The sequence below is a fragment of the Mytilus galloprovincialis genome, chromosome 5 (assembly GCF_965363235.1).
Source record: "Mytilus galloprovincialis chromosome 5, xbMytGall1.hap1.1, whole genome shotgun sequence".
In the NCBI taxonomy this organism is placed as follows: domain Eukaryota; kingdom Metazoa; phylum Mollusca; class Bivalvia; order Mytilida; family Mytilidae; genus Mytilus; species Mytilus galloprovincialis.
In genome coordinates, this window is record NC_134842.1 from 31,723,091 (window position 1) to 31,862,365 (window position 139,275).

The 139,275-nt window shown below is 32.8% G+C and overlaps 3 protein-coding genes across 3 annotated transcripts; all 3 read left to right on the plus strand.

Moving 5' to 3' along the window:
- Positions 1–4,829: 4,829 nt before the first annotated feature.
- LOC143075615 (complement C1q-like protein 2) lies at positions 4,830–12,577 on the plus strand. Its single transcript, XM_076251097.1, has 4 exons — positions 4,830–5,126; positions 10,195–10,295; positions 11,509–11,733; positions 12,412–12,577. The coding sequence occupies exons 1-4, from the start codon at positions 4,892–4,894 to the stop codon at positions 12,523–12,525; spliced, it is 675 nt and encodes a 224-aa protein (XP_076107212.1). The 5' UTR covers positions 4,830–4,891; the 3' UTR covers positions 12,526–12,577.
- Positions 12,578–22,982: 10,405 nt separating this feature from the next.
- Positions 22,983–25,972, plus strand: LOC143075616 (complement C1q-like protein 2). The gene is made up of 4 exons (XM_076251098.1): positions 22,983–23,275; positions 24,048–24,148; positions 24,823–25,047; positions 25,805–25,972. The coding sequence occupies exons 1-4, from the start codon at positions 23,041–23,043 to the stop codon at positions 25,913–25,915; spliced, it is 672 nt and encodes a 223-aa protein (XP_076107213.1). The 5' UTR covers positions 22,983–23,040; the 3' UTR covers positions 25,916–25,972.
- An 18,985-nt stretch (positions 25,973–44,957) lies between these two features.
- On the plus strand, positions 44,958–106,888 carry LOC143075617 (complement C1q-like protein 4). Its single transcript, XM_076251100.1, has 4 exons — positions 44,958–45,259; positions 46,016–46,116; positions 47,761–47,988; positions 106,673–106,888. Exons 1-4 carry the CDS (start codon positions 45,025–45,027, stop codon positions 106,802–106,804), a joined length of 696 nt encoding a protein of 231 aa, XP_076107215.1. The 5' UTR covers positions 44,958–45,024; the 3' UTR covers positions 106,805–106,888.
- The last annotated feature ends 32,387 nt before the right edge of the window (positions 106,889–139,275 follow it).

Genomic DNA, 139,275 nt, shown 5'->3' on the forward strand with positions numbered 1-139,275 from the left:
GGAATATTCAATTGTTCCGAGTAGAATTTTATATTTCGCGTGCTTATATTTTTATATCAGGATGGATTGTTCAATATAAACATGATAAAGGAAAGCAACATTGGAAAACAAAATTATGCTCGCATCAGTTTAAAGTGCCAGCATGTCCTCTTTTTAATCAAAATTTTGAATCGTAAACTAATTTCAGTAGTTTTGATATCTCAGACTGACTCATGGATATAACAAAATTATTTGTCTGCATCAACCAAAACCATGAAAACTGACCATATTTGACCGCATCAACCAAAACTGACCATATGTGACAGCATCAACCAAAACTGACCATATTTACACTTTATAATGTAAATCTTAATATATATATATATATATATATATATAGCGGTATAGTAAATCACTTATACATGTAGTTACATATCACGATGGATTGTATAATTCAAATGACAGCAATATTGTAACACATTGGCTAAAAAAAAAATTTCACATCAATTTAGAGTACCAGCAATTTTCTGCAAGTCCTCTTTTTATTCAAAATATTGAATTGTAAACAAATTTCAGCGGTTTCGATATACATGTATCAGACTGAGTCGTTTTAACAAAATTATTTGACCATATCAACCAAAACTGAACTTATTTACACTTATCATGTAAATATATACTGTATGGCCTCATTGTAAACCAATAATATTTCTATGTCAGGACGGATTGTATGATAAAAATGACACCAACTTTGGAACACAATACACCTATATTGCTAATCCTGGCTGACCCGGCCTCTTGAACTTTTGAAGCATACAACAATCACTTTTCCATTGTGGCGTCAGATATTTTGTTTTATGATGTCAAATTTTTACGGGAACCTGTGCGATATCCAGTAATGGCAGACAAATAGCGGTAAGGTGTATTTATACCATATCTAAAAATTTAGCGCACCCTTATTTTCTCTCTGTATCCATAATAATGAACCGTCTAAAGTGACTTTTTAAGTCAGTTAGTTTGTGATGTTTTTTTTTTTAAACAAAACTATTTTACGATATCATCCAACACTCACACGACTGATTCATATACTTTATTTTAAAATAAAAAGTACATGTATGGGAAGTTCTCTTCTTGGAATAGTATACTGTTAATATAATTTGAAGACAAATGCAAAAAGGCAAAGAAAAATGCATGATTTTGTTTGTAGACGAACGTCCAGTGGCAAATGCTTCATTCATGTTCAGATGAGTATATTTTTCTGAGTTTCAGACTCCCAGATATCATTTATAATCGTTATGGATAAGTCTGGCTAAATTGACGAGATGGTGCAAATGTATATAGTTTTTTTACGTTATAATACAACACTTTTATCATTAATATCCCATAATTCATCCACTGTACAATTTTCGTATGAACATTTGTCAAAACAGAATCTTAAATGAATGTAAATCCAAGGCAAACAAGGTAAATTACGATTAAAATTCCATGAATTAAATGCAGAGGTATATTTATGACATGTATGAAGAGACTGTTAAAAACGGGGAACGAAGAAACGTAAACAATGATGTTTCCTATGCAATCTTATAAAAATATTTCTCCGATGAGTTGGATAACCTCCTATTCACTTCGATATTTGTACATGTAACGTATGATCAGAAAGAAATATAGAAAATCTGCTATTATATAGCAAAGTAATTGGAAGTGATTTATTTCTTCTAAATTCTAAAGTGCCCTTACTGCAGTGACGTCAGTTTAGAACTGTTCTACAGTCCTGACTGATTTAGTCAGTTCTGCTGACAGTTCTACGGTTAGAACTGATTTGGACAGTTCTACCTAGAACTGATTTAGACAGTTCTACCCTAGAACTGATCCTGACAGTTCTACCTAGAACTGATTAGTCAGTTCTACCTAGAACTGATTCTGACAGTTCTACTTCTAGGGTAGAACTGTTCTAGGTAGAACTGTTCTAGGACAGGTTAGAACAGTTCTATGACAGTTTTCCTGACAGTTCTAATGAGAGGTTAGAAGTGATCTCCACTGTACATATTGGAAGATTTTTTTTTATCAATTTATTTCATCACATCACTTATACATGAACATTCTTGTAAAATGTCGGGAATATAAAATCGTCCATTTTTTTTTATCCATATTGGACAGTAAGAAAGTATTGTAACGAATTCCCACGCGCATGATGTCTTCCCATAGGTGGAATAAAGGATTACACATCATGGCGTATACGCCAGTTACATGTAGACAGCAACCCAGCGATGAAAATAACCAAACACCATCCAGGTAACTCGACAGCAGCCCTGCGATGCAATTATTCACACACCATCTACTTTGCATGGAACCTTTCAAAGAGGTGCCGACTTTGTACACAAGTCATATTTTCTTCCTTTTAGACAGGGTTCAATTTATCGAAACCTTTAGGCAGATTTCAAGTTATCGAATCTTTATGCAGGTTTAAAGTTTGGATTTGCCAAATTCCTCAACAGGGGTTTTCGAACAGTTACAGGCAAAGTAGTATTCATCATAGAGCGACCATTTACCTAAAGGAGGGAGGTATGTTGTTGTTTTTTGGGGGATGATTCCGACATTTTTTTCCCCGCACAACTGATAGGACAATTTAACAAAACTTAGTAATCTTAAAAATATATATTGTAGGAGTCAGAATTAAACAACTCATACAATGTTTAGTATCATGTTTGGTAATGAGATTAAAAGATAATAATTTTTTTCTTTCTTTATTGAAAAACGTAAAACTAGTAAATAAATGAAATACATCACCTGGTTTGTATTTATTGCAAATGAGGAGAGTGCATGACTGTCATTTCTACACCTTAAATTACAAAGAGCTTTCTTTAAGAGGGTTCATATTACTGAAGGGAGTTAACTCTTTAAAAATAAGCAAAACGTGTTGATAACATACAATCAGTAGAGCGAAATCAATGGTTTCAATGACCAATATTAGTGTTAGTCAAACTGCTACAATAATTCCACTGAAATTATTCCTGTTATCTTGTGTGATTGACAATATACTTGAAATTTATATATTCTAGTCAACACATCAAAGTAAAGATTTAGAGTTGGGTATCCCTTCAATAGTCTGTTAAGATTCGTATATATATTTTTTTGGAAAAGTATCAATGTGCATGTCACATTATTTCGTTTGGATTATCTCCCATTTACCGGAAGAAAAAAACTGAATTGCGAAAAAACGCAAAAGCTTCGTAATAAGTTTATAGGCAGTTACAAATGCATTATATGTATAAAAATAAGATGCGCATGCTGTATGATTAACAATGAGAAAACTCTCCAACAGATACCGAATTATTTATAGAAGAGAGCCAAACGATACTAAAGAAAAATTCAAACTCATAAATCGAAAACATAATAATAATGCTATGGCAAAAAATCGAGAGAGTAAAAAAAATCGACGAAAAGTCAAACAACAGTAAACAAAGTATATACAACCATAACAGGCAACAAGAACCCTACCAAAAGGCGGGGGTGATCTCAAATGATCAGGACCGAATCGAACAAATAAAGTCAAGTCACCGTAAAACCTTCAAAAATGAGCAAAACATATGCCTCATAGTACATGTACTAGTAAGCTATATCGGGTTGGTCCAGTTCATAAGTTTGTAGGAAAAATACTGTCGTATGGACGTCTGCAACTAGTTTTACTATAAGCTCCTGATATTTGAACTTGAATTTAAATACAAAATGTATAAAGTATATCTTGGTAGTATCTAAGCACTTAAAACAGTGCGCATGGTTCCATCAGAAATTAATTATTATGTATCCATTAGCAATTCTATAGTATTAATGTGTATATATAATTTTTTTCGGTAAATCGATTCCCTCACTTTGACACGTCTTTCTGAATAGTATTGAAATCCTTTGATCTATTCTGAATATCCAGTAAATCTTTGTAAATGTCTGGCAGCTAATAAGGATGTTTATTATTTTCATTTATATTATCAATTTAATTGTGAAATTCTATCATGAAGATTATATGACCAAAAGATTCCGAAATTAAGAATTTATTGCCATTAAATAAAACACGGAAGACTTTTAGCTGCACCTCAAGTAGATATAAAAAATATTGTTAAAAGTTATCAAGTACATTTTGAAGTTTGAGATGATGAAATTTTCGTTAAGTGACTTCCACTATTACCAGTGTTCGACATTGACAGAAGGTGACTGTGTTAATCTACAATTTTTAAAAGGAGAATTAAGAAATAAGGAAAAATTTAAACTTATATAATATATATATACATGTAAATATATATACGCAAATAAGAAAAAAAAACATGTACCAAAAAAGAAGTTGACTACAGAGGCTATTAAATCACGCGAAAGTAGATAGCTGCTTTGTGTTTGAATGCATTTGCAGAAACTACATAGCAGATTCGTTTTTTACTTCAAGTTCACATATTGCAACATGCTTTCTTCATAAGATAAATGCATATATAATGATATTAGGAATATCCAACACATTTAAGTCAGTACAGCAAACCACACTAACCCACAACCAGAGGCGGATTTAAAGGATGGTGTTGATTCCAAAGGAGCCCTCCCTTTTGTGGGGAAAATGTAGTAAATTATTAAGCGAATTACTGAAGCATGACTGGAGTGGGTCCCCTCCTAGACCCCCTTCTGAAAAGGTCTGGACTGTAAAAATCTGCTTATGAATCATATACAAGGGAAATCGGTCATTCATTTTTTTTTTTATCTTGTTTATCATTTCTTTTTTTGCTTTATGACCTATTAAGAAACTTAGAGGTGAAGAAATGTCCCGTTAAGTACAATCCCTCTGCTTTGTTATAGTACCGATGTACATGTATTCTTATCTTTGATTGTGAGATAATAACGTTGTTCACTTTATATCAACCATTTCACTTGTTTGACAATGCACTTTTTATTTTCTTTGTCAGTATTTATTCCATTGATAAGTGGTCTTGTGCCAGTGCAGAACACAGAAGATGCTCTTATTCCTTTCCTTGTGCACGAGTTTGAGGATTTGAAAGGTCTTGTCGGAGATTTAAAGTCGAAACTTGAATCCGTAGGGAAGAAGGACAATGACCTTGCTAACGGATTGACATCAGCTGAAAACATCATCAAGGAACTAACCCAAAGTCATGACGGTAAATTAGTTTGTTTATACGCATACATGTCTGTACATATGTATACATGTACAATGAGGAAATTATAATTACAGTAATAACTGCATGACATTTTTATTAACAAATAAATGTAACTAACTATACAATTAAAAATCACTCATAGAAAAATCTAAAACCAAATCATTATTTGACAGCTTTGATTAATGCGTAAAGGGCACTGGTGGTAAGCGGATGGTCGTAACTAAAAGTTACGACCATCTGGAGATGGGAGACAACTCTAGGGATAAGTTTTTCTTTTCATATTTTTGTGCAGTAATAGGTTCATTTGAGCCAAACCGCTTGTCTTATATACACTTATTGTGAGTGAGTTGATATTGAAACCAAATTTGATAGACAAAATCATTCCAATTTTCGTAAAATAGTCATTCAAAAGTTGGAGCATGATGGTCGTAACTTTAAATGTGTGATGGTCGTAAATTCAACTATAATATTTTGGATGATGGTCGTAACTTTGAAAGATGACCGTAACTCGAGTATTTAGACAAACTTTTATTAATGTATTTTAAAAGTAAAAGTAATAAACTCAGATGTCATATATGATTTGTTACAAACAATATTATTTGTTACTATGATAATGGTATACAGAAATTGAGCTAAGAATTATTAAACACACACAGTTCTGATGTATTCAAAACGCTCATCATTTAGGAGCAACAGTGAAAATTTATCAACTCGCATTGAGCCCAAAAAGTATGTTAGGGTTGAGTATTAATATATTTTTTACTGTACGTTAAGGCATAAAATTATCAAATGAACGTGTGTTCCCTCATATTTTTTTTTTTTCGACTTTTTTTCTGCAATCATGTCGGCAGATGAAATTATTAAACGTACAATTCTGAACAATCATCGTTAACTTTTAATCAGCTATTGCAGTTCTTATAAACTATATGCCTTCAAATATTCGGCTTTTGGTGGTTCATGCGGAAATTAAATCCACAAATACACTTCGGAGTCCTGGGTTGAGTTCCATATCGTAGCAGCTACGTATAGTGCTACGTAGATTTTGACTATTGAACGTGTAGCTATAGACAGTTGCTACATAGATATTGATAGCAGCTACGTAGCCGCTACGATATTGAACTCAACCCAGGATTTTTGAACGTGCTGTCTATTGTTTATCGATTACATAACGATTATATATAGCGGTCACTGCATGAAATGATGCATTTAATATCAAATTAAATGCATATGTTATGCATATTAAATTTCAAATTACAAAAAGTATTATGCATTTACTTTGCTGGAAAATTTCTAATTTAATATAGATTTAAACTAAATTTAATATTGCAAATAAATTCCCAAATTTCAACCTAGTTTAAAGGTATTTTTAAATCTAAATAAATTTCAAATTTATATCATTGATATTAGTTCTAAGTATTGGTACGGAATGAAAACTGAATCCATTGTGTCGCAATGAAAATTGTATTTATCTCGAAAGTAGGAATATTGTTGATATATATATATTTTACACTTCCACACGCGCTGACTTTAAGAGTAAAATAAAATACTAACTTGAAGCCAGGCTTAAGCTTGTAACCAGGATAATATGTCAGAGACTTAGGTAGAACTAAATGTACTGCGGCAACTATCACATACAAACCCCACGGTATGAAGATTGAACATTATGTGTATGTTATATGTTTATATTGTATGAATGGCTACACGCTACTCATGGACTTCGTAATGGACATAACTGTCCACCTTATTATCAGCTTGATTTCACCAAATAACAATATGACTTCTAAAAATCCAGGCTAAAAATAAAGCGTATGTTCTTTAACTCAGGTGCGGACCTGCGAATTCGCGGGAATGTTCTAGTCTAGATAACGACCTTCATAACCTATCAATATTAACTTTTAGATTATTTTGACTCCTTACTAATGCTCTTTCGACTTAATGTATCAATCTTAAATTGTAGATTTTAAAAAAAATCAGCTAGTAGGTACATCCTCAAAAAGTTTTTACAATGTTAATCATGTTTATCTTTAACAAAGATGCAAAATCTAAACAAGAAAAAAACAACCAGGATACTGTTATTTCATGTGATGTCCATTTACTAAATTGCCTTTCCTTAAAATCATTTATTTTGTAATTAAAAATGATTTGATACATTTTGTGCTTTTTATTTCTAACTAAGAATTATCATAACCAAGGCTGTGTTTCTTGTTTTAAAATGAATTCTCCACTTTTGAGAAATTTACATTGTTAATGAATTTAATCGCCTATACATTAATTCAACTATTTGCCTCTGGTTAGTTTTATACATTATATTTTCAGTATATATGACTGTCATTTCATTTTGTATTGTTTCGTTCGATTCGTTCCAATTTTCTTCCGTTTTGCACTTTACAGGTACCCCTCTATTCACCCCACTTTAGATTTTATCATTGGTGAAAACAACTTCACAATATATAATAATATATTCATATAATAAAAGACACGTTTAAAACTCTTGACTTGCCTTGTTCGGTCCAAAACATTTTAAAAATTTGGAATTTTAAACCAATTTGAAACTTTAATCAAAATTCCCCCAAACTAATATTTAAAAACTTTTTTTAGAATTTCAATTGATAAGTGTTACACGGATTGAAATTGCTTTTTTTTTTTGCGTTGTATGTAAAAATTTAAAAAAATCTTCAGAAATACAACATATAATATATGCATATATTATACCAAAAAACATCAGAACAGGGATACCAAGTCTCCATTTACGAACTGTGACCTTGACATTCTATATCAAAATTTCTTGAAATTGGTACGGTAAAAGTTTCTAAAAATTTTTTTTTAGGATGGAACAATATGTAAAGTTAATTTAAATGTCATTTTTTAATGCTCTGCTAAAATATTCAGTTTTGAACTAGTGAAGATATAAAATTGACAAATTTTGGACTTTTCTCCTTTTTCTATTATTAGTAACAATAACACAGTTCTAAAAGTAGAATAGCAAAAAAACAATTTATTTTTTATGTTTAATTTTACAAGGTTACATGTAAGGTTCCTTTTAAAAGATAGATTAGTAAACTATACTATATAGATTTCTTAAAATTACATCCTATTAAAACCCCTTATCTGGCATTTGAGGACAAAAAAGGGGGGGCACTGTAACCCAGCTCTGCTGTTAACCTCAAATATTTTGCGGATTTTTATTTCATAGTAAGAACTCTTAGACCCCCCTACTTACAATCCTTGATAAAAATGTAAATTATTTTGCTTGTTGTATATTGGCTAATTATGGGCCGAATACTTTAAAACTCTTGACTTGCCTTAGTCGGTCTTATTTAAAACAGAGTTACGACCATCACACATTTTCGTTACGACCATCCTCAACATTTTTGTTTTTTTAGTTACGACCATCATGCTCGAATTTTTGAATGAATATTTTACGAAAATTGGAATGTTTTAATGCATCAAATTTGGTTTCAATATCTCCGAACCACCGAATAGTATGTATAAGACAAGCGGTTTGACACAAATGAACCTTTTACTGCACGAAAATCGGAAAGGAAAAACTTATCCCTAGAGTTGTCTCCCATCTCCGGATGGTCGTAACTTTTAGTTACGACCATCCGCTTACCACCAGTGAAAGGGGTGGTGAGCAGATGTACAATCATTAAGCGCAAGATAGCCTATCATGACAAAAAGATTAGAACGAATCATACCCATAACATTAATCAAAGCACTGACATTGACAACAAAACATTCAGCAACACAAATATTTCAAAATATAGGGGGCTGGATGTAGTGAGGAGGTGTCGATCTAAGATGCCCTGGATAAGTAGGCATTTTTTTCTCCACCATGGGCGCACGTAGAAGACTTCATTTTGAAGTAAAATCTGAAAGTCACCTTCCTGGTAATTACAAATGAAATGAAAACAACAGGATTATAACAGCGACAATTGGAACATTATCTGAAGCCATCTTAAACAATGTGTATTCGATAAAGATCAAACAAACCCTTCAATCTAACTAAAACATTGATCTCTGATTACGTTATACTGCATATGTATAATTACTATAGTATTAATGAATGGGTATTTTTATAATGGCCCTGTTATATGTCCAAGCTAAGGTCTGTAATAATGGTGGAGGAAGTCTGTGAGGGCCATTACAGACATCCAAGGCCATTATTACTGACCAAGGACATACAACAGGGCCATTATAAAAACACCCATTTCTTAATACATTTATTAACCAACTGAAAAAAGTGTATGTGTTGCTGCCAAATTGATGTACTCTCTTACTCTTTTAATGACAGTTTAGTTTCAAAAAAAAATAATTTGTACTTCACCATGATCAAGCTTAAAATATACCAAATATCCAAGATATTAAGTTGAAAGAAGTTATGTGTTGAAAAACAGGATGAACAGTGATCCCTTTATATGGTTCTTTAATGTTTGTTGCTGGTTACTAAATTAAATAAAAAACAAAAAGGTATTATACTCTTTACAGCTTAATTTTATAACTTTATTAAAAACCCTAACTGGGCTTAATACAGACAAGCTGGGCATTAATACAGGGCCATTACAGAAAAACAGGGCCATTACAGAAATAACTGGGCCATTACAGAAAGACAGGACCATTACAGTAAAACAGGGCCATTACAGAAAAAAACAGGGCCATTACAGAAAAACAGGGCCATTACAGAAAATATGTGATTTTTAATAACCAGTCTTTTTTGGCCATAATGTACTTAGCTGGTTAATAATATGTAGTATAACGTATTCAGAGATCAATATTTTTTTTAGATTGACAAACCCTTGTGGTGTAAATATTTACTGCTATCTAAATAGTGACCACCCTATCATCCTATACCTGAATTTGCACGTTATTTTTTAAAGACACGGCTTTCAAATAATATGGCAGTAATTCATGATCATGTACAAAATCTGTATTACACCAGTTTGTAAGCACTCGTGGTTTTTGCTTACATTTTTATTATAGTTTTGTTGCTTTAAAATAATACAACTGTATGCTTACAATTTATAACTTACATATTTACATATAATATATACATTAATTCTTTCTTTAGCTCACAGAAGGGCATTCACTGAGGCCCAGGTTGCTTTCTATGCCAAATTGTCTGCCAGTGTTCATGGACTTAGTCCTCACCAAACCATAATATTCGATGCTGTAAGTAGTTGTGTTTTTGTGCCGTATTATGTCATTTGATTTCTCGACTGTATCGATTCCGGTGCCACTGAAAAGTCCTATAAAGACGTGATATTGTTTAAAATACTACAATTTAAGCCACTCAATTCACAAAAAATCTTACGATAAATTTAATTATAACTTATACTATATATGTATGAGTAACGAGTATTGTTACTCTTATGTTTTTTTGTGATTACATCCCAGCTCCTTTGTTCTAAAAGAGGTGATCTGAACCGGATCACCCCTACTAGATCACCCCAGTTTGAGTTTCTTTGTTATGCATGCTTTCCTTTGTTCTGTAACATTTTGGCGGGAATGTCAAATCCACTATAAAACTTATAATTAATTATACACGGTAAAGACTATCTATCAAAATTCACGTCGAAAAAAATACAGTGAATATGCTGGGATTCGAACTCAAGACCTTTAGCATATCAAGCCACGACACATACCACTACACCAGGATGACTGGATACGAACTAGTAGTAATTTGACATACTTAAAGAAAGCAAGATCTTTTTATGAGTGGGACGAGTTGTCAGACCTTTATTCAGTGTGGTTTAAACCTTCTTCGTTAATAAGTCAGTTTTCAGACTGATTGTTCAATTTGAGTTTACACTTTTTCAAAAGTGGGGCCTGTCGATAAACAAGAGTGGGGCGGTTTTTTTTTTATAAAGTGGCGATATAGTGTGGGCCGACTATTGGCAAGTGGGGCGAGTTGACATTGTTTGATATCTGCTCATTGTGTTTGGGGGTCATAAAGTATATTGTAATGGTTGAGTGGCGTTCTAAACCAGATTTTATGAATTGTAAATGATTTTTCGTCTAATCTAAAACAACTCGGATGTAAAATAGTTATCCCACCCGGACTTGGTGTGTCAGTGTAAGATCACCATCGGGGTGATCTTACACTGACACACCGCGTCCTTGAGGGATAACTATTTAAAAGAGTCGTGTGTTCTTACCTTTTTGCTTAGTAAAATATTAGTGTAAAAACGGGAAGCGCTAGGATTTAAAAACAACATGACTGTACAAATGATCAAGGTTAATCTTGAAAATCATTTCGGACGCATGGATTTTATAAATTTTTGTTTTCATTTATTGTAACCGTCTGCAGCAGATTATTGATGTTATGTTGCTGTTGTTTGTTGTTTCACATCTGCTAATGTTTAAATAACTAATACTGTTTCAGCTTGTAACAACAACACAGACATCACTTTATGATACGACAACTGGTATTTTTACCGCTCCAGTTTCCGGTATGTACGTCATTTCCTGGACAGCTAACGTCGACCATCATGAGTCACAGACAACAGAGCTAATGATTAATGGTAGATCTAAAGCTTGGAACTTTGCTGACACTGCCGGAAGTGAAGACAGAGACTATGGAAGTGCCTCTCAGACCGTTGTCTTGCAGGTAATTATAATATGTCATCTGCAGAATTGCAGTTAGAACAAAAAAGCTGACACACCAGCATGGCGCTGCTCGCACATTTGTGTGGGATGCATGGAAACAAAGATCAACTGTGTCTGAAGGAAATTCAATGCCAACGTTGGTTTAAGCACAATGACAACTTATGAAGAACAAAATCTCATTTAAATAATTTAAGTGGGTACAAGGATGAGGGTACATTGTACTGCTAGACTCGGAGACTTCGTGTTCATCAGCTACGGTACTGACACCGTGGGAGTAAACACAAATGATTTTATTTACGTCTTATTTAAAATAACCTCCATCAGGTATGATCATAGTCAAGTCGTTGGGGAGAAAAATATTTTAAACCGCTCAAGTATAAACACCAAAAGAATCTGAATACATGTAGTTAAAAATATCTGTTCTACATAAAGTGAAATGTGCCTGGGGGACTCATTGTACAAAGTGCATCATGTGAATAATACTAGATCCGATGGACAGGCTACTGGTCGGATAATGCGCGTCTGTACAAATAGTCCAACAGTAGTACATGTACCAGTATATTTGCTTAAAAGATACAAAACCGTAAAAGACGAATGTAAGACAAGGGCAGTTTATTCATTTTAATGTACATTGTCTATCACTGGGTATGTTAGTTAATGCCTTGTTGTTGTATTTCAGGTAAACAAAGGTGAGAATGTCTGGGTTCGAACTGGTACCAATGGTAAAGGCGATGTCAGCGGCCATGATTACAGCACATTCTCAGCATTTTTACTCTTCCCTCATTCTTTGTAGATATTTGCTTATAAAGTCGGGTATCTTTTGTGTATAATAAATTTGAAAAATATAGCGCTCTTTTGTTGAAATAAATTACCATTGGTATGATTATATTCATACAGTATCTGCTTTTGAATTGTTCGACAAACTATTTTACTTGAGTTTCGCTGATGGTTCTTTTGGGGAGAAACGCGCGTCTTGCCTACACATCACATATATAAAAAAAGAAGATGTGGTATGATTGCTAATGAGACAACTGTCCACAAGAGACCAAAATGACACAGACATTAACAACTATAGGTCACCGTACGGCCTTCAACAATGAGCAAAGCCCATACCGCATAGTCAGCTACATGCCTCTTTGGTGACTTTTTTCAATATTGTATGGTGTTGATATCATTTATAATTATGTTCTGTTTCACGTTAACTAAATGTTTCCATGTTACTTTCTGGCCTTTAAGTTGAGTACACATTTTTGTTCAATGTGTTAACATTGTCAATACTGAAAATGTACAGCGTCAGCTGTAAACCCCGGTGGTTACTCCCTATATTTCTAGTGGCTTTGTGTGCCGCAAAACTGGGTCACTTTTTCATGCCCTGATGGTTAGAACAGGTGGTCGCTTTTTCATGTCCTGCTGGTTAATACAGGGTCGCTTTTTCATGCCCTGCTGGTGAGAACAGGGTATATATTTTTTTAACAAAGTATTTGTCTAAAACAGTGTCTCTTACTCAACTGTTTAAGATACAGTCTAGAACCGGTTTTTGAACTGCATATATTTTATACGGTCTAGAACAGGGTATACATATTTTGAGCATGTATAGAACAGGGTATGTTTTTCAATATTTTTTGTTTAGAACAGGGTATGTTTTTCAATACTTTTTGTTTAGAACATGGTATGTTTTTCAATGTTTTCTTGTTAGAACAGGGTATGATTTCGGCTTAGTTATACCCAAAAGGATAATCAGTAACCCCCGGGCTGTAAACATACATGTACATTTGTTATCATGTATATGATTGTAATGTAATAGGTTAATCTTCACTATGTTTCCAACCACTGGGTCGATGTCAATGTAGATGGAGTTTTTAATCCCCGAGGGTATCACCAGCCAAGTAGTCAGCACTTCTTTGTTGTCACGAATTACCATTGATATGGTCATAATTATAAATTAACTATTTACAGAACTTTGATCTTTTTTAAATACTAATGCTTTTCAACCTCAGGAATATAACACTTTAGATAAATTTGGCAAAATTTTTTTGATTTTTTTGTCCTCAGTGCTCTCCAACTTTGTACTTTTAGTCCAGCGGATATCAGAATAATTGATCACTTTATGGTAAAAGCATGAAACTTGGCATAGTGAAAGTTGAAGGGGTATAGACGAAATTCAGATATGAAGCCACGAAAACAAATCCAATATGGCGCCAAATTCAAGATGGCCGACATAAGTATAACATCATTCACTTGATGGAATTTTAATGACTCCACAAGATGTCACAAACTTAAGGAAATACAACTAAGATATGTCAACTATTTTTTTTTAAACTTTATAATACAGAAATCATCAAAATGACGTCCAAATTTAAAATGGCTCGTCAAAATGTCTGAATTTGATAGTATTAGTATGTATACACAATAATTTTGTGCTAGAAAGTTATCAAATCCGTAAAACTGATCATTTGATATACACATAGGCCTATAATGTATCATTTATACCTGGGTGCATGGATTATATTTTCAAAATAGCGGCTATATTCAAAATGGTGCCGATTAACATGTCAAAATTTGATGTTTGTTAAAGTATGGTATGAAATTATTTAAAAAGTTATGGATCATACATTTCTATACAAGTACGTATTATATATATGCAAACATATTATTATTTAATGTAACATGTGACATTAACTATGAAATTAAAATGGCCGATACAACTCAAAATGGCGCCTTTGGCGAGTTCTTATTTTTAACAGATACAGGTAATAACCATAGAAAATGCACAATTTGCCTGTTGACAACACTGTTGCCGGAAGGAATGCTCTGTGGGTTTTTGGATTAGTTTTTGGTAAAAGGAAGCATATCACGCAGTTAAATTAGCAGCCATCATGAATAGTTGGTGTGATCTAAAGCAAAGAATCAAGAGATGCTCTTGGAGAGAGCTTCAATATATAATAAAAAGTTAGCCTCACGTATAGACCTTATAAATATTAATATTGTCAATTCAAATTGGAGGGTTATATACTATAATTTAAAATGAGGAGATTCTTTAGATCGGTCGATCCAAACACAACTCTCCAAATCCTAAGATAACCTCAATACATCTTTGTACTGGCATAACGCCTTTTGCAATAGACGGTAAAGTGTGCACACCGTAACTTGGTGAGCTCTATGTGTTTTTTGTAACACGAGAAGCCTTTACGAATGAATCAGCTGTACCTGGTGATGTAACATGTACATTTACTAAAACACTAGCACTCCACTCCACTACCTTCAAGACAACTATCAAGAGCTTTGAAAGCAGCCATTTCAATGTTTAGGCCAATGAACATCATGATAGAGTTTTCCTCATCATACATTTGAAGCTAGTTTATTGTATTAGTTTTGCTACCGTGAAATGGGGTTGATCAAAGCAACAACTGGAGTTTGGCCTGGATTAAGCTTTCTTACAGCGCTATAAATAATGTTCAATGAATGTTGTATTTTCCCAACTGATTTTGTTTGCTCATGAATTAGAGGTAGAAGGGCAGACACTGCTGGTATTTTTCCCATCTGGCAGTACTGCAACAGAATAGGCGGATTATGAAATATTTGTACCCACTCTAGCCTTAACACTTGAATTTCCCGAATCATGTTTCAGCCATTTGAATTCCCCTTTTGATGCACGTGGGAATTAGAACATAATGATTAAAATTTCTCCTTCAACTAATGAGGTATCTGATTCGCTCAATCTTAGAACAGCTGGTGGAGGATTTGAATAACTCTCTGGTAAAAAGAAACTCTTTTTGACTGGCATTTCAACATAGAATCAGATTGGTCAAATGTTTGAACACACCTTGAACATCATCTGAAATATCTTTCAATAAAGAGATGCATGTACCATGGAATTAATCTTTTGACGATATACTGCTTGGATTGTGGTCAATGTTGTCTAATTTAGATGAAGTAAATACATTTTGTAGTAGGTTAGCAGGGCAAACAATATTGCATTGGCCATAGAAATAGAAATGTCTAACACTCGGTCGTAGGAGACAGGTAGTCCAAGTTTAAAGATAGTATCTACTAATCACGTTTTCTAGTCTTACAGTGTATGGATCATGATTCCCAAATGAGCACAATCTGGAGGTACATGATATGGACGGTTGGATAGTTTCTTTGTACAACTATACATCAGAAGCTGTGCTATTGTTAATGTAGACTAAGAATATGAACGATCCTAAATGTTGGGTCCAAACTGAATCATACTGACCAAAAAAAGCATTGACTGGGGTACAGAAGCTTCCTGATATTCCTTTGGAAAGGTTCCTTTAAATTCCGAATTTAATTCGAAAATATCATTACGAACAAACGTACAGTAGCTGCTTTTAATATGTTGACCAACTCATTATCAAAGTCTTCTAAAAAGTAAACTAAAAAAAATACTGAACTCCGAGGAAAATTCAAATCGGAAAGTCCCTAACCAAACGGCAAAATCAAATTATAAAACACATCAAACAAACAGACACCAACTGTCATATTCTTGACTTGGTAAGGCATTCTCAAATGTAGTAAATAGTGGATTGAACCGACTCTTCAATGAAGGACCAATGTCATCTTTCAAATCAAGAATGTTTTCACGGTCTTGATTGTAAGCATCTAAGTCAGGGAAAATAGATACACATCTGTCTTTTAGTCGAGAACTATAAACTCAAAATTAAACATCTGCACCTAGACATGTTATTTTTTTCCATATACAGTTTACATAGATCTGACAACTTGTAAACACTGATGGTCTCATCGCATGACCTTGTTTCATTTATATAAGAGACTAGTTCTGAAAATGCAATACCATGGATTTGTCTTTCCTTCTTAGATTCGACAATATCATTTTTCATTTCAATTCGAGATGCTCGTTTATATAAGGAAACTAAACATTTAGAGTGGTGTGGTACTTTGCTTCCTGTGCAATTAAATCACTAGCGCTTTACTTTGCAAGTAACAACGTGTCATTTAATTTAGTGGTCATTCTCTTAGACGTGTATCTTGACCAAATGTTGAGGACTAATGAAAGACTTCTTGTTCATTTTCATTACAGAAGAACCAAACAGACTGGTTATTGGGAACTAAACGGAAAAGCTATATCTAGTTTTCTTTTTAGATGAGGTTGCTTTATCATCTATTCTCTCATGTGAGGTTTGTTTTTCAGCTCTATTCAACTTTGTTTTGTTGAGTTTTAAGTTGCAATATTTGTGCCACCATACTTTGTGGTCAATGAAAGACTGTGCTATTCCAGATCTCTCATTTTAGTTTTCAATGCACACATAAATGCCTTTAGGCATCAATCGTAATTCATGAAACTTCTTAATATTGTCAGCTGGACTATATAAAGTGATCAATTATATCAATTTTTTGGACTCTTCTTTTCGAATTTTGGCGGCCATTTTGAATTTGTTGGCCATTATGGAATTATTTTTGATTGTTCCGTATTGAGAAAAGAATAATAAGCATCATAACTAGCAATCTGTTAAGTTTTGTGCTTTTATATTCAATTGATCAATTAAACCATTTTTGTGGACTCTGCCTCATCACTGTTGGCGGCCATTGTAAAGTTGGTGGCCATTTTGGATTTTCTATTTATAACTCCATACCCCAAAATCTTAACTTCATGTAACACTGTGCAACGTTTCATGCTTTTACCATGAAATGATCAATTCTAATAATTTTTTGGACTATATAGTATGATTTTTGTCGGCCATTTTGAATTTGTCGGCCATTATGGAATTATTTTTGATTGTTCCATATTCGGAAAAGATTAATTAGCATTATAAGTACATGTAGCTATATGTAAAGTTTTGTGCCTTTATATCGAAATGACCAATTAAACCATTTTTTGGACTCTGCCTCATGACTGTTGGCGGCCATTCTGAAATTGGCGGCTGTTGTGGATTTTTTTTCTGATGGCTCTTTATCCAAGATTGTTAATAAGCATCATAGCTAACACTGTGCAAAGTTTCATGCTTTTACCATAAAAAGACCAATTGTCCCAAAATATAAGACCTAGTTGCTGGACTATTTATTTGGCCCTTGTAACCTTTTTGATTCGAGAGTCACAGATTGTACTGGCCGGACCAGTGAGTGTAACCAAGATGACTGGGTTTAAGTAAGGATAAAACAATCAGGAGCTGACTTTTATTTTACTACCAATCCAAATGGGGGAAAACTGAAAATACAAATATAAATACAATTTTACAATGTGTTCAATGATAATTAAAGTCCATTAAAAATACGGATAAACAGTTCGTAGATATATAAAGCTATTAATGTTCTTTATAATAACAAATGGATGAATATTCTTGTAATACAGTTAATATTTCAGTATATGCGTCGAGTATAAATATAACTTATCGGCTTACGTTTATAGCAAACATTTTCAATTCTGTTTTGTTATGACCATATGAAGTTTAAAATGACAATTACACCAATCCCCAACGAAAATTCAAAACGAAAAAACAAACACCTCACTTGTAATACAACCGCAAAGAATTCCGTTATATTGACAATAACAAAATGAATAATGTCTTAGCAAAATAGACAGGCTTTATTTCCGTTCTCCGTTACTCTATCAAAAAAAAATTCTTTTAACTGTGCAAATTATTTTATTTGGCGTCATTTTGTCCTAGGTTTATATTGTCATATCATGTACATGGCGGCATTTTGTTCAAAGATATGGTTGACTTTCTGAAATTTTTTATTGATTTTGTATTTACATTGTTTCATAGATCAAATTTATTCGCTCAGTGTATATTCACTTGTTTGTTTTCATATGTCTTTTGATTGAGTTAAGCTATTTCAATTGATATCTTATAGTGTGTCTTTCTTTGTTGTGATGTTATTCTATTGTTTCAGTTAAGGGTGAAGATTGATACCTCTTAATATTTGTGAACCCGCTGTATTTGTTTGCACTTTTCCGAAGTCAGGAACTAGATATTCTGTGGTTGACGTTTGTTAATGTGGTCCAATGATTCTCGTTTCTCGTTTTTTTTTTAAATAGATTAAACCGTTGGTTTTCTCGTTTGAATGGTTTACACTAATCATTTTTTAGTTCCCTAATTAGCTTGCTGTTCGGTGTGAGCCAAGGCTCCTTGTTAAATACCGTATTTTTACCTATAATGGTTTACTTTTACAACGATGACTTGAATTGAAAGTTGTCTCATTGGCACTCATACCACATCTTCTTATATCTATCATATTGTACTGTTATCTAAGTAATATTCTATAATTTGATGTTATATACCGTCTTCCTTGTTAAGCGTGATAAACTTAGTTACTTTGTTTTCTGCCTGAGAAATTGCATTTTTTTTCAAAATCTATATCAGATATGCTCTGTTTAAATCCTCTTTCTGAAATAAGATATAAATATTATCAAGATACTAAGGTTGTAACTCCCTAAGGCAAAGTTAATGTCAGATCAATCTGGATATTCTTTTTATTTCTTTTTTCTTTGTTATCTCCTAACTCTTCTGCATATGTATACTTACCGGTCTTTCGAATATTAATGTTTGAGCGTTACTGCTGTAGGTTACTTCAAAACATTATGTCGAAAGCAAAACAATGAAATGTTATTTTCAAATATTCAATTAACAAATGAAATAGCCTCCAGCCTAGTATTGAAACAGTTTCTGTGAGCACGACACGTGTTTTTGAATAGTATGTCATGCATGCAGGTGGACTTTGGTCTAGTTTGAATATCCATTGAAGCTTTGTTCTTTTTTTATTTTATTTTCCTGGTACAGGTAGGACATTGGCTCGAATTATGCAGAAAAACCCTCTCATATCATTATAATGAGAAGAGAAATATAAGTTACATAGTGTGCTAGTGACCTAATACGGTAACATTTTGATAGGTCACTAGTCTAAATTTCACACGTTGAGATAGTCGGTAAGATTAATTCGTTACATAGTGTGCTAGTGACGTAATACGGTATATATGGGGTCAGTAAATTCCATATGGGACAATATCCCTAATGCGCCTCCGATTGAGGAACACAAAAGTTGTTTGTAAACAAAAAATCTCTGTGTAGTGATATTGAACATGTTTCAATTTTAACAAGTGACTGAGCTTAACTATTTGTGTTGATCTGGAAAGTATAGGACCTTAGAATAAATGTGTAAAAACTATGGAGTTATTATATGTATTCAAAGTATTAAATTTTCAAAGAAATTATTGTGTGAAAAAACAGAGCCGCATCACGAAAGGATTTTCGGGGTATGCTAATTTACGGAAAAATGAATCACACTTCGTACCCCGAAAATTTAACCACATATGTGAAAATGTCTCAGCTTCGAAACAAGCCATCATACATATACAAGTTTACGATATGGGCTGAGCTAGAGAAGAAAACGTTACCATTACGGCCTATGGAGAAACAATTGCGCATATTGCCCCATATGGGGCTTCGCTCTCACCCAATATGGAATTAACTGACCCCATATATACCGTATTACGTCACTAGCACACAATGTAACGAATTTATCTAACCGACTATCTCAACGTGTGAAATTTAGACTAGTGACCTATCAAAATGACCAAGTCTTCAATACCGGTAGCGTTAAGAAACTACTTCCATTGATCCCACAAAAACAGATGCCAACAATAACAACTTGATAGGTTTAAATGTGTTTTATGAATTTATTTCCATCTTAATCATCAATTTCTTCGTCTGTTGAAACTTTTCAGATTTGTTCTCAGTACCGTTTTGTTTTTACAAAGGGACGTAACACTACTACTAACCGTGTATGAAATAAGTCCCGCCTCCTTACTAACCTAATATGAAATATACACAGTCTCCACGCGGACACTTTTAACCAATCATATACCTAGAAATGTATCGGAGGTAAGATAAAGTACTATGAAAAGTGTTTAACCAATCCACATGTTTATTTTCTTTGTCTAGGTGGGTTATTTTTTTATATCTTTGTGTATTTTTAGCAGTATGCTGAGTCTCGCTTGATTTTTTTAAACAATTTTTACATTTATATGCCTTTTATATAGCTTACTTTACTGTATGGGTACTGTTCATTGTTTAAAGTCAAATTGTAACATGTATTCGTTTAATTCTACGTCTTTGGTTGCTGATGGCTCATTTGTAATCATACAACATCTTCCTATATTTATACCATTGTACCTTATTGGTTCTTTCTCACGTCTGGGTCATCTCTGTACATTTTTTTGTGTGTGTGTTGGGGGAGGGGGTTGGGTGCTTTAAAAGTAAAAATAACAACAAAAATACAAACTCCGAGGAAAATGCTTAACGGAAATGTATGTTAATGGCAAAATCAAAAGCTTAAAAACATTAAACAAATGTATAAAAAATATCATATTCCTGACGTATACATCATTAAGAGATGATTTTAGCTTCCCAATTATGAACTTTCCCTTTCTATAAGCAACATTACAGTAGCGCCTGCATACGGAGTATATATCTCCCAATTGATACGATATTCCCGGGCTTGTATTTCATTTCATGGCTTCATTGATTGAAGATTGATGTTCACAAGGAAGCTATTAAACCAAGAGTTCCAAATTGTGAAGTTGAAAGCATCCATTCCTATATTTTACGGACGCTATCACGAGTTGGTTGACCGTTATTGAATAACCGTTTCACAGATGATATCGGATATGTTCCTTATGTCGTAACTACAATCCCCTCCCCTTTTCACGAATGTGACCTACCGAATTTGACTATTTATCGGATTTGTAATAACATAAGCAACACGATAGGTGCCAAATGTTGAGCAGGATTTGCTTACCCTTCCAGTGCACCTGAGATCACCCCCAGTTTTTGGTGGGTTTCGTGTTGCTAAGTCTTAAGTTTTCTATGTTGTGTCTTCTGTACTATTATTTGTCTGTTTGTCTTTTTATTTTTAGCCATGGCGTTGTCAATTTATTTTCAATCTATGAGTTTTACTGTCCCTCTGGTATCTTTCGTACTTCTTTCATTAAAAGTTCCCAACATGATTCTTAATCTATTTAAGTCGGAACTAGATACACGTCATTGGATTTTCAAGTTTAAAAACCAAGTGTATTCAAAAGAACCCAGACCTTATGTTGTCCGTATCTATTATTGCACCGACGATGATAAGCGTATTATCTGAGTTGAAATAATAGATATGTACTAACAATAAAAGTAAACTAGCACATATATTCACCCTACAAAACCGAATGAGCTTTTTTATGATAGAAGTGAATCATGTGAATGCAACTTATTCGATAGATGTGTGCTTTATAACTTGACATTTGATACAAACATTCGCCAATTATTGAAGCGTTTCTGTATAGTGAATTCGTTGTGTGTTTACCATTTTCACTTGCTAAAACATTTCTCCGGTTATAGATGGAGTCGACATTTGACCTAGTCTGAATAATTTAAATAACACATTCAAAGAATGCTTATATCTATGCATTACTAGTAATGCATATCTATTTTTATGTATATTATTTTTAACTTCTCTATAACCTTTGTACTTGCATGGTTTTATGAGAATAAACTATATATCTATCTATATACAAATGACATCCTTCCTTTTCCCCGACTTCACGGACTCAAAAACGATACATGTACATGTTTATAGGCATTATGGTCCAGGCGGCGGTGGCGTCATCAATGTATCAGTTTAAATCGGGTTAGATTATGAGGAACCGCTAGTGGTAGGTCAAGAATGTTTCTTATTTTTGTATGAACATTGGCACATTATATTTCCATTTAGATTAGTCCTGGTCTAATGACCTTCGAACGTTTGCTTGGTTCACATGTATTAGTTTCTTATTAGGTCAGATTATATGGAACCAATAATGAAAAGTCGATGTTCGTATTATCATTACCACATCTAATTTCCCTGGAGATTATTTGATCCCGTCCCCTTAGTCATTGTTCATTGACTTTGAATATTTTGCATAACGTACATGCTATATTGCTATTTTGATTTCAACATTTATTTTTTACTATCAAAATAACAATAAAGGCGAGACATTTCTCTGTATCAATAGTTTGTTTCTAACACATGACTACTTAATTGGATTCACTGAGACTAAAAAAGGGACATATGAGATTGAGACTATAGTTTAGAGTCAGCATCGTAGTCGACATCATTTTTGGAGTAATTGTTCACAAATGACATCTAGTTTTATCACTTTCTTTGTGACCTATTTAGAAAAACCGAGGTTAAGAAACGTCCCAGAACGTACTATCCCTCTGATCTGTATAGTATATATGTCTGATATCTTCTTATCTTGATTTTGAGACAATTACTTTGTGACTTTATATCAATCATCTGTGTAACCATGTATTTTGGATTTTGTTTGCTAGTTTTAATTCCGTTGATAAGTGCTCTTTTGCCAGTGAAGAACAACGAAGATGCTGTAATCAATTTCTTTGAGCACAAGTATGAGGAATTGAAAGCTCTAGTAGGCGATTTAGAGTCTAAATTGGAATCCACAGAGGGAATGAACATTGAATATGCCGACAGGTTAACTTCTGCTGAAAAACTTATCAAGGAGCTAAGCGATAGCCATGATGGTAAGTTAACACTGTTAGTAGTTCAGCGAAATGGAAAATAACAAACACAAAAAAAAAAACGAACTCCGAGGGAAATCCAAAACGGAACGTCCGTAATCAAAGGGCAAAATCAAACGCTCAAACCCATTAAAATCATGGATAACAACTGTTATATTCCTAACTTGGTACAAACATTCTCTAGTGCAATGGTGGATTAAACCTGGTTTGATAGGTAGCTAAACCTCTCATTTGTAATTACCCAGCATCCACTGCATAACAGAAACTACTAAGATTCCTCGTTTGAATATAGCTTACTATATATTTACAAATTTAAAAATTAACTCGTAATAGAAGACAGTAATCGCTCAACAATGCTTCTTCAAAAAAATCGCAACAGTATCACCAGCATAAACAAAGGTGACAGTAGTTTACTAAATTCGTATAATCAATTAGGAAAACACATCTTGTTTCATGTAAAAAAAGAAAATTAGGGAATCGCATAAAATTTCAAAGGAGCGAGACCATGTATGCCCGTTTGGATAATTGTCTTTTGATATCTATCATCTTTCATTCCAATTAACACTCAGTCGCAATCGGGAATACGACACAATCGAGAAAACCACATACTATGAAGGTATCTAAATATCCAAGACTTCGCGAACATGTAAGTTTGGTCTTAAATGAAGACCATAGTCAGGGTCAACAAAAATATGGGAGGTTTGAACCTAGAAATCGAGAAATTATTATTCAATAAATATAAACCAATTTGCAATAATAGATTAACTTTTTTCAGATCACAAACGAGCGTTCACTGATTCGCAGGTTGCTTTCTATGCCAAATTGTCTGGAAGTCTACATGGACTGAGTGCTCATCAAACCATCAAATTTGATGAAGTAAGTACTTTATATTTGTTTTTGTCACTTTATAAGTAAATGATATATAAAGGTAGGAAATTTACATAAAACAAGCTGCGTCGGACAGAATTCGTATCACGTGATTCGTATATATGTTCATCCATGAGACTTGGATTGATTTTGGAATCAATAATGAGGCCCCTCATGGGGGGGGGGGGGGGGTCCTAGTAATCACATAACCACCATTTTTTTGCCAATATAATCACATAATCATTAAATATTTGCTTATCTTTAGTAATCAAATAATCATAAACTAAAAATACAGTCCTAGGTAATCAAATAATCATGAAATATTTGGCTTAATAATCAAATAATCATTAAAAAAACGGCCAAGTAATCACATAATCAAAAACCCCATGAGGGCCCTCAATAATTACGAAAGAAAAGTCTGAGGTGAGTTGTTTTCGTTTTGTAGGGTTCATCTTTAGTTTCTACCATGCAACATTTGCCGTTTTTTAAACTGATTCTTCAAAAGCTTTTATTTTATTTTTATATATTTCATTTGTATTCTTACAAAGTCATTTAAACATATAAATTTATAAAGTTTGCAACCAGTAAGTATATATACTTGAAGTATGTAGTATTATTATAAGAAAATATATTTTTTGTTTTATCTCCGATTACCAGTAAGTGATACGACTTCAATTTTTCAGATTGTAACAAATACATCAGCGTCTCTTTATGACACAGCAACCGGAATTTTCACTGCTCCGGTTTCCGGCATGTACGTCATTTCCTGGACAGCTAATGTCAACTATAAGCAGGCTCAGGCAACGGAACTGACGGTCAATGATGTAGTTAAAGCTTCGGCTTACGCCGACACTGCGCAGGGTGGAGATGGTGATTATGGAAGTGCATCTCAGACCGTTGTCTTGCAGGTAATTGTAAATACACTCATTATAGATACAAGGATTAAATGTGTGTGCCCTGACGCGCGTAACATTGTTAATTATTTTCTAAATGGTTCGAAACGATGAAATGAAGCTGTTCTTAAAGCTATAAAAATTATGACTAAATGTGAAATCTCGACCAACGGAAACAAATTTCGACCCGTAATAACAATAAAAAATATTCATTGTGTTGATACAGTTACTGGTTGGTTGTAAACATCTTTCCAATTGAAAGTCTTTAGAAAGCGTTTTTTAAAGGTTTTTTATGTTAAGTACTTTGATTTATTATAAAAGAACATTCAAAGTAATAATAGATGTGTAAATCCAAAATACAAGTTTAATAGAAAGGGGCATTTTTAGGTTAAAAGTCAGCCTTTTTGGAATAAACAAGTACCCAAAACATTTGACAAGCTCAATGTTGTCGGAAGATTCCGCAAAATGTAAACAAATTGTATCAATGATAGTATATAGGTGCTTTTCCATATATGATGGGAGTTATTAGAATATCGTTATAAAACACTTGACAAGATTCTTACCAGGATACACCAAACTTAATAACAAAAAAGAAATTATAGAACATATACATAACCTCCATTTTATAATATGAATATACCTGCGTGATCCAAATGCATCAAAGACAGGGCTTTTTTTACTAGAACTTAATTTTTGCATTTTAAAATGACGATAAGGTATTATATACATGAATACAAAATGGTATCACAGTGTGTGTTGTTTTCTTCTTCAGGTAAACAAAGGTGAAAAAGTTTTGGTTCGAACAGGTACAGACGGAAATGGCGATGTCCATGGCGCTGATTATAGTACATTCTCAGCGTTTTTACTTTTCCCTCATGCTTAAAGACTTGATTTGCAATTCTACCTTTTTGATATAATAAATTCGAAACAGGAAATACAATTATCTATTATATGATCAGCCTTTACATCATTTTTGTGTACATAGGCTTCATTTCACGTTAAAGCAATTTGCATACCTCTCGTGACATTTCATGTTAAATGTGACTATCATGCAGTTCGCTCACATCTTGTTTTCAGTCTGTGATCCATCTGAAATTGATAAACCACGTCCACTTATATGTTTGTCCATCTGATGAGTTAAGCCTTTTTCAACTGATTTTTATAGTTCGTTCTTATGTTGTACTGTTATACCACTGTCCCAGGTTAGGGGGAGGGTTGGAATCCCGCTAACATGTTTAACTCCGCCACATTATTTATGCATGTGCCTGTCCCCAGTCAGGAGCCTGTAATTCAGTGGTTGTCGTTTGTTTATGTGTTACATATTTGTTTTTCGTTCATTTTTTTTACATAAATAAGGCCGTTAGTTTTCTCGTTTGAATTGTTTTAAATTGTCTTATCGGGGCTTTTTATAGCTGACTATGCGGTATGGGCTTTGCTCATTGTTGAAGGCGACCTACAGTTGTTAATGTCTGTGTCATTTTGGTCTTTTATGGATAGTTGTCTCATTGGCATTCATACCACATCTTCTTTTTTATAAAGCATAAGAAAAAAACTTTTATTTTCATTTGTTATTCTGTTGATACGATTTTTGTGTTAAAGCTTGTGTTTTGTTGGGTTCTTTATCATACAATTATAAACCATGTAATCTGTGAAAAAAGACTTGGCTTTGAATTACTTCGAAAACAGCATTCAAATATATGTCCAATACAACAACAATCGACAGCTCCTGATTTGGGACAGCACATACATACATAATGTGGCGGGGTTAAAAATGGTAGCGGAATCCAAACACTACCCCTGACCTAGGACAGTGGTGTAACAGTACAACAAAAAAGCGACATATAAAAATCTATTGAAAAAGGCTTTAAACTCTTCAGATACAATAGAAATACATATAACAAAAACATAGAATTGACGTATACTGTTGTTTGTATTGCGCGGTTGTTTGTGACCAAGGAAAAAAGCAGCTTCGTTTATTATTTTGGACTTTAATTTAAAATTCTCAATTTTGATATTTTAGACTTTAATTCTCTGTGTTTTATAATTCATATTTTATTTTATAATTTTGTTTCTATTTACATTTCGTATGTTGATTTCAAGTCCTGGATACGAAATGTAATTTAAAATAGAAACAAAATTATAAAATAAAATATGAATTATAAAACACAGAGAATTAAAGTCTAAAATATCAAAATTGAGAATTTTAAATTAAAGTCCAAAATAATAAACGAAGCTGCTTTTTTCCTTGGTCACATGTTTTCGTAATTGTGCAATGGCAATCATGCCTCACGAAGCAACTGAGATCTAACCCGGATTTTGTTGTGGTTCGTTTTGCTCGATCGTTGGTTTTTTATGTTTAGTTTCGTATACTATTGTTTGTTGTTTGGTTGCTGTTCGTATTTTTTACATGGCAATCTTAATTTTTCATCGACTTATGAGTTTGAATACTTCTTTGGTATCTTTCACCCGTCTTTTAACCCAACCGTCGAGAGCTGTTAAGCCATTAAGGTGGTACCTAACACTACAGGGAGATAACTCTATAAAATCAGCTAAACGTTTTAATTACGTTATGTTGTTAAGGGAATTTTAGGCTTCTCAATGATCAAAATTAGTGTTTGCCAAACTGCTATGTAACCAGTGTAATTTTTCTGATAAATTGGTTGGTTCAAATTTTTTGAAATTTTTACATTTTTGGCAAAGAGTCAAAGTAAATACTTCGTCAAAATTTTATGAAAATTAAACGAGCCAAATTAATTTTAGTCAAGGTGTTGGGTACCACCTTAAATGTCGTTAAAAACTTCTATCATCATCCTTTCTTTTAATATTCTTAATATATAGAAATGAGATATAAGAAGATATGGTATGAGTGCCAATAAGACAACTCGCCATCCAAGTCACAATTTGTAAGATTAAACAATCAAAGGTCAAAGTACGGTTTTCAAAACGGAGCCTTGGCTCACACCAAACAGCAAGCTATAAAAGGCCCCCAAAATGACTAGTGTAAAATCATTCAAACAGAAAATACCAACGGTCGATTATCTATATAAAAAAAGAAAAGAAATGAGAAACACTTATGAACCACGTCAACCACTGAACATCAGTATCCTGACTTAGAACAGGTGCAAACAAATGTAGCAGGTTTAAGAAAGACACGCTACACGGCCGACACTGGGCTAACCGAGAGATTGGTCGGTTAATCGATATTGAGTATGCGGCTATATCGGCGGTTGGTCTGTTAATCGGGTTTGCTAAAGTCTGTTAATCATGTGTTATCGAGATAATCATTGTAAGTTCAGTATGTTTCATTGTATAACTTTTTTAAAAATATTTTTATAATAAAAAATATTCATGTCTGACAAAACAATTCAATGTACTGAATCCAGTGATGTAATTTTTTTTTCTAGCTTCGATAAACGTTCTATAAAATGAAAAGGGTTACTCATCAATAAATTTATACACATTTTACACACACACAAAATGTACACAAAATGGCACATTGGTCGAATTTACTTGCATGCAATATTTTGAACATCGAAAAAAGACAGGCATTATGTTTGTTAACCATAATAATATCATTGTGTGAAAAATCTTCACGAAAATCTGTATTTTGGTGACATTAATCAATTTTTATTTAAAATCTGTCTGTTAATGGGTCGGATGTATAAAACTCAGTCTGTTAATTGGTCTGTTAAGAGTTATGAATGGCAATAAAAGTATAATTTTATTGCTACTATATGGGGTGTTGTCGGATCATTGGTAGGCTCAAGACGAGCGGCTAAAATATACGGAAACAACAAATGAACAATGAAACATAAAATATACGGAAACAAAACATGAACAATGAACAATTTAGACAATAGAAATTGAAAATTGATAAAAATGGTTTCAAAAAGTGTAATATTAAAGTAATATCAATTTCATCCAAGAATGGTCGCATTTATCTTGTGGATTCTGTTCAAAGGTTATCTACATTGGTAACAAGTATATAAATCAGAGATAAACGTCGTAATGTAACTAAACATCAGTAAGTAAAATATATTGGGATGCTAGAATATAAAGAATAGAGAAAGAATAATGAGTAAGATAAATAAAATGTAGAGAAAAGTGGCATAACAATTTAAAGAATACAGAAATAAACAACACTTCCAATGCGGACCCTCATGGTATACGGAGACGCAGAATATAGAATAATAGATAAGGACAGTAGAGAGTGGTGCATTGCTAAAAAAGAGAGAAAACATAATAATTGTTTAAAAATACAGACATGAAACACCCTGGGTGTTGAAACAGTAACGGATTGCGATGTACTCGAATTGATGACAAATGCTAGAAGTTTACATGCGGACAACTGCAGTTCTCCTCTGCACTTATGTAGAAAGGAACTAAACGGAATAAAATGAATTAAAACTTAAGATAACCAAATGTAGCTACATTCGCTCCTTTCCATTTACTTCTTTAGAATGATTTGTAAACAACATATGATCAAGTAATAGAAGAAAAGAAACAATTGGATGATACTGACGAATTAGAGTTTAACGTCCAGTGACAAATATCATGTGCATATGAGAACAAAACACGTTATATGTATAAATTGAACAATTGCTCCAACTTATTGTGTACTATACACATATTCTTATGTTGTATTGTTATACCACTGTCCCAGGTAGGGGAGGGTTGGGATCCCGCTAACATGTTTAACCCCATCCACATTATTTATGCATGTGCCTGGCCCAAGTCAGGAGCCTGTAATACAGTGGTTGTCGTTTGTTTATGTGTTGCATATTTGTTTTTCGTTCATTTTTTTTTTATATAAATAAGGCCGTTAGTTTTCTCGTTTATATTGTTTTACATTGTCAAATCGGCGCCTTTTATAGCTGACTATGCAGTACGGGCTTTGCTCATTGTTGAAGGCCGTACGGTGACCTATAGTTGTTAATGTCTGTGTCATTTTGGTCTCTTGTGGACAATTGTCTCATTGGCAATCATACCACATCTTCTTTTTTTTTTATATGTTTATCTATTTTTCGTTTTTCTCTTTGGGTTGCTTGTTTGTTACCTATTTCAACCTCACTTACATTAAAATGCATTAGTATTTAAAAACTAAAATAGTTCTCACTAATCTTTTTTTATATCATTGTTTGTATTGTATTATGAAAATTATTGATGTTGTAATGTTTATGCCCTTTGGGGCCCATAACAGGAAATAAAAAAAAATAATATCTTCTGTACCCAGTGCTGTATCAGAAAGGCACCTATAGTCGGATTTTAGAACGTGCTACTTTAATTTAAACAGACACAAATATAAAGGCTGATTGAAAACGTTAAAAATAAATGCATGAATATTCCAGCGGCCAATCCATATTACGCTATATTGATGTGACAAACCCTTCAATAAAATGCAAAGAAAGTCAAAATAAAAATGCTCTTACTAGAAGGATACTGTTGCACCGTATTGTCATTTCATTTACTCAAGAACGTCTCATTCTTAACTTTTTCAGTGGGAAAATATAAAGGTAGCAAAACTATTGTCGAGGCTAAATAACTCTTAACTGACACAATCTTAATTTTCCAACCCATTAACAGACTTTATTCCCATAATTTTCACTAAAACGTGTTATTATTTACGTTATATTACATTTATGAAATGTTTACTAATTTCAATCTATTTTTTAGAACCAAAGTACTTTTTTGTGTCCTTTAAATGATATCTAAAATTAATTGTTTGTTTCGCCTTTTCTTGCTGTGCGTATAAGCATAGATACTACATACCTGCGCGACGCCTTTTAGTTTTGCTGAAAATTGCGCTGACTATAAATTGTTTTTACAGGTGGAAAATGTTCTATGAAAGATATCATTTTGTCAGACACTTTTGTTTTTTTCATTTGGTTCTAATAACATGCCAAACATCTGTATATTTAACAAAGTTTGACATTAAATTGTGCGTTTTACTCTTAACAGACGTATAACCAACCCGATTAACAGACAAACCGCCCATATAGCCGCATACTCAATATAGATTAACCGACCAATTTGTCGGTTAGCCGTGTGCTATAAAATATTAATATGTACACGGGTGTCATTCGGTTTAACGAGAGAAATGATCGTGAAAGTTCTGGTAACGGATCGTGAAAGACATTTAATCGAGAAGACATATGAAAGGTCAATACATATTCTAATTTAATTAATTACACAGACAAATTTACGACAAAATAAAACTGTCTGTCAAAATGGTTCAATATTATGATCAGTATTTGAGAATAAAAATTATCCAGTTTTAAAAGTACATAGTTATTACAAAACAACAAAAGGCAGATTGCTTCTCGACTTTTCATTGACATAAAAAATGTAAACAAACATGATTTTTTCACAAATTAAACTAGAAAAACTACTTTCATACGAATAAGGGCATTCTTTTTGAATTAATCAAATGGTTCTCATAGTTATTTTGTATAAACATAATCTGAAACTTGGTAAATAAAGAACTATATATACATAAACATTGATTTTTCGGATCGTGAAAGATCACGTACCGCATTTTTGAAGATTGTGAAAAGGATCGTGAAAGATCTGATGCTACGAAGACGTTCAAATTATTCTTCAATTATATCATAATTAATATTTGTTATTGGTATTGAGAAAAGCTATTTAGGTCAACATTCTCAATAGCTTTAAGCTTTTCAAAGTATTAATATTTTCAGAAAATGAAATGTAAAATAGTTGGATGATTGTAGGATGAAGCTTTTTATTGTCATGTGAAGTATTCACTTATCACGAGTTATAGGATACCCACATTTTGTATATTGGATCATATAAACTACATGTCCGTCAGACAGGATTCACCTGACCCCGAATTTGCCTAATTTCAAGGGTGAAGATTCATTTTTGTGGTCAAGTCCGTATCGCGGATTCGTTAAGCTTTAGGATAACTGTCTGTTGTTATGATTTTGAGGTGTACATTTTCGACATCTGCAAGGTTTCAAATAACATCGAACTCATTATCATACATCATTCGGCAATGCTCGTTTTATGTTGTCTAGCCTTTTGGATATATAACTGTATGCTATAGCGCCATGGTATTTCGTGTATGGTGTACATGTCTGTCTGCATGTTTCATATATGACCATGATGACGTAAATTGTATTTGATATATTGAATGATATTAAGATGTCTATGTCTGGCTGTCGGTCAGGGTTCATATACTATACTAATAATTGACCTTATGTTTCGAATTAATTGGCCAAGCATAACTTTTACATTTGTCAGTTTCTAAGGCACTGTAAGGATCAGAACACATTTATTTGGTCTACGGGATATTTGTAGAGATCTGTATGTCATGGTTCATCTGACCTTGCACTCTTTTTATTAACCATTGACAATCATCATTTTAAAAAAAGAAGATGTGGTATGATTGCCAAAGAAACAACTATCCACAAGAGACCAAAATGACACAAACATTAACAACTATAGGTCACCGTACGGCCTTCAACAATGAGCAAGGCATTGGACAGGCACATACATAAATAATGTGGCGGGGTTAGACATGTAAGCGGTATCCAAACCCTCCCCCTAACCTTGGACAGTGGTATATAACAGTACAACATAAGAACGAACTATAAAAATCAATTGAAAAGGCTTAACTTATCAGATGGACAAAAATATATTACGCGCATTAAGCGCATTTGACACTTCTAGTAAAACCCTTGATATTATAGACGTTCCAAAAATTAACTATCACAAGTAAAGCAGACGATACATTACAGCATTTGCGCTCTGGTATTCTATAGTCTGTAGTATATAGTTAAATCAATCCACATCTGCGTTGTATATACTGAACTTAAGAAAGTACTGTTGCACAAATGTTGGTTATCGTTCAATCTCAAATTACTCATGAAAGATGCTGTTTTGCTGTAATTTTTTTTTATGGATATCATTGTGGTTTAAACGTTGCATATCCATATTATTGGCTAAATAGTGTCGGTCTGACTAAATTGCACTTGACCGATTTTCAGAGCTGAATCTTTCAGAATTATTTAGAGACGTTTTCAGTTGTTGTATTTTTAACTTTCGAGGTAAAGTGTTGAATAACAAAAAGCTTTAATGTTCATCCTTATCAAAATAGTTACAGGCTTCAACCAGTTGCAGAATTATCAAATGGTAAAAGAAATACTGATTTTTGATTACTAGTAATAAGTCTGGTCACGCATTATCTTTCACGATCAAAATAATGCGTTGTCTGATCTTTCACGATCAAGTTTGATGGATTTTCAACAAATTCAAGGTTTTCATATACAAATTAATGCTTCTAAGACAAGAACATACCTTCATTTTACTTTACTGTCAGATACACCAAAGATTAAATTTCAAATATATCACGATAAACTGAAATATGACCATTATAGGTACAAAAAAGCGTGGTTATTTGTAATTAATTTCATAGACATGCATTGCGCCTTTTGTGTTTTTTCATAAAGTACTGTATATTTTCTCTATGTTATTTCACAGTTATGTTGAGGAAGTTAAATCATTTTGACAGACATATTTTTTTGTTCCGATTTGTTCCGCGTTTTGAAAATTAAGCGATTTTTTCAAAGATTCTGACCTAGAATTTGCATTAAATGTCTTTCACGATCCGTTACCAGAGCTTTCACGATCGTCTCTCAATACTTGACCGCCGTTAGATATACTTTCACGACCATTTCTCTCGTTAAACCAAATGACTCCCGTGATGTATATCATTCTGACGAAATAATGTTCTTAGATTAAACAACTTTGAATTATCATTTACATGCTACATGTATCACACATGTGGAATGAATGAATGAATAAATGTTTTCTTGGATAAATGTCAATTTGGTAGATTTAGTCAGAGACTTATAATGTCTCTTATTCAGTGAACGGTTTATTTGTAGAGATTTTTTATCCTTTTGTTAGAAATTAATTTATAAAGCTGCATAGTGCTAAACAGCCATCTTTCGTAACAATGAACACAATACGTGTTTTAAAAATAAAATCTATCCTGTCGTAAATTAAACTTTTATAATCCGATTGTGCTAAAGAAACATATTTTTTTATAGATAAAAACAATACGAAATATTATAAATAGAATTCATTCTGCCTTGTATAGATTTTTTTTACGCTTGATAAATAGAATACGATGACTAATCCTTTACTATTCAATGTACAATTGAGAAAGAACTGGAAGATATAGGATGTTTCAGGAAAATCTATTGTCATTATTTTCTATATGCATGTTTCATAACTGCTAACACTGTTCACATCCTGAGTTTAATGAACTACATCCGCATACAAACATAGTAAAGTCAGATTTGTGTTATGAATTTACAACTTTCACTATAATAGTCATGTGAAATTTTTTTTTGAAACATCATTAATCATTCTTCAACGTTTGTGATTTCAAAGACTTTTCTGTTACTTGTTGTAATGACAGCTTGAAACTGCAATAAAATAGATGATCATATACTTAGACTGAATAACATGTGATTTTTGCTGTATGACAATAGCATAAAATTAACGTAAATTATATATTTTTTCGAATTGGTGCTTAGCGGGCTGATATGAAAAGTTTATCACATGCTTCGATTGTTATCACATGCCTTTCCGTAACGTTATTGCATGGCATTCCGGTGATACTCGGAATATTCCGGGAAATACACCTAAATGCTACGTGTTCAGTGAAAAACATTACAAAGCAGTGTGCAAAACAATTATTTGGATACTGAAAAGTATATTGTGTAAAATAATAATAATAATAAAAATAAAAACCAAACAAATTACTAAACAAATGCGTTTTTTTTTTTAAAGATTCATCATAATTTAGAAAGTTACTTTGAAAAAGTTGACTTTTCCAAACAGTGTTCATTATGTATATTGTTTTTTTTTTTTTTTTTTTTATTTTTGTTGTCGAGTCGATTCGTCCATATTGAAATATTTTTCTTCTCTGTTGAGGCATATCAGGTAAAAATATTTCATATCTAATGTACTAAATTTTGGGTCCGACGTCCGTGAACTTTTCACTCTTTGAACTTCTATTTGGGAACACGCAACAGGATCAATAAATGAATCTGGTATTTTTCTCCATTGTTGAAGCATATGATAAAAAGATCAAAACATGTCATTTTTCATATCGCATGTATTATCAGCCCTCGAGCCATGCGGTTCTTTGGCTGACAATACATGCGATATGAAAAATGACATGTAATAATCTCATAGTATCAACTTTTATTATCCTTTTTTTTAACTTGCCATTTACTTTGTACATTTTACAATTCTTTTTATAATCGACTATGCAGAATGAGTCATGGTCATTGTTGAAGGCCGTATGTACGATGACCTATAATTATAGTTGTTAACTTCTATGTTATTTGGTATCTGGTGAATTGTTGTCCGATCATTGGCAATTCGTTCTATTTTTATATTTGAATAGATCTCCTTATTTTAATATATATATAAGTACGTCTGAGTCAGTGACAACTCTACAACAGATTTATCCATCGGATCACCAGCAATAATGGTGATACATGGCTGTGTACATTATGTATAGACAACTCGTCTAAACATCAACCCAACAATGTTAGATCTGTTACTTTGCTTCGCAAATTTTTTGTTCTTCCCTCGCCGGGATTCGAACCCATGCTACTGAGATATCGTGACACCAAATCGCCTGCACTGTAGCCGTCCCGCTAGACCACACGACCACCTGGGCTTCAAATAATAAAGTTTTCGGTGGCCGTGTGTTACCTTTCCTCGTCAGTTTTAATCTAGCGGCGTACTACAGTACATGATATATAAGGGATGGAGATGTTATTATTACAGATCACCTCAATTATCTGTAGTAAAGGATCCTACAAATTAATGCAAGATACAGTCACAGAAAATAATTGTATTAATACGTACGTCTGAGTCAGTGACAACTCTACAACAGATTTATCCATCGGATCACCAGCAATGATGGTGATACATGGCTGTGTACATTATGTATATACAACTCGTCTAAACATCAACCGAACAATGTTAGATCTTTAAATTTGCTTTCGCAAATTTTTTGTTCTTCCTTCGCCGGGATTCGAACCCATGCTACTGAGATATCGTGACACCAAATCGCCTGCACTGTAGCCGTCCCGCTAAACCCCACGACCACCTGGGCTTCATAAAAATGAAGCTTTCGGTGACCGGGTGTTACATTTCCACGTCATTTAGGAGATAACTGTATTGTATTTTAAGCTCCGACGGCATCAATTGGGGATTTGATGGTCGCAAATTAAGTTTACTGGCGACGCGTTAGCGGAGACAGTAAACGAGTATTTGCGACCATCAAATCTAAAATTGATGCCGTCGGAGCTTAAAATACAATATTGTTATCTCCATTCTAATGAAACTGACAGAAAACAACGTTAAAACATATATTTAAAATCTGTTATATGCCGTCTACGCTTGCGCGTACGTCCCATAGCATCAATTGTCAATTGATGCCATGCAAGAAAGTGACGTTATCCAATCAAAATGAACGTTACAAACGTTGTTGCATTATAATTATATATTCAGAAAGTTTATGCTCATGTCTTCATCCAAATAAATATCCTTCATGTCTCAATTTGCACATGACAAAACAAGTCCTCATTAAGAAAAGAAAATCGGTTCAGATAGTAATATTTGTCATTTGTCATGTTTTTCATGCATCAAAGAAATAAATCTGTATAATATTCTTCAACTTTGATTGTACGGTTTCCTCATCTTCCTGTTCTTAATTTCGTATTCGATTACATTTACTTTATTATTTGATCTTTGGTTTAATGAGAAGGGTATATGTACCTGACTGTATGATGTTTAATTCGTGATAAGAGACCATTTTCCACCTTTAATGATTAGCTCTTGGCCTGTTTGATAGATAAATAATATTGTATCTTAATGTATAAATTGAAAGATCTAAACAAAAATTCTATTACAGCTCTTTCAACATCTGACAAGATTTCCCGACAATGATAATTTTCAACTTAAATGAAAAGATAATAATATCACAATTAAAAACCATCATGTCTATGTTTCTTTAATCGAAGTATCTTCCGATTCCAATCGGTAAATCATTGTTACAACAGATGCCATCTTGTGCTTGTTTTTTCCTAAAGTTTTATGAAGACAAAAATAGTTGGTTTAATTGCTCTTTTCATACATTTGTCTGAGTTTCTATATAATAAACGTACGTTTTACGAGCTATAACAATACAACTGCAACTGTGCAGTTAACCTACAAAATTCATAAAATAAATGATTTGGTTTCCAGTGTCTCCATATAGAGGCGAAAAATACCAAAAGATCAATTCGGACTCAAAAGGCCAAAAATAAACTGATAACGCCCTGGCAAAAAAACCAACAAAATATATGTTTCACAAACACAAACATAGTGATAACGCTGAGCAAGCCAACACGTACCCTATCATAATCAAGGGAGGTCACCTATGGAACGCCACGACTGCCTTATGTTAATAATCGGCATTATACGCAGTGTTCACAGCATTATATGAAGTGATCACAGCATTATATGTAGTGCTCACAACATTATATGAAGTGATCACAGCATTATATGCAGTGCTCACAGCATTATATGCAGTGTTCACAACATTATATGAAGTGCTCACAACATTATATTAAGTGCTCACAACATTATATTAAGTGCTCACAACATTATATTAAGTGCTCACAACATTATATTAAGTGTTCACAACATTATACGTTTTTTGTTGTATGATGAGATTGATGTATGATGAGATTTAATGAATGATGAGATCATTCGGTAAACTTCGTTTTTTAGCGGAAATTACCGAATCCATAATTGGTAAATTACGGTAATGCCCAGCAAACAAATTTAAAAAGTTATTAAAATCATGTTATCATAAGGTAGCATACAATATTTAAAACTGATTGAAATAAGTAAGGAAAAGATGAAACTGAGAGGTGAATGATTGAAGTAGTTCTGTTCGTCGTAAGAAATACGAATGGCAAAATGTAAGTTAAATAATAAAAAGTTTATTTAATGAAATATCGTAGGAAAATTTGTATGATATATTCTCGAGTTCATTTCCTACTGAAGAAATTTAGCAAGGTGCCACTTTATAGTCCGTACTCAGTTTTAAAAAGCTTAATTACCTTTTAAATAAAACAGTCAGCTTTCTATAACACATAGGTGCCATATTACGCTAGCTTATATATGTCATGATAGAGTCATTTTTGGCATCGATTTTCAGAATTTGGCATTTTTACATGAACTAGAGCACACCCGTGATATCGTGGGTCCGTGACTGAATTAAAGTATATAACTATGCGCAAGCCTTATTTTAGTATTAGTATTGTCATCTGATAAAGTCATGCCGATTTTAGGATACACTGTTTTCTCTGCTTTCAAATCTTTCTGTTTGAACCCGTCGAACTGGAACTTATCAATTATTGGTAATACTAATTATTTGGAAACGTGACAAAAGGTCCTGGAATGGGGTATTTTTTAATCAACAGATTTGTCCTATATTAGTTATAATTAAATAAAGTTGAATTCCTTGATACGCTGTTTAACGTCATACCCGCTGAACAATTGAAAACTGTACCTATACGCCTTATTTTTAGTCCAGATTTTTAGCATTTGTATTGTTTACCTCTTAGAAAATAGTTACTGATTAAAATACTACAATAGGTAACAATTTGACAATTTAGTAGTGTGATTATGACCCGTGTATATAGCATATTAATCCTGAATACACCGTTTGGTGGTGCGCCTGTCAGATGCGGAACGTACAGTTAAGGTAATAGGTAACAGGTGAATATACTATTGGTATCGGTATCGGACTCGACCCGGAACTTTTAATTATTGGCAATATTAATTACGTGGAAAACAAAAGGGCCTGGTGTGATGTAATTTTTAATCTACACCTTTGTACTATATTAGTTGTATATAAAGTTGAATTCTTTGATTCGTCGATTTTACGTGATGACGGCTGACAAATTGGACCTCGTCTTTTTAGTATTATAGATAAGTATCTAACAGATATGGAAAATGCAGTTAAAAGCATTTCACTGTAGGTGTTAAACATAACTTTACATCAATTATTCCATTTTTTTACAAGCTTTTTAGCACGGCAAGTACTAAGATTGTCTTCTAAATATGATCAGCAGTCTTATATAGAAATTTAAACTTTCATAGAAAAATTTACCCTTTCAAGACCCTGTTTAACATTTTCATTTAAAGTTATCAGCTCTTATGAAAATTGAGTTTGTGGGGATGAATAAAACATTTACTACGTTTGTTCGTCAGTTTGCACGGTACATACATGTATATATATAAAAGTGGTATGCTTGCCAATGAAACAACTTTCCACAAGAGACAAAATGACATCACAGAAATTTTAAACAGCTAAACGGCCACAGTACGACCTTCAACAATGAGGAAAGCCCATACCGGATAGTCAGCTATAGAAGGCCCCGAAATGATAAACGAAAAATATTCCTAATTTATGTACAAACAAACGATCGAAAAACTAACATGTATATAACACATTAATTAACAAACGACAACCACTGAAATAAAGGCTCCTCCTGACTTGGGACGGCCACATATATGCAAAATGTGGCGGGTTTTAACATGTTAGCGGAATGTTGGTATCCTCCCTCTAACCTGGGACAGTGGCGTAACAGAGCAACATAAGAACGAACTATGTAAATCAGTTGTAAAAGGCTTGTTAGTTTTCTCGTTTGAATTGTTTTACATGGTCGTATCGGGGCCTTTTATAGCTGACTATGCGGTATGGGCTTTGCTCATTGTTGAAGGCCGTACAGTGACCTATAGTTGTTAATGTTTGTGTCATTTTTGGTATTTTGTGGATAGTTGTCTCATCGGCAATCATACCACATCTTCTTTTTTATATTAACTCATTAGATGGGTACAAATATAAATACATATGATCTAACAAGAAAATAGAGTGAACGTGCATGTGGGCGGGTACTTGTATATCCCAACAATAAAAAGACACTATAAGTACTGATCTGAGAGTATATATAACTAATATAGTACCATGCTGTTGATTAAAAATAACATCACTCCAGACCCTTTTGTTTTCCACATAATTAATATTGCCAATAATTAAGAAGTTCCGGGTCGAATCGATACCAATAATATATTCACCTGTTTAACTATTACATTATCTGTACGTTCCGCATCTGACAGGAGTACCACGAAACGCTGTATTTAAGATTTTGCTATATACACGGGTCGTAATCACAGGGTTGAAACTACTTAATCCAATCATTGTCACATTGTTCCCGATTGTAGTACTTTAATCAGTATGACTTTCTAAGGTGACAATACGAATAATAAAAATCTGGACTTAAAATAAGGCGTATAGGTACAGCATGTACAGTTTTCAATTTGTTAGACGTAAAACAGCGAATCAAAGATTCAATTTTATTCATAACTCATAAAGGACAAAACTGTTGATTAAAAAATACTCCTTTCCAGAGACTTTTGTTTTCCAAACAAAATCAATAATACCAATATTAAATTGACAAGTTCCAGGTCGACGGGTTCAAACAGAAAGATGTTAAAAGCAGAGAAAACTTCATCTTATAATCGGCATGACTTTATCAGATGACAATACCAATACTAAAATAAGGCTTACGCATAGTTATATTCTTTAATTCGGTCACAGACCCGCGATATCACGGATGTGCTCTAGTAAATAAATATACATATTAAGTTGTGAATATGGTGAAACTAATCCTCAAAATAAGTTTAAAATGCCCTGGTGTGGAATAAACTTGGGTTAAATTGATCATACTTCTTAATTTACTTATTTCAATCCGTTTTAAATATTGTATACTGCCTTAATCATCACATATATAATAATAACTGTTTAAATTTGTTTGCTGGGCATTAATTTACCGTAATTTACCAATTATGGATTCGGTAATTTCCGCTAAAAAACGAAGTTTACCGAATGATCTCATCATTCATAAATCTCATCATACATCAATCTCATCATACAACAAAAAACGTATAATGTTGTGAACACTTAATATAATGTTGTGAGCACTTAATATAATGTTGTGAGCACTTAATATAATGTTGTGAGCACTTCATATAATGTTGTGAACACTGCATATAATGCTGTGAGCACTGCATATAATGCTGTGATCACTTCATATAATGTTGTGAGCACTACATATAATGCTGTGATCACTTCATATAATGCTGTGAACACTGCGTATAATGCTGATTATTAACATAAGGCAGTCGTGGCGTTCCATAGTCACCGGTGCTCCAGAAGTATAAGCGATACTGTTCCACATGTAGTAATCGTCGTATTGCTCATACAAGGGCAAACTCGGTGATTGATCACATTTGAGGAAAAGAGGACAGAATTGTGGTTAAAACAATTGGAACTGATCTTTTAAGTGCTATTTAGTGGATTTAGCTTTCCGATTTTAATCAGATGTGAAGGCGATTTTTACACCAAATAGCAAATGATTAAAGAGTCTTACTGGTGAACAGATAAACAAAATACACTGCTAGTCTCAACCCTAATGTGTCGCTTTTTGTGAAGTATACATGTACTTTTATTCAGTTGGATATCTTTTAAAAAGAAGAAAGGTCATCGCCCTATATTTGTTGGGGATATTTGAAATGTCTAAGCAATGAAAAAAAAAAAAAAAAAAAAATAACAGCATCGTGCTTTTCTCATCGACAACGGATATTTGTTTTTAAGTACAACATTTATAACCAATTTTAAATTCTTCCTCGGGGCATTCAAAATAATTATTTTTATAAAAAGAAATAATATTGTCAGAGGTTATATCAGCATGAACAAACAATATATTATTTATCACACAGGGTATACTCGATGACTTCGTAATATTTGTATCGCGAAGGGGGAAAAGAGTAATATATCTTTATTGTTCAAGGTTTGTTTTTTTGTCATTTTTTAGCAAATTTAATTTAAAACGTCTATGATTGAATAAGAAAAGACAGGGTATGACAAATTAATCGATAAAGTATGGTCGGGAATTTTTCGATTAAACTGTTGTTGAAAGGCTTTTTTAATAATAAAAAAAAAAAAAAAAGATGTTGTTATCGACATTTATTTTGAAATCTTTAAAACTACGGTTTAAGTTTTCATGAGTATTATTGTCTAGAAAAAGAAATTGCAAAAGGAACATTTTAAGTTAAAAGGAGTAGGTTCAGTAAGACCCCTTTTTGGCCCCAAAATATAGCAGTTTTACAAAATTGTTAAAATGTAAACCTTTAGTTATTTATTGGACAGTAGAATGCTTCTGCTAAATAAATATGGGCTGTTTTTGACAATACAATGCACACATATCCGGTACTAGCACCATTAAGTCATGCTAAATTACTGAAATCCTCATAATTCTAGCATTTTAGTTAAATTTTAGACGGTTTTCGTGTAAAACGAAAGTGGTCGCATTCGTGTTCATCCTTAATATTGAAATGTAAGTTGTATTTTATGATAATACATAACATATATAAAGGTTGAGGATGAACACGGATGCGGCCACTTTCATTTTTACCAAAAACCATCTGAAAAGTGACATTTTTCGGCATATTAGGGAGATTTTTCATATTTGAGCTTGAATCGGATCGTTTTTAATGACTAAATCTGTTAAAATCTTTCACATAAACTAATAAATTCAAATAAAATAGACACTTAAGTGTTTAAAACGTGGTCAAAATCTTTCGTCAGATGAACCTGAAATTTGAGGCCAAAATCGATCCTTACCGGACCTACTCCTTTGGTGAATTGGGCTTTCCGAATCCAAATAATAACTTAGGTTTAACCATTTACAAACACGTTATTGACATAAAGATTGGCTCTGCTTAATAATGTATTGATATTTCTATAACTGGGACAGAACAAATACTTATAAACGATAAGTATGCTGTTACCGCATCACTTAGTCCGAAAACCCTTTATCTACAAGTCGATCCTTTTTGTTTTTGTTTTGTGATAAAACATCGATTGTATAGTCCCTTTCCGCACATTAAATGCAGCTTAAGAAATTCTGAATCATCGAAACACCAACCTTGAAGGTCGTTCTACCCATACATAGATTGACTCAGCCGTATGCTTGCAAACAATCAAATACTGGACGACTCGTACTGGTACCTAGTGTAGTAGTGCTAAAACTCAGCATTTCGCGAACCTCCGATGATCACGTTATGACTGTACAGTTGTTTCAGTATTGCCAATTTTACAAAAATATTTGTTGGCTCTATCTGCTCCATTGCATTTGGAACTTTTGCATAGTTAGTTGTAATTTGATGTTATTCGTACTTTTGTCATATAACCACAGATACTGTATGTATAAATGTGTACTTCTTCAATTACTTTGGACCAACACACCAATGTCAGATACGGTACTTACTTCACTATGTTTTAATCGTCATCTATGGGAAGTTGCCTTTAACACTTTAATAAAAAAAAAAGAGACATTTTCAACAACAATAAAGTCAGCAATAGAGTTGATAAAAGCCACGCATTCAATATAAATCGTTGTTTTTATTAACATTACATCTATTAATTAATAACCGGAACGGTACTTTTACATATACGTTCTTCTAAGCAGATCGGCGGGATGAAAGATTAACAGGGATCTCCATAAAACAAAATTAAGTTTGAGGGGAACAGGAAATTTTCCTTGAGGTGAGACGCTTTCAGAACCACTGGAATATTGTTGCAAGTGAGATTACGTACAGCAAGCATAACAGTAAGCATTGGATTTAAAGTTCCCTTTCATCTGGACGTGCATGTGTATCTATATATCCTTAAGAATTAATTGGACGCTCTTTCTTACATGGGTTTTACTGGCGGGAGAAGTAAAGTTATAAAAGTATTTCAGCACTCTAGCAAAAACAAAAACCTTCTAAAGAGCTATACAGTAATCTGTTATCTGTAACCAGTTATTTCCTCATTATAAAGTCTCTCTTTATTTTGACCTTTTTCTTGTCCTAAATATGTCTGCGATATAAGACAGTAGAGATTAAACAACCACAAGTAGCAAGAACTAATAGATAAATTCATGTATTGGTATATACAATGGTTTCTTTATAGACAAATCAATGATCCTACAAGTAGTATTTACCGAGATTGGTCTGAGAATGTTTCTAAATGTAGATGTACAAAATGATTTTATATATCTTCATCTTAATAAAACGTCTGGACTGTAGTGTTTGTGATGAACGATAAACAGAATTGATAATCCGAAAGTTCATCATACCCCATTATATATCAAGACATATATCTAGTCTACACGTTTAAAGTCACATCTAGTTTGCTGTTCGTTTTTAGCTTTGAGATTTTTCTTCGTTCTTGTTACCGACATTACTACGCGTTCAATGTAAAATAAAAAGATGTCATGTGATTGCCAAAAGAGACAACTCTCCAACAAAAACAAAAAATGACGTAGTAATTATCAAATGTAAGTCTCCGTACGGCAATCAATATATAAATGACAGAAAAAATCCATACTGCATAGTAGGCCATAAGTTTAAGTGTTGCATATTTGTTTTTCGTTCATTTTTATGACATAAAGAAGGCCGTTTGTTTTCTCGTTTGAATAGTTTACATTGTCATTTTTGGACCTTTTATAGATGATTATGCGGTATCGGCTTTGCTCATTGTTGAAGGCCGTACGGTGGCCTATAGTTGTTAATTTCTGAGTCATTTTGGTCTCCTCTGGAAAGTTGTCTCATTGGCATTCATAACACATCTTCCTTTTTATATATGAAATGACCAATTAAACTTGAAAACTAATGGCCTGATTATTGTATAGGATTGGTAGCGTTTAAATTGTGATTTTACTTCTTGACACACACACCTCCCTGATTACCACAGACATTCCTCTTATCTACATTTTAATGATAAGATCCAGTGAAATATAACCAAATCTTCAAACCAGGCTGTGCACTTACCAAATCTAAATGAAGACTTGTTTGTATTTAGCAGTTTTATTCTCTTTGGCTGGTTTTCTTATACCAGTTAAAGGAGAGTTGAAGAAGTCCCTTGTAACACTGAAGCAGGATGTGCAGACACTCAGAGAGCGTGTTACAGATCTTGCGTCAAGATTGAAAAATGCCGAAACCACAAAACTCGATCTTGCAGAAAGATTGTCCAAGGCGATGAAAATAATCGAAAATTTAAAATCCGAGCGTACGGGTGAGTACTCACATTGTTGTTCAAATTGTTTCAGTATTTTAATAACTATTGTTTATTAACATCTTTCTTTATTGGTAATGTCTTAATTGTGATAGATTGCTGGTTTCTTAACGTCTAGTGTCGTATATGGCAGGTCTTATATTGAAACAAAACACCGACTATCGACTTGAAAGGGAACTGATTGAGTGAGTGAGTAATCGAACATTTAACTGATTGCTGCTTAACAACCAGTGCGACATAGCGCATACATATTCAGGTGTATATGACTTTAGCAATATACCGGCTTTTTTACTTCACCCGGCCTAATGCTGACATACACAATTATATTAAGTTCGATATCTATCATTTTTTTAACAGAAAATTAGTGGGCTTCGTATTTATGTCTCTATACATCCCGCATATGGACTGCACACCTAGGCGGAACTAGGCCCCAGACACCCCACCCCTTTTCGTTGAATATATAGGGAAGCATTAAAGCATGACTGTTGAATTCCCCCTCTTATGGCAGTCAATGCTCCCCCTTTATAAAAAGTTGCGGATACGTCACGGGCACATTTATATTTGATCTCGATCATTTTTTTTTAAACCAACACATCATAAAAAATCATTGTTTTAAAAGAACTAGTTTATTTACATACATATCTAAACATACATGTAGTAAAGAAGCACTTTTTTGAATATTTGAATATACATGTACATATAATAATGAGTAATTACAATGTGACAATATTAATTACAATGTGACAAGATTTTCAGTGAAGAAACGAGCATTCACTTCCTCCCAGGTGGCGTTTTATGCTGCGTTGAGGCACAGTGTACACGCAATGGATCCTCATCATGCAGTTGTCTTCGATGACGTAAGTGAACCTTTGTTCCGAAGTGGAAGCAATAATCTGTATTTATAGGAAACCATGCCTGCTTTCACAATATTTCAATGATTATTGAACCTTAAAATTGGGTTCAAGTCCATAGTTTGGTATATAATTTTAAAAGGTAACACCAAAAGCAACGGGTTGTTAGTTCAAACTTGCAATTGATGTGACCGTTGCTTTGGTAAACCACCATGAATAAAAAAAAATAAACTGATATTGGACGGACGTCAAACCAGAAGCAATAATGTCCTCCCAACTTATATAGTCGAGGCAGAAAATCGATGGTACATATTAACATGACGAAAACACTTTTTTTGGGGGAGATACTAGTACATAATTTCAAGGGTGTGGAAAGTACTTAGACTATTTGGTATCAGCAATGTAAAGTTTTTTAAACATAATTTGTCTTCAGCATGTTTCAGATCTTAGTATTTTCAATTTTCAATATCTTATTGAGAGCGCATTTTAATCTTCAACGTAGTATTTACAATATTTACAAATCTTGGCGTTTGGCAATGTGCGAGCGATTTCCTAAGATCTGCCAATGAACAAGAAATGGAAAGATAATACTCGACTTAAAGTACTAAAAACGTCAACTCACGACTTATTTTGGACAGGCACATTTTATTTTAGGGTTTTAATTATATATTCTTTATGTTTTTATTTGATAATGTTGATATTGCTATAGTAATTAATGAATGGGTGTTTTTATAATGGCCCTGTTATATGTCCAAGGTCTGTAATAATGGTCGAGGAAGTCTGTATTGGCCCGAGGCAACACCGAGGGCCATTACAGACATCCGAGGCCATTATTACTGACCGAGGACATATAACAGGGCCATTATAAAAACACGCATTTCTTAATACACTTATTAACCAACTGAACAAAAGTGTATGTGTTGCTGCCAACTTGATGTACTCTCTACTCTTTTAATGACAGTTTAGTTTGAAAAAAAAAATAATTTGTAATTCACCCTAATAAAGCTTTTAATATACCAAATATCCAAGATATTAAGTTGACAGAAGTTATGTGTTGAAAAACAGGATGAACAGTGATCCCTATATCTGGTTCTTCTAATGTTGGTTGCTAGTCACTAAATTAAATAAAATACAAAAAAGTCTTATTTTTATATTATTTTCAGAACATAATTAAATTTAATTATATAATTTATAATATTTGATATTAACACTTATTTTCTGTAATGGCCCTGTTTTCCTGTAATGGCCCTGTTTTTTCTGTAATGGCCCTGTTTTCCTGTAATGGCCCTGTTTTTTCTGTAATGGCCCTGTTTTTCTGTAATGGCCCTGTTTTTCTGTAATGGCCCTGTTTTTCTGTAATGGCCCTGTATTAATGCCCAGTTTGCCTGTATTAAGCCCAGTTAGGGTTTGTAATAAACAGTAATTTTTGGCAATAATGTACTTAGTTGGTTAATAAAGATAAGTACGGGCGTTGTGAATTCCATCTCTAGCTGGGTGAAACAACACTTGAAAATTGATAGCGTGAAATGCACGGACATTTCTTCCTGACTGTTGTTTCCTTGTGAACTAGCTTATTAACAATCCGGGTTATTATCTGTAAAAATGAAATAATTATAAACAGTGTGAAATAAGATATTTTACGAATTGTAGGTCTTCACTTCGACCAGCCCTGACGTCTACAACGATGTAAATGGCATGTTTACTGCTCCAGTGTCTGGACTATATTGTTTTTCTTGGACCAACAACGTTGACGCTACTGACTACCAGTCCACTGAACTGGTACTGGAAGGTAAACCGATGGCGTGGGCGTATGCAGACACCAAAGGCGACCAGAATGAAGACGATTATGGTAGCTCCTCTCAAACAATTCTTTTGAAGGTTTGTGATAAGCTAGAAAATATGAAATCTTTATATTGCACTCAAGAATAGTTTACCGTAGCCGTATTTGGCAAAACTTTGAGGAATTTTTGCTCTTCAACTTCGTACTTTATTTGGCATTTTTATTTTTTTTTCATTCCAGAGTCACTGATGATACTTAAGTAGACGAAACGCGCGTCTGGCGTAAATATAAAATTTCAATCCTGGTATCGATGATAGAGTTCATTAGTAAGGATAACTTTAATTATACATAATAATTTATATACAGTTCAAATTAAAGCTGCAGTATTGCGGTTTTTTTTAGTATTCATATAATTGATTGATAGTTTGATTACGGATTTTCACCACACATTTACTCACACATTTTGGTGACCTAAAGTTCGAATCATACATATAAGATGTAATATGATTGCCAAGGGGACTACTTAAAAATATAGAAACCAAATGACGAAGAAGTTAACATCTTTAGGTCACCGTACGGTATAAAAATTGTCTCATCAAATTTAGTGAATAAATGTTCTTTGTTGTAGACTCAGAGATACTATATGAGCCAGTCCATGCGAAAAGGTACAAAAAGTCCTTTTGGTAAACTTTACAGGACACCTTATCAAAGTTTGTTATAGTATTTTTGAAAAACGATTTTATCCGAAAAAAAATTACATTAATGTAAACATTCATAAGATTGTCAATTCTATTCCGAATTTGTCAACTAAAACCGAAAAAGACGTAGAAATATCTGAATTTTTGGTATTTGAGCAAGTGTAAAATCATTTGTTCCCCCCCGGACTAATGCTATACCGACAAGAAACTATAAAAATTTATGATACTACAGAGACAAAAGTCAATAATTTCCGTCAGTTTTACAGGTTTAAAGAAAGAAAGACAACATTAAAACATGAGGGAAAATGCAAAAACTATGATATCTTGTGTTTTAGAAATTGAAATTTAAGTTAAGTTAAGTTATTTAATATTTAAGTTATTTAATATTATATAAATCAACCTTAGTTGCACGGGATTCGAACCGTTGCCCGGTTTGATTGCATTGATATCCGCATCGTAAGCGAGAGCCTTATCCCCACTGCTACCAGGTTTAACATTACCAATTGGCAAATCAAGCCATTTAAACTGTACTTTGAAAATGATTGAAATATATGAAATAATTCACTAAAAATCTTGATAAAACTAAGGGGGGGGGGGGGTCTCAACACTCGCAGGTGCGTGTAGCTCACAGCTTGATGATATGAGGGAAAGTAAATGTGTTTTATAAATCACAAGTCTACTACCAATAATTATGCACACTTTTTAGAATTTCGTAATTTTTTCGTTTTTGTACCTTTTCGCATGGACTGGCTCATATAGGTGATATCGGCGAAAGTACCAAGCAAAGCCTATGTATAGTAAAAGAGTGATTTCGCCCTAACTTTTAAAAAAATCAACATATTTTAGATGTGTTTTTTGCAAACTAGATGTTTTGATAGATGCCAAATCCATTTGAAACATCAAATCGTTGCTAAAATATTTGGAATATGGACTTTTTGCTGATTGGTGTACGGTTGCTAAGGGGAGAATTTTAGTTGCTAGGGATAATTATATGTCAATATTTGCATTAAATTATAACGTTAGATATGAAGTATTATAAGTATTTCGATATTTCATTGCTTTTTGGCAATTTCGATTTTTTTGTTTTTTTGTGATTTTGAAAATGATAATTGAGCCAGTCCATGCGAAAAGGTACAAAAAGTCCTTTTGGTAAACTTTACAGGACACCTTATCAAAGTTTGTTATAGTATTTTTGAAAAACGATTTTATCCGAAAAAAAATTACATTAATGTAAACATTCATAAGATTGTCAATTCTATTCCGAATTTGTCAACTAAAACCGAAAAAGACGTAGAAATATCTGAATTTTTGGTATTTGAGCAAGTGTAAAATCATTTGTTCCCCGGACTAATGCTATACCGACAAGAAACTATAAAAATTTATGATACTACAGAGACAAAAGTCAATAATTTCCGTCAGTTTTACAGGTTTAAAGAAAGAAAGACAACATTAAAACATGAGGGAAAATGCAAAAACTATGATATCTTGTGTTTTAGAAATTGAAATTTAAGTTAAGTTAAGTTATTTAATATTATATAAATCAACCTTAGTTGCACGGGATTCGAACCGTTGCCCGGTTTGATTGCATTGATATCCGCATCGTAAGCGAGAGCCTTATCCCCACTGCTACCAGGTTTAACATTACCAATTGGCAAATCAAGCCATTTAAACTGTACTTTGAAAATGATTGAAATATATGAAATAATTCACTAAAAATCTTGATAAAACTAAGGGGGGGGGGGGGTCTCAACACTCGCAGGTGCGTGTAGCTCACAGCTTGATGATATGAGGGAAAGTAAATGTGTTTTATAAATCACAAGTCTACTACCAATAATTATGCACACTTTTTAGAATTTCGTAATTTTTTCGTTTTTGTACCTTTTCGCATGGACTGGCTCATATAGGTGATATCGGCGAAAGTACCAAGCAAAGCCTATGTATAGTAAAAGAGTGATTTCGCCCTAACTTTTAAAAAAATCAACATATTTTAGATGTGTTTTTTGCAAACTAGATGTTTTGATAGATGCCAAATCCATTTGAAACATCAAATCGTTGCTAAAATATTTGGAATATGGACTTTTTGCTGATTGGTGTACGGTTGCTAAGGGGAGAATTTTAGTTGCTAGGGATAATTATATGTCAATATTTGCATTAAATTATAACGTTAGATATGAAGTATTATAAGTATTTCGATATTTCATTGCTTTTTGGCAATTTCGATTTTTTTGTTTTTTTGTGATTTTGAAAATGATAATTGAGCCAGTCCATGCGAAAAGGTACAAAAAGTCCTTTTGGTAAACTTTACAGGACACCTTATCAAAGTTTGTTATAGTATTTTTGAAAAACGATTTTATCCGAAAAAAAATTACATTAATGTAAACATTCATAAGATTGTCAATTCTATTCCGAATTTGTCAACTAAAACCGAAAAAGACGTAGAAATATCTGAATTTTTGGTATTTGAGCAAGTGTAAAATCATTTGTTCCCCGGACTAATGCTATACCGACAAGAAACTATAAAAATTTATGATACTACAGAGACAAAAGTCAATAATTTCCGTCAGTTTTACAGGTTTAAAGAAAGAAAGACAACATTAAAACATGAGGGAAAATGCAAAAACTATGATATCTTGTGTTTTAGAAATTGAAATTTAAGTTAAGTTAAGTTATTTAATATTATATAAATCAACCTTAGTTGCACGGGATTCGAACCGTTGCCCGGTTTGATTGCATTGATATCCGCATCGTAAGCGAGAGCCTTATCCCCACTGCTACCAGGTTTAACATTACCAATTGGCAAATCAAGCCATTTAAACTGTACTTTGAAAATGATTGAAATATATGAAATAATTCACTAAAAATCTTGATAAAACTAAGGGGGGGGGGGGGTCTCAACACTCGCAGGTGCGTGTAGCTCACAGCTTGATGATATGAGGGAAAGTAAATGTGTTTTATAAATCACAAGTCTACTACCAATAATTATGCACACTTTTTAGAATTTCGTAATTTTTTCGTTTTTGTACCTTTTCGCATGGACTGGCTCATATAGGTGATATCGGCGAAAGTACCAAGCAAAGCCTATGTATAGTAAAAGAGTGATTTCGCCCTAACTTTTAAAAAAATCAACATATTTTAGATGTGTTTTTTGCAAACTAGATGTTTTGATAGATGCCAAATCCATTTGAAACATCAAATCGTTGCTAAAATATTTGGAATATGGACTTTTTGCTGATTGGTGTACGGTTGCTAAGGGGAGAATTTTAGTTGCTAGGGATAATTATATGTCAATATTTGCATTAAATTATAACGTTAGATATGAAGTATTATAAGTATTTCGATATTTCATTGCTTTTTGGCAATTTCGATTTTTTTGTTTTTTTGTGATTTTGAAAATGATAATTGAGCCAGTCCATGCGAAAAGGTACAAAAAGTCCTTTTGGTAAACTTTACAGGACACCTTATCAAAGTTTGTTATAGTATTTTTGAAAAACGATTTTATCCGAAAAAAAATTACATTAATGTAAACATTCATAAGATTGTCAATTCTATTCCGAATTTGTCAACTAAAACCGAAAAAGACGTAGAAATATCTGAATTTTTGGTATTTGAGCAAGTGTAAAATCATTTGTTCCCCGGACTAATGCTATACCGACAAGAAACTATAAAAATTTATGATACTACAGAGACAAAAGTCAATAATTTCCGTCAGTTTTACAGGTTTAAAGAAAGAAAGACAACATTAAAACATGAGGGAAAATGCAAAAACTATGATATCTTGTGTTTTAGAAATTGAAATTTAAGTTAAGTTAAGTTATTTAATATTATATAAATCAACCTTAGTTGCACGGGATTCGAACCGTTGCCCGGTTTGATTGCATTGATATCCGCATCGTAAGCGAGAGCCTTATCCCCACTGCTACCAGGTTTAACATTACCAATTGGCAAATCAAGCCATTTAAACTGTACTTTGAAAATGATTGAAATATATGAAATAATTCACTAAAAATCTTGATAAAACTAAGGGGGGGGGGGGGTCTCAACACTCGCAGGTGCGTGTAGCTCACAGCTTGATGATATGAGGGAAAGTAAATGTGTTTTATAAATCACAAGTCTACTACCAATAATTATGCACACTTTTTAGAATTTCGTAATTTTTTCGTTTTTGTACCTTTTCGCATGGACTGGCTCATATAGGTGATATCGGCGAAAGTACCAAGCAAAGCCTATGTATAGTAAAAGAGTGATTTCGCCCTAACTTTTAAAAAAATCAACATATTTTAGATGTGTTTTTTGCAAACTAGATGTTTTGATAGATGCCAAATCCATTTGAAACATCAAATCGTTGCTAAAATATTTGGAATATGGACTTTTTGCTGATTGGTGTACGGTTGCTAAGGGGAGAATTTTAGTTGCTAGGGATAATTATATGTCAATATTTGCATTAAATTATAACGTTAGATATGAAGTATTATAAGTATTTCGATATTTCATTGCTTTTTGGCAATTTCGATTTTTTTGTTTTTTTGTGATTTTGAAAATGATAATTGAGCCAGTCCATGCGAAAAGGTACAAAAAGTCCTTTTGGTAAACTTTACAGGACACCTTATCAAAGTTTGTTATAGTATTTTTGAAAAACGATTTTATCCGAAAAAAAATTACATTAATGTAAACATTCATAAGATTGTCAATTCTATTCCGAATTTGTCAACTAAAACCGAAAAAGACGTAGAAATATCTGAATTTTTGGTATTTGAGCAAGTGTAAAATCATTTGTTCCCCGGACTAATGCTATACCGACAAGAAACTATAAAAATTTATGATACTACAGAGACAAAAGTCAATAATTTCCGTCAGTTTTACAGGTTTAAAGAAAGAAAGACAACATTAAAACATGAGGGAAAATGCAAAAACTATGATATCTTGTGTTTTAGAAATTGAAATTTAAGTTAAGTTAAGTTATTTAATATTATATAAATCAACCTTAGTTGCACGGGATTCGAACCGTTGCCCGGTTTGATTGCATTGATATCCGCATCGTAAGCGAGAGCCTTATCCCCACTGCTACCAGGTTTAACATTACCAATTGGCAAATCAAGCCATTTAAACTGTACTTTGAAAATGATTGAAATATATGAAATAATTCACTAAAAATCTTGATAAAACTAAGGGGGGGGGGGGGTCTCAACACTCGCAGGTGCGTGTAGCTCACAGCTTGATGATATGAGGGAAAGTAAATGTGTTTTATAAATCACAAGTCTACTACCAATAATTATGCACACTTTTTAGAATTTCGTAATTTTTTCGTTTTTGTACCTTTTCGCATGGACTGGCTCATATAGGTGATATCGGCGAAAGTACCAAGCAAAGCCTATGTATAGTAAAAGAGTGATTTCGCCCTAACTTTTAAAAAAATCAACATATTTTAGATGTGTTTTTTGCAAACTAGATGTTTTGATAGATGCCAAATCCATTTGAAACATCAAATCGTTGCTAAAATATTTGGAATATGGACTTTTTGCTGATTGGTGTACGGTTGCTAAGGGGAGAATTTTAGTTGCTAGGGATAATTATATGTCAATATTTGCATTAAATTATAACGTTAGATATGAAGTATTATAAGTATTTCGATATTTCATTGCTTTTTGGCAATTTCGATTTTTTTGTTTTTTTGTGATTTTGAAAATGATAATTGAGCCAGTCCATGCGAAAAGGTACAAAAAGTCCTTTTGGTAAACTTTACAGGACACCTTATCAAAGTTTGTTATAGTATTTTTGAAAAACGATTTTATCCGAAAAAAAATTACATTAATGTAAACATTCATAAGATTGTCAATTCTATTCCGAATTTGTCAACTAAAACCGAAAAAGACGTAGAAATATCTGAATTTTTGGTATTTGAGCAAGTGTAAAATCATTTGTTCCCCGGACTAATGCTATACCGACAAGAAACTATAAAAATTTATGATACTACAGAGACAAAAGTCAATAATTTCCGTCAGTTTTACAGGTTTAAAGAAAGAAAGACAACATTAAAACATGAGGGAAAATGCAAAAACTATGATATCTTGTGTTTTAGAAATTGAAATTTAAGTTAAGTTAAGTTATTTAATATTATATAAATCAACCTTAGTTGCACGGGATTCGAACCGTTGCCCGGTTTGATTGCATTGATATCCGCATCGTAAGCGAGAGCCTTATCCCCACTGCTACCAGGTTTAACATTACCAATTGGCAAATCAAGCCATTTAAACTGTACTTTGAAAATGATTGAAATATATGAAATAATTCACTAAAAATCTTGATAAAACTAAGGGGGGGGGGGGGTCTCAACACTCGCAGGTGCGTGTAGCTCACAGCTTGATGATATGAGGGAAAGTAAATGTGTTTTATAAATCACAAGTCTACTACCAATAATTATGCACACTTTTTAGAATTTCGTAATTTTTTCGTTTTTGTACCTTTTCGCATGGACTGGCTCATATAGGTGATATCGGCGAAAGTACCAAGCAAAGCCTATGTATAGTAAAAGAGTGATTTCGCCCTAACTTTTAAAAAAATCAACATATTTTAGATGTGTTTTTTGCAAACTAGATGTTTTGATAGATGCCAAATCCATTTGAAACATCAAATCGTTGCTAAAATATTTGGAATATGGACTTTTTGCTGATTGGTGTACGGTTGCTAAGGGGAGAATTTTAGTTGCTAGGGATAATTATATGTCAATATTTGCATTAAATTATAACGTTAGATATGAAGTATTATAAGTATTTCGATATTTCATTGCTTTTTGGCAATTTCGATTTTTTTGTTTTTTTGTGATTTTGAAAATGATAATTGAGCCAGTCCATGCGAAAAGGTACAAAAAGTCCTTTTGGTAAACTTTACAGGACACCTTATCAAAGTTTGTTATAGTATTTTTGAAAAACGATTTTATCCGAAAAAAAATTACATTAATGTAAACATTCATAAGATTGTCAATTCTATTCCGAATTTGTCAACTAAAACCGAAAAAGACGTAGAAATATCTGAATTTTTGGTATTTGAGCAAGTGTAAAATCATTTGTTCCCCGGACTAATGCTATACCGACAAGAAACTATAAAAATTTATGATACTACAGAGACAAAAGTCAATAATTTCCGTCAGTTTTACAGGTTTAAAGAAAGAAAGACAACATTAAAACATGAGGGAAAATGCAAAAACTATGATATCTTGTGTTTTAGAAATTGAAATTTAAGTTAAGTTAAGTTATTTAATATTATATAAATCAACCTTAGTTGCACGGGATTCGAACCGTTGCCCGGTTTGATTGCATTGATATCCGCATCGTAAGCGAGAGCCTTATCCCCACTGCTACCAGGTTTAACATTACCAATTGGCAAATCAAGCCATTTAAACTGTACTTTGAAAATGATTGAAATATATGAAATAATTCACTAAAAATCTTGATAAAACTAAGGGGGGGGGGGGGTCTCAACACTCGCAGGTGCGTGTAGCTCACAGCTTGATGATATGAGGGAAAGTAAATGTGTTTTATAAATCACAAGTCTACTACCAATAATTATGCACACTTTTTAGAATTTCGTAATTTTTTCGTTTTTGTACCTTTTCGCATGGACTGGCTCATATAGGTGATATCGGCGAAAGTACCAAGCAAAGCCTATGTATAGTAAAAGAGTGATTTCGCCCTAACTTTTAAAAAAATCAACATATTTTAGATGTGTTTTTTGCAAACTAGATGTTTTGATAGATGCCAAATCCATTTGAAACATCAAATCGTTGCTAAAATATTTGGAATATGGACTTTTTGCTGATTGGTGTACGGTTGCTAAGGGGAGAATTTTAGTTGCTAGGGATAATTATATGTCAATATTTGCATTAAATTATAACGTTAGATATGAAGTATTATAAGTATTTCGATATTTCATTGCTTTTTGGCAATTTCGATTTTTTTGTTTTTTTGTGATTTTGAAAATGATAATTGAGCCAGTCCATGCGAAAAGGTACAAAAAGTCCTTTTGGTAAACTTTACAGGACACCTTATCAAAGTTTGTTATAGTATTTTTGAAAAACGATTTTATCCGAAAAAAAATTACATTAATGTAAACATTCATAAGATTGTCAATTCTATTCCGAATTTGTCAACTAAAACCGAAAAAGACGTAGAAATATCTGAATTTTTGGTATTTGAGCAAGTGTAAAATCATTTGTTCCCCGGACTAATGCTATACCGACAAGAAACTATAAAAATTTATGATACTACAGAGACAAAAGTCAATAATTTCCGTCAGTTTTACAGGTTTAAAGAAAGAAAGACAACATTAAAACATGAGGGAAAATGCAAAAACTATGATATCTTGTGTTTTAGAAATTGAAATTTAAGTTAAGTTAAGTTAAGTTATTTAATATTATATAAATCAACCTTAGTTGCACGGGATTCGAACCGTTGCCCGGTTTGATTGCATTGATATCCGCATCGTAAGCGAGAGCCTTATCCCCACTGCTACCAGGTTTAACATTACCAATTGGCAAATCAAGCCATTTAAACTGTACTTTGAAAATGATTGAAATATATGAAATAATTCACTAAAAATCTTGATAAAACTAAGGGGGGGGGGGGGGTCTCAACACTCGCAGGTGCGTGTAGCTCACAGCTTGATGATATGAGGGAAAGTAAATGTGTTTTATAAATCACAAGTCTACTACCAATAATTATGCACACTTTTTAGAATTTCGTAATTTTTTCGTTTTTGTACCTTTTCGCATGGACTGGCTCATATAGGTGATATCGGCGAAAGTACCAAGCAAAGCCTATGTATAGTAAAAGAGTGATTTCGCCCTAACTTTTAAAAAAATCAACATATTTTAGATGTGTTTTTTGCAAACTAGATGTTTTGATAGATGCCAAATCCATTTGAAACATCAAATCGTTGCTAAAATATTTGGAATATGGACTTTTTGCTGATTGGTGTACGGTTGCTAAGGGGAGAATTTTAGTTGCTAGGGATAATTATATGTCAATATTTGCATTAAATTATAACGTTAGATATGAAGTATTATAAGTATTTCGATATTTCATTGCTTTTTGGCAATTTCGATTTTTTTGTTTTTTTGTGATTTTGAAAATGATAATTGAGCCAGTCCATGCGAAAAGGTACAAAAAGTCCTTTTGGTAAACTTTACAGGACACCTTATCAAAGTTTGTTATAGTATTTTTGAAAAACGATTTTATCCGAAAAAAAATTACATTAATGTAAACATTCATAAGATTGTCAATTCTATTCCGAATTTGTCAACTAAAACCGAAAAAGACGTAGAAATATCTGAATTTTTGGTATTTGAGCAAGTGTAAAATCATTTGTTCCCCGGACTAATGCTATACCGACAAGAAACTATAAAAATTTATGATACTACAGAGACAAAAGTCAATAATTTCCGTCAGTTTTACAGGTTTAAAGAAAGAAAGACAACATTAAAACATGAGGGAAAATGCAAAAACTATGATATCTTGTGTTTTAGAAATTGAAATTTAAGTTAAGTTAAGTTAAGTTATTTAATATTATATAAATCAACCTTAGTTGCACGGGATTCGAACCGTTGCCCGGTTTGATTGCATTGATATCCGCATCGTAAGCGAGAGCCTTATCCCCACTGCTACCAGGTTTAACATTACCAATTGGCAAATCAAGCCATTTAAACTGTACTTTGAAAATGATTGAAATATATGAAATAATTCACTAAAAATCTTGATAAAACTAAGGGGGGGGGGGGGGTCTCAACACTCGCAGGTGCGTGTAGCTCACAGCTTGATGATATGAGGGAAAGTAAATGTGTTTTATAAATCACAAGTCTACTACCAATAATTATGCACACTTTTTAGAATTTCGTAATTTTTTCGTTTTTGTACCTTTTCGCATGGACTGGCTCATATAGGTGATATCGGCGAAAGTACCAAGCAAAGCCTATGTATAGTAAAAGAGTGATTTCGCCCTAACTTTTAAAAAAATCAACATATTTTAGATGTGTTTTTTGCAAACTAGATGTTTTGATAGATGCCAAATCCATTTGAAACATCAAATCGTTGCTAAAATATTTGGAATATGGACTTTTTGCTGATTGGTGTACGGTTGCTAAGGGGAGAATTTTAGTTGCTAGGGATAATTATATGTCAATATTTGCATTAAATTATAACGTTAGATATGAAGTATTATAAGTATTTCGATATTTCATTGCTTTTTGGCAATTTCGATTTTTTTGTTTTTTTGTGATTTTGAAAATGATAATTGAGCCAGTCCATGCGAAAAGGTACAAAAAGTCCTTTTGGTAAACTTTACAGGACACCTTATCAAAGTTTGTTATAGTATTTTTGAAAAACGATTTTATCCGAAAAAAAATTACATTAATGTAAACATTCATAAGATTGTCAATTCTATTCCGAATTTGTCAACTAAAACCGAAAAAGACGTAGAAATATCTGAATTTTTGGTATTTGAGCAAGTGTAAAATCATTTGTTCCCCGGACTAATGCTATACCGACAAGAAACTATAAAAATTTATGATACTACAGAGACAAAAGTCAATAATTTCCGTCAGTTTTACAGGTTTAAAGAAAGAAAGACAACATTAAAACATGAGGGAAAATGCAAAAACTATGATATCTTGTGTTTTAGAAATTGAAATTTAAGTTAAGTTAAGTTATTTAATATTATATAAATCAACCTTAGTTGCACGGGATTCGAACCGTTGCCCGGTTTGATTGCATTGATATCCGCATCGTAAGCGAGAGCCTTATCCCCACTGCTACCAGGTTTAACATTACCAATTGGCAAATCAAGCCATTTAAACTGTACTTTGAAAATGATTGAAATATATGAAATAATTCACTAAAAATCTTGATAAAACTAAGGGGGGGGGGGGGTCTCAACACTCGCAGGTGCGTGTAGCTCACAGCTTGATGATATGAGGGAAAGTAAATGTGTTTTATAAATCACAAGTCTACTACCAATAATTATGCACACTTTTTAGAATTTCGTAATTTTTTCGTTTTTGTACCTTTTCGCATGGACTGGCTCATATAGGTGATATCGGCGAAAGTACCAAGCAAAGCCTATGTATAGTAAAAGAGTGATTTCGCCCTAACTTTTAAAAAAATCAACATATTTTAGATGTGTTTTTTGCAAACTAGATGTTTTGATAGATGCCAAATCCATTTGAAACATCAAATCGTTGCTAAAATATTTGGAATATGGACTTTTTGCTGATTGGTGTACGGTTGCTAAGGGGAGAATTTTAGTTGCTAGGGATAATTATATGTCAATATTTGCATTAAATTATAACGTTAGATATGAAGTATTATAAGTATTTCGATATTTCATTGCTTTTTGGCAATTTCGATTTTTTTGTTTTTTTGTGATTTTGAAAATGATAATTGAGCCAGTCCATGCGAAAAGGTACAAAAAGTCCTTTTGGTAAACTTTACAGGACACCTTATCAAAGTTTGTTATAGTATTTTTGAAAAACGATTTTATCCGAAAAAAAATTACATTAATGTAAACATTCATAAGATTGTCAATTCTATTCCGAATTTGTCAACTAAAACCGAAAAAGACGTAGAAATATCTGAATTTTTGGTATTTGAGCAAGTGTAAAATCATTTGTTCCCCGGACTAATGCTATACCGACAAGAAACTATAAAAATTTATGATACTACAGAGACAAAAGTCAATAATTTCCGTCAGTTTTACAGGTTTAAAGAAAGAAAGACAACATTAAAACATGAGGGAAAATGCAAAAACTATGATATCTTGTGTTTTAGAAATTGAAATTTAAGTTAAGTTAAGTTATTTAATATTATATAAATCAACCTTAGTTGCACGGGATTCGAACCGTTGCCCGGTTTGATTGCATTGATATCCGCATCGTAAGCGAGAGCCTTATCCCCACTGCTACCAGGTTTAACATTACCAATTGGCAAATCAAGCCATTTAAACTGTACTTTGAAAATGATTGAAATATATGAAATAATTCACTAAAAATCTTGATAAAACTAAGGGGGGGGGGGGGTCTCAACACTCGCAGGTGCGTGTAGCTCACAGCTTGATGATATGAGGGAAAGTAAATGTGTTTTATAAATCACAAGTCTACTACCAATAATTATGCACACTTTTTAGAATTTCGTAATTTTTTCGTTTTTGTACCTTTTCGCATGGACTGGCTCATATAGGTGATATCGGCGAAAGTACCAAGCAAAGCCTATGTATAGTAAAAGAGTGATTTCGCCCTAACTTTTAAAAAAATCAACATATTTTAGATGTGTTTTTTGCAAACTAGATGTTTTGATAGATGCCAAATCCATTTGAAACATCAAATCGTTGCTAAAATATTTGGAATATGGACTTTTTGCTGATTGGTGTACGGTTGCTAAGGGGAGAATTTTAGTTGCTAGGGATAATTATATGTCAATATTTGCATTAAATTATAACGTTAGATATGAAGTATTATAAGTATTTCGATATTTCATTGCTTTTTGGCAATTTCGATTTTTTTGTTTTTTTGTGATTTTGAAAATGATAATTGAGCCAGTCCATGCGAAAAGGTACAAAAAGTCCTTTTGGTAAACTTTACAGGACACCTTATCAAAGTTTGTTATAGTATTTTTGAAAAACGATTTTATCCGAAAAAAAATTACATTAATGTAAACATTCATAAGATTGTCAATTCTATTCCGAATTTGTCAACTAAAACCGAAAAAGACGTAGAAATATCTGAATTTTTGGTATTTGAGCAAGTGTAAAATCATTTGTTCCCCGGACTAATGCTATACCGACAAGAAACTATAAAAATTTATGATACTACAGAGACAAAAGTCAATAATTTCCGTCAGTTTTACAGGTTTAAAGAAAGAAAGACAACATTAAAACATGAGGGAAAATGCAAAAACTATGATATCTTGTGTTTTAGAAATTGAAATTTAAGTTAAGTTAAGTTATTTAATATTATATAAATCAACCTTAGTTGCACGGGATTCGAACCGTTGCCCGGTTTGATTGCATTGATATCCGCATCGTAAGCGAGAGCCTTATCCCCACTGCTACCAGGTTTAACATTACCAATTGGCAAATCAAGCCATTTAAACTGTACTTTGAAAATGATTGAAATATATGAAATAATTCACTAAAAATCTTGATAAAACTAAGGGGGGGGGGGGGTCTCAACACTCGCAGGTGCGTGTAGCTCACAGCTTGATGATATGAGGGAAAGTAAATGTGTTTTATAAATCACAAGTCTACTACCAATAATTATGCACACTTTTTAGAATTTCGTAATTTTTTCGTTTTTGTACCTTTTCGCATGGACTGGCTCATATAGGTGATATCGGCGAAAGTACCAAGCAAAGCCTATGTATAGTAAAAGAGTGATTTCGCCCTAACTTTTAAAAAAATCAACATATTTTAGATGTGTTTTTTGCAAACTAGATGTTTTGATAGATGCCAAATCCATTTGAAACATCAAATCGTTGCTAAAATATTTGGAATATGGACTTTTTGCTGATTGGTGTACGGTTGCTAAGGGGAGAATTTTAGTTGCTAGGGATAATTATATGTCAATATTTGCATTAAATTATAACGTTAGATATGAAGTATTATAAGTATTTCGATATTTCATTGCTTTTTGGCAATTTCGATTTTTTTGTTTTTTTGTGATTTTGAAAATGATAATTGAGCCAGTCCATGCGAAAAGGTACAAAAAGTCCTTTTGGTAAACTTTACAGGACACCTTATCAAAGTTTGTTATAGTATTTTTGAAAAACGATTTTATCCGAAAAAAAATTACATTAATGTAAACATTCATAAGATTGTCAATTCTATTCCGAATTTGTCAACTAAAACCGAAAAAGACGTAGAAATATCTGAATTTTTGGTATTTGAGCAAGTGTAAAATCATTTGTTCCCCGGACTAATGCTATACCGACAAGAAACTATAAAAATTTATGATACTACAGAGACAAAAGTCAATAATTTCCGTCAGTTTTACAGGTTTAAAGAAAGAAAGACAACATTAAAACATGAGGGAAAATGCAAAAACTATGATATCTTGTGTTTTAGAAATTGAAATTTAAGTTAAGTTAAGTTATTTAATATTATATAAATCAACCTTAGTTGCACGGGATTCGAACCGTTGCCCGGTTTGATTGCATTGATATCCGCATCGTAAGCGAGAGCCTTATCCCCACTGCTACCAGGTTTAACATTACCAATTGGCAAATCAAGCCATTTAAACTGTACTTTGAAAATGATTGAAATATATGAAATAATTCACTAAAAATCTTGATAAAACTAAGGGGGGGGGGGGGTCTCAACACTCGCAGGTGCGTGTAGCTCACAGCTTGATGATATGAGGGAAAGTAAATGTGTTTTATAAATCACAAGTCTACTACCAATAATTATGCACACTTTTTAGAATTTCGTAATTTTTTCGTTTTTGTACCTTTTCGCATGGACTGGCTCATATAGGTGATATCGGCGAAAGTACCAAGCAAAGCCTATGTATAGTAAAAGAGTGATTTCGCCCTAACTTTTAAAAAAATCAACATATTTTAGATGTGTTTTTTGCAAACTAGATGTTTTGATAGATGCCAAATCCATTTGAAACATCAAATCGTTGCTAAAATATTTGGAATATGGACTTTTTGCTGATTGGTGTACGGTTGCTAAGGGGAGAATTTTAGTTGCTAGGGATAATTATATGTCAATATTTGCATTAAATTATAACGTTAGATATGAAGTATTATAAGTATTTCGATATTTCATTGCTTTTTGGCAATTTCGATTTTTTTGTTTTTTTGTGATTTTGAAAATGATAATTGAGCCAGTCCATGCGAAAAGGTACAAAAAGTCCTTTTGGTAAACTTTACAGGACACCTTATCAAAGTTTGTTATAGTATTTTTGAAAAACGATTTTATCCGAAAAAAAATTACATTAATGTAAACATTCATAAGATTGTCAATTCTATTCCGAATTTGTCAACTAAAACCGAAAAAGACGTAGAAATATCTGAATTTTTGGTATTTGAGCAAGTGTAAAATCATTTGTTCCCCGGACTAATGCTATACCGACAAGAAACTATAAAAATTTATGATACTACAGAGACAAAAGTCAATAATTTCCGTCAGTTTTACAGGTTTAAAGAAAGAAAGACAACATTAAAACATGAGGGAAAATGCAAAAACTATGATATCTTGTGTTTTAGAAATTGAAATTTAAGTTAAGTTAAGTTATTTAATATTATATAAATCAACCTTAGTTGCACGGGATTCGAACCGTTGCCCGGTTTGATTGCATTGATATCCGCATCGTAAGCGAGAGCCTTATCCCCACTGCTACCAGGTTTAACATTACCAATTGGCAAATCAAGCCATTTAAACTGTACTTTGAAAATGATTGAAATATATGAAATAATTCACTAAAAATCTTGATAAAACTAAGGGGGGGGGGGGTCTCAACACTCGCAGGTGCGTGTAGCTCACAGCTTGATGATATGAGGGAAAGTAAATGTGTTTTATAAATCACAAGTCTACTACCAATAATTATGCACACTTTTTAGAATTTCGTAATTTTTTCGTTTTTGTACCTTTTCGCATGGACTGGCTCATATAGGTGATATCGGCGAAAGTACCAAGCAAAGCCTATGTATAGTAAAAGAGTGATTTCGCCCTAACTTTTAAAAAAATCAACATATTTTAGATGTGTTTTTTGCAAACTAGATGTTTTGATAGATGCCAAATCCATTTGAAACATCAAATCGTTGCTAAAATATTTGGAATATGGACTTTTTGCTGATTGGTGTACGGTTGCTAAGGGGAGAATTTTAGTTGCTAGGGATAATTATATGTCAATATTTGCATTAAATTATAACGTTAGATATGAAGTATTATAAGTATTTCGATATTTCATTGCTTTTTGGCAATTTCGATTTTTTTGTTTTTTTGTGATTTTGAAAATGATAATTGAGCCAGTCCATGCGAAAAGGTACAAAAAGTCCTTTTGGTAAACTTTACAGGACACCTTATCAAAGTTTGTTATAGTATTTTTGAAAAACGATTTTATCCGAAAAAAAATTACATTAATGTAAACATTCATAAGATTGTCAATTCTATTCCGAATTTGTCAACTAAAACCGAAAAAGACGTAGAAATATCTGAATTTTTGGTATTTGAGCAAGTGTAAAATCATTTGTTCCCCGGACTAATGCTATACCGACAAGAAACTATAAAAATTTATGATACTACAGAGACAAAAGTCAATAATTTCCGTCAGTTTTACAGGTTTAAAGAAAGAAAGACAACATTAAAACATGAGGGAAAATGCAAAAACTATGATATCTTGTGTTTTAGAAATTGAAATTTAAGTTAAGTTAAGTTATTTAATATTATATAAATCAACCTTAGTTGCACGGGATTCGAACCGTTGCCCGGTTTGATTGCATTGATATCCGCATCGTAAGCGAGAGCCTTATCCCCACTGCTACCAGGTTTAACATTACCAATTGGCAAATCAAGCCATTTAAACTGTACTTTGAAAATGATTGAAATATATGAAATAATTCACTAAAAATCTTGATAAAACTAAGGGGGGGGGGGGTCTCAACACTCGCAGGTGCGTGTTGCTCACAGCTTGATGATATGAGGGAAAGTAAATGTGTTTTATAAATCACAAGTCTACTACCAATAATTATGCACACTTTTTAGAATTTCGTAATTTTTTCGTTTTTGTACCTTTTCGCATGGACTGGCTCATATAGGTGATATCGGCGAAAGTACCAAGCAAAGCCTATGTATAGTAAAAGAGTGATTTCGCCCTAACTTTTAAAAAAATCAACATATTTTAGATGTGTTTTTTGCAAACTAGATGTTTTGATAGATGCCAAATCCATTTGAAACATCAAATCGTTGCTAAAATATTTGGAATATGGACTTTTTGCTGATTGGTGTACGGTTGCTAAGGGGAGAATTTTAGTTGCTAGGGATAATTATATGTCAATATTTGCATTAAATTATAACGTTAGATATGAAGTATTATAAGTATTTCGATATTTCATTGCTTTTTGGCAATTTCGATTTTTTTGTTTTTTTGTGATTTTGAAAATGATAATTGAGCCAGTCCATGCGAAAAGGTACAAAAAGTCCTTTTGGTAAACTTTACAGGACACCTTATCAAAGTTTGTTATAGTATTTTTGAAAAACGATTTTATCCGAAAAAAAATTACATTAATGTAAACATTCATAAGATTGTCAATTCTATTCCGAATTTGTCAACTAAAACCGAAAAAGACGTAGAAATATCTGAATTTTTGGTATTTGAGCAAGTGTAAAATCATTTGTTCCCCGGACTAATGCTATACCGACAAGAAACTATAAAAATTTATGATACTACAGAGACAAAAGTCAATAATTTCCGTCAGTTTTACAGGTTTAAAGAAAGAAAGACAACATTAAAACATGAGGGAAAATGCAAAAACTATGATATCTTGTGTTTTAGAAATTGAAATTTAAGTTAAGTTAAGTTATTTAATATTATATAAATCAACCTTAGTTGCACGGGATTCGAACCGTTGCCCGGTTTGATTGCATTGATATCCGCATCGTAAGCGAGAGCCTTATCCCCACTGCTACCAGGTTTAACATTACCAATTGGCAAATCAAGCCATTTAAACTGTACTTTGAAAATGATTGAAATATATGAAATAATTCACTAAAAATCTTGATAAAACTAAGGGGGGGGGGGGGTCTCAACACTCGCAGGTGCGTGTAGCTCACAGCTTGATGATATGAGGGAAAGTAAATGTGTTTTATAAATCACAAGTCTACTACCAATAATTATGCACACTTTTTAGAATTTCGTAATTTTTTCGTTTTTGTACCTTTTCGCATGGACTGGCTCATATAGGTGATATCGGCGAAAGTACCAAGCAAAGCCTATGTATAGTAAAAGAGTGATTTCGCCCTAACTTTTAAAAAAATCAACATATTTTAGATGTGTTTTTTGCAAACTAGATGTTTTGATAGATGCCAAATCCATTTGAAACATCAAATCGTTGCTAAAATATTTGGAATATGGACTTTTTGCTGATTGGTGTACGGTTGCTAAGGGGAGAATTTTAGTTGCTAGGGATAATTATATGTCAATATTTGCATTAAATTATAACGTTAGATATGAAGTATTATAAGTATTTCGATATTTCATTGCTTTTTGGCAATTTCGATTTTTTTGTTTTTTTGTGATTTTGAAAATGATAATTGAGCCAGTCCATGCGAAAAGGTACAAAAAGTCCTTTTGGTAAACTTTACAGGACACCTTATCAAAGTTTGTTATAGTATTTTTGAAAAACGATTTTATCCGAAAAAAAATTACATTAATGTAAACATTCATAAGATTGTCAATTCTATTCCGAATTTGTCAACTAAAACCGAAAAAGACGTAGAAATATCTGAATTTTTGGTATTTGAGCAAGTGTAAAATCATTTGTTCCCCGGACTAATGCTATACCGACAAGAAACTATAAAAATTTATGATACTACAGAGACAAAAGTCAATAATTTCCGTCAGTTTTACAGGTTTAAAGAAAGAAAGACAACATTAAAACATGAGGGAAAATGCAAAAACTATGATATCTTGTGTTTTAGAAATTGAAATTTAAGTTAAGTTAAGTTATTTAATATTATATAAATCAACCTTAGTTGCACGGGATTCGAACCGTTGCCCGGTTTGATTGCATTGATATCCGCATCGTAAGCGAGAGCCTTATCCCCACTGCTACCAGGTTTAACATTACCAATTGGCAAATCAAGCCATTTAAACTGTACTTTGAAAATGATTGAAATATATGAAATAATTCACTAAAAATCTTGATAAAACTAAGGGGGGGGGGGGGTCTCAACACTCGCAGGTGCGTGTAGCTCACAGCTTGATGATATGAGGGAAAGTAAATGTGTTTTATAAATCACAAGTCTACTACCAATAATTATGCACACTTTTTAGAATTTCGTAATTTTTTCGTTTTTGTACCTTTTCGCATGGACTGGCTCATATAGGTGATATCGGCGAAAGTACCAAGCAAAGCCTATGTATAGTAAAAGAGTGATTTCGCCCTAACTTTTAAAAAAATCAACATATTTTAGATGTGTTTTTTGCAAACTAGATGTTTTGATAGATGCCAAATCCATTTGAAACATCAAATCGTTGCTAAAATATTTGGAATATGGACTTTTTGCTGATTGGTGTACGGTTGCTAAGGGGAGAATTTTAGTTGCTAGGGATAATTATATGTCAATATTTGCATTAAATTATAACGTTAGATATGAAGTATTATAAGTATTTCGATATTTCATTGCTTTTTGGCAATTTCGATTTTTTTGTTTTTTTGTGATTTTGAAAATGATAATTGAGCCAGTCCATGCGAAAAGGTACAAAAAGTCCTTTTGGTAAACTTTACAGGACACCTTATCAAAGTTTGTTATAGTATTTTTGAAAAACGATTTTATCCGAAAAAAAATTACATTAATGTAAACATTCATAAGATTGTCAATTCTATTCCGAATTTGTCAACTAAAACCGAAAAAGACGTAGAAATATCTGAATTTTTGGTATTTGAGCAAGTGTAAAATCATTTGTTCCCCGGACTAATGCTATACCGACAAGAAACTATAAAAATTTATGATACTACAGAGACAAAAGTCAATAATTTCCGTCAGTTTTACAGGTTTAAAGAAAGAAAGACAACATTAAAACATGAGGGAAAATGCAAAAACTATGATATCTTGTGTTTTAGAAATTGAAATTTAAGTTAAGTTAAGTTATTTAATATTATATAAATCAACCTTAGTTGCACGGGATTCGAACCGTTGCCCGGTTTGATTGCATTGATATCCGCATCGTAAGCGAGAGCCTTATCCCCACTGCTACCAGGTTTAACATTACCAATTGGCAAATCAAGCCATTTAAACTGTACTTTGAAAATGATTGAAATATATGAAATAATTCACTAAAAATCTTGATAAAACTAAGGGGGGGGGGGGGTCTCAACACTCGCAGGTGCGTGTAGCTCACAGCTTGATGATATGAGGGAAAGTAAATGTGTTTTATAAATCACAAGTCTACTACCAATAATTATGCACACTTTTTAGAATTTCGTAATTTTTTCGTTTTTGTACCTTTTCGCATGGACTGGCTCATATAGGTGATATCGGCGAAAGTACCAAGCAAAGCCTATGTATAGTAAAAGAGTGATTTCGCCCTAACTTTTAAAAAAATCAACATATTTTAGATGTGTTTTTTGCAAACTAGATGTTTTGATAGATGCCAAATCCATTTGAAACATCAAATCGTTGCTAAAATATTTGGAATATGGACTTTTTGCTGATTGGTGTACGGTTGCTAAGGGGAGAATTTTAGTTGCTAGGGATAATTATATGTCAATATTTGCATTAAATTATAACGTTAGATATGAAGTATTATAAGTATTTCGATATTTCATTGCTTTTTGGCAATTTCGATTTTTTTGTTTTTTTGTGATTTTGAAAATGATAATTGAGCCAGTCCATGCGAAAAGGTACAAAAAGTCCTTTTGGTAAACTTTACAGGACACCTTATCAAAGTTTGTTATAGTATTTTTGAAAAACGATTTTATCCGAAAAAAAATTACATTAATGTAAACATTCATAAGATTGTCAATTCTATTCCGAATTTGTCAACTAAAACCGAAAAAGACGTAGAAATATCTGAATTTTTGGTATTTGAGCAAGTGTAAAATCATTTGTTCCCCGGACTAATGCTATACCGACAAGAAACTATAAAAATTTATGATACTACAGAGACAAAAGTCAATAATTTCCGTCAGTTTTACAGGTTTAAAGAAAGAAAGACAACATTAAAACATGAGGGAAAATGCAAAAACTATGATATCTTGTGTTTTAGAAATTGAAATTTAAGTTAAGTTAAGTTATTTAATATTATATAAATCAACCTTAGTTGCACGGGATTCGAACCGTTGCCCGGTTTGATTGCATTGATATCCGCATCGTAAGCGAGAGCCTTATCCCCACTGCTACCAGGTTTAACATTACCAATTGGCAAATCAAGCCATTTAAACTGTACTTTGAAAATGATTGAAATATATGAAATAATTCACTAAAAATCTTGATAAAACTAAGGGGGGGGGGGGGTCTCAACACTCGCAGGTGCGTGTAGCTCACAGCTTGATGATATGAGGGAAAGTAAATGTGTTTTATAAATCACAAGTCTACTACCAATAATTATGCACACTTTTTAGAATTTCGTAATTTTTTCGTTTTTGTACCTTTTCGCATGGACTGGCTCATATAGGTGATATCGGCGAAAGTACCAAGCAAAGCCTATGTATAGTAAAAGAGTGATTTCGCCCTAACTTTTAAAAAAATCAACATATTTTAGATGTGTTTTTTGCAAACTAGATGTTTTGATAGATGCCAAATCCATTTGAAACATCAAATCGTTGCTAAAATATTTGGAATATGGACTTTTTGCTGATTGGTGTACGGTTGCTAAGGGGAGAATTTTAGTTGCTAGGGATAATTATATGTCAATATTTGCATTAAATTATAACGTTAGATATGAAGTATTATAAGTATTTCGATATTTCATTGCTTTTTGGCAATTTCGATTTTTTTGTTTTTTTGTGATTTTGAAAATGATAATTGAGCCAGTCCATGCGAAAAGGTACAAAAAGTCCTTTTGGTAAACTTTACAGGACACCTTATCAAAGTTTGTTATAGTATTTTTGAAAAACGATTTTATCCGAAAAAAAATTACATTAATGTAAACATTCATAAGATTGTCAATTCTATTCCGAATTTGTCAACTAAAACCGAAAAAGACGTAGAAATATCTGAATTTTTGGTATTTGAGCAAGTGTAAAATCATTTGTTCCCCGGACTAATGCTATACCGACAAGAAACTATAAAAATTTATGATACTACAGAGACAAAAGTCAATAATTTCCGTCAGTTTTACAGGTTTAAAGAAAGAAAGACAACATTAAAACATGAGGGAAAATGCAAAAACTATGATATCTTGTGTTTTAGAAATTGAAATTTAAGTTAAGTTAAGTTATTTAATATTATATAAATCAACCTTAGTTGCACGGGATTCGAACCGTTGCCCGGTTTGATTGCATTGATATCCGCATCGTAAGCGAGAGCCTTATCCCCACTGCTACCAGGTTTAACATTACCAATTGGCAAATCAAGCCATTTAAACTGTACTTTGAAAATGATTGAAATATATGAAATAATTCACTAAAAATCTTGATAAAACTAAGGGGGGGGGGGGGTCTCAACACTCGCAGGTGCGTGTAGCTCACAGCTTGATGATATGAGGGAAAGTAAATGTGTTTTATAAATCACAAGTCTACTACCAATAATTATGCACACTTTTTAGAATTTCGTAATTTTTTCGTTTTTGTACCTTTTCGCATGGACTGGCTCATATAGGTGATATCGGCGAAAGTACCAAGCAAAGCCTATGTATAGTAAAAGAGTGATTTCGCCCTAACTTTTAAAAAAATCAACATATTTTAGATGTGTTTTTTGCAAACTAGATGTTTTGATAGATGCCAAATCCATTTGAAACATCAAATCGTTGCTAAAATATTTGGAATATGGACTTTTTGCTGATTGGTGTACGGTTGCTAAGGGGAGAATTTTAGTTGCTAGGGATAATTATATGTCAATATTTGCATTAAATTATAACGTTAGATATGAAGTATTATAAGTATTTCGATATTTCATTGCTTTTTGGCAATTTCGATTTTTTTGTTTTTTTGTGATTTTGAAAATGATAATTGAGCCAGTCCATGCGAAAAGGTACAAAAAGTCCTTTTGGTAAACTTTACAGGACACCTTATCAAAGTTTGTTATAGTATTTTTGAAAAACGATTTTATCCGAAAAAAAATTACATTAATGTAAACATTCATAAGATTGTCAATTCTATTCCGAATTTGTCAACTAAAACCGAAAAAGACGTAGAAATATCTGAATTTTTGGTATTTGAGCAAGTGTAAAATCATTTGTTCCCCGGACTAATGCTATACCGACAAGAAACTATAAAAATTTATGATACTACAGAGACAAAAGTCAATAATTTCCGTCAGTTTTACAGGTTTAAAGAAAGAAAGACAACATTAAAACATGAGGGAAAATGCAAAAACTATGATATCTTGTGTTTTAGAAATTGAAATTTAAGTTAAGTTAAGTTATTTAATATTATATAAATCAACCTTAGTTGCACGGGATTCGAACCGTTGCCCGGTTTGATTGCATTGATATCCGCATCGTAAGCGAGAGCCTTATCCCCACTGCTACCAGGTTTAACATTACCAATTGGCAAATCAAGCCATTTAAACTGTACTTTGAAAATGATTGAAATATATGAAATAATTCACTAAAAATCTTGATAAAACTAAGGGGGGGGGGGGGTCTCAACACTCGCAGGTGCGTGTAGCTCACAGCTTGATGATATGAGGGAAAGTAAATGTGTTTTATAAATCACAAGTCTACTACCAATAATTATGCACACTTTTTAGAATTTCGTAATTTTTTCGTTTTTGTACCTTTTCGCATGGACTGGCTCATATAGGTGATATCGGCGAAAGTACCAAGCAAAGCCTATGTATAGTAAAAGAGTGATTTCGCCCTAACTTTTAAAAAAATCAACATATTTTAGATGTGTTTTTTGCAAACTAGATGTTTTGATAGATGCCAAATCCATTTGAAACATCAAATCGTTGCTAAAATATTTGGAATATGGACTTTTTGCTGATTGGTGTACGGTTGCTAAGGGGAGAATTTTAGTTGCTAGGGATAATTATATGTCAATATTTGCATTAAATTATAACGTTAGATATGAAGTATTATAAGTATTTCGATATTTCATTGCTTTTTGGCAATTTCGATTTTTTTGTTTTTTTGTGATTTTGAAAATGATAATTGAGCCAGTCCATGCGAAAAGGTACAAAAAGTCCTTTTGGTAAACTTTACAGGACACCTTATCAAAGTTTGTTATAGTATTTTTGAAAAACGATTTTATCCGAAAAAAAATTACATTAATGTAAACATTCATAAGATTGTCAATTCTATTCCGAATTTGTCAACTAAAACCGAAAAAGACGTAGAAATATCTGAATTTTTGGTATTTGAGCAAGTGTAAAATCATTTGTTCCCCGGACTAATGCTATACCGACAAGAAACTATAAAAATTTATGATACTACAGAGACAAAAGTCAATAATTTCCGTCAGTTTTACAGGTTTAAAGAAAGAAAGACAACATTAAAACATGAGGGAAAATGCAAAAACTATGATATCTTGTGTTTTAGAAATTGAAATTTAAGTTAAGTTAAGTTATTTAATATTATATAAATCAACCTTAGTTGCACGGGATTCGAACCGTTGCCCGGTTTGATTGCATTGATATCCGCATCGTAAGCGAGAGCCTTATCCCCACTGCTACCAGGTTTAACATTACCAATTGGCAAATCAAGCCATTTAAACTGTACTTTGAAAATGATTGAAATATATGAAATAATTCACTAAAAATCTTGATAAAACTAAGGGGGGGGGGGGGTCTCAACACTCGCAGGTGCGTGTAGCTCACAGCTTGATGATATGAGGGAAAGTAAATGTGTTTTATAAATCACAAGTCTACTACCAATAATTATGCACACTTTTTAGAATTTCGTAATTTTTTCGTTTTTGTACCTTTTCGCATGGACTGGCTCATATAGGTGATATCGGCGAAAGTACCAAGCAAAGCCTATGTATAGTAAAAGAGTGATTTCGCCCTAACTTTTAAAAAAATCAACATATTTTAGATGTGTTTTTTGCAAACTAGATGTTTTGATAGATGCCAAATCCATTTGAAACATCAAATCGTTGCTAAAATATTTGGAATATGGACTTTTTGCTGATTGGTGTACGGTTGCTAAGGGGAGAATTTTAGTTGCTAGGGATAATTATATGTCAATATTTGCATTAAATTATAACGTTAGATATGAAGTATTATAAGTATTTCGATATTTCATTGCTTTTTGGCAATTTCGATTTTTTTGTTTTTTTGTGATTTTGAAAATGATAATTGAGCCAGTCCATGCGAAAAGGTACAAAAAGTCCTTTTGGTAAACTTTACAGGACACCTTATCAAAGTTTGTTATAGTATTTTTGAAAAACGATTTTATCCGAAAAAAAATTACATTAATGTAAACATTCATAAGATTGTCAATTCTATTCCGAATTTGTCAACTAAAACCGAAAAAGACGTAGAAATATCTGAATTTTTGGTATTTGAGCAAGTGTAAAATCATTTGTTCCCCGGACTAATGCTATACCGACAAGAAACTATAAAAATTTATGATACTACAGAGACAAAAGTCAATAATTTCCGTCAGTTTTACAGGTTTAAAGAAAGAAAGACAACATTAAAACATGAGGGAAAATGCAAAAACTATGATATCTTGTGTTTTAGAAATTGAAATTTAAGTTAAGTTAAGTTATTTAATATTATATAAATCAACCTTAGTTGCACGGGATTCGAACCGTTGCCCGGTTTGATTGCATTGATATCCGCATCGTAAGCGAGAGCCTTATCCCCACTGCTACCAGGTTTAACATTACCAATTGGCAAATCAAGCCATTTAAACTGTACTTTGAAAATGATTGAAATATATGAAATAATTCACTAAAAATCTTGATAAAACTAAGGGGGGGGGGGGGTCTCAACACTCGCAGGTGCGTGTAGCTCACAGCTTGATGATATGAGGGAAAGTAAATGTGTTTTATAAATCACAAGTCTACTACCAATAATTATGCACACTTTTTAGAATTTCGTAATTTTTTCGTTTTTGTACCTTTTCGCATGGACTGGCTCATATAGGTGATATCGGCGAAAGTACCAAGCAAAGCCTATGTATAGTAAAAGAGTGATTTCGCCCTAACTTTTAAAAAAATCAACATATTTTAGATGTGTTTTTTGCAAACTAGATGTTTTGATAGATGCCAAATCCATTTGAAACATCAAATCGTTGCTAAAATATTTGGAATATGGACTTTTTGCTGATTGGTGTACGGTTGCTAAGGGGAGAATTTTAGTTGCTAGGGATAATTATATGTCAATATTTGCATTAAATTATAACGTTAGATATGAAGTATTATAAGTATTTCGATATTTCATTGCTTTTTGGCAATTTCGATTTTTTTGTTTTTTTGTGATTTTGAAAATGATAATTGAGCCAGTCCATGCGAAAAGGTACAAAAAGTCCTTTTGGTAAACTTTACAGGACACCTTATCAAAGTTTGTTATAGTATTTTTGAAAAACGATTTTATCCGAAAAAAAATTACATTAATGTAAACATTCATAAGATTGTCAATTCTATTCCGAATTTGTCAACTAAAACCGAAAAAGACGTAGAAATATCTGAATTTTTGGTATTTGAGCAAGTGTAAAATCATTTGTTCCCCGGACTAATGCTATACCGACAAGAAACTATAAAAATTTATGATACTACAGAGACAAAAGTCAATAATTTCCGTCAGTTTTACAGGTTTAAAGAAAGAAAGACAACATTAAAACATGAGGGAAAATGCAAAAACTATGATATCTTGTGTTTTAGAAATTGAAATTTAAGTTAAGTTAAGTTATTTAATATTATATAAATCAACCTTAGTTGCACGGGATTCGAACCGTTGCCCGGTTTGATTGCATTGATATCCGCATCGTAAGCGAGAGCCTTATCCCCACTGCTACCAGGTTTAACATTACCAATTGGCAAATCAAGCCATTTAAACTGTACTTTGAAAATGATTGAAATATATGAAATAATTCACTAAAAATCTTGATAAAACTAAGGGGGGGGGGGGGTCTCAACACTCGCAGGTGCGTGTAGCTCACAGCTTGATGATATGAGGGAAAGTAAATGTGTTTTATAAATCACAAGTCTACTACCAATAATTATGCACACTTTTTAGAATTTCGTAATTTTTTCGTTTTTGTACCTTTTCGCATGGACTGGCTCATATAGGTGATATCGGCGAAAGTACCAAGCAAAGCCTATGTATAGTAAAAGAGTGATTTCGCCCTAACTTTTAAAAAAATCAACATATTTTAGATGTGTTTTTTGCAAACTAGATGTTTTGATAGATGCCAAATCCATTTGAAACATCAAATCGTTGCTAAAATATTTGGAATATGGACTTTTTGCTGATTGGTGTACGGTTGCTAAGGGGAGAATTTTAGTTGCTAGGGATAATTATATGTCAATATTTGCATTAAATTATAACGTTAGATATGAAGTATTATAAGTATTTCGATATTTCATTGCTTTTTGGCAATTTCGATTTTTTTGTTTTTTTGTGATTTTGAAAATGATAATTGAGCCAGTCCATGCGAAAAGGTACAAAAAGTCCTTTTGGTAAACTTTACAGGACACCTTATCAAAGTTTGTTATAGTATTTTTGAAAAACGATTTTATCCGAAAAAAAATTACATTAATGTAAACATTCATAAGATTGTCAATTCTATTCCGAATTTGTCAACTAAAACCGAAAAAGACGTAGAAATATCTGAATTTTTGGTATTTGAGCAAGTGTAAAATCATTTGTTCCCCGGACTAATGCTATACCGACAAGAAACTATAAAAATTTATGATACTACAGAGACAAAAGTCAATAATTTCCGTCAGTTTTACAGGTTTAAAGAAAGAAAGACAACATTAAAACATGAGGGAAAATGCAAAAACTATGATATCTTGTGTTTTAGAAATTGAAATTTAAGTTAAGTTAAGTTATTTAATATTATATAAATCAACCTTAGTTGCACGGGATTCGAACCGTTGCCCGGTTTGATTGCATTGATATCCGCATCGTAAGCGAGAGCCTTATCCCCACTGCTACCAGGTTTAACATTACCAATTGGCAAATCAAGCCATTTAAACTGTACTTTGAAAATGATTGAAATATATGAAATAATTCACTAAAAATCTTGATAAAACTAAGGGGGGGGGGGGGTCTCAACACTCGCAGGTGCGTGTAGCTCACAGCTTGATGATATGAGGGAAAGTAAATGTGTTTTATAAATCACAAGTCTACTACCAATAATTATGCACACTTTTTAGAATTTCGTAATTTTTTCGTTTTTGTACCTTTTCGCATGGACTGGCTCATATAGGTGATATCGGCGAAAGTACCAAGCAAAGCCTATGTATAGTAAAAGAGTGATTTCGCCCTAACTTTTAAAAAAATCAACATATTTTAGATGTGTTTTTTGCAAACTAGATGTTTTGATAGATGCCAAATCCATTTGAAACATCAAATCGTTGCTAAAATATTTGGAATATGGACTTTTTGCTGATTGGTGTACGGTTGCTAAGGGGAGAATTTTAGTTGCTAGGGATAATTATATGTCAATATTTGCATTAAATTATAACGTTAGATATGAAGTATTATAAGTATTTCGATATTTCATTGCTTTTTGGCAATTTCGATTTTTTTGTTTTTTTGTGATTTTGAAAATGATAATTGAGCCAGTCCATGCGAAAAGGTACAAAAAGTCCTTTTGGTAAACTTTACAGGACACCTTATCAAAGTTTGTTATAGTATTTTTGAAAAACGATTTTATCCGAAAAAAAATTACATTAATGTAAACATTCATAAGATTGTCAATTCTATTCCGAATTTGTCAACTAAAACCGAAAAAGACGTAGAAATATCTGAATTTTTGGTATTTGAGCAAGTGTAAAATCATTTGTTCCCCGGACTAATGCTATACCGACAAGAAACTATAAAAATTTATGATACTACAGAGACAAAAGTCAATAATTTCCGTCAGTTTTACAGGTTTAAAGAAAGAAAGACAACATTAAAACATGAGGGAAAATGCAAAAACTATGATATCTTGTGTTTTAGAAATTGAAATTTAAGTTAAGTTAAGTTATTTAATATTATATAAATCAACCTTAGTTGCACGGGATTCGAACCGTTGCCCGGTTTGATTGCATTGATATCCGCATCGTAAGCGAGAGCCTTATCCCCACTGCTACCAGGTTTAACATTACCAATTGGCAAATCAAGCCATTTAAACTGTACTTTGAAAATGATTGAAATATATGAAATAATTCACTAAAAATCTTGATAAAACTAAGGGGGGGGGGGGGTCTCAACACTCGCAGGTGCGTGTAGCTCACAGCTTGATGATATGAGGGAAAGTAAATGTGTTTTATAAATCACAAGTCTACTACCAATAATTATGCACACTTTTTAGAATTTCGTAATTTTTTCGTTTTTGTACCTTTTCGCATGGACTGGCTCATATAGGTGATATCGGCGAAAGTACCAAGCAAAGCCTATGTATAGTAAAAGAGTGATTTCGCCCTAACTTTTAAAAAAATCAACATATTTTAGATGTGTTTTTTGCAAACTAGATGTTTTGATAGATGCCAAATCCATTTGAAACATCAAATCGTTGCTAAAATATTTGGAATATGGACTTTTTGCTGATTGGTGTACGGTTGCTAAGGGGAGAATTTTAGTTGCTAGGGATAATTATATGTCAATATTTGCATTAAATTATAACGTTAGATATGAAGTATTATAAGTATTTCGATATTTCATTGCTTTTTGGCAATTTCGATTTTTTTGTTTTTTTGTGATTTTGAAAATGATAATTGAGCCAGTCCATGCGAAAAGGTACAAAAAGTCCTTTTGGTAAACTTTACAGGACACCTTATCAAAGTTTGTTATAGTATTTTTGAAAAACGATTTTATCCGAAAAAAAATTACATTAATGTAAACATTCATAAGATTGTCAATTCTATTCCGAATTTGTCAACTAAAACCGAAAAAGACGTAGAAATATCTGAATTTTTGGTATTTGAGCAAGTGTAAAATCATTTGTTCCCCGGACTAATGCTATACCGACAAGAAACTATAAAAATTTATGATACTACAGAGACAAAAGTCAATAATTTCCGTCAGTTTTACAGGTTTAAAGAAAGAAAGACAACATTAAAACATGAGGGAAAATGCAAAAACTATGATATCTTGTGTTTTAGAAATTGAAATTTAAGTTAAGTTAAGTTATTTAATATTATATAAATCAACCTTAGTTGCACGGGATTCGAACCGTTGCCCGGTTTGATTGCATTGATATCCGCATCGTAAGCGAGAGCCTTATCCCCACTGCTACCAGGTTTAACATTACCAATTGGCAAATCAAGCCATTTAAACTGTACTTTGAAAATGATTGAAATATATGAAATAATTCACTAAAAATCTTGATAAAACTAAGGGGGGGGGGGGGTCTCAACACTCGCAGGTGCGTGTAGCTCACAGCTTGATGATATGAGGGAAAGTAAATGTGTTTTATAAATCACAAGTCTACTACCAATAATTATGCACACTTTTTAGAATTTCGTAATTTTTTCGTTTTTGTACCTTTTCGCATGGACTGGCTCATATAGGTGATATCGGCGAAAGTACCAAGCAAAGCCTATGTATAGTAAAAGAGTGATTTCGCCCTAACTTTTAAAAAAATCAACATATTTTAGATGTGTTTTTTGCAAACTAGATGTTTTGATAGATGCCAAATCCATTTGAAACATCAAATCGTTGCTAAAATATTTGGAATATGGACTTTTTGCTGATTGGTGTACGGTTGCTAAGGGGAGAATTTTAGTTGCTAGGGATAATTATATGTCAATATTTGCATTAAATTATAACGTTAGATATGAAGTATTATAAGTATTTCGATATTTCATTGCTTTTTGGCAATTTCGATTTTTTTGTTTTTTTGTGATTTTGAAAATGATAATTGAGCCAGTCCATGCGAAAAGGTACAAAAAGTCCTTTTGGTAAACTTTACAGGACACCTTATCAAAGTTTGTTATAGTATTTTTGAAAAACGATTTTATCCGAAAAAAAATTACATTAATGTAAACATTCATAAGATTGTCAATTCTATTCCGAATTTGTCAACTAAAACCGAAAAAGACGTAGAAATATCTGAATTTTTGGTATTTGAGCAAGTGTAAAATCATTTGTTCCCCGGACTAATGCTATACCGACAAGAAACTATAAAAATTTATGATACTACAGAGACAAAAGTCAATAATTTCCGTCAGTTTTACAGGTTTAAAGAAAGAAAGACAACATTAAAACATGAGGGAAAATGCAAAAACTATGATATCTTGTGTTTTAGAAATTGAAATTTAAGTTAAGTTAAGTTATTTAATATTATATAAATCAACCTTAGTTGCACGGGATTCGAACCGTTGCCCGGTTTGATTGCATTGATATCCGCATCGTAAGCGAGAGCCTTATCCCCACTGCTACCAGGTTTAACATTACCAATTGGCAAATCAAGCCATTTAAACTGTACTTTGAAAATGATTGAAATATATGAAATAATTCACTAAAAATCTTGATAAAACTAAGGGGGGGGGGGGGTCTCAACACTCGCAGGTGCGTGTAGCTCACAGCTTGATGATATGAGGGAAAGTAAATGTGTTTTATAAATCACAAGTCTACTACCAATAATTATGCACACTTTTTAGAATTTCGTAATTTTTTCGTTTTTGTACCTTTTCGCATGGACTGGCTCATATAGGTGATATCGGCGAAAGTACCAAGCAAAGCCTATGTATAGTAAAAGAGTGATTTCGCCCTAACTTTTAAAAAAATCAACATATTTTAGATGTGTTTTTTGCAAACTAGATGTTTTGATAGATGCCAAATCCATTTGAAACATCAAATCGTTGCTAAAATATTTGGAATATGGACTTTTTGCTGATTGGTGTACGGTTGCTAAGGGGAGAATTTTAGTTGCTAGGGATAATTATATGTCAATATTTGCATTAAATTATAACGTTAGATATGAAGTATTATAAGTATTTCGATATTTCATTGCTTTTTGGCAATTTCGATTTTTTTGTTTTTTTGTGATTTTGAAAATGATAATTGAGCCAGTCCATGCGAAAAGGTACAAAAAGTCCTTTTGGTAAACTTTACAGGACACCTTATCAAAGTTTGTTATAGTATTTTTGAAAAACGATTTTATCCGAAAAAAAATTACATTAATGTAAACATTCATAAGATTGTCAATTCTATTCCGAATTTGTCAACTAAAACCGAAAAAGACGTAGAAATATCTGAATTTTTGGTATTTGAGCAAGTGTAAAATCATTTGTTCCCCGGACTAATGCTATACCGACAAGAAACTATAAAAATTTATGATACTACAGAGACAAAAGTCAATAATTTCCGTCAGTTTTACAGGTTTAAAGAAAGAAAGACAACATTAAAACATGAGGGAAAATGCAAAAACTATGATATCTTGTGTTTTAGAAATTGAAATTTAAGTTAAGTTAAGTTATTTAATATTATATAAATCAACCTTAGTTGCACGGGATTCGAACCGTTGCCCGGTTTGATTGCATTGATATCCGCATCGTAAGCGAGAGCCTTATCCCCACTGCTACCAGGTTTAACATTACCAATTGGCAAATCAAGCCATTTAAACTGTACTTTGAAAATGATTGAAATATATGAAATAATTCACTAAAAATCTTGATAAAACTAAGGGGGGGGGGGGGTCTCAACACTCGCAGGTGCGTGTAGCTCACAGCTTGATGATATGAGGGAAAGTAAATGTGTTTTATAAATCACAAGTCTACTACCAATAATTATGCACACTTTTTAGAATTTCGTAATTTTTTCGTTTTTGTACCTTTTCGCATGGACTGGCTCATATAGGTGATATCGGCGAAAGTACCAAGCAAAGCCTATGTATAGTAAAAGAGTGATTTCGCCCTAACTTTTAAAAAAATCAACATATTTTAGATGTGTTTTTTGCAAACTAGATGTTTTGATAGATGCCAAATCCATTTGAAACATCAAATCGTTGCTAAAATATTTGGAATATGGACTTTTTGCTGATTGGTGTACGGTTGCTAAGGGGAGAATTTTAGTTGCTAGGGATAATTATATGTCAATATTTGCATTAAATTATAACGTTAGATATGAAGTATTATAAGTATTTCGATATTTCATTGCTTTTTGGCAATTTCGATTTTTTTGTTTTTTTGTGATTTTGAAAATGATAATTGAGCCAGTCCATGCGAAAAGGTACAAAAAGTCCTTTTGGTAAACTTTACAGGACACCTTATCAAAGTTTGTTATAGTATTTTTGAAAAACGATTTTATCCGAAAAAAAATTACATTAATGTAAACATTCATAAGATTGTCAATTCTATTCCGAATTTGTCAACTAAAACCGAAAAAGACGTAGAAATATCTGAATTTTTGGTATTTGAGCAAGTGTAAAATCATTTGTTCCCCGGACTAATGCTATACCGACAAGAAACTATAAAAATTTATGATACTACAGAGACAAAAGTCAATAATTTCCGTCAGTTTTACAGGTTTAAAGAAAGAAAGACAACATTAAAACATGAGGGAAAATGCAAAAACTATGATATCTTGTGTTTTAGAAATTGAAATTTAAGTTAAGTTAAGTTATTTAATATTATATAAATCAACCTTAGTTGCACGGGATTCGAACCGTTGCCCGGTTTGATTGCATTGATATCCGCATCGTAAGCGAGAGCCTTATCCCCACTGCTACCAGGTTTAACATTACCAATTGGCAAATCAAGCCATTTAAACTGTACTTTGAAAATGATTGAAATATATGAAATAATTCACTAAAAATCTTGATAAAACTAAGGGGGGGGGGGGGTCTCAACACTCGCAGGTGCGTGTAGCTCACAGCTTGATGATATGAGGGAAAGTAAATGTGTTTTATAAATCACAAGTCTACTACCAATAATTATGCACACTTTTTAGAATTTCGTAATTTTTTCGTTTTTGTACCTTTTCGCATGGACTGGCTCATATAGGTGATATCGGCGAAAGTACCAAGCAAAGCCTATGTATAGTAAAAGAGTGATTTCGCCCTAACTTTTAAAAAAATCAACATATTTTAGATGTGTTTTTTGCAAACTAGATGTTTTGATAGATGCCAAATCCATTTGAAACATCAAATCGTTGCTAAAATATTTGGAATATGGACTTTTTGCTGATTGGTGTACGGTTGCTAAGGGGAGAATTTTAGTTGCTAGGGATAATTATATGTCAATATTTGCATTAAATTATAACGTTAGATATGAAGTATTATAAGTATTTCGATATTTCATTGCTTTTTGGCAATTTCGATTTTTTTGTTTTTTTGTGATTTTGAAAATGATAATTGAGCCAGTCCATGCGAAAAGGTACAAAAAGTCCTTTTGGTAAACTTTACAGGACACCTTATCAAAGTTTGTTATAGTATTTTTGAAAAACGATTTTATCCGAAAAAAAATTACATTAATGTAAACATTCATAAGATTGTCAATTCTATTCCGAATTTGTCAACTAAAACCGAAAAAGACGTAGAAATATCTGAATTTTTGGTATTTGAGCAAGTGTAAAATCATTTGTTCCCCGGACTAATGCTATACCGACAAGAAACTATAAAAATTTATGATACTACAGAGACAAAAGTCAATAATTTCCGTCAGTTTTACAGGTTTAAAGAAAGAAAGACAACATTAAAACATGAGGGAAAATGCAAAAACTATGATATCTTGTGTTTTAGAAATTGAAATTTAAGTTAAGTTAAGTTATTTAATATTATATAAATCAACCTTAGTTGCACGGGATTCGAACCGTTGCCCGGTTTGATTGCATTGATATCCGCATCGTAAGCGAGAGCCTTATCCCCACTGCTACCAGGTTTAACATTACCAATTGGCAAATCAAGCCATTTAAACTGTACTTTGAAAATGATTGAAATATATGAAATAATTCACTAAAAATCTTGATAAAACTAAGGGGGGGGGGGGGTCTCAACACTCGCAGGTGCGTGTAGCTCACAGCTTGATGATATGAGGGAAAGTAAATGTGTTTTATAAATCACAAGTCTACTACCAATAATTATGCACACTTTTTAGAATTTCGTAATTTTTTCGTTTTTGTACCTTTTCGCATGGACTGGCTCATATAGGTGATATCGGCGAAAGTACCAAGCAAAGCCTATGTATAGTAAAAGAGTGATTTCGCCCTAACTTTTAAAAAAATCAACATATTTTAGATGTGTTTTTTGCAAACTAGATGTTTTGATAGATGCCAAATCCATTTGAAACATCAAATCGTTGCTAAAATATTTGGAATATGGACTTTTTGCTGATTGGTGTACGGTTGCTAAGGGGAGAATTTTAGTTGCTAGGGATAATTATATGTCAATATTTGCATTAAATTATAACGTTAGATATGAAGTATTATAAGTATTTCGATATTTCATTGCTTTTTGGCAATTTCGATTTTTTTGTTTTTTTGTGATTTTGAAAATGATAATTGAGCCAGTCCATGCGAAAAGGTACAAAAAGTCCTTTTGGTAAACTTTACAGGACACCTTATCAAAGTTTGTTATAGTATTTTTGAAAAACGATTTTATCCGAAAAAAAATTACATTAATGTAAACATTCATAAGATTGTCAATTCTATTCCGAATTTGTCAACTAAAACCGAAAAAGACGTAGAAATATCTGAATTTTTGGTATTTGAGCAAGTGTAAAATCATTTGTTCCCCGGACTAATGCTATACCGACAAGAAACTATAAAAATTTATGATACTACAGAGACAAAAGTCAATAATTTCCGTCAGTTTTACAGGTTTAAAGAAAGAAAGACAACATTAAAACATGAGGGAAAATGCAAAAACTATGATATCTTGTGTTTTAGAAATTGAAATTTAAGTTAAGTTAAGTTATTTAATATTATATAAATCAACCTTAGTTGCACGGGATTCGAACCGTTGCCCGGTTTGATTGCATTGATATCCGCATCGTAAGCGAGAGCCTTATCCCCACTGCTACCAGGTTTAACATTACCAATTGGCAAATCAAGCCATTTAAACTGTACTTTGAAAATGATTGAAATATATGAAATAATTCACTAAAAATCTTGATAAAACTAAGGGGGGGGGGGGGTCTCAACACTCGCAGGTGCGTGTAGCTCACAGCTTGATGATATGAGGGAAAGTAAATGTGTTTTATAAATCACAAGTCTACTACCAATAATTATGCACACTTTTTAGAATTTCGTAATTTTTTCGTTTTTGTACCTTTTCGCATGGACTGGCTCATATAGGTGATATCGGCGAAAGTACCAAGCAAAGCCTATGTATAGTAAAAGAGTGATTTCGCCCTAACTTTTAAAAAAATCAACATATTTTAGATGTGTTTTTTGCAAACTAGATGTTTTGATAGATGCCAAATCCATTTGAAACATCAAATCGTTGCTAAAATATTTGGAATATGGACTTTTTGCTGATTGGTGTACGGTTGCTAAGGGGAGAATTTTAGTTGCTAGGGATAATTATATGTCAATATTTGCATTAAATTATAACGTTAGATATGAAGTATTATAAGTATTTCGATATTTCATTGCTTTTTGGCAATTTCGATTTTTTTGTTTTTTTGTGATTTTGAAAATGATAATTGAGCCAGTCCATGCGAAAAGGTACAAAAAGTCCTTTTGGTAAACTTTACAGGACACCTTATCAAAGTTTGTTATAGTATTTTTGAAAAACGATTTTATCCGAAAAAAAATTACATTAATGTAAACATTCATAAGATTGTCAATTCTATTCCGAATTTGTCAACTAAAACCGAAAAAGACGTAGAAATATCTGAATTTTTGGTATTTGAGCAAGTGTAAAATCATTTGTTCCCCGGACTAATGCTATACCGACAAGAAACTATAAAAATTTATGATACTACAGAGACAAAAGTCAATAATTTCCGTCAGTTTTACAGGTTTAAAGAAAGAAAGACAACATTAAAACATGAGGGAAAATGCAAAAACTATGATATCTTGTGTTTTAGAAATTGAAATTTAAGTTAAGTTAAGTTATTTAATATTATATAAATCAACCTTAGTTGCACGGGATTCGAACCGTTGCCCGGTTTGATTGCATTGATATCCGCATCGTAAGCGAGAGCCTTATCCCCACTGCTACCAGGTTTAACATTACCAATTGGCAAATCAAGCCATTTAAACTGTACTTTGAAAATGATTGAAATATATGAAATAATTCACTAAAAATCTTGATAAAACTAAGGGGGGGGGGGGGTCTCAACACTCGCAGGTGCGTGTAGCTCACAGCTTGATGATATGAGGGAAAGTAAATGTGTTTTATAAATCACAAGTCTACTACCAATAATTATGCACACTTTTTAGAATTTCGTAATTTTTTCGTTTTTGTACCTTTTCGCATGGACTGGCTCATATAGGTGATATCGGCGAAAGTACCAAGCAAAGCCTATGTATAGTAAAAGAGTGATTTCGCCCTAACTTTTAAAAAAATCAACATATTTTAGATGTGTTTTTTGCAAACTAGATGTTTTGATAGATGCCAAATCCATTTGAAACATCAAATCGTTGCTAAAATATTTGGAATATGGACTTTTTGCTGATTGGTGTACGGTTGCTAAGGGGAGAATTTTAGTTGCTAGGGATAATTATATGTCAATATTTGCATTAAATTATAACGTTAGATATGAAGTATTATAAGTATTTCGATATTTCATTGCTTTTTGGCAATTTCGATTTTTTTGTTTTTTTGTGATTTTGAAAATGATAATTGAGCCAGTCCATGCGAAAAGGTACAAAAAGTCCTTTTGGTAAACTTTACAGGACACCTTATCAAAGTTTGTTATAGTATTTTTGAAAAACGATTTTATCCGAAAAAAAATTACATTAATGTAAACATTCATAAGATTGTCAATTCTATTCCGAATTTGTCAACTAAAACCGAAAAAGACGTAGAAATATCTGAATTTTTGGTATTTGAGCAAGTGTAAAATCATTTGTTCCCCGGACTAATGCTATACCGACAAGAAACTATAAAAATTTATGATACTACAGAGACAAAAGTCAATAATTTCCGTCAGTTTTACAGGTTTAAAGAAAGAAAGACAACATTAAAACATGAGGGAAAATGCAAAAACTATGATATCTTGTGTTTTAGAAATTGAAATTTAAGTTAAGTTAAGTTATTTAATATTATATAAATCAACCTTAGTTGCACGGGATTCGAACCGTTGCCCGGTTTGATTGCATTGATATCCGCATCGTAAGCGAGAGCCTTATCCCCACTGCTACCAGGTTTAACATTACCAATTGGCAAATCAAGCCATTTAAACTGTACTTTGAAAATGATTGAAATATATGAAATAATTCACTAAAAATCTTGATAAAACTAAGGGGGGGGGGGGGTCTCAACACTCGCAGGTGCGTGTAGCTCACAGCTTGATGATATGAGGGAAAGTAAATGTGTTTTATAAATCACAAGTCTACTACCAATAATTATGCACACTTTTTAGAATTTCGTAATTTTTTCGTTTTTGTACCTTTTCGCATGGACTGGCTCATATAGGTGATATCGGCGAAAGTACCAAGCAAAGCCTATGTATAGTAAAAGAGTGATTTCGCCCTAACTTTTAAAAAAATCAACATATTTTAGATGTGTTTTTTGCAAACTAGATGTTTTGATAGATGCCAAATCCATTTGAAACATCAAATCGTTGCTAAAATATTTGGAATATGGACTTTTTGCTGATTGGTGTACGGTTGCTAAGGGGAGAATTTTAGTTGCTAGGGATAATTATATGTCAATATTTGCATTAAATTATAACGTTAGATATGAAGTATTATAAGTATTTCGATATTTCATTGCTTTTTGGCAATTTCGATTTTTTTGTTTTTTTGTGATTTTGAAAATGATAATTGAGCCAGTCCATGCGAAAAGGTACAAAAAGTCCTTTTGGTAAACTTTACAGGACACCTTATCAAAGTTTGTTATAGTATTTTTGAAAAACGATTTTATCCGAAAAAAAATTACATTAATGTAAACATTCATAAGATTGTCAATTCTATTCCGAATTTGTCAACTAAAACCGAAAAAGACGTAGAAATATCTGAATTTTTGGTATTTGAGCAAGTGTAAAATCATTTGTTCCCCGGACTAATGCTATACCGACAAGAAACTATAAAAATTTATGATACTACAGAGACAAAAGTCAATAATTTCCGTCAGTTTTACAGGTTTAAAGAAAGAAAGACAACATTAAAACATGAGGGAAAATGCAAAAACTATGATATCTTGTGTTTTAGAAATTGAAATTTAAGTTAAGTTAAGTTATTTAATATTATATAAATCAACCTTAGTTGCACGGGATTCGAACCGTTGCCCGGTTTGATTGCATTGATATCCGCATCGTAAGCGAGAGCCTTATCCCCACTGCTACCAGGTTTAACATTACCAATTGGCAAATCAAGCCATTTAAACTGTACTTTGAAAATGATTGAAATATATGAAATAATTCACTAAAAATCTTGATAAAACTAAGGGGGGGGGGGGGTCTCAACACTCGCAGGTGCGTGTAGCTCACAGCTTGATGATATGAGGGAAAGTAAATGTGTTTTATAAATCACAAGTCTACTACCAATAATTATGCACACTTTTTAGAATTTCGTAATTTTTTCGTTTTTGTACCTTTTCGCATGGACTGGCTCATATAGGTGATATCGGCGAAAGTACCAAGCAAAGCCTATGTATAGTAAAAGAGTGATTTCGCCCTAACTTTTAAAAAAATCAACATATTTTAGATGTGTTTTTTGCAAACTAGATGTTTTGATAGATGCCAAATCCATTTGAAACATCAAATCGTTGCTAAAATATTTGGAATATGGACTTTTTGCTGATTGGTGTACGGTTGCTAAGGGGAGAATTTTAGTTGCTAGGGATAATTATATGTCAATATTTGCATTAAATTATAACGTTAGATATGAAGTATTATAAGTATTTCGATATTTCATTGCTTTTTGGCAATTTCGATTTTTTTGTTTTTTTGTGATTTTGAAAATGATAATTGAGCCAGTCCATGCGAAAAGGTACAAAAAGTCCTTTTGGTAAACTTTACAGGACACCTTATCAAAGTTTGTTATAGTATTTTTGAAAAACGATTTTATCCGAAAAAAAATTACATTAATGTAAACATTCATAAGATTGTCAATTCTATTCCGAATTTGTCAACTAAAACCGAAAAAGACGTAGAAATATCTGAATTTTTGGTATTTGAGCAAGTGTAAAATCATTTGTTCCCCGGACTAATGCTATACCGACAAGAAACTATAAAAATTTATGATACTACAGAGACAAAAGTCAATAATTTCCGTCAGTTTTACAGGTTTAAAGAAAGAAAGACAACATTAAAACATGAGGGAAAATGCAAAAACTATGATATCTTGTGTTTTAGAAATTGAAATTTAAGTTAAGTTAAGTTATTTAATATTATATAAATCAACCTTAGTTGCACGGGATTCGAACCGTTGCCCGGTTTGATTGCATTGATATCCGCATCGTAAGCGAGAGCCTTATCCCCACTGCTACCAGGTTTAACATTACCAATTGGCAAATCAAGCCATTTAAACTGTACTTTGAAAATGATTGAAATATATGAAATAATTCACTAAAAATCTTGATAAAACTAAGGGGGGGGGGGGGTCTCAACACTCGCAGGTGCGTGTAGCTCACAGCTTGATGATATGAGGGAAAGTAAATGTGTTTTATAAATCACAAGTCTACTACCAATAATTATGCACACTTTTTAGAATTTCGTAATTTTTTCGTTTTTGTACCTTTTCGCATGGACTGGCTCATATAGGTGATATCGGCGAAAGTACCAAGCAAAGCCTATGTATAGTAAAAGAGTGATTTCGCCCTAACTTTTAAAAAAATCAACATATTTTAGATGTGTTTTTTGCAAACTAGATGTTTTGATAGATGCCAAATCCATTTGAAACATCAAATCGTTGCTAAAATATTTGGAATATGGACTTTTTGCTGATTGGTGTACGGTTGCTAAGGGGAGAATTTTAGTTGCTAGGGATAATTATATGTCAATATTTGCATTAAATTATAACGTTAGATATGAAGTATTATAAGTATTTCGATATTTCATTGCTTTTTGGCAATTTCGATTTTTTTGTTTTTTTGTGATTTTGAAAATGATAATTGAGCCAGTCCATGCGAAAAGGTACAAAAAGTCCTTTTGGTAAACTTTACAGGACACCTTATCAAAGTTTGTTATAGTATTTTTGAAAAACGATTTTATCCGAAAAAAAATTACATTAATGTAAACATTCATAAGATTGTCAATTCTATTCCGAATTTGTCAACTAAAACCGAAAAAGACGTAGAAATATCTGAATTTTTGGTATTTGAGCAAGTGTAAAATCATTTGTTCCCCGGACTAATGCTATACCGACAAGAAACTATAAAAATTTATGATACTACAGAGACAAAAGTCAATAATTTCCGTCAGTTTTACAGGTTTAAAGAAAGAAAGACAACATTAAAACATGAGGGAAAATGCAAAAACTATGATATCTTGTGTTTTAGAAATTGAAATTTAAGTTAAGTTAAGTTAAGTTATTTAATATTATATAAATCAACCTTAGTTGCACGGGATTCGAACCGTTGCCCGGTTTGATTGCATTGATATCCGCATCGTAAGCGAGAGCCTTATCCCCACTGCTACCAGGTTTAACATTACCAATTGGCAAATCAAGCCATTTAAACTGTACTTTGAAAATGATTGAAATATATGAAATAATTCACTAAAAATCTTGATAAAACTAAGGGGGGGGGGGGGGTCTCAACACTCGCAGGTGCGTGTAGCTCACAGCTTGATGATATGAGGGAAAGTAAATGTGTTTTATAAATCACAAGTCTACTACCAATAATTATGCACACTTTTTAGAATTTCGTAATTTTTTCGTTTTTGTACCTTTTCGCATGGACTGGCTCATATAGGTGATATCGGCGAAAGTACCAAGCAAAGCCTATGTATAGTAAAAGAGTGATTTCGCCCTAACTTTTAAAAAAATCAACATATTTTAGATGTGTTTTTTGCAAACTAGATGTTTTGATAGATGCCAAATCCATTTGAAACATCAAATCGTTGCTAAAATATTTGGAATATGGACTTTTTGCTGATTGGTGTACGGTTGCTAAGGGGAGAATTTTAGTTGCTAGGGATAATTATATGTCAATATTTGCATTAAATTATAACGTTAGATATGAAGTATTATAAGTATTTCGATATTTCATTGCTTTTTGGCAATTTCGATTTTTTTGTTTTTTTGTGATTTTGAAAATGATAATTGAGCCAGTCCATGCGAAAAGGTACAAAAAGTCCTTTTGGTAAACTTTACAGGACACCTTATCAAAGTTTGTTATAGTATTTTTGAAAAACGATTTTATCCGAAAAAAAATTACATTAATGTAAACATTCATAAGATTGTCAATTCTATTCCGAATTTGTCAACTAAAACCGAAAAAGACGTAGAAATATCTGAATTTTTGGTATTTGAGCAAGTGTAAAATCATTTGTTCCCCGGACTAATGCTATACCGACAAGAAACTATAAAAATTTATGATACTACAGAGACAAAAGTCAATAATTTCCGTCAGTTTTACAGGTTTAAAGAAAGAAAGACAACATTAAAACATGAGGGAAAATGCAAAAACTATGATATCTTGTGTTTTAGAAATTGAAATTTAAGTTAAGTTAAGTTAAGTTATTTAATATTATATAAATCAACCTTAGTTGCACGGGATTCGAACCGTTGCCCGGTTTGATTGCATTGATATCCGCATCGTAAGCGAGAGCCTTATCCCCACTGCTACCAGGTTTAACATTACCAATTGGCAAATCAAGCCATTTAAACTGTACTTTGAAAATGATTGAAATATATGAAATAATTCACTAAAAATCTTGATAAAACTAAGGGGGGGGGGGGGTCTCAACACTCGCAGGTGCGTGTAGCTCACAGCTTGATGATATGAGGGAAAGTAAATGTGTTTTATAAATCACAAGTCTACTACCAATAATTATGCACACTTTTTAGAATTTCGTAATTTTTTCGTTTTTGTACCTTTTCGCATGGACTGGCTCATATAGGTGATATCGGCGAAAGTACCAAGCAAAGCCTATGTATAGTAAAAGAGTGATTTCGCCCTAACTTTTAAAAAAATCAACATATTTTAGATGTGTTTTTTGCAAACTAGATGTTTTGATAGATGCCAAATCCATTTGAAACATCAAATCGTTGCTAAAATATTTGGAATATGGACTTTTTGCTGATTGGTGTACGGTTGCTAAGGGGAGAATTTTAGTTGCTAGGGATAATTATATGTCAATATTTGCATTAAATTATAACGTTAGATATGAAGTATTATAAGTATTTCGATATTTCATTGCTTTTTGGCAATTTCGATTTTTTTGTTTTTTTGTGATTTTGAAAATGATAATTGAGCCAGTCCATGCGAAAAGGTACAAAAAGTCCTTTTGGTAAACTTTACAGGACACCTTATCAAAGTTTGTTATAGTATTTTTGAAAAACGATTTTATCCGAAAAAAAATTACATTAATGTAAACATTCATAAGATTGTCAATTCTATTCCGAATTTGTCAACTAAAACCGAAAAAGACGTAGAAATATCTGAATTTTTGGTATTTGAGCAAGTGTAAAATCATTTGTTCCCCGGACTAATGCTATACCGACAAGAAACTATAAAAATTTATGATACTACAGAGACAAAAGTCAATAATTTCCGTCAGTTTTACAGGTTTAAAGAAAGAAAGACAACATTAAAACATGAGGGAAAATGCAAAAACTATGATATCTTGTGTTTTAGAAATTGAAATTTAAGTTAAGTTAAGTTATTTAATATTATATAAATCAACCTTAGTTGCACGGGATTCGAACCGTTGCCCGGTTTGATTGCATTGATATCCGCATCGTAAGCGAGAGCCTTATCCCCACTGCTACCAGGTTTAACATTACCAATTGGCAAATCAAGCCATTTAAACTGTACTTTGAAAATGATTGAAATATATGAAATAATTCACTAAAAATCTTGATAAAACTAAGGGGGGGGGGGGGTCTCAACACTCGCAGGTGCGTGTAGCTCACAGCTTGATGATATGAGGGAAAGTAAATGTGTTTTATAAATCACAAGTCTACTACCAATAATTATGCACACTTTTTAGAATTTCGTAATTTTTTCGTTTTTGTACCTTTTCGCATGGACTGGCTCATATAGGTGATATCGGCGAAAGTACCAAGCAAAGCCTATGTATAGTAAAAGAGTGATTTCGCCCTAACTTTTAAAAAAATCAACATATTTTAGATGTGTTTTTTGCAAACTAGATGTTTTGATAGATGCCAAATCCATTTGAAACATCAAATCGTTGCTAAAATATTTGGAATATGGACTTTTTGCTGATTGGTGTACGGTTGCTAAGGGGAGAATTTTAGTTGCTAGGGATAATTATATGTCAATATTTGCATTAAATTATAACGTTAGATATGAAGTATTATAAGTATTTCGATATTTCATTGCTTTTTGGCAATTTCGATTTTTTTGTTTTTTTGTGATTTTGAAAATGATAATTGAGCCAGTCCATGCGAAAAGGTACAAAAAGTCCTTTTGGTAAACTTTACAGGACACCTTATCAAAGTTTGTTATAGTATTTTTGAAAAACGATTTTATCCGAAAAAAAATTACATTAATGTAAACATTCATAAGATTGTCAATTCTATTCCGAATTTGTCAACTAAAACCGAAAAAGACGTAGAAATATCTGAATTTTTGGTATTTGAGCAAGTGTAAAATCATTTGTTCCCCGGACTAATGCTATACCGACAAGAAACTATAAAAATTTATGATACTACAGAGACAAAAGTCAATAATTTCCGTCAGTTTTACAGGTTTAAAGAAAGAAAGACAACATTAAAACATGAGGGAAAATGCAAAAACTATGATATCTTGTGTTTTAGAAATTGAAATTTAAGTTAAGTTAAGTTATTTAATATTATATAAATCAACCTTAGTTGCACGGGATTCGAACCGTTGCCCGGTTTGATTGCATTGATATCCGCATCGTAAGCGAGAGCCTTATCCCCACTGCTACCAGGTTTAACATTACCAATTGGCAAATCAAGCCATTTAAACTGTACTTTGAAAATGATTGAAATATATGAAATAATTCACTAAAAATCTTGATAAAACTAAGGGGGGGGGGGGGTCTCAACACTCGCAGGTGCGTGTAGCTCACAGCTTGATGATATGAGGGAAAGTAAATGTGTTTTATAAATCACAAGTCTACTACCAATAATTATGCACACTTTTTAGAATTTCGTAATTTTTTCGTTTTTTGTACCTTTTCGCATGGACTGGCTCATATAGGTGATATCGGCGAAAGTACCAAGCAAAGCCTATGTATAGTAAAAGAGTGATTTCGCCCTAACTTTTAAAAAAATCAACATATTTTAGATGTGTTTTTTGCAAACTAGATGTTTTGATAGATGCCAAATCCATTTGAAACATCAAATCGTTGCTAAAATATTTGGAATATGGACTTTTTGCTGATTGGTGTACGGTTGCTAAGGGGAGAATTTTAGTTGCTAGGGATAATTATATGTCAATATTTGCATTAAATTATAACGTTAGATATGAAGTATTATAAGTATTTCGATATTTCATTGCTTTTTGGCAATTTCGATTTTTTTGTTTTTTTGTGATTTTGAAAATGATAATTGAGCCAGTCCATGCGAAAAGGTACAAAAAGTCCTTTTGGTAAACTTTACAGGACACCTTATCAAAGTTTGTTATAGTATTTTTGAAAAACGATTTTATCCGAAAAAAAATTACATTAATGTAAACATTCATAAGATTGTCAATTCTATTCCGAATTTGTCAACTAAAACCGAAAAAGACGTAGAAATATCTGAATTTTTGGTATTTGAGCAAGTGTAAAATCATTTGTTCCCCGGACTAATGCTATACCGACAAGAAACTATAAAAATTTATGATACTACAGAGACAAAAGTCAATAATTTCCGTCAGTTTTACAGGTTTAAAGAAAGAAAGACAACATTAAAACATGAGGGAAAATGCAAAAACTATGATATCTTGTGTTTTAGAAATTGAAATTTAAGTTAAGTTAAGTTATTTAATATTATATAAATCAACCTTAGTTGCACGGGATTCGAACCGTTGCCCGGTTTGATTGCATTGATATCCGCATCGTAAGCGAGAGCCTTATCCCCACTGCTACCAGGTTTAACATTACCAATTGGCAAATCAAGCCATTTAAACTGTACTTTGAAAATGATTGAAATATATGAAATAATTCACTAAAAATCTTGATAAAACTAAGGGGGGGGGGGGGTCTCAACACTCGCAGGTGCGTGTAGCTCACAGCTTGATGATATGAGGGAAAGTAAATGTGTTTTATAAATCACAAGTCTACTACCAATAATTATGCACACTTTTTAGAATTTCGTAATTTTTTCGTTTTTGTACCTTTTCGCATGGACTGGCTCATATAGGTGATATCGGCGAAAGTACCAAGCAAAGCCTATGTATAGTAAAAGAGTGATTTCGCCCTAACTTTTAAAAAAATCAACATATTTTAGATGTGTTTTTTGCAAACTAGATGTTTTGATAGATGCCAAATCCATTTGAAACATCAAATCGTTGCTAAAATATTTGGAATATGGACTTTTTGCTGATTGGTGTACGGTTGCTAAGGGGAGAATTTTAGTTGCTAGGGATAATTATATGTCAATATTTGCATTAAATTATAACGTTAGATATGAAGTATTATAAGTATTTCGATATTTCATTGCTTTTTGGCAATTTCGATTTTTTTGTTTTTTTGTGATTTTGAAAATGATAATTGAGCCAGTCCATGCGAAAAGGTACAAAAAGTCCTTTTGGTAAACTTTACAGGACACCTTATCAAAGTTTGTTATAGTATTTTTGAAAAACGATTTTATCCGAAAAAAAATTACATTAATGTAAACATTCATAAGATTGTCAATTCTATTCCGAATTTGTCAACTAAAACCGAAAAAGACGTAGAAATATCTGAATTTTTGGTATTTGAGCAAGTGTAAAATCATTTGTTCCCCGGACTAATGCTATACCGACAAGAAACTATAAAAATTTATGATACTACAGAGACAAAAGTCAATAATTTCCGTCAGTTTTACAGGTTTAAAGAAAGAAAGACAACATTAAAACATGAGGGAAAATGCAAAAACTATGATATCTTGTGTTTTAGAAATTGAAATTTAAGTTAAGTTAAGTTATTTAATATTATATAAATCAACCTTAGTTGCACGGGATTCGAACCGTTGCCCGGTTTGATTGCATTGATATCCGCATCGTAAGCGAGAGCCTTATCCCCACTGCTACCAGGTTTAACATTACCAATTGGCAAATCAAGCCATTTAAACTGTACTTTGAAAATGATTGAAATATATGAAATAATTCACTAAAAATCTTGATAAAACTAAGGGGGGGGGGGGGTCTCAACACTCGCAGGTGCGTGTAGCTCACAGCTTGATGATATGAGGGAAAGTAAATGTGTTTTATAAATCACAAGTCTACTACCAATAATTATGCACACTTTTTAGAATTTCGTAATTTTTTCGTTTTTGTACCTTTTCGCATGGACTGGCTCATATAGGTGATATCGGCGAAAGTACCAAGCAAAGCCTATGTATAGTAAAAGAGTGATTTCGCCCTAACTTTTAAAAAAATCAACATATTTTAGATGTGTTTTTTGCAAACTAGATGTTTTGATAGATGCCAAATCCATTTGAAACATCAAATCGTTGCTAAAATATTTGGAATATGGACTTTTTGCTGATTGGTGTACGGTTGCTAAGGGGAGAATTTTAGTTGCTAGGGATAATTATATGTCAATATTTGCATTAAATTATAACGTTAGATATGAAGTATTATAAGTATTTCGATATTTCATTGCTTTTTGGCAATTTCGATTTTTTTGTTTTTTTGTGATTTTGAAAATGATAATTGAGCCAGTCCATGCGAAAAGGTACAAAAAGTCCTTTTGGTAAACTTTACAGGACACCTTATCAAAGTTTGTTATAGTATTTTTGAAAAACGATTTTATCCGAAAAAAAATTACATTAATGTAAACATTCATAAGATTGTCAATTCTATTCCGAATTTGTCAACTAAAACCGAAAAAGACGTAGAAATATCTGAATTTTTGGTATTTGAGCAAGTGTAAAATCATTTGTTCCCCGGACTAATGCTATACCGACAAGAAACTATAAAAATTTATGATACTACAGAGACAAAAGTCAATAATTTCCGTCAGTTTTACAGGTTTAAAGAAAGAAAGACAACATTAAAACATGAGGGAAAATGCAAAAACTATGATATCTTGTGTTTTAGAAATTGAAATTTAAGTTAAGTTAAGTTATTTAATATTATATAAATCAACCTTAGTTGCACGGGATTCGAACCGTTGCCCGGTTTGATTGCATTGATATCCGCATCGTAAGCGAGAGCCTTATCCCCACTGCTACCAGGTTTAACATTACCAATTGGCAAATCAAGCCATTTAAACTGTACTTTGAAAATGATTGAAATATATGAAATAATTCACTAAAAATCTTGATAAAACTAAGGGGGGGGGGGGGTCTCAACACTCGCAGGTGCGTGTAGCTCACAGCTTGATGATATGAGGGAAAGTAAATGTGTTTTATAAATCACAAGTCTACTACCAATAATTATGCACACTTTTTAGAATTTCGTAATTTTTTCGTTTTTGTACCTTTTCGCATGGACTGGCTCATATAGGTGATATCGGCGAAAGTACCAAGCAAAGCCTATGTATAGTAAAAGAGTGATTTCGCCCTAACTTTTAAAAAAATCAACATATTTTAGATGTGTTTTTTGCAAACTAGATGTTTTGATAGATGCCAAATCCATTTGAAACATCAAATCGTTGCTAAAATATTTGGAATATGGACTTTTTGCTGATTGGTGTACGGTTGCTAAGGGGAGAATTTTAGTTGCTAGGGATAATTATATGTCAATATTTGCATTAAATTATAACGTTAGATATGAAGTATTATAAGTATTTCGATATTTCATTGCTTTTTGGCAATTTCGATTTTTTTGTTTTTTTGTGATTTTGAAAATGATAATTGAGCCAGTCCATGCGAAAAGGTACAAAAAGTCCTTTTGGTAAACTTTACAGGACACCTTATCAAAGTTTGTTATAGTATTTTTGAAAAACGATTTTATCCGAAAAAAAATTACATTAATGTAAACATTCATAAGATTGTCAATTCTATTCCGAATTTGTCAACTAAAACCGAAAAAGACGTAGAAATATCTGAATTTTTGGTATTTGAGCAAGTGTAAAATCATTTGTTCCCCGGACTAATGCTATACCGACAAGAAACTATAAAAATTTATGATACTACAGAGACAAAAGTCAATAATTTCCGTCAGTTTTACAGGTTTAAAGAAAGAAAGACAACATTAAAACATGAGGGAAAATGCAAAAACTATGATATCTTGTGTTTTAGAAATTGAAATTTAAGTTAAGTTAAGTTATTTAATATTATATAAATCAACCTTAGTTGCACGGGATTCGAACCGTTGCCCGGTTTGATTGCATTGATATCCGCATCGTAAGCGAGAGCCTTATCCCCACTGCTACCAGGTTTAACATTACCAATTGGCAAATCAAGCCATTTAAACTGTACTTTGAAAATGATTGAAATATATGAAATAATTCACTAAAAATCTTGATAAAACTAAGGGGGGGGGGGGGTCTCAACACTCGCAGGTGCGTGTAGCTCACAGCTTGATGATATGAGGGAAAGTAAATGTGTTTTATAAATCACAAGTCTACTACCAATAATTATGCACACTTTTTAGAATTTCGTAATTTTTTCGTTTTTGTACCTTTTCGCATGGACTGGCTCATATAGGTGATATCGGCGAAAGTACCAAGCAAAGCCTATGTATAGTAAAAGAGTGATTTCGCCCTAACTTTTAAAAAAATCAACATATTTTAGATGTGTTTTTTGCAAACTAGATGTTTTGATAGATGCCAAATCCATTTGAAACATCAAATCGTTGCTAAAATATTTGGAATATGGACTTTTTGCTGATTGGTGTACGGTTGCTAAGGGGAGAATTTTAGTTGCTAGGGATAATTATATGTCAATATTTGCATTAAATTATAACGTTAGATATGAAGTATTATAAGTATTTCGATATTTCATTGCTTTTTGGCAATTTCGATTTTTTTGTTTTTTTGTGATTTTGAAAATGATAATTGAGCCAGTCCATGCGAAAAGGTACAAAAAGTCCTTTTGGTAAACTTTACAGGACACCTTATCAAAGTTTGTTATAGTATTTTTGAAAAACGATTTTATCCGAAAAAAAATTACATTAATGTAAACATTCATAAGATTGTCAATTCTATTCCGAATTTGTCAACTAAAACCGAAAAAGACGTAGAAATATCTGAATTTTTGGTATTTGAGCAAGTGTAAAATCATTTGTTCCCCGGACTAATGCTATACCGACAAGAAACTATAAAAATTTATGATACTACAGAGACAAAAGTCAATAATTTCCGTCAGTTTTACAGGTTTAAAGAAAGAAAGACAACATTAAAACATGAGGGAAAATGCAAAAACTATGATATCTTGTGTTTTAGAAATTGAAATTTAAGTTAAGTTAAGTTATTTAATATTATATAAATCAACCTTAGTTGCACGGGATTCGAACCGTTGCCCGGTTTGATTGCATTGATATCCGCATCGTAAGCGAGAGCCTTATCCCCACTGCTACCAGGTTTAACATTACCAATTGGCAAATCAAGCCATTTAAACTGTACTTTGAAAATGATTGAAATATATGAAATAATTCACTAAAAATCTTGATAAAACTAAGGGGGGGGGGGGGTCTCAACACTCGCAGGTGCGTGTAGCTCACAGCTTGATGATATGAGGGAAAGTAAATGTGTTTTATAAATCACAAGTCTACTACCAATAATTATGCACACTTTTTAGAATTTCGTAATTTTTTCGTTTTTGTACCTTTTCGCATGGACTGGCTCATATAGGTGATATCGGCGAAAGTACCAAGCAAAGCCTATGTATAGTAAAAGAGTGATTTCGCCCTAACTTTTAAAAAAATCAACATATTTTAGATGTGTTTTTTGCAAACTAGATGTTTTGATAGATGCCAAATCCATTTGAAACATCAAATCGTTGCTAAAATATTTGGAATATGGACTTTTTGCTGATTGGTGTACGGTTGCTAAGGGGAGAATTTTAGTTGCTAGGGATAATTATATGTCAATATTTGCATTAAATTATAACGTTAGATATGAAGTATTATAAGTATTTCGATATTTCATTGCTTTTTGGCAATTTCGATTTTTTTGTTTTTTTGTGATTTTGAAAATGATAATTGAGCCAGTCCATGCGAAAAGGTACAAAAAGTCCTTTTGGTAAACTTTACAGGACACCTTATCAAAGTTTGTTATAGTATTTTTGAAAAACGATTTTATCCGAAAAAAAATTACATTAATGTAAACATTCATAAGATTGTCAATTCTATTCCGAATTTGTCAACTAAAACCGAAAAAGACGTAGAAATATCTGAATTTTTGGTATTTGAGCAAGTGTAAAATCATTTGTTCCCCGGACTAATGCTATACCGACAAGAAACTATAAAAATTTATGATACTACAGAGACAAAAGTCAATAATTTCCGTCAGTTTTACAGGTTTAAAGAAAGAAAGACAACATTAAAACATGAGGGAAAATGCAAAAACTATGATATCTTGTGTTTTAGAAATTGAAATTTAAGTTAAGTTAAGTTATTTAATATTATATAAATCAACCTTAGTTGCACGGGATTCGAACCGTTGCCCGGTTTGATTGCATTGATATCCGCATCGTAAGCGAGAGCCTTATCCCCACTGCTACCAGGTTTAACATTACCAATTGGCAAATCAAGCCATTTAAACTGTACTTTGAAAATGATTGAAATATATGAAATAATTCACTAAAAATCTTGATAAAACTAAGGGGGGGGGGGGGTCTCAACACTCGCAGGTGCGTGTAGCTCACAGCTTGATGATATGAGGGAAAGTAAATGTGTTTTATAAATCACAAGTCTACTACCAATAATTATGCACACTTTTTAGAATTTCGTAATTTTTTCGTTTTTGTACCTTTTCGCATGGACTGGCTCATATAGGTGATATCGGCGAAAGTACCAAGCAAAGCCTATGTATAGTAAAAGAGTGATTTCGCCCTAACTTTTAAAAAAATCAACATATTTTAGATGTGTTTTTTGCAAACTAGATGTTTTGATAGATGCCAAATCCATTTGAAACATCAAATCGTTGCTAAAATATTTGGAATATGGACTTTTTGCTGATTGGTGTACGGTTGCTAAGGGGAGAATTTTAGTTGCTAGGGATAATTATATGTCAATATTTGCATTAAATTATAACGTTAGATATGAAGTATTATAAGTATTTCGATATTTCATTGCTTTTTGGCAATTTCGATTTTTTTGTTTTTTTGTGATTTTGAAAATGATAATTGAGCCAGTCCATGCGAAAAGGTACAAAAAGTCCTTTTGGTAAACTTTACAGGACACCTTATCAAAGTTTGTTATAGTATTTTTGAAAAACGATTTTATCCGAAAAAAAATTACATTAATGTAAACATTCATAAGATTGTCAATTCTATTCCGAATTTGTCAACTAAAACCGAAAAAGACGTAGAAATATCTGAATTTTTGGTATTTGAGCAAGTGTAAAATCATTTGTTCCCCGGACTAATGCTATACCGACAAGAAACTATAAAAATTTATGATACTACAGAGACAAAAGTCAATAATTTCCGTCAGTTTTACAGGTTTAAAGAAAGAAAGACAACATTAAAACATGAGGGAAAATGCAAAAACTATGATATCTTGTGTTTTAGAAATTGAAATTTAAGTTAAGTTAAGTTATTTAATATTATATAAATCAACCTTAGTTGCACGGGATTCGAACCGTTGCCCGGTTTGATTGCATTGATATCCGCATCGTAAGCGAGAGCCTTATCCCCACTGCTACCAGGTTTAACATTACCAATTGGCAAATCAAGCCATTTAAACTGTACTTTGAAAATGATTGAAATATATGAAATAATTCACTAAAAATCTTGATAAAACTAAGGGGGGGGGGGGGTCTCAACACTCGCAGGTGCGTGTAGCTCACAGCTTGATGATATGAGGGAAAGTAAATGTGTTTTATAAATCACAAGTCTACTACCAATAATTATGCACACTTTTTAGAATTTCGTAATTTTTTCGTTTTTGTACCTTTTCGCATGGACTGGCTCATATAGGTGATATCGGCGAAAGTACCAAGCAAAGCCTATGTATAGTAAAAGAGTGATTTCGCCCTAACTTTTAAAAAAATCAACATATTTTAGATGTGTTTTTTGCAAACTAGATGTTTTGATAGATGCCAAATCCATTTGAAACATCAAATCGTTGCTAAAATATTTGGAATATGGACTTTTTGCTGATTGGTGTACGGTTGCTAAGGGGAGAATTTTAGTTGCTAGGGATAATTATATGTCAATATTTGCATTAAATTATAACGTTAGATATGAAGTATTATAAGTATTTCGATATTTCATTGCTTTTTGGCAATTTCGATTTTTTTGTTTTTTTGTGATTTTGAAAATGATAATTGAGCCAGTCCATGCGAAAAGGTACAAAAAGTCCTTTTGGTAAACTTTACAGGACACCTTATCAAAGTTTGTTATAGTATTTTTGAAAAACGATTTTATCCGAAAAAAAATTACATTAATGTAAACATTCATAAGATTGTCAATTCTATTCCGAATTTGTCAACTAAAACCGAAAAAGACGTAGAAATATCTGAATTTTTGGTATTTGAGCAAGTGTAAAATCATTTGTTCCCCGGACTAATGCTATACCGACAAGAAACTATAAAAATTTATGATACTACAGAGACAAAAGTCAATAATTTCCGTCAGTTTTACAGGTTTAAAGAAAGAAAGACAACATTAAAACATGAGGGAAAATGCAAAAACTATGATATCTTGTGTTTTAGAAATTGAAATTTAAGTTAAGTTAAGTTATTTAATATTATATAAATCAACCTTAGTTGCACGGGATTCGAACCGTTGCCCGGTTTGATTGCATTGATATCCGCATCGTAAGCGAGAGCCTTATCCCCACTGCTACCAGGTTTAACATTACCAATTGGCAAATCAAGCCATTTAAACTGTACTTTGAAAATGATTGAAATATATGAAATAATTCACTAAAAATCTTGATAAAACTAAGGGGGGGGGGGGGTCTCAACACTCGCAGGTGCGTGTAGCTCACAGCTTGATGATATGAGGGAAAGTAAATGTGTTTTATAAATCACAAGTCTACTACCAATAATTATGCACACTTTTTAGAATTTCGTAATTTTTTCGTTTTTGTACCTTTTCGCATGGACTGGCTCATATAGGTGATATCGGCGAAAGTACCAAGCAAAGCCTATGTATAGTAAAAGAGTGATTTCGCCCTAACTTTTAAAAAAATCAACATATTTTAGATGTGTTTTTTGCAAACTAGATGTTTTGATAGATGCCAAATCCATTTGAAACATCAAATCGTTGCTAAAATATTTGGAATATGGACTTTTTGCTGATTGGTGTACGGTTGCTAAGGGGAGAATTTTAGTTGCTAGGGATAATTATATGTCAATATTTGCATTAAATTATAACGTTAGATATGAAGTATTATAAGTATTTCGATATTTCATTGCTTTTTGGCAATTTCGATTTTTTTGTTTTTTTGTGATTTTGAAAATGATAATTGAGCCAGTCCATGCGAAAAGGTACAAAAAGTCCTTTTGGTAAACTTTACAGGACACCTTATCAAAGTTTGTTATAGTATTTTTGAAAAACGATTTTATCCGAAAAAAAATTACATTAATGTAAACATTCATAAGATTGTCAATTCTATTCCGAATTTGTCAACTAAAACCGAAAAAGACGTAGAAATATCTGAATTTTTGGTATTTGAGCAAGTGTAAAATCATTTGTTCCCCGGACTAATGCTATACCGACAAGAAACTATAAAAATTTATGATACTACAGAGACAAAAGTCAATAATTTCCGTCAGTTTTACAGGTTTAAAGAAAGAAAGACAACATTAAAACATGAGGGAAAATGCAAAAACTATGATATCTTGTGTTTTAGAAATTGAAATTTAAGTTAAGTTAAGTTATTTAATATTATATAAATCAACCTTAGTTGCACGGGATTCGAACCGTTGCCCGGTTTGATTGCATTGATATCCGCATCGTAAGCGAGAGCCTTATCCCCACTGCTACCAGGTTTAACATTACCAATTGGCAAATCAAGCCATTTAAACTGTACTTTGAAAATGATTGAAATATATGAAATAATTCACTAAAAATCTTGATAAAACTAAGGGGGGGGGGGGGTCTCAACACTCGCAGGTGCGTGTAGCTCACAGCTTGATGATATGAGGGAAAGTAAATGTGTTTTATAAATCACAAGTCTACTACCAATAATTATGCACACTTTTTAGAATTTCGTAATTTTTTCGTTTTTGTACCTTTTCGCATGGACTGGCTCATATAGGTGATATCGGCGAAAGTACCAAGCAAAGCCTATGTATAGTAAAAGAGTGATTTCGCCCTAACTTTTAAAAAAATCAACATATTTTAGATGTGTTTTTTGCAAACTAGATGTTTTGATAGATGCCAAATCCATTTGAAACATCAAATCGTTGCTAAAATATTTGGAATATGGACTTTTTGCTGATTGGTGTACGGTTGCTAAGGGGAGAATTTTAGTTGCTAGGGATAATTATATGTCAATATTTGCATTAAATTATAACGTTAGATATGAAGTATTATAAGTATTTCGATATTTCATTGCTTTTTGGCAATTTCGATTTTTTTGTTTTTTTGTGATTTTGAAAATGATAATTGAGCCAGTCCATGCGAAAAGGTACAAAAAGTCCTTTTGGTAAACTTTACAGGACACCTTATCAAAGTTTGTTATAGTATTTTTGAAAAACGATTTTATCCGAAAAAAAATTACATTAATGTAAACATTCATAAGATTGTCAATTCTATTCCGAATTTGTCAACTAAAACCGAAAAAGACGTAGAAATATCTGAATTTTTGGTATTTGAGCAAGTGTAAAATCATTTGTTCCCCGGACTAATGCTATACCGACAAGAAACTATAAAAATTTATGATACTACAGAGACAAAAGTCAATAATTTCCGTCAGTTTTACAGGTTTAAAGAAAGAAAGACAACATTAAAACATGAGGGAAAATGCAAAAACTATGATATCTTGTGTTTTAGAAATTGAAATTTAAGTTAAGTTAAGTTATTTAATATTATATAAATCAACCTTAGTTGCACGGGATTCGAACCGTTGCCCGGTTTGATTGCATTGATATCCGCATCGTAAGCGAGAGCCTTATCCCCACTGCTACCAGGTTTAACATTACCAATTGGCAAATCAAGCCATTTAAACTGTACTTTGAAAATGATTGAAATATATGAAATAATTCACTAAAAATCTTGATAAAACTAAGGGGGGGGGGGGGTCTCAACACTCGCAGGTGCGTGTAGCTCACAGCTTGATGATATGAGGGAAAGTAAATGTGTTTTATAAATCACAAGTCTACTACCAATAATTATGCACACTTTTTAGAATTTCGTAATTTTTTCGTTTTTGTACCTTTTCGCATGGACTGGCTCATATAGGTGATATCGGCGAAAGTACCAAGCAAAGCCTATGTATAGTAAAAGAGTGATTTCGCCCTAACTTTTAAAAAAATCAACATATTTTAGATGTGTTTTTTGCAAACTAGATGTTTTGATAGATGCCAAATCCATTTGAAACATCAAATCGTTGCTAAAATATTTGGAATATGGACTTTTTGCTGATTGGTGTACGGTTGCTAAGGGGAGAATTTTAGTTGCTAGGGATAATTATATGTCAATATTTGCATTAAATTATAACGTTAGATATGAAGTATTATAAGTATTTCGATATTTCATTGCTTTTTGGCAATTTCGATTTTTTTGTTTTTTTGTGATTTTGAAAATGATAATTGAGCCAGTCCATGCGAAAAGGTACAAAAAGTCCTTTTGGTAAACTTTACAGGACACCTTATCAAAGTTTGTTATAGTATTTTTGAAAAACGATTTTATCCGAAAAAAAATTACATTAATGTAAACATTCATAAGATTGTCAATTCTATTCCGAATTTGTCAACTAAAACCGAAAAAGACGTAGAAATATCTGAATTTTTGGTATTTGAGCAAGTGTAAAATCATTTGTTCCCCGGACTAATGCTATACCGACAAGAAACTATAAAAATTTATGATACTACAGAGACAAAAGTCAATAATTTCCGTCAGTTTTACAGGTTTAAAGAAAGAAAGACAACATTAAAACATGAGGGAAAATGCAAAAACTATGATATCTTGTGTTTTAGAAATTGAAATTTAAGTTAAGTTAAGTTATTTAATATTATATAAATCAACCTTAGTTGCACGGGATTCGAACCGTTGCCCGGTTTGATTGCATTGATATCCGCATCGTAAGCGAGAGCCTTATCCCCACTGCTACCAGGTTTAACATTACCAATTGGCAAATCAAGCCATTTAAACTGTACTTTGAAAATGATTGAAATATATGAAATAATTCACTAAAAATCTTGATAAAACTAAGGGGGGGGGGGGGTCTCAACACTCGCAGGTGCGTGTAGCTCACAGCTTGATGATATGAGGGAAAGTAAATGTGTTTTATAAATCACAAGTCTACTACCAATAATTATGCACACTTTTTAGAATTTCGTAATTTTTTCGTTTTTGTACCTTTTCGCATGGACTGGCTCATATATGTTTTGACATGAAGAGAATATAGTTTTGTAAATATTTTCTTCACTTTTTATAGGTTGACAAAGGACAACATGTTTGGATTCGAACAGGAGCGCAAGGTAAAGGTACTTTACACGGTGAAGACTACACCTCGTTTTCTGGATTCCTAGTGTACCAGACAGACGATAGCACTTCGACTGGTGATTAAATTCAAAAACTGTATCTCTCAACGCAACCTTTTAACCGTCAATGAAAAAAAAATTGATGTATAAAATAAAAGTATGTTGACTTAGTGTGTTTTTTTTAATCCTTTATGCAGAATAAACGTTATAAAAAGGTAAGTATTATAGTTTGTTTAGTTTGTCTTCTCCTGAAATTTTTGTGGTCATAGTAGGAGAGTACTCCATCAAATTTGTGTTATTGCTGCTTAAACATACCAATTGTCCCTTTTTTATTATTTAATTCGTATTTATTAGTTTTATTTTAAATAAAATATAATTTATTCTGGCATTTGGCGTTGAAAAGCTTATTATTACTACAGACAGTCAGTAAAGCTTGGAAATTAAAGGATGTGACCCCCTCCCCCTTTATGAGACAACTCTCCATCCAAGCATATTTCAATATAGCTTGACTGTGTATACACGTTTGGTGTGATTTTTCCTAGTGAGTGTTAATGCATATGTTTTTGTGGTCTATACATATAGAATAATACATGGCAAAATCTGTGTCGCACGCTGAATCACCATGAGGAACCAATATTAGTACCTTATCAAATGGAAAAATCAAAAGCTCAAACATTTCAAACGCATGGATTTATAGCTACTAAAGCTAACATCTTACTTGTTTGACAGTGACTTCAAATTAAATTATATTGGCAAGTATGTGTGAACAAATCAAACAACATAACACGCAAAAATGTAAAAAATATGATTACAGCAGTCAATATATTGTGTTATAATAGCAAACACATTATCTATTCTTCAAGACGATCGTGTATTATACTGAGCCAAAAAAGTTTAGCAACACTTTTTTTTGAATTTTTGAATTTTTTTTTGGTTGTTTATGGAAAAAATTTATTTAAACATCATTGATATAATCCTTAGTTTTACCTGGAATTTAAACAGTTGTACTTTTTTTCCTGATGATAGATTTCGCGCCATTTCAGCTAGTTCTTTTTCACTAACGTTCAGAAACACAACATTAGTAAGAAATACACATACACATTTGACAAAATTGCATTGGGTGTCAACCAGGCCTCCCCGAAAATGACCGTCAGAAAGCTCTTGGAATGGTTGATGCCTGAATGAGTGTTGCTGACATCGTGGCTCGATTCAATGTGCATTGAAAGCAACAGTTTAGAGACTAACAAACATATATCGACAAATTGAAACTGCACAGGATAGGTCGATATCTCGTAGACCAAAAAAACTACCGTCAAGGGAGGAGCGCTACCTTCGCTTAACGTCAACACATGACAAGTTTTTTTTCCGGCCACACGAGTATTGCATTAACTAAGGGCAGCTGCTGGTGTGCCTCCAATCCTTCATTGGTACACTTAGGGCATGGGTGAGAAAATGGTTTTGAATAACACTATACTCATTTCTGCATTTTTACCCTTCCGCGCTCCATACAAAGAAAATCCGAATGAATGTGAGTGATAAACATTCATGTTGCTTCTGACATGTCATAATTTCATTTTGTTATTATTAAAATTATATGTTGTTATGATTTTGTAATAAAATAAAATTTCACATTTTTGTTGCTAAACTTTTTTGACTCAGTATATGTGCGAAGTTGAGACGGAATATTTATCAACAAGGTCTTAGCACAAAAAGGTATCTTAAATACGGTAAACGTTTTAAAAAGAGAACGAGACGTTCTTTGACATAATCCTGGTTCATAAACTTTCTGCTCAGACCCTGGTGACGTAAGTCTGAGAATCTGCTACAAACTCTTGAATACCCAATAAGAGGGGAAATGTATATTCCATATGCAGGTGAAGTTCAATAAGAGGGGAAATGTATATTCCATATGCAGGTGAAGTTGGTAATTTGCTACATGTTGTACAAAGGTAGTAGACATTTGATCATTTTAAAATTTTAATCGTCTCGTTTGTCATAGACTCGGGTACTGAGATAACCGCTTGTGTCAAATTAGAGATACTAGAACACACCCGCGAAATCGCGGGCATATACAGCTTGTGAACTGTTGTAGGATGGTTTTTTGTAAAAGATATTATGTATGGAGAATTTCATAAAAGGTGTCAAAAGCCCTCTCCATTTTCCAAAGTCCGATATTTGTTTCCTTTCTGTTAAACTCAATTATTTTCGTGTTTCTGGCCTCAGACCACAATTATTCTTCTCCTTTGCGACAATGCTTCTTTTGGTAAAAGTCTAATCAAATTAAAACTTTGCACCGTTTCAAACATGAAATAAATGTAACTGCTTATATATAGACCATTATTAATCTAATAAAATATGCTTCTAGGACAATCCATCAGTGCCTTTTCTTTTGAGAGCCTTATTAACATACCAATGGTAGGATATAGATCATGTATAAATGACTAACACCGACTTAGGCTAATTTGAGGGGTGGTCGGAGGGGTCCTTATTCCGAAATCCCGGGCTTAAAATCGTGAAATCCCGAGATGCAGAATTTAAAGAAATTCATATCCCGAAATCGAAAAATATATTCCCGGATTCCGTAAGGATCAATCCCCAAAATCCCGAGCTTAAAAACACCCGATCGCGACGCCCGGCCGAAAAGGTCCTGCCTCCCTCTAATCTCTACCTTACTTTCATTTTTGCCAAATCACTATTTTCCCTTTTAACCATAAATTTTTATGCCCCATTAATTTGCATTATGTTTTCTAGTCTGTGCATCCGTGCGTTCGTTCGTTCGTCCGTCCGTACGTCCGTCTGTCCCACTTCAGGTTAAAGTTTTTGGTCGAGGTAGTTTTAGATGAAGCTGAGCATGTTTTACTTATTAATATATATGCAAGTGGTATAACCCCTTAAATAGTAAATATTTCAAAGAAAACAATAGACAGAATCAGGGACTTTCTATACTAACATAGAAAGTCCCTAACAGAATACAGAGTCTCTATATATTAAAGTAGTATAATCGTAGTTTACATGTAGATAATATGTATATATGCCGAAAATAATTCACAGTTCTCTCTAAGGAGGTATAATAATTGTGGTTCTTGCGATCTAAACACCATGATATGAAACGCGAAAAATAGAAAAATATTTGTCCTCGCTAAGGAGGTATAATAGTTGTGATTCTTGCGATCTAAACACCATGATATGGAGAACGCTCTGAATGGCTTATTTATTTTTCATTTTTGTTATCTATCATACGATTGGTTGTACTTGTGTCACATGTTTTACTGGTATGATCCCTTTGATAGTAAACGTTAACATTTCAAAGAAAACAGTAGACAGAATCCAGAGAGTCTCTTTACATTGAAGTAGTATAATCGTAGTTTACATGTAGATAAATACGAAAAATAATTGTCCTCTATAAGGAGGTATAATCAGGGCCGTAACTAGCCCTTTTTAAAACTGAGGCAAAATATATTTTTGCCGAGCGTAGCGAGGCGAAAAATTTTTGGCGAGGGGTCTGGGGGCCGCTTAAGGCCTCCAGAAGCTCTGAGAAAAATAACACAAAATCGTGCATTCTGAGCGTTTCCCGGACTCTAACATAGAAACACAAATCATTTTTAGCTATTTTTACGACAATATTCTGGTCTCAAAGCAAAAACATAGATTCATTGTTATTTAAGACTTTAGAGTTTTAGGGGAATTCAAAACATTAAAAGACCGATATGTAGGATAAAGCAAAAATCTTAATTCTCATAATCATTAATACCGGATCTGTCTGTCTGTTCTTGTCTTGTATTGTGCTGACTTGAGATTTTTTATGATTAGATTTAAATATAGTGACAGTCATTAGTGCAGTAATATACGTTAAATACTAGTACTGCTCAAGTCGACACTAGGGACCACGTTGACCTTGTTTTACGGTATTTATGATTCTTTCATTATTGAAGACCCTCCAGCAACTATCAAGATGAAGAACAGGAATAAAAACTTTGACCATTGATCATTTGTATTTTTTTCCTATACCTTGACTTTGTGTGCGATTAGCTCCCGTGCACGTGTACTTCATATTCCTATATTTTCTGTTAAAGGGTCTGAACACGACTTAATGCAAATTTAACCCTTGAATGTAAAAGGTCATATGGCAATACATAGATGTTTTTTTCAACAAATGATTTGATACCGGGAAATTGGTGGTCTTACTTTAATTTAAACCATGTCAGCTATCTAGTTTTATCCACAGGCGCTTGGATATATAATATAGTTATTTTTTTAAATTTTGTTGTTGATTAAGATATTCAATATACATATCTATCACTTCTGTGCATATCTCACCTACAGAAAATACCTAATTTTGCAATTCATACTAAGAAGAATTGGTTATGGTTTTATATACAAGAAAGGCAGTTTCGTATTCTTTGATATCAAGTTCAATTCTCCATGCAAAAACGACCACTTTTTTCTGTGTCCAGTAGCATCTTATATTCTTAAAATATTTTCTCGCATAATGCCTGGACATAGGATGACATGCCTTGAACATTACACAGTGTGAAACGTTTACAACTGAAAATCAACACTCAGACTAGTCATTAAGTAGGACAATAAATAAACAAAAGACAAACCCGGGACACAGAAATACAAACAATAGACCATCAAGTCTGAAAACCAAAATTAAAATAGAAACATGGATTACGAAAAATATGCAGGGGCGACATCAGAGAGTGAAGTGAACTTGCATCTTACAAGACACTTTCAGTGAAAACAATTTGATATGAAGACAATCATATGAAGACAATCTTTTTTTTTTTTTTTTTTTTTGGAAATTTAAAACATGAGGCATTTGCCTCATTTGCCTCAATGTAGTTACGGCCCTGATAATAGTTGTGGTTCTTGCGATCTAAACACCATGATATTGAGAACGCTCTGATTGGCTTATTTATTTTTCATTTTTGTTATCTATCATAAATCGGAAGTCTTATCTATGACTAAAATTCAGTCTGATGACGGAATCATATCCGGACTCATTTTTTGTCGTTTTTCTCCCAAAATAACTCAATCTGAATAATCATAAGAATGGATGACAAATGCGACTATGCATGTTACCTATAGGACACAGAGGCATGATGATTGATTTATTGTGGAAGGAAGAGAAGCGACACACAAAATGAGGTCTTCTCGTTTAATAGTAGAGATAAGTTTCAAATTAGTTTAAGGAAGCCTTGTCTGTTGTTTCTCAATTTCAAATTTAAATATTTATATCTTGTGGAAATATAAATGAAACTCAATCAGAAAAGTTTGGATTGTTAATGGAAAGAACGTCATCAATAAATCTGAATGTGAAATTAAATGATCTGGCTTCTTGTTTTTGACCATTGTCTTGAGGACCTCCGATTTATATAAAAAAGACGAGGTAGGCAAAGAGAGGTGCACAGCTCGTTTCCATAGATATGCCGACAATTGTCTACATATAAATTAAACTAATATGTTTTCAATAAAAATAAACTCCAGCATACTGATTACTTGTTTCACTTTGTAGCATGTTTTACTTTTTTGTTTACTATTAGCAAAATAAGCCATAGGGTATCCCAAAGTAATAAAGTTATAGCTATCCTTCCATTTTTTTGTTGAAAGCATTGTGGATTATTCCACGTGGCGGTATACAAGGTTGAAAGATTAAAAAGATTAAAAAAAAGTTTTAAAATTTATAGAACAAATTTCACAGGAAGATCGAGATTTCTTTAGAGGTTTTTTAGAATCCACACGATTTATTAACATAAATAAACCCAATGTAGAACAGTCAAGATTCATAGACACAAACCCAACTAAACTACATCGATTTGTCAATTCGTTAGCATTTAATGGTTTTGTTTTTATTGGTCACTACTCTATAAAAGTAACATATGCATATATCGCCATCAGAGGGTTTGATCTTCTGCTACTGTGTACATAGTTTGGTCTACATTTTCTCATTTAAATGCTAGGTTTCATTTTATTAATTCCAAAAAATTGACATATGAAGACGAAATAGTCAAGAACTGATAAGTGAGAATAAGACAAATTGTCTATCATGTGACATTCATAAATGTAACTAACATTTCCAACAGTAAGGAATTTCTAGTACGTTGAGAAATGTTTAAGAATACCCAAATGCCCAATAGTTCAATACTTGTCTTTCCCTTTTTTAAATGTGCTTTGTCTTTATTGCATTTGGTGTTTCATTGATACATATGACGTGGCTCTGACCTTATACACCCCGTTATTGTAAAACATTTTTTTATATTCTTGTCTTTCATTCTTGCTAATGTGCTTTGTTTGTATGCCTTTTTTTCTTTGAAACATATATGACGTGTCTCTGTTATTATACAGTCCGTCATTGTGTAATTTTACTATGGTAAATTTCTTGTCTTTAATTTTTGCTAATATGTTTGGTCTCTATTCCATTTTGAGTTACATATTTGTTTATTGTTATAGTGATTAGATTAAAACACAATGTTGACTGTAATACCTCTATTTTTGACAATTTTACCTATTATGTCTGTTTGTTTTGTTTACACATCGTTGTAAATATAATGAAATGTGATGCGACTGTTATAGAAGAGAGAGGTTTATCTAGCTTTAAAACCAGGTTTAATCCACCATTTTCTACATAAGAAAATGCCTGTACCAAGTCAGGAATATGACTGTCACAGTTGTTATCCGTTCGTTTGATGTGTATGAGCTTTTGATTTTGCCAATTAGGGACTTTAAATTTTCCTCGGAGGTCAGTATTTTTGTGATTTTACTTTTCACAACCTTTATCTGTGTATCTCGTAGTTAGCTTCTTTTGAAAAAAATACATCTCTGAATTTCATACCATGTGCTACTAATTCATTTACATAGAACACATTTTAATTAATAATTTTTCTGTTACTAACATGTGAGAACATATATATTTTTTTTATGTGGAATTGTGAAACCTACTTCGCAAATATTGGCATGATGAATCAGTCTAGGGATAAACAGAACCCCTATATTCCATTCAACAACCATTCATTGTCATTTTTATGCATGCAGTTGCTGCTGTGGTTAAGAAAAACAATGTACAAGAATCAACGAAAACAATGTTAAGGCTGTGTATGCATGTACACTATTCGCCGTTACGGCTTTGTATGAATGTACAGTATTCGCCGCAGTGGTTGGTCCATTACAACAGTTTCCTGTGCACATTGTAACACAAGTTGTCGTCGTTATAGTGCCTGTGCTATGCTGACACAAATAATCGTTGCTGTTTTGAACATTCTTTAGAGTTTTCAAAGCTGTTGTGTTAAACATCCAGGTGATGCCTTGTTTCACATTGAATATAGATGCTGTGCAATTTTATTGGTGTTTGTTTTTCGTACCATATCCTTCATAAGGTTATTGATACCGGGAGAGTAGCTATATACATTATTTTCTCAGTTTTCAAATATTCGATGAAAGGTATAACCAGCCCTATAGTCAGTACTTCTGTGTTGACATGAATATCAATTCTATGGTCATTTCTATAAGTTTCCTGTTTACAAAAGTATGAATTTTTCGAAATACTAAGGATTTTCTTATCCCAGACAAAGGTTACCTTAGCCGTATTTGGCATAACTTTTTGGAATTGTTGGTACTAAACACTGCATGAAATGATACGTTTACAAAGTTTATTCATAAATTAAATTTCTAGTTTTGAATTTAAGGTCTGATTTATGAAGAATTATTTTAGTAGTTTATGAAAGTTTAATAATTTTTTTAAATTTCTTATTTTCTTTAGTTTAATTCCGATTTATGGGTTATTAAACTTGTTATTTATTTGAAAAATAATAGCAGTTTAAATTTGTTATTTAAAAGGTTTAAATCTAGTTTATCACCGTTAAATTTTTCGTTTAAACATACGTTTATTTTTTATCAAAACTACTAATATCAGACGATTTAACTGAAATTTAATTTAGATTAAATAACAAGTTTATACTGATCATTTTTTGTTCGGTAAATTTGAAATTTAATGCCAGTTTTGGTATACGTTTATTTTTTATCGAAACTACTAATATCAAACGATTTAACTGAAATTTAATTTAGATTAAATAACAAGTTTATACAGATCAATTTTTATTCGGTATATTTGAAATTTAATGCCAGTTTTGGTAACGTGTTTTACATTGTTTTATCGGGGCCAGTTATAGCTGACTATGCGGTATGGGCTTTGCTCATTGTTGAAGGCCGAACGGTGACCTATAGTTGTTAATGTCTGTATCATTTTGGTCTTTTATGGATAGTTGTCTCATTGGCAATCATACCACATCTTCTTTTTTATATTATGTTTCTTGTTTAATTTCAATGATGAAGTAATTCTTCTTCTTAAGGGTCAACAAGGCTTCACTACTGTCATATGAATACATATGTTGTACCAAATAAAATGGAGCGAAAACGTTATTAAGAAAACAAGACGACTTTACGATCGGGCTTATTATAATTGTTCAAAAGGAAGAAGAAGAAAAAAGAAACTTTCGTTGAAAAAATATTTACAACTTACGTAAATCAATATTTAAATCTTGAAAATCCCCCAAACCTTTAGAGATTTTCAAGTAAGTAAAGGTCTTCGTCAGATTTCCATGGACGTTCTGGTTATCTTTTATCCCAGTAACAGAAAATACAAAACACAACAAATAACAAGAGCTTGGATAATGGCTAAATTTCATTGATTGATTTTTATCGTCTTTTATAAGGAATAATTCAATTATGAATAGTTTAAACAACATGTATTTATCGAAGTACATATGTACATATCAACAACACAAATAGAATATATTTTTAGAAACAAGCAGTTTTGATTATCCCCCTTATTATAAACTAAATATATTTTGACATTTTGACATTTTTCTTTCATTTGATATTTATAATAATCATATATATACGAAATTTACTTCTATACAGTGCACTTTGTCAGATATTTTTTAAATATCGTATTACTTTTTTGATAATATTTATGATGGGATGTAACTCTATTTGTCAACAATCATATCTGTTTCAGAGGAAAATATTTATTTTAAAAATAAGTTATCTCCCATTACATTGGAAAAGCGTAAAGATTTAAGATTATACATTTTAAAATTTGTCTTTCTTTTTAATATATTCAACACAGTTTTACAGATGGGTGGATAATTCTTAAAAAAAAAAAAATAACCAAATGTGCCGCATACTAGTATAAAAGGGCACACTAAAAAAAAGTAAAAGCTGTTTTAGCGCAAATTTCACAATATTCACGAAGTAAACGGGATTTTTTTTCCCAGTCGTCGTATTTTGCTAACGACTCTTTCGCAAATAATGATACCCGTTTGTACAACATAAATCGCTTTTCCGTAAGTGAAAGTTATGCGGACGCATTTGATTTGCGCGCATTTTGTGATTATTAAGTCTCCCAAACAAAGTTTGGAGACTTATTGTTTTTGCTCAGTTCTTATTATTTTTATTATTCTTCTTCTTCCTCTTCTTCTTCTCCTTCTTCCTCTTCTTCCGCCACTTTAAAAATGAACTTGTCCGCAGCGTTTCTCCAAATCGCTTGTCAGATTAACTTAGGGTTTCATAGAATGTTAGACTTATATGTCTAGATGAGCAATTTATTGTTCGTTTGTGCATTGGGGTCTATTTAGGGGTATTTGGGGGGGGGGGGCAGAAAGAAGGGAGGGGCATAGGATTCTATTTTCTAAAATTTTCAAAAGAATATAACTTGAAAACTATAAGTGATAGACACATGCAGTCTTCAGAAATGCTCAAAGGACAATAAAACAAATTGCATAAAACATAGGGCAAGTCCCATGGGGGTCATCCCCACCCCCTTCAATTTGAGAATATGCTATTATCTTGTAAACGACCCAGATACCCACCCCTAAACCATATATATTCTTGAATGGGACAATAAGACAAATCAAATGAAACTAATAGGAAGTCCCGGGGGTCACCCCACCCCATTCAATTTGAGAATGTGCTATTATCTTGTAAACGGTCCAGATCTCCACCCCTAAACCATATATATTCTTGTAGAGGACAATAAAACAAATCAAATGTAAGAAAAGGGAAGTCCATGGGGTCACCCCCACCCCTTTCAATTTGAGAATATGCTATTATTTTGTAAACCATTCAGATCCCCACCCCTAAACCATATATATTCATGAATGGGACAATAAAACAAATGAAATAAAACTAATGGGAATGTCATGGGGGGTCACCCCCACCCCATTCAATTTGAGAACGTGCTATTAACTAGTAAACGGCCCAGATCCCCATCCCTTAACCATCTATATTATTGTAGGAGACAATAAAACAAATGCAATGAAATAAAAGAGAAGTCCCTAGGGAGTCACCCCACCCCCTCTTGTTTGAGAACTTGTAAACGGTCCAGATCCCCACCCCTAAACCATATACATTCTTGAATTTGAGGATAAAACAAATCAAATGAAATTAAAGGGAAGTACCTGGGGTCATCCCCACCCTGTTCAATTTGAGAATGTGCTATTATCTTGTAAACAGTCCAGATCCCCATCCCTTAACCATCTATATTATTGTAGGGGTCAATAAAACAAATGAAATGAAATAAAAGGGAAGTCCCTAGAGAGTCACCCCACCCCCATCTTGATAGAAAACTTGTAAACGGTCAAGATCCCCACCCCTAAACCATATATATTCTTGAATGGAAGAATAAAGCACATCAAATGAAATATAGGGAGAGTCCATGGGGTCAACCCCACCCCACAACTTTTAAATGATTGAGATCCCCACCCCTAAACCATATATATTCTTGTATGGGACGATAAAACAAATCTAATGAAATGTAGGTAAAGTCCCTGGTGTTCACCACCACCCCCTCCTGTTTGAATACTTGTAAATGGATGATACCATAGGAATGGCGAGTTATGGGAGCTTTGTTTGGGAGACTTCGTAACAGCATCCTGTTACAATTACTTCTTGGTTTTTTTTACGTTTGCGTAATTACATTGGCGCGCATTAGTTTTTCAGAAACACTATGACAAGTAAATTAAGATAATTCATTTTTAAAATGACTGTACATATTTAGTTATATTGAACTGAACATGTTCAAAAGTTGAATTTTATATTTTTCACAATTCTGTATTTTATTTGTTTCTGAAAGAAATCGAAATGATTTAAAAGCAGACCGCAATGAGGACCCCAAATTGGATGTATTTCAAATAGATATAGGAAGATGTTTTTCTACAACGGAGATCTATGAACATGCACTGATACGCCTAGACTGGGAAAAGGATATCAAGGTTGGGGTAACCCACCCTTTTTATTCTGTTTTATTAAGTAAACAGCTTTTTTTTCTTTTTTTTTTCTATCGTAAACACAATCTAACGTTTGGGGCAGGTTACACGTGCTTACCTTTTTCTCTTATGTCCTCTGAGTCATTAAAAAAAAAGTGCAAAATGACGACCTGATTTAAAAAAAAAAGAAGAAGGGGAACAATAAATGCAGGACCTTCTTTTGGAATCATACAGTGGATATAACTTCTGATCTCTCGTTAGAATTGTCAGAATAATCTGTCATAGAGCTGTTGTAAACTCTCCTAGAACAGTTCTACCTAGAACAGTTCTACCCCAAAAACTGTTCTTATAAGTAGAACTGTCAGAACCAGTTTTAGATAGAACTGTATTAAACTGTTATAGGTAGAACTGTTATATCTGTAAATTTACTCTCGCATTTTTTTTTGTTCTGCCCTATATATATATATATATAACAAGAACAGAACAATTGCGAAAGCAAATTTACAGATCTTACATTATTGGGTTGATGTTTAGACGAGTTGTATATACAGAATGTACACAGTCATGTATTACCACCACTGCTGGTGATCCGATAGATACATCTGTTGTAAAATTGTCACTGGTTCAGACGTACTTGTAAATATAATTATTTCTGTGACTGTATCTTACATTAATTTGTAGGATCCTTCACTATATATATAGATAATTTAGCTGATCTGTAAAAATAACATCTTCATGCCTTTTATAGCATGTACTGTAGTACGATTCTAGATTAAAACTGGCGAGGAAAGGTAACACCCGGCCAGCGAAAGCTTCATTTTTATGAAGCCCATGTGTTCGTGTGATCTAGCGCGCCGGTTACAGTGCAGGCGATTTGGTGCCACGATATCTCAGTAGCATGGGTTCGCCGGGATTCGAACCCATGCTACTGACATATCGTGGCACCAAATCGCCTGCACTGTAGCCGTCCCGCTAGACCACAAGACCACCTGGGCTTCACAATAATAAAGCTTTCAGCGCCCGTGTGTTACCTTTCCTCGTCAGTTTTAATCGAATCCCGGCGAGGGAAGAACAAAAAAATTTGCGAAAGCAAAGTTACAGATCTAACATTGTTAGGTTGATGTTTAGACGAGTTGTATATATTTATATATTTATATATACCACTCGACCACCTTGGCTTCACAATATGTATATATTATTATTAATAAGACTTATTTACATTTAAGATAAAGAGTTCTTAATACTGTTCTATGTATAGAACTGACTAAATCAAATCTAGCCAATTTAGAATCGATTCTATGTGAAAGTTTGATATCAGAAGTTGATATAGAAAAAGAAATATATTAAAATATTTATAATTAAACTTTAATTTATTCTATGTCAACTGCAAAGGGATTATGTTGTATTGCAATTTTAATTGTTTTGCACAGTAGCAAATATTACACACTTTTAAAAAGAGAATGACATAGGTTCAGATATTGTCAAGCATTAATGGGCAGGCTGGAAAAGAAGAAATTGATAAATACATTGTACTGTTATGGGGGAGAAAGGGGGATAGTCATTTGGGGTGTAATTAATATTTTTCGTTTATCTTTTGATAAAATTGATTTTGACAAGGGCGTGTGCGACGTTGAAATGACACCAAAAGCTACACCATGTTATTTATCAAATGACATATTTACCTCAGTTTTTGTAGAAATGGAATTTGGCAATATGCCTTTATTGACTTGCATAGGAAGACATACGTAAGATATCTTTAGAAATGCCAAAAAAAAAAGGTGCAAGTAGTTATTACAACAAAAAGGAATGCTTATCAAAACAATCATACTAATTAACCAGATAGGTAAATACAGGTAGCTGAAACAAGTTCATGTTTTTCAAGTTTTTGAAAATCATGTGTTGCTGTTACTGCATTTGACGTACTTAAATAAATATGGATTTGTTATCTTAAAATGAAACAAAGTCATGTGCATATTGTCATAAAATCCAGTTTGCTCAAATTCTCTTTGGACTTCAAAGTTTATTTTTCAACATTTATATCTCGATTTATATAGTTGTGTGTGCTGTAATATTCTCCCATATTACTTGATGGAATTTCTTGAAATTTTGTATCGCATGTTAGTTAATTTACTATGTTTTATTTTCTTCAGTTTTTTCAGATATTTTTCTTGTTTTTAATATTTCTCCCTTTTTGTCGAGCCTGCAACTTTTGTCGCAAAAGCGATACATAGCCATCCTACATTCCGTCGTAGTTGGTTGCGGCCTCCACAAATATTCATTCTGTGGTAAAAGGTTTAAAAATGATAATAACCTTCTCAAACTGTCATTGATTTCTGCCAAACTTGGATAGAACCTTGTTTATGATCAAAAGCTAGTATCTAGTTCCGTATAGAACCTTTTAGAATTTTCTATAGTAGGGTTTCATAGAATAACATTGTGAAGGTGATTCGTTATGGTCACAAATCATCAGAATTCTTGTTACCCTATTTTATGGATTTTCTTTAAACCTTGTAACGTTTCCAGCTTGGAAATTATCAAATTTACTTATAGATTAATTAATTCTGATGATTTTTAAAGTTAAACAAATTGTTCAATTGAAATCTTCGTATAGTTTATATTAACTTATAAAATATTCAAAATGAAATGAAATTGAATAAACCGTTCAAACACTTGCAAAAAAATGTTACAGTAGATTGTCTTTCAAATACAGGTTTCTTGTCAGCAAGTCTTCATTTTGCACCTATTCCAGATTTTCTTGTTTAGGGTCAAGGGTGTCTATCAAAATTATAATCAGGAGAAAGTGAATGCAACTTTGGACCTAAAACCTTTGCTAAAGACATCAAGGGAGAACTTTTTTCCCAAGAAAACAAAATATTCAAGAAGATGAATTACCGTAAGCCAAAAAGAAATTGTCACGCAGAAAAGTCCCAAGGACTCCGCAGTTTAAGTAAAATAAATGGTAGCTAAAATGTCAAAACTACTTTACTCCAAAGTATGTTTAAGTTCAATCAATATCTAAAATTTAAAATAAATAAAAAATGAATCCATAGATCAAGGACAATATTTTTGTTTAGCCCTCCCCCTTTTTCCAAGATCTGTTAGTTTTTGTTTTCTATTAATTACAGCTACGTATTACACTTGGAATTGAAAGTTTGTTTGATCATTTAAACAAACTAGACAGACAGGGCAATGCATACCTCGTGCCTACTTAAGAGTTAATTTTTACGCACGAAAATATATATATATATCAGATCCTTTGTCGATGCTGGAATAATTGTTTATGGTACATCTTTGTTTTTTCCTGAATTCACTTCAACAATAGTTTTAAAAAATAGGAAGTCATTAAGTTAATGAGAAATTTATCTAGATTTTTTTTTCCATACATTTTATTAAATTAAATTAGATTAAGAAATACAAGGAATAGAAAATAAATATTCGTTTTTTCAAAATCAATCTTGTATTTTTTTCTTATTATAAATGTTATCTGGACTATTATACTATTAGTATAAGACCCTGTTTACACTGGCAACGAAACTGAATCGATCTTTATTTGAATCGATCTTAAAAAGACAAGGGCCGCGTTCGATAAGATCGATCTTATTTGTCAGTGTAAACGGGGTCTAATAGTCCCAGATTTTTTTTCAAAATCATCATATTTTTGACCAGAGAGAGCAGAAAATACAATGAAACCTGTGGAAGGACAGGGACATACCAATTATACAAAACAATATCTGATAAAAACAGTTTAACATTGAGGTTTACTTAGTCAACATACATCTGGTTACAATTAGTGAACCATAGAGAAAGTGTGACCACAAAGTTTATATATGTAACAGATTACTGATAACATGCTGAGATAAAACTGTAAATTATGTGTAAAATCAGGGCTTATGACTTAGAGTGAAATATAAAGTTCAATGAAAATCTTTATTCTCCCTGCAACATTGTTTTCTCTCACCAATTTCAAACAAACCTACTAGTAAATAGTTTTCAAATAAGATGTTATCTTAAATATTCTTTTTAAAATATAGACAGTGTTAGTAGAAAACAAAGATTTTTAAAATGGTCTTTTATTCCTGACTTTTATTTTCTGATTTGCCATGCATGCAGTGGCGGATTTAGAAATGTTCATAAGGGGGAGGATCACTGACTGCCGAAGAGGGGTACGCTGCAATCATGCCGCGGCAATTCCCTGTTTGACCAACCATTTTTGTTTTACCAAAAATTGGGGGGGGGGGGGGGGGCTGCCAACTTAAAAACCTCTAAATCCGACTCTGGGCCATGCATGTGTCTACTTTCTTAAGCACGAAGTATGAAACAACGTGATTCTGTCACATGTAAAATTAAAGTCTGTGTTCAGGGTAAAATCAAATTTTCAGGGACCTGAGTTTTTGCTTTCTGTCTTATCATGTTTTATCATAACATACCGAAGGCTGTTGGTGATCTTCGTTTGAATTGTCCAACAATTTATTACATTGTATGGCTTTTGCTCATTGTTGAAGGCCGTCTATCAACTTGTTTGTTTAATTTACCGTCGTTTGGTCTTTGGCAGATATTTGTGGTATTTGAAAATAAACAATATATTTCTTATTTCTATATTTTAGCCATCCTTCAATTATGAAATATTATGGGTGCTCGATGAAATACGAAAAGTATCAAAAACACGACATGAACATTATAAAGATTGCAAAAAAGTTAGTATTCAATTTGGGCCTACCCATATATCATATATATGAACCGCGCTGAAGTACGTCCATTATTCATAGTTCACTATTCACTATTCAATATTAAAAAATGAATGATGAATAATGAAATGGTTTATGTTTCATTATTCAAATCGAAGCGGTGAATAGTGAAATAAATATAAAAAAAATTTGACTGTGACACTATAGCTATATTTTGATTCACAATGACCATAAGAGGGTTTACGGAGGACCTAAATGCAACAACATGCGTAAAAATGAGGAAATATAAAAAAGAAGATGTGGTATGATTGCCAATGAGAAAAATATCCACAAAAGACCAAAATGACACAGACATTAACAACTGTAGGTCACCGTACGGCCTTCAACAATGAGCAAAGCCCATACCGCATAGTCAGCTATTTAAGGCCCCGATAAGACATTGTAAAACAATTCAAACGAGAAAACTAACGGCCTTATTTATGTAAAATACTGAACGAAAAACAAATATGTAACACATAAACAAACGACAACCACTAAATTACAGGCTCCTGACTTGGGACAGACACATACATGTACATAAATAATGTGACGGGGTTAAACATGTTAGCCCATTTTGAATAATGAAATGGATATTTTGAATTATGGAATGGACTGCTATGACCCTTCAGCCCCTAATTACAGATATATATTATACCTCAATCGAAAGCTTATTAAAGGAGGAACAAAAGGTATATAGTCAATATGTTCTGCAACGGATATTACAGGAGTAACCAAGGACTTAAATATCGAATTACGCGTGAACATTGAAAAATAGCCAATTTTAAATAATGAAATGAATATTTTGAATAATGGAATGGACTGGCAGGACCCTTCAGCCCCTAATAACAGATATATATTATACCTCGATCGAAAGAGTGTTTCTCGTTTATCTTTTTTTTTTATATATAGATCAGACCTGGACCGTTGGTTTTTCCCGTTTGAATGGTTTTACACCAGTAATTTTTTATCGACCTTTATATCCTGTTGTTGGGTGTGAGCATAGGCCCCGTGTTGAAGACCGTACCTTGACCTATAATGGTTTACTTTTATAAATTGTGACTTGGATGCAGAGTTGTCTCATTGGCACTCATAGCACATCTTCCTATCTATGTGGATATCTTTCATAGAGTCTTGTAGCGATCATTTGTACTCGTGCATGTGCATGGTTAAGTATAGGAATCAAAAGGCGATCGAGTTTGGTAGAGTCGAATATAGGTCAGGTTTGGATTTATTAATGGTGGCAGTAGTCAGCCAGTGATCAAGAAGTATTGTTCGAATAAATCTAGCATTGAGCTCCAAGCGTCGTATATTTATAGATTATCGTTGACCAATGATAATCTGTTTATCGCTATTTTACCTATGACGACGTTGTCAATTTCATGTCAATTTCGTTAGCAACGCCACGTGGCCTCCTTAGTTTCTAGCGATAATTTTTCCATCTCAAGCGAGAAGCATGATATGAAAATTATCACACAAAAAGATCAAAAGAAAAATGCACAAAATAGAGATAAATTTATTTATCATATGTTTAGTAGTAAATACAGTAGTTTTGCATATGTGATAAATAGCCTGCTGTTTAATCCATATCGCACAACTTTGATGCGCACCCTTTATCGCACACCCTTTATCACACCCCTACCCTTTATCGCATACCCTTTATCACACCCCTACCCTTTATCACACCCCTACTTTTTTTTTTTTTTTTTTTTTTTACATAACAGTCAATTTTGGGGTTTTTTTTGCTTAAGAAAATTTTTCCTCAAAATAGGTAAATTTTTTGAATGACGTCATTGTTTGGTATGTGACGTCACGAACGTCTAGTTTTCATATTTTTTGGCACACTAAATGCAACTATGAAAAATACAAAACACACAAATTAATACAATAATAAACAAAATATTTTCAAAACAACAGCACACAAATTGTAAGGTAACCCAGGTGCTTCGGATAAGTAATTGAGCAGTTCTTTTAAGGCCTTTGAAACAAGACAAAAGTAGAACTGAAGGTAACCCAGTGCTATGGATCAGAAAACAGTTCATTTAATATAATACTCTTCTGTTGAAATATATGATAAAAAGCGTATAATACATGGCAAAATCCGTATCACATGCCGTATCACCCTCGACCAATATCATCCCTCGGGCCTAAAGGCCCTTGGGCTGATATTGATGTCTCGGGATGATACGACATATGATACGGATTTTGCCATGTATTATTCTCTATTTATCAAGTAAAAGTCAAGCTTATCAAGTACTGACCATTATAATATGTAGGAAAGAAAGTCACTAGACAAAAAGTCACGGACAAAAAGTCACTTGGCAAAATAGTCACAATTTAGTTCTGAGATTAGTTTTCTTTTTCGTTTTCTTTGAAAAAGAAAACACTTAATTAAAAATCATAATAGGGAATGTGTGCATGGGCCATATGCAGATAATCCCCCCGCTTGCATAAGACGTTATAAAGGCTCATAAATCAAGAACATTAAAAGTGTGTTCCTGATGTGAGTTTTGTGGCAGTAAGCATTTTTAAACTTCATAACATTTGGTTGAGGCAAATTTGAGTTAGAGACAGGAAACGAAATATTCAGCAATTTTGCATATTTGTAAAAGGCATAACTCTGGAACGTTGAAAATTATTGAGACCAAAATTCAAACTTGATATGTGTTATGTGGTGATAAGCATTGTGTGTGAGATTCTTACATTTGGTTAAGGCAAACTAAAGTTAAAGAACGGATACATTTTTATGAACGTACGGACGTATTTATAAAAAAGAAGATGTGGTATGATTGCCAATGAGACAACTCTCCACAAGAGACCAAAATGACACAGACATTAACAACTTTAGGTCATCATGCGACCTTCAACAATGAGCAAAGCCCATACCGCCTAGTCAGCTATAAAAGGCCCCGATAAGATTAGTACATTTTTACGTATACGTACGAACAGACAAGGTTAAAAATTAATGCCTCCTCAGCAACGGCGTGACTGATTGTAAGTGTGACTGTTAGTTTGTCCTATCAAATTTTCACTTTCTGTCTTGTGACTTTTGTCCTGTGACTTTCTGTCTGTTTACCTCAAATATTTGTATGATGACCTTTCTTGATCTCTCTCTATATATACTAACATTTCCCGACGAATATCTAGTGCATGGATTCTACTTCTTGATCCCTATTCGAATTTTATTGACTTTCAAAGGTTATCGCATAGAAATTGGAATCAGTGTCAAGCAAGATAGACACCCGAAAATTTTCGTTGAACGAGTCAAATCAATCTTCTGGTGGCTTCATCGATCAGTGTTGATTGAGTCTGATCGACAATGTGAACCTACTTCGTTAACTCGATACTTAAACATTTATCTTCTCTTTTCTTACTCGATGTTTGACTTTAATATTGATAAGAACTCGATTATGGGAATTCTTTAATATGAAACATGCCTGGACTATATATAATATATACATATTTAGATTTTTTTTGGCAGTCAAGTTGGTAATTTTTAAATAAAATTTAAGCCCAAATTAGCGGCCCAAAAAACCCAAATAAGTAGTTTAATTAGCTGATAATCTTTTTGCAAACCATAATACCCAAACGGGTTAAAATGCAAACATTACACAATTATGCATATACATGTAACCAAGACGATGTGGTATGCTACGGATCGATAACGAAGCCGTACAGTAACATACATGTATATAGATACATGTTCTGCGTGCTGTCATTTGAAAGACAATTTCTCTTTATTTTCAAGGAATCCCCATTGCGAGTAAGATTTTATTGAAATATTATTGTATGATGTTTATAAATATCAAAATAAATAGGCATTTCAAAAAAGTTATTCCCAAAAGGCCGTTTAATCTTGAATTTAATTTGTTCATTTATTTGGAGGTAGATGTCAGCCATTAAGACTCCATATACCTGCAGTGGCGATCCAGAACTTTTCATTAGGGGTTTGGGACAATGACTGACCTAAAGGGGGGGGGGCGCTCTAGTCATGCTTCAGTGATTTTCTATATAATCAACCCTTTTCTTCAGGAAATGGGGGGGGGGGCGACCCGTCGCCCCCCCCTAACCCCCACCCCCACCCGGATCTGCTTATAACCTGTCCCTTTTCTAATGTATATTTTTTTTTAAACATGATATATATGTCCATGTATATTTCCAGATATTTATATACCAAAATGGAGACCTACACCTATATAATGATCTGATTTGCGCTACATTGCCATTCCCTCTTAAAACATTTTTAAAACAAAGCTTATAATTATCGACACTTGCAAATTCCTACAGTCTATTTTTGATGTCAAATGGGTGCAAATTTACAAATAATGCCGGAAACATCTGACACATTTACAAAATTTTAATGTGGTTTTAACCGCAACACGATAAATACTACTAGCATCAGACACTTAATTAGAAATAACCCTGACCGTTTTAAATTTCCCACCCTTTTCATATATTAATGAAGCTTGAAAGACCTATTCAAGCTATCCCTATAGCCTTCCCCTGGGAATTAATGCATTAAGTTCCATGATAAGAAAAATATATAGTATGAGAATAGGGAATTTAACTAACGGATCCAGAAATGTTATACGTGGGGGGCACACTGACTGCCTAAGATAAGGGGGTGGTCCGCTCTGGTCATGCTTCAGTGATTCCCTATATAATCAACCAAACTTCCCCCAGAAACCCGGGGGGGCTCCCTGGTCCCCTCTAAATCCGCCTCTGAATTTGACACATCCTCTTTTATAATTTTGACGACTCCTCTCCCAAAAACAACAGTTAAGGATGCTTTTCGAGCATCTGTACAATATTGTAGCAGGCTATTCTTCCGACTAAACGTTTGTTTTGTCTTCCAAAGGTAATCATTCAGTTTTGGAATGTTGACCTTGCTATTGAAATTTTATAATTTAAAAACACAAGTTGTGCACATTGACAACGCTCCAGTCTGAACACTCTTAAATTATCCAGTAAAACTGACAAGGAAACTTATCAGTAACTGCATAACTTCAAATTAACATGTCATTTATATCAACCCTATGCAACTAGGTACACAGCTGCGTTCAATGAAACATGATCACAGATAAAAATAGATGTAAATTCTGATTCAGATCCTTTCTTTTCGATACAACATATAAAAAAAAGAAAAAAAGGGGGGGTGTTCAGAAGAAGAATTATCTTTAATTTTAAATAAAACTGATGTATTGAAATTATTTAAAAGGTGAATGTGTAATATAAGCTTATAATATATTTTAGACGGTTCAATAGAAAAGTATATTGATGCATTTTAAAAAAAGATCATTACTCTATATACCTTTAACATAAGGGAAAAAAATACATCACCAAAGATTAACCAAAATATTTTAACTGACAATACTACTGTGATAAAAAGTTACTAAACATCTTTACACATTAAAGACATGAATTTAGGAACACGAACTGAAAAATATATATTTATATAACTTCAGTGAAAATTGAAAAACAGTTAGTGAAATATGAATTGTACAACTCAACATGTATTGATTAGTAAATGCAAAATTATGTCCGTAACGCGTTCATCTCTATGTATACAACTAAACTGACATTTTCAGTTGGAATGATTTCGGAGAAGTAAAGGGTTTTTGTTTCTTTGATTAATAACTATCTAGGTTTTACAAAGTATTCAAAAAGTCTTGTTTTGGCCTCTATTATTATAACAATTTTAAGCAATATATCCTTAACCCCTAAATCGACCCAACCTTTCTTTTGTGGAATGAAACCTCAGTGGCGGATCCATGCATAATTTTTCATAAGGAGGGGCCCGTCGACTGACCTATAAAAGGGGGCGCTCCAGTCATGATTCAGTGATTCCCTATACAATCAACCATTTTGTTCCCACAAAAATGGGGAGGGGGCCTCTGGGTCTATGAATCTTGTGCTTTAAATTATAGATATTATTACTAGTATACTGATATTCCGAAAATCATTAAAAATACCCATTTGTATTCTTCACCAACGCTAGCAGAGGGGCATTATGTTTTCTGCTTTGTGCGTCCGTTCGTCTGTTCGTCGTCCGTCTGTCCCGCTTTAGGTTAAAGTTTTTGGTCAAGGTAGTTTTTTTATGAAGTTGAAGTCCAATCAACTCGAAACTAAGTACACATTTTCCCTATACTATGATATTTCTAATTTTAACGCCAAATTAGAGTTTTGGCCCCAATTTCACTATCTACTGAAAATAGATAATGATAGTGCGAGTTGGACATCCGTGTATTGTGTTTACATTCTTGTTTGCACTTTACTCCTGAACGGTTTGAGCTATAACCAACAAAATAAAACCCAACCCTCCCTCCGTTGTGCAAATATTTGTAGTTTAATTTTATAGATATCAATACACTTTTACACAAGTTATTGTCCGGAAACCAGAAAAACGTTGTTTTGCTTATTATGGCCAGTTTTTGGTCCCTAATTCTTTTAAACCATGATATGGGACCATAACATTCAAATTCTAATTTAACGCTATCATTGATTACTCATCATTTGCACAGGTCTGATCTGCATTTCTTTTGCGCTGAATTTTTTTTATTTCTTTTTTGCCGAATTTGTGTTTCATTTGCGTTGTTTGTGTACATGTTACTTACAGGGTCGTTTTGATCATTATAAATCTCTTCCGTTAGCCAGTACATAAGTTATAAATTGTCAATCATAACATGTATATAACTGTTGTAACATACTCAAGAGGAGGTGAAAGTAGGCTTCCGAGCAGGATTATAAAAAAGAATTTAGATGTGGTATGATATGGTTGCCAATGAAACAACTCCCCACAAAAGACAAAAATGACACAGAAATTAACAACTATGGGTCACCATTTGGCCTTCGACAATGAGCAAAGTCGATACCTCATAATCAGCTTAAAAAAGGTCCCTATCTGACGATGTAAAAAAATTCAAACGAGAAAACGAACGGCTTAATTTTTGTACAATAAATGAACGAAAAACAAATATGAAACACATATACAAACGACAACCATTGAATAACAAGCTCCTGACTTGGGACAGGCACATTACATAATGTTTCGGGGTTAAACATGTTAGCGGGATCCCAACCATCGCCCTAACGTGGGACAATGCCAATGGTATAACTGTTTAAAAACATACCAGTAAAATTAAGATAAAAGCACTCTGTTTACATCCATGAAAAACTGCACCGTTATTCTTACAGTTTTCAACGCGTGCAGCCGACCAGCAATGAGATGGCTAACTTGAAGTTCAGCATATACAAGTACAACATCTTAGAATGCATGGATGACGGCTTCGAGCGTCAGACATAATGTCAAACGTGAAGCAATCCTCGATTTCATGGGGGAAGGAATGGTCACCGCAAAACTGCGATAGCCATTTACCAATTTCACTTGAGTTTTCTCTCTACTAGCCCAACAGACTGGACTCCACCCCCCCCCCCCCCACCCCCCCACACACACACCGGTTAATTCTGCGCCAGATGAAAACGACAGCAGCCTATTTGCAAGGAACAACAATTATTATGACAATTTATAACATGTGTATATAAATAGCGAACAGTATAGGTTTGTAATAATAATGATGATAATAGTAATAATAATCGGTGCAAAAGAGAGATCAAATATTTTAAAAAATGTTAAAATTCAATACTGGTCCGAGCCATTTGTGACGATGCATCTCTGATATATATAAGTTTGATTCACAATTGACAAAAATTTTACATGAGAGGTGGCTGGACAGAAACACGGACACGTTCGGACGCCCATGAAAAAGTTTTATGTCTACCGCAACGCATGTCGCGTAGGGTGGTACATTTAAGAAATATAAAGAAGAACAGTGCTGACTGCCAGGTTGTCAAAATATATATTAGAGCGATATTTTTGACACGATTATAAATAAGAACTTTTTTTTTACATGTACATGTATGTACTAATTTCCGAAGTTAACAAAAATGAATTCCGATCGTCATCCCGTTCACAAAAGATTATAAGTTATATCATACCGCCTATATATGATTATCACACAGTCATGTCCCATGGCGAACAAGGCGGGTGCAAATAGCAGAAAGAAGTGTGTTTTTTTTTATTAATTAACTAGTGTGTGTTTACGCCATGTATCTAAAATTTGGGCGAATGAAAAAAAATAATGTATTGGCGAAAATGAAAAGATGTTCATCGAATGTTTTAGAAAGACTACATAATAAAGGTGATGTGGTATAATTACCAATGAGACAACTATCCACAAAAGACCAAAATGACACAAATATTAACAACTATAGGTCACCGTACGGCCTTCAACAATGAGCAAAGCCCATACCGCATAGTCGGCTATAAAAGGCCCCGATAAGACAATGTAAAACAATTCAAACGAGAAAACTATGCCGGGTAATTCAGATTTAAATGAATATAGTATAAAATTTTAGGAACTACATATGCATGCAGAAGATCCCTCCCCATCCCCCTTGTGACACAACTGCATAAAACAACATAGGTTTGCATACATTTCATTTAGCAAAAAGCAATACAGAAGTAAAACGTAAATTATGTGTGTCTATAAGACACGTTTAAATACCCCAGCCATAGTTGATTTAGTCCAATTATTAGTTATAATGTATATGAATGTATATTTGAAAAAAATATCCTATATATATATAAAAGAAGATGTGGTATGAATGCCAACGAGACAACTCTCCACTAGAGACCAAAATGACACAGAAATTAATAATTATAGGTTACCCTACGGGCTTCAACAATAAGATAGGCCAATACCGCATAGTCAGCTATACAAGGCCACGAAATGACAATGTAAAACCATTCAAAAGAGAAAACTAACGGCCCTATTTATATAAAACATTGAACGAAAAAAAAATACTAGTATGTAACACATAAACAAACGACAACCACTGAATTACAGGCTCCTGACTTGGGACAGGCACATTCTTATATTATGTGGCGGGGTTAAACCTGTTAGCGGGATCCCAACCCCATGCACTTAACATGGAACAATAGTATAACAGAACAACATAAGAACGAACTATTAAAATCGTTTGAAAATGGCTTAACTCATCAGATGACAAAACTACAAGTGGACGTGGCCGGGTACTTGTTCATCCCCCAACAAAAAGACACTATAGAAACATATCTCAAAGTACTCGCAGTTAACTGACAGCTAGTTCAAAGCCACCAACAACTAATAAAACAAATCATGTATCTAAGACTAAATATGGACTTGCACATCACTATTATGCGTATAAACATCCCAGTTGCGGAACTAGAAATTTTCAAAAGTGGGTCTCAGTACTGCCGAAAAGGGGGCCTGTGCCAGTCATGTTTCAGTGCTTCTCTTTATAATCAATAACAAAAAAAGGGGGGAGGCCCACCTGCTACCGCATTCCTTGATACGCCTCTGCATCCTATAAGATATCAAGGTCGTTGCTTAAAAAAATGTAGGAGTAGCTCTATAGATGCTGGTTATATACATAATTGTTAAGGTTCAACTTCCTTGCATTTAAGAATATTTGACAAAAATCAAGATGCATATATAGGAATACATGCATGAACATCTCAATTGTATGTTCAGGCAACCTCTGGAATATTAATTAAAACTATAAATTTATAGTTAAAAAAAATGTCGGAAGAGGAAGCAGGACAAACCATGATCTCTCTCTGCATTTATAATAAAATGTATCCAACTACCTTGAATTTTGAGGATATTTGACTTAAAATGTTTCAGTTGCAACTCAAAAACTGTACGAGGTGATAGCCAGACGAACAGACGAACGGGTAGACGAACGAACCTGTAGGCGATACATTAATATACCCTTCGATGAAAGTGAGGTCATAAAATAAGCTTGAAATTGCAGTTGATACTTATAAAAAATCAAAACCTCATAGTGCTCAGTATGCTTAAACATTTCTCTTCAGCTTTATAGCCATGAATTCTAAGATTTCTAAGATCGTAATACATTTGAGTTTCTGAATTGAAAGTTATTTTTCAGGGATGCAATGGTTGCTTTCTATCAAATTTTGTTTTTTGTTTTGTTTTTGTTTTTACATACTCTAGGCTATTGTTTCACATTTTGTTACATCGGGACATTTTATAAATTGTTACGTATATACATTTCGCATGTGTTGGTTTATTGTCGAAGGTCGTACGTCGAGTTTTTCGATTGAATCGCTGGGTGCATGGATAGGTACAATACATGTGTCGGATCGGCAATTATAGAAAATTTTCTGTTATATCCGTATTTTGCGTGGAATTCTCGCCGCGTTGAAGACCCAATTGCCTTCGTCTATCGTCTGCTTGTTTTCGAGTCGTTGTCTCTTTTACTTATTCTCAATAGCTGCAAATGTTAAATAACACCAAGATTAAAAGCACCAACAGCTAGTGTATAGTTCGGTTGGTATAGGCGGATCCAGTTGGGGGGGGGGGGGGGGCGTGTCCCCCTCTCGTGGGATTTTTTTAGTGATTATATACTATATAGGGAATCACTGACTTGAAAGACCCCCACCCACATTAGGTCAGTCAGCACCCTGTCATGTATTTGTTAAAAGAAAAAAATATATATTGCCATTCACTCTAAAAACGAAGCTAAATACTTAAACCCTCTTTTAAGAAAAGTTATATTGTTTCATTTTTACAATTTATTTTCAATAGCTTAAGATTAAAAGCGCCGACAGCAAGTGTTTAGCTCGGTTGGTATAGGCGGATCCAGTTGGGGGGGGGGGGTCCCCCTTTCGTGGGACTTTTTTTATTGATTATATACTATATAAGGATTCACTGACTTGAGAGACCCCCCACTTTAGGTCAGGCAGCACCATGTCCTGTATTTGTTAAAAAATATATAAATTATATATATTGCCATTCACTCTAAAAACGAAGCTGAATACGTAAATCCTCTTTTAAGAAAAGTAATATTGTTTCATTTTTACAATTTATTCTCAATAGCTGCAAATGTTAAATAACACCAAGATTAAAATCGCCAACAGCAAGTGTATAGCTCGGTTGATATAGGCGGATCCAATTTGGGGGGGGGGGGGGGGGGGCGGGTCCCCCGTTTGTGGGATTTTTTTTTATTGATTATATACCATAAAGGGAATAACTGACTGGAGATACCCCTCACTTTAGTTCAGGCAGCACCCTGTCATGTATTTGTTTAAAAAAATACAAATATATTGCCATTCACTCTAAAAAAAGAAGCTGAATACGTAAATCCTCTTTTAAGAAAAGTAACATTGTTTCATTTTTACAATTTATTTTCAATACTGCAACCAAGATTAAAAGCGCCAACAGCTAGTGTATAGCTCGGTTGGTATATTTAATAGAAAGATATTTGTAAATATGGTAAATAAACTCATCATAAATACCAGGATTGAAATTTTACATTCACGACAGACGGGTATTTCGTCTACAAAAGACTCATCAGTGACGCTCGACTAAAAAATGTTAATAAGGCCAAATGAAACTGACCATTTAACTTAAAAAATGGCGAAGTGCAAACATTTGTTTTTAGTTTTTCAACGCTATCCTCTTGACCACATAATGTGTTTTCATTAAAATTGGAAATGACAATATTTTATAAAGAAAAATCTTTACCTACGTCGCATTATATATACTAGTATACTAACATATTGTGTTGTAAAATGATGCCCTTTATGGGTTCTTGATTAGATTAATAAAAAATTCTATACTATTAACAAATTCAAAATATACTGCTTTACAAAAAAGGTAAAACAACAGATACATTCAAGTCAAATCTATCTTAATTTCTGTCAAGTTTTTCCATTTTCAAGTAAAGAAAATCTTGCATTATGGTTCCATTTATTTCCTGTAATAATTAGATCACTTGCATACTTGTAACACACACACAGACAATATGTATTGTTTATTTGTTGAAATATATTAAAATATGCGCTGCTGAACTTATATTAGTCAGTATAGTATATAGACGTGTATACCAAAGACAAATTTATACATTGTTTAATTTCCTGTAGTGTTTGATAATGACCCAGTGACCTACAACTTTTATAATAAATAAACCACATAGACAACGCTTCTGAATCAGTATAAAAAGTATGAATTATTTGTTAAACTAGTGTAAAATGTGGTGTGAAATAATTGGTAAAGGCAACGATATCCGGCTAATTAAATTGACCCGATGAGCTGACATGATGTTGAATTTATTTTGGAAATATTACACTTAATTTAACCTTACAATTTTTCATTATGTTTGTTTAGTGATGTAAGTCTATGTATTTGCAATAATCAAAATTGTTTTTTGTTTGTTTTGCAAATAAAGAATCATTATGTTGAATATTTTAATGAGAAAACCTTAAATAATCCATTATTTTCATTTTTGTTCTTAACTGAAAAAAATGGTTATACTAAATCCATTATAGCACAACCAAGTAAAAAAGTGTCCTTTAGTTTATACTTAAATCATAAATGAGATCATAGAACATTTCTAATCCGACAAAATGAAGATTAATAAAAAAAAATCGTTTATTTGAAAAAAAGGGGGGGCTTTGATAACTGTTACCCTAGCTTGCCCTACAACATAATACCCCCCCCCCCCCCCCAAAGAATATAGATTTCGTATTCATATACATGTAATTATATCCTACATTGCTCATGTTATCAATTTATTATTTGTGTATTACTTATAATATTGTGTATTTCACTAATGTTTATATAATCACTGTATGATGTTTTTGTATCTTGCCTGACAAGGGCCCATGATTGGTTTAATAACATAATGTCTAATGTAAGTCTGAAAATCAAACCCAATAGAGTTAGAATTAGATTTTTAGGCTGACAAATATTTTCTGTCAATTTACATTTGCACAAGTCTGTCTACATGTTCACCAGTTTTTCAATTATCCACTAGTCTGTTTTTACTTTCACAAGTCTTTCTTATAGCCCCCTAGTCTGTCTATATGATTTTCAACAGTCTGACTATGTCCACAAGTCACTACGTTTTAACCGCGGTCTCTATGTGTCCGTCAGTCTGTCTCCGTGTTTACAAGTCGATATACATGTTTACCCGCCAGATTACGTTTCTAACAGTTTGCCTTCATGTCCTACACGTCCACCAGTCTGCTTATATATATATATACCAGTCTGGCTACAAGTATACAAGAATATTATTTGCATCATTGACTAAGTCTGTCTGGATATGTCGTCTGGCGGATTTGCTTGTCTCTCACATTCTGAAGATGATGATATTCCTCGTAGTGAAATCGTTAATACAATGTACCAGTACTTAAGTATATCAGTGTCCATCTCCATGCAAGACTCGGGTCTGATGAAGGTTCTAAAACAATTAAAGATTCGTCTATACAGTCCTTCTGAAAGTCTTCTCGGTCAGATGCAAAAGAATGCCCGGTTAGCGCCTCTGGATTTGCCCGGGGCATGTGGTGGATCAGTAGATATCGACACACCAAATTCAGTTATTCGACGACGAATTTCAACACCTATCTCATTTAACACCAACATTACACAATAATGTCAACATGGAGTCAGTAACTGAGGTAACATTAAGTTAATTTAAAAGTCAATATCTTGTATATTTCTGTATACAGTTTATAATGCATATATCACTGTCATGAATCAAGGATGTGTATAGTAATAAGGGTCTTACTATCATCGGAACTTTGTTTTTTTTGGTAACACGCCATTATTCCGACAGCCCATTAGTCCGACAGCCTATTGGTCCGACAACCAATTAGTCTGACAACCCAATAGTCCGACAACCCATTGCTCCGACAGCCCAATACTCCGACAACCTATAATTCCGACACTTATCAAGTCAAATATCAGTATATCAGGGTAAAATAAAATGTGTCTGTCTGTATTATTACGTTTATATTTGTAATAACTCCGTATATATAATACATATATATAATAAGGTAGTTCGTATACTTTCAATGTTAATTCTCAATTCGAAATCTGTATATAGAATAAAACAGAAAATAATATTTTATTTTTCAAATTAAAGGATCTATGTAAATCAACAACAAGCATTGATGGCGCGAGCTACTGATGATACCCTGCCCAAAGATTTCGGTAGATAGTAAGTTTTTGAGTTGTGAATCTGAAAAAGCATTACACAGTATAGCTGACTTATATAAACCTTGAAGTTAAATATCAGAAATCATGGTATTGTAGTACCTGAGAAAAATGTGACAAAAGTTTTCAACTTGGCTGTCATGTAATGAGTAATGAGTTTGAAAAAGCATCACACGATATAACTGACTTCAATAAACCTTTCAGAAATCCTTGTAATGTAGTTCATGAAAAAGATGCAACGAAAATAGTTATGGGACGGGCGGCGAACTGACGGATGGACGGTTGGACGGACGGACAGACAGAGATAAAACAGTATACCCCCACTTTTTCGAAGCGGCGGTCTAATGAGTGTGTCAACATTAAGACATTACAATACTAATATGATATAATTATATTTATAGCACTATAAGCCTCAGTCACAATCGGAGCTAAGACAAAATATAAAAAAAAATACGTATTAATATCAACAGTCAGTATCCAGACATGTACTACATTATTCAAAAGAACTAACGATATGATCCTCATTTTTTTTCTCCATAATAGTAAAGTTTTCTTGTGTTCACTTCGAAATTAATCATAATTGTCTAACGTTTTAAAGTTCTGATATGTGCTAGAAATATGGCGAAAGAATTCCTCCCTCAAATTATAATGAAGTGAGCATTCGATTGAAAAATGACGCTCATCCTAAACTTTATCAGCTGTACAATACGATTTTTTGAGTATTTAGCATTTTCAATTCTTCATGTAATGGAAGAGCACCGATTCCGAATTAACATATAAATTACCTTTCTTAAAATCAATGATATCTAAATATGTTTCTTCTTGAAACCAATTTTTAAATGAAAAATAAATTTCCCACAAAACACATATTACTAAGTTTTTACAATTAAACAATTTGACAAAGACACAAGGACAAGAATTTCACACATTGTCTTATTCTACTAGTTTGTTATTGTCTTTTATACTGCACTCGTTCTACTTGAGCAGTCAAAATGCGTTGACTGTATATTTCTATGACATATACAGTCACTGACCCGATATCACTTTTCCTTATGCATATTTAGATAGAAATTGCCGAAATATTCATGTCCGTCATATTTGTTTTTCGTAATAAGTTTTGTTGTAAATCATCATGCAGTCCTGCATCTCCACCAATCATTAAAAAAGAGGCATATCTTTCTAGAATTTAAAATAATCTTAGGATACAAAATCAGTCTCCCAACAAAATATTGAGTGTCATCTCTCGGATTATGTCTGAACGATCGCTATTAGAAGTGCTACATGTACTGTCTCCGTATTTCGTGGATTCTCATTCCCGAACATGATACCGTATTCATGATTGATCATGATTGGAATTGCTCATCTTTTCTTAGCACATATTTCGTCCTATTTGTCTTCTTATTTTTTAGGTTCTGGGTACGTATTTGTCTCTTTGTTTTTCTTATTTTGACTGACGCTACTTTATCCCATTATTTCTGCAACAAAATAAATTTAAATAAAACTCAGATGAGTGATACAAGGAGAGAAAGTGTTGCGACCAAAGAGGGCGGGTAGTGTTTTCCAACTCCGATGTATTATTTATTTATGTAGTTCATAGTGGGGGAACCTCACTCCCCTGATACGCGAACAGGGGGATTCGAAGATCTAGTGAAAAGAAGGTAGATCAAGACACACATGCAAGAAATAGCGAGCTAGAACAGCACAGACTGATAGTAGACACACAAACAACGAAATATAAAGATAAATAAAGTAACTAGACACGCAAAACGAAAGAGGGGCGAGGTTAAGGACTGAGCAGTTGCATAATCATGTGTATCAACTTCAATATACTGAGACAAAATTAATGTCCGCATGCAAAAAATAATTGGAATCAAAACGGACAACCACAATTATCAGAGAGCGGAGTTGGGTTTTTTTTTAGAGAAAATTTATCCATACACTAAGGGAGCTACCATTTGATTTTTATGGGGGGGGGGGGGGGGGGGGGGGCTAGGATGAAATTTGGAAAAAATAGGCAGGACAGGAGTTTTGAGTTAAAAAAAAAGGCAGGATGAGACACTTTGCAAAAAAAAAAGACAGGATGACAATTTAGGTAAAAAAAGTCAGGATAAACTAATAAAAAAAAAAAGGCAGGACCAAATAGAGTGAAAAATAAAAAGGCAGGACAGAGATTACAATTAAAAAAAATGCAGGACAAAATTTTTCATCCTAGCCCCCCCATAAAAATCAAATGGTAGCTCCCTAAGAAAAACGCATATTGTCGGAATAATGGGCTGTCGGAGTAATGGGTTGTCGTAATAATGGGCTGTCAATAGTACATGTTGTCGGAGTATTGGGCTGTCCGAATAATGGTTGTCAGACTAATGGGATGTCACCATTTTTTTTACCCTCCCCCTTTTTTCCACAATATCCGTTATTTTTTTCGTTTTCTATTTTAAAATTCACTCTCTTTAGTAATATATCCGTGACTGCTGTGGATAGTAAACTTGGAATTGATAGTAAATAGCAAAAC

Bases quoted from the DNA above. Each gene is read 5' to 3' on its own strand.
- LOC143075615 (XM_076251097.1), top strand. From the start codon at position 4,892: ATGCACTTTTTATTTTCTTTGTCAGTATTTATTCCATTGATAAGTGGT. The intron at 5,127-10,194 runs GTAAATTAGTTT...TTCTTTCTTTAG, and splicing joins ACTAACCCAAAGTCATGACG to CTCACAGAAGGGCATTCACT. The intron at 11,734-12,411 runs GTAATTATAATA...GTTGTATTTCAG, and splicing joins CTCAGACCGTTGTCTTGCAG to GTAAACAAAGGTGAGAATGT.
- LOC143075616 (XM_076251098.1), top strand. From the start codon at position 23,041: ATGTATTTTGGATTTTGTTTGCTAGTTTTAATTCCGTTGATAAGTGCT. The intron at 23,276-24,047 runs GTAAGTTAACAC...AACTTTTTTCAG, and splicing joins GCTAAGCGATAGCCATGATG to ATCACAAACGAGCGTTCACT. The intron at 24,149-24,822 runs GTAAGTACTTTA...TCAATTTTTCAG, and splicing joins AAACCATCAAATTTGATGAA to ATTGTAACAAATACATCAGC.
- LOC143075617 (XM_076251100.1), top strand. From the start codon at position 45,025: ATGAAGACTTGTTTGTATTTAGCAGTTTTATTCTCTTTGGCTGGTTTT. The intron at 45,260-46,015 runs GTGAGTACTCAC...CAAGATTTTCAG, and splicing joins TTTAAAATCCGAGCGTACGG to TGAAGAAACGAGCATTCACT. The intron at 46,117-47,760 runs GTAAGTGAACCT...TACGAATTGTAG, and splicing joins ATGCAGTTGTCTTCGATGAC to GTCTTCACTTCGACCAGCCC.